A 144,179-nucleotide genomic window follows, 5' to 3' on the forward strand; every position below is an offset into this window, starting at 1 on the left:
TTGACTGCATGCATGTACCATGTTGAGCCGCTTACTCTGACCGCTCTCGCAGGCAGGACGGGATTAGAACTTTGTTCACATTGACCTTTTCTTTCAGAGCCCTTCTAGCCATCCCAAAAATTGCAGGGAGATCTATACAATTACACAGCCTTTAGCAGCTCAAGTAACTGCCTTCCTAAGTGTAAGCAGGTAGGTCTTTGTCAGTATACTTGCTCTTTGCAGATAAAATAATTCAGACAACTGCATCAATTAAAAAAAAAAAAAAAAGAAGAACCTAAAATGCTTTGGGGCTCATTAAAGTTAAGAATAACAACATGATGTGATGACAGATACAACTTGCAGAGTTTCTGAAAATAGCAGGTTAAAATGTAAATATATTTTAATAAATAATTTTCCTGCAATGTAAAAATAAATGATATTTCCTTTGGCAGTAATAGCTGATTTAATCTTTAGCCAGGAAGTTGTTTTGCTCATAAAATACCATTGTGCTACAGAAAAAAAATATTATTTTGCTGTTTTGACAGACTTTTGTAATCCACGATAAACTGGGTGACTCTACTTGTGTCCAAGATAAGCGCCAAGAGTGATGCAAGCTCCCACCAGAACCAGGCTCAGGATGGTCTTCAGAGAGATCCAGGAGAAATCGAACAAAGGCCTCATACTGTTGCCGTACAACTCCACGAAGGCATCCTAGAAAGGGAAATAAAGGAACATCAGAATCACAGTAAATATTGAAGAGAGGGAGGAGAGCTTCTTCACATGTAGTGGTCATTCAGCAATCACTTTGGTAGAAAAAAACCCCACAACACATCGATGTATGAAAACAGTGATTTGGGAGCTATGTTTTTGTGCGGTGCTTAGCACAAAGTTCTCCTGCCTATTTCTTCACAAATATTGCTGTAATTACTTGCAGTCTTACATCTGTTTTAGGCATGGCCTGTCCAACAGCGAATATAGTAAAAGCATTTTTTAAACAGGAGTAACTCCCTTTTGTCTCCCATTTGTGTATATACAAAAACACATGAAGCATGGAATGGAAGAGATTGGAACTTCATTCTCCAAACCTTTTGCTTCCACTGGATAACGGGCATCTATTTTATTGACCAATATTTATTGAGTTCCTTAGGGATGGGGCTCAGAAGACTCCACAAAGCCGTCACTGAGATGTTTCTTCTGTGTGAGGTGAAGCTGTTAGGGTGCAGTTCTGTGTTATGCTACTGCTGGCCTTTCATGACTGTCAGCAAAAGGGCTGACACCTTAGTCCTGTGTTCCTGATAGTCATTCCCCTGATTCAGCAATGGTCTGTTTTTGTGCTCCACAAATACAATGGGATTTTGACTGGGCCAGTGATCAGATCGGTAACACCCTGTGCTTACTGTGTTTCTTTCAAGCTGCCTGCCATTCTTTACAAACATGAAACCTGAGAACACTCAGAGAGGTAAACCACACTGTGCTGCGTGAAAGCAATGAATAATGAAGCTGAATGGCTTAAAAAAAAGAAAAAAAAAAAAAAAAAAAAAGGGGGAGAAAAAATAGAGTTTAGGACAACTCTATCCTTGTGCAACCAATTAAGGTCTGCACCCAAACCACAGAGATAAACCCATCAGACAGCTATCCATTGTATCCATTGTGGGGTTTACATCATTCTCTATTATCCTAGGCTTCCAAATTTTTGTAAAAGCAAACATTCTCTACTTATGTTGCCTTTAGACATTTTGTAATGTTACTATGCTAGGTGGTAACCTGCCTTCTGAAAATGCACACATGTCACGGATTGCAGCAAGAACAAAGAGTAACAGGTCTCTGCCCTTCACAGGAACCTTTCAGCCAGATGCATTTCCCATAAATCACACATTAAATAGCCTTCCTCATTAGCCTTTTCTAGATATTGTTAAAATAAGTGCATTTATGGTTATACCACGAGAGGGCGTGTAAGGGTTTTTATATTGTGCCATTTTGATTCCTGTTCACTAGACCAAGTGAGATGCAAATAAATAAAACATCTGTAACCTCCAAATGTGTTTTTATATTAAGTAACATTGGCGCGTGTTGTAGGTAAGAGTGAGTGTGTCAGTAACAGAATTGCTGAGGGGTTTGCCCAACAGTTTGACCCAAATCGTCTTCCTCCTGATATCTCTTAATGCTTCTTCCTCCAGGCAATCATTTTCAAACTTGAGCATCCAAGACTATATTCTTAAGTGAAGGCAGTTTAACCTTTGGGGCCAATGTCTTAACACAAACTGTTCTTCCCTGAGAAAATTCAACAACTTTTGCATAGCTGTGTTGTGTTTGAAATAGACATTGCCAAACCCTGGCCTCGATATTCTGCCGTGCTGATGAAGAGCCGAGAAGTACAGAGTTTGCTGAGCAGTTCTTTGGACAGCTTCCTTTATTTCTCCTTAAGGCTATGAAGTAACACAATATCCTAAAATGTTACAGACTGGGCTAAGTCCTGTTGCCGCCAGTGCAGACTCACTGACTTCCATGGGAGCTTTGCCTGGATAGAGAGTTCGAGATCATGCCTTATAAAAATACAAGAAGGGTAAAGTTCAAAACTTGGTGATATTATAATAGGTGGAAAACAGAGGAAATGAAAAAAAAAAATACCATGGAAATGCAAGTCATGTGAAAATATCTTAATGTTACATTTCCATGGTTTCTTTCTGTGGGCTGAGTCTCACTTCTGTATAGTAATGACAGCCGACGCACACCCAGTATCAATTGCAAAATGAGCATATTTTGTGCCTTCTTTCTACCCACGCTCAGCAACATTCAGCCCAGTTTGCCCGAGAGGCCATTTCTAACAATTCAGTAGAACCCCTGGTATTCCCTATGAGGATGGATAGAGGGTTACAGTAGAACTTGAAGACAAGGCAGACCTATGGTATAATGTATGGTTCAAAAGAGGAACGCCAACAAAAAATGTGTAGCATGCAGTACTGTTTTTGCTGAGATTATACAACAATAACATGAACCCAGCTTAATGGTGTCTGCACTATATATTACAAGTAGCTCTTTATGATCATTCTCCCTCCCCTTCTCAAACATCCTGATTAGACCTATTTCCGAAGCTTGTTTGAACAGCCTGTCACTATTTGTTTAAGTTTCAAACCTGTTTTAAATAAACACATGTCCATTTTATGTACTAAAACAAGGAGAGGGGGAGGGACCCATTACTGAAAACTATTTCAGCACAAGGAGAACCCTAAACAGAATTCTGACTGCTTCATAGGGTTTGTCTTCTATAAACCCACGTGTTTGTCACTGGATTTTTGTCACCTAAACTGGTCTGTTTAAAATAAGAGAAACTGCACTAAAACAAATAAGCTTAACAAAATTGCCTCAAACACTTGATGTCGTCTGAAAAGCACTTTATAATGAAAGCAAGGGTCCTCTTGGCAAATGGACCGAGGCGAGTTTTGGCTTGGTGAGGCCTTCTGGAAATCTCACACGGTTGGAAACATAAGGGTTGTAGGCCTTTAAGGCCTAACTATTTAAAATTTAATGGAATGTTATATCCTGGATGTAAAATTATATCAGGGCAGTTAAAAATTATATGGAAAAGAGCTCTTCATTCAGACCTGTAAGTTGCTTGAAAGTAATTTCTTTAGAAGCTTTTATGAAGTCAAATAAGCCTGTCATTCATTTATGGCATATATTCATGTTGACCGTTTCAGCACAGCAAGAAGGATGGAAGCAGTAAAGAGACGAACATTCTGCCTGATCTCTTCATGGTCCCTGTGCACCGAAGTGCACGCCTCACCCATCTGGGTTTATATGGTGGGCCAGGAGTAGGCCAAGAGCCCCACTCCCCACTGAGCTGCCCACAGGGAAAGTAGGTCCTGCTCAGGCCCTGGTGGAGTTTGTCACCCATGGAGGACAAGGAGGCACAATGGTGATGATGGTGTCCTGAGTGGTGCCCTGGCTCAAGTCAGCGGCTCCCAGTTGCACTACCTCTCTTGTCTGCTGGCCCAAATGTGGCAGTGCTGATTCAAGAAACAAATATCATTCATCTTTAACTACAGAAACATTTGTTACTTGCATTTGGGTTTGAGTTAGTCTCGGTCCTTTCGCAGCTCAGCCTCCATCCCTGCCCAAGAGGCAAGGCCTATCCTCAAGGCTGCAGAGGAGTCAATACTTCCCATATGCTGAGCCCAGCACTGCATCACTGGCACGAGTGCTCCCCCTGACAAGGCCAAGGGAAAAGCCAACCTCGGCATGGCATTTATGCATTTATGGCTGAGGGGGTGGTAGGGAGAGCAAACATGAGGAAGTAAAGACTTCCTTTTTCTACCTGAATCAAACAGCTGTTGAGGAAGTGACTTTATTTCCCTCGTTATCATTGGTTTGACAGGATATCCTCTTGAGCCACATTGTACTGAATGAAGAGCTGGTGAGCCTTCCATTTTACTGAGAGGGAATTGGTTTGCAGCTATTCTCTGCTGCCCTCTCTTTGACTCCAAAACAAACAAACAAACACCAGATCCAAACTTTTGAAGAAACCTGCTCAGTTCTGAATGACACCATGCTGCCATCTGTCATGGTGGGAGAGGGAATGACATCCGCTCCAATGCCATGATTTAGCAGCTGAACGACTTTCCACTCACCCCTGCTTCAATATGAGCAACATAAATTCTCATTAAAGCCTTCATTCCTGCATGGTAATTCATTTCAGAGGTGATTTGGGGAGGGAGAGAGAGAAGAGAGCTCCTTAAATCGTCTGATGTTTTTTTATGCAATGAAACCTCATTAAAATGTCATCTTGAAGCTAAATTAGAAAAGTTCCTGGAACATTAAAAAAAAAAAAAAAAAAAAAAAAAAAAGGCAGACAAATCTATAGCTGTTCTTCTCTTGAAGAGATCACGAGTCCTCTATGGAAACTCAAGCACTGAGGAGATGCAAATCAGTGCAGCTGAGCCCCTGGTGGTGGTGTGCCAAGGCGCAGTGTTTCATAAGGCTGGTGTTGTTAGAAGGGCCGGTGTCTTTGTACACCTGGAAGTGTTGACATGCTAGCACTCCAACCAGGTCTACTTCATTGAACTATAACATGCAGGAAGGGAAGGTGTCACAAACCATCCCACTGACTGCTAGCAGAGTACCTGCCCACTGCCTTGGCTTTGGTGCTGGTACACCTGATCAAATCTCTATACAGGTGTTTTTTTTTTTTTAACCCCTCACCTTTTCCTGTGATAGAAATTGATCTATTCTGGATTCTCTGTTTTCACAATACCCTACACAGTCCTAGAGCTGCAGCTTCAATTAGTTTGCATCTGCACACCCTTTTGTTTCTCCTGTGATATCTGAGGTTTGTGACTTTGGACAAAACTGGTTCTCGTCACAGTGTTTTCAACGTATCTTCTTCGTTCCGTGTTCTTGTCATTTGTTTAAATACTTACACTGGTGACCCTATGTACTGGGGCATGTCCTGCTGCCCTTATTGATGCCAGGCTCTCAAGTGAAGTATATGTAAATTCAAATCAATGGAAATACTATTTGCGCGGGGCTGACTAAACATAGCACTCAGATGGAGACATTTATGGGGTAAGGAATAATCGCGGTTAGATTTCTTCATAGGAACTGACGCATGTGCTTAGAAATACATAAATAAATCTGAGTGGTTATAGCAATGAGGGTGACTGTTCCAGTTCATGCTGCTGGAAAGTGAACCTGTTGGCAGATAGATTTCCTCCACAGCTGACAGAGATGAAGGATAAACCTATGCTATGGGGAATGGTCAAGCCATTTCTCTTTAAATATGGGGTTAGTAAGGTGCAGATCATTCAGCTTGCATGGAAAGCCATGCAGTGCTCAGACAAGGCTGCATTCTTGTTAAACCAAATCAGCATGAGAAATGTTTCAGCAATTTTGTCTTGGCGTCTCTGCTTAATTTAGTTAGACGTGGCTCTGCAGTATGCAAAAGCCCAGACCTAGGGGAGGTTGCCTGGTTTTCTTATTCCTGGAAAGGCCCACACTAAAGTGAAGTGTTCCTGGCATCAGCTGTGCAATGTCACTGCAGCAGTTCATTGGTGGTATTTAATGGGTGCCACTTATGGGGGAGCAGTATTAGCATTAAGGAAAGAAAGAAGGTGAGGAGGCAGTCTGGAGAAAATCCTCCATGTTCAAACAACACAGTCAAAGCCGCTCTGCTCAGTCCTTGACAAGTTCTTCTTTTTTGAAGGCTGGTAAGCCCATTCAACCAATCATCTTCTATTTTTTCACATTGATATATAGCAGTTATAGTTTTATATTAGTTTTAACTTTTGGAGTTATACTTGGGCTGAATGGTAGAAGCTGTATATAATTCATACATAGAAGGAAATTGCATGTATTTTCACACATCTCGGTTGCACTAAGAACCATGTAGTTTTAGGCCACCTTCTTCTTCCAGTCAAATTTAGCAAACCATTTCCAAGGAGTTTACATTCACATACAGAGGTGAACTTAGGAAACGCCACAGAGATTTGTGGATCACTTTGGAGAACAGAACAAGCATCGCAGGGTTAGTAAGGGAGCTGTATAGGAAACTGTTAACCACACTCTGAACCTCTGATTAACTATCTGAGGCAAGTGTCGGGTCAGCTGTGGGAGCACAGGTGAAGATAATTCAGCTGTGCTCCTGGAAGGGGTGGAGCCTGACTCCACCTCTCCTAGATCCCATTTAAGGGCTGACCAGCTCTAAGGCAGCATCTCTTTCTGGAAAGTGCTGCTTTGTGGAGTTCTGGTGACAAGTCTTAATGTTTTCCATCTTGACTGAAGGCCTCAGAGCTGGTGAGTTTTTCCTATAGATAACCTCTGGCTATCTATTTACAACTATTCTTGTACTATTCCAACTGTACAGGGAGCTCATGCTCTAACACTGCAAGCTTGATGATCCTTGGGGTCCCTTCCAATCCATTCTATGACTCTGCGTACACTTTGCAAAGAAACACAGTATATTGGGATCACTGACACAGCTTTAGAATGACGGTAAAGGAAAATAATGACAAAATGGGTCTGAAAGATGACAGGCCCGATTCTTTCAAAGCCTTGTCTAAACTCTCAATAATTTACTTTTAATGTGAGTGACCTTACACTGGAAATAGTCTACCTAATTTAAAAGCCCAAATTTGACAATTTGGTTCTGGCAGGTATTCTGCTAATAAAGGGAAATATGTACATGTGCACACCATTAAGTTCCCCACATGCTCCAGCTGCCAGTATCTGTCACTCTCAGGATGCAGCAAAAGAGTTAAATCATGTAACAGTCTGAGAAATGGGAACTGAAAGTAGCTGCTTGTAGAAATGCTCAAAGTGCTTTGGCACAGCTTTTGTCATCAGCCCACCACTTCGGCAATGGAGGGCTTTGTTTAATGCATTTATCCTGCTGTGCGGCGAAAGGGCTCAAGGCACAGGTATTAGTCGAGGTAAACAGGGAAAAGAAAGACAGAAGGAACTAGGGTTTGCCAAGGCAGGGCTCTCTCAGTGTGGTCTCTGGCAGGACAGGCAGTTCATGGGTGTCATGTGGAGGGTGGAATCGAACTAGTCTGAGCAGGTTGTGCCATCAGCTGAGCCACGAGGGACTGGTCATGCATTTTCCCTGCTGCTTGTTTTAACATCTCTTAGGGAAATACTTGATCCCCTGTTTGCTGTCTAAACACGGTGTTCTGATCCCCAGGCCCCTTGGCTTGCCTGCTTTGCACTCTGCCTTGAGCACAGCATACAGAAGCATTGCTGCAGCCGTAGTGCTCTGGCCCCACACTGGCCAACACGGCACTGCTGCAGAACCTCTGGTAAAAGTTCAGGCAAAGCTACTGGCACCGTCTTCAGAAATGCCATGCATTCTTCACATGGCTCAATGCAGGCTTTTTTGCTGTTTTTTTTTTTTTTAAAGATCTTGTGACAATCAGTTGATTTACAAGGAGAAATAAACAGCGAAGGTTATTTGATGATAAAGTAATCTTATGATATATCTGCAATTTAACAAATAAGTACCAACAAAATAAAATAAAGGTTGAGCAATATTAAAAATGCTGTGGGCTTAAATGGGCAGGTAGCTTCTACCAGGGGCCATGTGGCAAATAACAATTCATGCATGTGTTTTCTTTGGCGAGCAGCACTTCATTAGCAGCCCAGACCATTTTTGCTCACCTGTGAAAGCCTTATTTGAGCAAGAGACAAGGCAGTGTTCTTTGATAATGGATTTCTCATGCCACTTCCTAAACCTACCGTTGTATGCAGTGCCCCAGCAGGTGCTGTAGGATCAAGCTGTAAGCCCCCTGCCATTGCCCAGCATACAATGGGAGGGAAGATCTCTGGTATCAGTGTGCGATGCATTGCTGGATCACCTTGTGGGACTGCTCCACTTAGTGCTGTTCTTAAAGGCCTCTCAGAATCTTGCTCTATGTTTTCATCCTTTCATAGCTAAGTGGTAATGGGGAATTAACACAATGAGAAGTTCCTGGCCTGCATCAGCTCAGAAGAGATTGTTTTTTGGTCCAAGTGCCTCCGCTCCACTCCTATCTGTTTATTTACCACGAAACCTGGGAGACCAGTGATGGGTGACCAAGCAGGAAAAGGAGCTAGGAGAGGCTGTGCAGACTGAGGAAAGTGGGAATTTAGACAAAGTCAACTGCCTGTCACCTGTTGTCACAGTGAGCTGAATCCTACTGTCACCCCCAAGACAGCTTTATGAGTTGCTTTACCTGACAGGCACTCATTGGGTGGGCTGGGAAAACTTCAAGTTTTCTGTTCATCCAGAAAGCCCTCCTGCGTGTACTATCAGGTAAGAGCTAAGAGGGACCGTATGAAAAGAACAAGGAAAATCGGGGTGTGAGGATATGGTTTGCCAACAGATTGAAGGGCTTTGTTTTACTATTCAGATCAGCTCTTAAATTAATTTGCATGCACAGTTGCAACACGTTAACTACAACCATTAGATTTATTCAAATGCCACCATGCAGAAACAAAATAAGAAAGTTTAATGAGTTGCAAATAATCTCTGTCCCTCCACCTCCAATACCAACAGCAGGCATCCTGCAGAAGTGCTAAAAGATCCCTTTTCCAGGGCCCACCTGCTCTCTCCTCCTTTCTAGTCCTTCCTCCCACCTAGAAGCAAGTACCATAGGGATGTTTGACAGAGACACACCTCCAACCCTTACACATGCTTTAATTCCTCTGTAAAAGGTAATGCTGTATAGCTGATGCATGAAAGGGCACAAAGTCTGTGTGTATCCTCTCAGTGGAAAGCTTTAAAAAATGTCACACATTGGTAGCAGGAGAAAAAGGGTCATTTCGTACTACAGAGGCTGTGCCGGTGTCACTGCTCTGGCCAAATCCCTTGATGGAGACAAGGCTTATACCATCAAAGGAGGCTCCAGCATGGTTGAAATACCTCCCAGACAACGTGAGCTGCACTGGCAGAGACTCTGCTACTGGGTGTTAAATCCACATAAGTCTACCTAGTGGGAAGGGGAACCGTGCCAAAAAAAAGGTATCTCTGCATACTACCAATGTGACTTTTTCCCCATGAGATAGTTACGCTGGCCAGACTTCATCAGGTAGACCTAAAGAACTATTATTTACAAATTAAGATAGTAATTTATTTTAACCACGTGTTCAGCGCTGATCTGTGTCTGTGCACTTGCTGTGCACTCAGAGTCATTTTTACTGTGAAAGAGATAAACCTTGGGCACCAGTAAGGTTTTAAAAACTTAATGCTGAAATCCAAGGGCTGTAGTGGGCTCTTCTTTTCTTTTGGTGGTGATGTGTTGTTCCCAATGAAGTAAGCTGGTCTTCCTGAGCTTTGTTGCTATCAGTTGGATCTCCTTCAGGTCTTGCAGGGCAGGAGCCTCAGCTCTTCTGTGTGCCAGATGCTCACATTAATTGCTGGAGCAAGTCTAATGCTGCTCCTTACAACCCAGCAGCATTGGCAGCTCAGGGTGAGGGCTGAGGCAATCTAGAATGTCAGCCCTCTGAAACAACAGGTTCCTTGTGGTTTTCTTTGGAGCCTGGTGCTCCTGAGAGGAGGCAGAGGCTGTGCTGCTGCAGGATGATGGACACGAGGGTGGCCACACTCTTGTCACCAGAGCCTGAAGCACCGCTATCAACAAGTTACACATCCACATCCTTGGGAACAGCTGAAATACAGCCCAGCCTGCATTCCTATGGCCAGTCATTCAAAACAGAAACTAAAGGATTTGGTTAACTGCTTTATTTATTTATTTAATGCCTGCGTGTCCTTGCAGATCATTCACAAAGAGCTGAGCATTTATATTTCCTGTTGACGAACTTTGAAAGGGAGAATGCCAGTGGAAATTGGATCTCTTAATGAACAAGTTCTGTGGACAGCAAGTCAGATGCAAATTCATGAAGTATTTAAATCAGTTGTTGTGACCTTGAACTAATGCTGCTAGGAAGCAGAAGGCCCTTCACTTAGGCAGGAAAGACTGGTAATTACTTGGTGCGCTGGTGTTTCCAAGGGAGCAGAAATGTCATGCTAAAGTTCAGATACTCAAAGGAAAGAGTAAGAAACAAAATCATGAATACCAGCCAAATAAAAGAAAAAAAAAGAAAGAAAAAGAAAAATGCATTACCTATGAAATCAGTGCTTGAAAGCTTTCCCACTTTCTAAGATAAATACAACTTCACAGATTGGAAGCTGCTGATCAAAATGGCTACAGGGTCCCTAGCTATTTGCTTCTCTGAAAACTTTTACATGCAGGTGGGTCTATATGGCAGAGTGTGGTTCTAAGGAGAGAAGGAGGGAGCTGACTTCACACCAAACAAGCTGGCCCAGGGGCAGGTGTATGGATGCAAGTACTGTAGGTACATAAGAACAGTACTGTAGGCAGGCTAACTATTCCTGCTGTGAAACTTGTGCAGCTACTGCTTAGACACAGCTCATCTACCAGAAATAATTGTTGGCTTCATTTGTGCACAAATACAGCACTGCCTTCTCTGTGCAGCAACGTGCGCAGTGACTCCTGCCCAAACAGCTGCTGTTGGAAGGCCAGGCTCTCTTGCCCAGGCACTTCCAAGTAGCCTCAAGAATTTCATTAAAGCATTCATCTGCCCTCACTGAAGTGCCAGAGGAAGTGGTTGCAAGAGCTGAGGGATTCCTGTCTGGTGGAGGGAGAAGGACCAGATCTGGAAGTAGGTATTGCAGTTATCTAGAGAATTAACCACAAATAACTCCTGTGTGCCACACCTCCTGTGCCTGTCTCTCTTCAGGTGATGAACTGTGTCCATCTAGACTCTCTTTGCATCACAGTTCAGCTATTATGCTCATCCTCCTTTTTCTCTGTCAAGCCTCCATCACAGATGTCTGCTGCTCCTGTCCCAGAGCGGGAAGGCACCAGGATTGTTTCCACCAGCTTTGCAACAGGAGGAGCTTCCTTCCACAGGGGCAACCCTCAGCTGGCAATGTATGGCTGGAATCCAGCGTATAAGTGACATAAACCCCCCACAGGAGCTGCCTTCACAATCTCCTATAATTAACTGTTGTTGCTATAAGTTTAGACAAACCCAGGAAATCACATGCAAAATTCTGTCTGATTTGCTATCTAATCTACTTCTATCTAGGTTCTTGTACCGCACACATTGCTGTGGTATCTGAGCATCTTGGTGCCTGGATGCAACTCAGTTGAACCATTTTCAAGCTAAGCTGCTGGCCAAACACTACTACCTGCAGCCAACTGTCTTGCTATGAACAAACGGCAAAGAAGCATCTTCAAAGGCTCCCCAACATACCAGCTTCTCTTGTCTTCCTTTCCCAGATAATGTAAGATTGGGAAACTTGCCAAGCATCACGCTAAACTGAAAGAGACATTCAAATTGCTGCAAGTATAAGAGCCAAGGGAACCCAGTCTGCCAGAATGTTATTGCAGCAGTCTCAAGGAGCTCACGGCATTAAGACTTCATTTTGTTGTGTGCCTGCCTGTCTAGGAGATGCATCACTGGAGGCCAGAAAAGCATTGCTTCCTCAATATTAAATACTAGCGGCTTGGACAACTGCAAGCCATTTGTTAGCTTCAAGCTTTTGAATCAGTTTTCTTTCTTTTAAGACGGGAGGCATTTGATCCTGTGGTTACTGTTGCTTGAAACAGAACTTCTGCTTTCAAGGGGGTTTCAAATAGACTCCTTTCTGGTGAGCATACAATCAAAGCAGGAACGCAGAAAAGGACCAACAGTCAAAAGGGTGATGAAAAGAAGCTGTGTTATTTCTGGATGAGAAATACTAGATATAAGTTTGACTGATTTAAGCCCCAGTAAAGGAAGAGAAAAGTTCAGAACTTATCAACATTTTAACTGTAAAGAAGCAGTCTTCCCCCCCAAGATGAACAATTTATACTGATATCAAAGAGTATTCTGAGTCATTAACTGAAATATGTTGTGCTGGTAGAAGACAGTTATATCAGCAAGATTTTGCCTACATAAGGATTTGCACCAGCACAGTTTATATCCCTAAAGGAAGTCATATTCTGAACCAATACGGGCATACTGTATAGTGTAAACAAGGCCTGAAAAATGGGGAAAATTTTGCAGGCCAGTGTTTTGATCTGCATGTTTGTGTTTTAAAAAGTTCTGTATGTGTATAATGACAGCAGTTACAGTAAAAAAGCAACCACCTAGGGCAACAAGAAACTAGAAGTAATCTAAAATCCCTTCTTTGTTTTATCTATTTATTCCCACAGCTTTATTCACAGAGGTGGTGGGAGTCAGTGAAACAAGCTGAGATGAGCCTATGATCATAGTATTAAGTTGATTTGACTATTAGATAACTTTAATTTAAATGTTCCCCACGGGGTTTCTGGTATTTTTTTTTTCCTTATTTACTTCTTGAGACTATTTAATACTTTGACCTGAAGGAAGAAGATTTTGCGCAAGCAAGAGGATTAAAGGTTCAAATTAGTTAAAGATGAAACAAATCAACTGATTCACCAAAGCCCAGCGTTCCCAGTGTCACCAATAATACTATCATATATTAAACCATTAATATGCTTGAAATGCAGGAAAAAAAAGGTATTCAAAGCATAGATTACTGGTGGCGTTTGCTTTAAAAAAAGCACTGCTCCATTGCATACTTTTTACTGAACTTCTATCCCATCCAAATGGATATCCTATATGTCAGTAATAACCATGGGATGGTTAAATGGGCTCCTGTCATACCTGTTTCATCTGGTATGCTGCTTTTATCATCTTTGTCACTGATAGCCATTCCTAAATCGTACCTCTTAAATTGTGTCCTTTTTGTATCTTGGGTTGGTTTGTTGATTTTTTTCGCATTCTTTGTCCAGGAACTCACTTTCCACATGTTTCTTTAGCTATTCCTCGTGTGATTCCTTGTTCCCTGTGAGGACAGGCTGAGAGCTGAAGCTGTTCAGCCTGGAGTGGAGAAGGCTCTGGGGTGACCTGATAGTGGCCTTTTAGTATCTAAAGGGGGACTATAAGAAAGAAGGGGGCAGACTCTTTGCAGGGTTTGTTATGACAGGAGAAGGGGAAATGGATTCAAACTGAAAGAGAGGAGATTTAGGTTGGACGTAAAGAGGAAGTTTTCTACAGTAGGGGTGGTGAAGTACTGGAAAGGGCTGTCCAGACAGGTGGTGGATGCCCCATCCCTGGAAACACTTAAAATCAGGCTGGATGGGGCTCTGAGCAACCTGATCTCACTGTAGGGGAGTTGGACTAAATGGCCTTTAAGGGACCCTTCCAGCACAAACAATTCTTCCTTCTACGCCTATGTGACCTTCTTTTCTTCATTACCTGTTTTTACTATTCATTTCCATGCATGCAGTATTGCCTTGCACGGTTTCTGCAAAGCATGCATGCATACAGAAGTTACACCTTTTCATGCTGATATATTGCTCTACAGAGTCGAACTTAGTACAAACACAAGGTTGTCATTGTGCCAGCTAATCATGCTTAAGCTGTGATCCCAGCAGGTTTTAACTGCAGATGGATGCCACAGTGCTGAGTGCAACTTAGGTGAACGTAATTGCAAAGTCACACGTGCTGTGAGGCTGCATAGTTCTAGTGGGACTCTCCAAAGTTGAGTTCTGACACAGATGGGAATTTAATGTGAAGAAGAGCCCTGCTTAGTGCTCTGTGAGGCTGCAACACACATTTTGCATCTAGGATAAAGCTAAACTGCAATGATGACCCTATAAAAGGAGGCAGAGTTGGGCAGAAGTGTTTGAAATCAGGCTTGGTGCCAACACCGGCAAAACACCCTTTGGAAAGCAGGGACATCTGGGCACTGTATAGCTGTAGTTCAGCCCACTCAATGAATACCCAGCATAGAGAAGATGAAACACAAGCAGTAAACTTTATCGTGAAGCTGGTAGCCTGAGTCATATGACCCCTCTGAATGTTTTCAGTCTCCTGGGTGAGCAAACAGCTTCTAAAGTCCTTCTTCACTGGTCATTTTTCAGTTTTTTCAGTAGATTCAGTTGTTCTTTGCTTCATTTCTTAGATAGTAAAGTATGTGCTTACGTAACAGGTTTTTTAAAATGTGAAGCAGTACCACCTCAAAAAGATGAAAGTTTTGATCCATGAACGTAAGACCTGCTCTAATGAATTAGCCTTGTGGTCCACCTAGACAGTAAGACTTAGTGAGCCAGCTATTATCAGTTTGTGATTGATATCAGAGTTAAGACTACTTTCTTCCTTTTGGGTTTCACTTTTACAAGACTTTGTTGTGCAAGGTGTCAAGAAATCTCTTCTAATATGTGTTCCTCCTGATCTATTTGATCGAGCATAGGGGAGTAACCAAAGGTCCTGATACTACAGTTTTCTTAGCAGCTGAAGTTCAACATTGCTCACTCTGTTTCCTTTTCTTAAGCTGGAGATTATCAACAAAGACCTGCTGATGTCTTTACTTTCCTGGAGCTGTTAAAATGCTTCTGAATTTCTAGTTTCAAATTTCTTTGTCTTTGGAGATGCAGTTGTGTAGTGCTTGCCTTTTACAGCTCATCTAAATAGTGCTTATGCTATGCTATCCTTCCATACAGCAGTATCTCCTCTGCTTCTATGGACCAGTCTTTCCTTCCTGAACACTTTGTAGGTCAACATAAGGTCACTATAATGTTGTAGCGCTATATTTCCCTACTGCCCATTATAACTGAAATCACCCTCCACGGCAAATACTCCGATTGTTCTTTTGCTTTTAAGCTTGTTAAATTTATTTAAATACTTACATTTACTCAACTCTTACATCCAATACCTTCCCAGTTTTACTGAATTCCCTTTTATGCTTTTACCAAAATTACGACTCTCTGATGATCATAATTGGCATCACGTTCTCTGAATTCACAAGATGCTGCCATATACGCAGATGTCTTTAATAGACATATCTGACTAATATGTTCCCCAGATCCTCATAACTTCTGGCTTATTTGCCACATCTACTTCTGTTCTGATTCTCTCCATTTTCTAGGCTCTCCCTTCCCCAGGTATCCTCATTATCTCTCAAAGTAAAATGCCATCTCACACAATCTTTTTGGCCACACTCAGAAGCACAGAGCTCCTGCTGCTGTGCCAGGCTTGCATATGAAGTCAGGAATGACTTAGTCAAAGCGCTGTCTTGGACCTACAGTTTGTCCATCTATCTAGTCGAATTAAATTAGTCCCCAGTGAGTCTCCTGTTCTAAGCCAAATTCCTCTTCTTTTGACTGCATTCCCTGGGATGACTGGGGGTGTTTGCCTTGCTGTCTTGTCTCATTCTGATAGATGGGAAACCATCTTCTGTGATAGCATCTTCAGGAAGGTGATCTAACCCTTGGCTCTGGCTTCTTAAAACAAAGCCTTGGCCAAGCTGTATCTAAGAGCTACCCTCCCCTCCCACATGATGTTCATCCTCTGAGCTTCCTCAGTTTCTCACAGACATTTCTGGGATTTCTGAATATTTGAAAGTGAAGAAGCAGAAGCATTATGAGATCTAAGAAGATGATGTCCTTAACAGAAAATAACATATTTTAAGCAGTTCCCAAGTCAAAATAAGAATTGCTGTCTTTTTGTCTGCCCGCTCCCCCTCCCCCCCCCCCCCTCACCCAGGTCCCACTTAATTAACATAATTAGAAACAACTAAAAAGTGAGCTTTTGGTTGTGCAAAAAAAAAGTCAGTAGCAGAATTTCCCAAGAGAGTTCTTTCTCATTCTCTGTAATGCACTTCATTTCCTTCAACCTTCAAAAAATAAGCTTTCAAGTTAGGCTCCTAAACACATGAGTAGGCACTTAGGCTGGTTTTCCTCCTTTGTTTAGGCTGGTTTTCCTCTTTTGTTTGTCTGAGGATAGTTAGGTGCCAGCCTTTAAAATTTTGGACCAAGTAAAAGGTTTCAAAGCTACAGTTTGAATGGAGACAAGGGAAGTGAAACTCACAATCCCAATTCACAAATTCTAATAATGAAATTAAGGATTGTTGGGGCATTAACATTTTTTTTCTGAAAATCATGTTTGCATTTCCTGCTCTATTTATTTAACAGGGACCAGAATGGAGAAATGAGAAGGTGATAACAGGAAAAAACTTTTCAATAGGAAGAGAGAGGGGACTGGAACTAGTCCTATTGGTAAGCAACCAAATAACTGAAGAAGGAGTTCATCAAATGAATTACAGGGAGAGTGAACACAGATATGGAGCCTCCGCACTCCCAGTCCTCATTCAAGAAAAAAGAGGTATTTCAGATACATAAAGGCATGACAAAAGTTCAAGGCTGGTAAGACAAAGTATTTTTGCACAAGATCTACAATTAGACCATCAGATTCATTGTTACGGGATGCTGAGGCAGTGAGTTTAGCAAGCTTCAAAGGAGATGACCTTTCTTCTACAGTGAACAGAACCTTGTAACAGTTAATCCAAAATCATAAAAATTGGGAGCTTTCTGCTTGAATGATTTCATCAATCTCATCTCTGAATTCCAGGGATTAGCGTGAGTTCTTCATGAAGACTATGCATGGCAGAGGAGGGGCTGGGAAAGAGATTACTCTACATCTGCCTCTTGTGAGTACGTTGTGGGTACAGCCTGTGCTGGGTGCATCATGATTTTTGTGAAGAAGGCATATATACTTGTATATTGGCTGGACAGGGGACGTTTGTGTTCCTCAGTGTTTAAAGACTATTTTTGACTAAAAACAGCTCTGGTTGAGACAAAACCTATGGATTCCTCAGTTAAGATTCATATAGAAATTCAAAATATAAGCAACATTTTACCCTTAACTTAAGAAAAAATATATATTTATATAATTGTATGGGAATATGTTGATCACAGCCCGAACCTCTGATTAAACCATCTGAGGCAAGTGTCAGGTCAGCTGCAGGAGCACAGGTGAAGGATTTTGGAAGTTAAATGCAAATCATCGTAACAGGTTCAAGAGAGACTTTTTAAATGGACAAGTCCTTTAATCTTCAAGGGAATGTTTTTTTTAAAATCCATAATGAAAACTAAACAGTAAACAATAATTATTTGGTTTTGTCCAATAAATAATAATTAAACATATAATGAAAGTAGGGGAAAAAAAAGTGACTGTATTAAGAAAAAATGATAGATTTGCTCTTGATTTATTTGAAAATAAAACTCAACAACTTGCTAATGGATTTTCAGCCTGTGCCAGCATATAAAATGCTACTCTTCACAAGTGGCTGCCTTCGCTTTTTTGGCCAGCTATAGATGACTGATGGTCATCTATGGCTGGAAGCCATCTGGAGTTACCTCCCTGCACAGCATGGGGTCAGTGGCAACCACTGGCTGCAGAGATAACGTGGGCAGAAAGTCCCAGTACCACCAGTGTCCCCTGGACAGCCTGGCCAATGAGCTCAATTAAGGACATGGGGGTAGATAAAGCTCCACCAGGCCTTGGAGGGGCAGCCAGACTCTATGGGCCAGGGTTAGAGTGTGGAACCTCTGAGTGTGGATCTCTGTCAGGTGCTGCTACCCTCATGGAGGTCATCCATAGGATCAGGGCCCTACACTGTCTGCCTGCATGTGATGGTGCTACAGAAAATAACAAAGCCATGTTGAAGCCTACAAAGCTGCATCAGTCTTTTGCTGTTCTTTACTCTCCTGAGGACTCCTGCATTTATTCTTGTTTTTCAGCCTTCCTTGAATCTCCTTCATTTCCTCTCCTCAGTTCCACACCACTCTATTATGTATTTTTAGATAGATGTATGAGTGTATGTGTGACGTGAAATATTTTCAGAGAATATAAAATAGGTTCACAGAACTGTGTCTGCAGTGTGCCAGAGGTAGCATGCTGGTGTCTTTCTCATAGTTGGCAGTGCCTCCCCAGCTCCCTTCCTCCCTATGCAGGCACTTTCACTCCTTTCCTTTCAGACCACTAACCAACCACTGCTGATCACCTCTCATACCCCAGCCCACCACTTTCACTCTCAGTCACTTGCCCACTACTGTCACTCTGTCAGGGTGCACCTCACCCAACCCTTGCAGACGCCCACTCCTTATTGCTCACTTCTTGAAGCTTTTCATGCGAGCAGCAATACTAAGCAGGGGCTCAGCGAGACCTGTCAGTACTGTGGTAGATACAGAAAATTCAAAGCACAAAAGGAGACTTGAGGGGCAGGGACACTTGGGGACACAGCATGGTGGGCATGGTGAGGATGGGTCAATGGTTGGACTTCATAATTTTAGAGGTCTTCTCCAACCTATGGTTCTAAGTGGGAAATTCCTTATCCAGAAGCCTCAGCAGGTGTGGCTGTGTTAGAGGAACTGCAGGGGTTCACCTGCTTCAAGCACTTCTGCAATGCAACAACTACACCCACAGGAAGGTCTCCGCAGGTTCAGTGAATATAATGACATAGGGTGAAATACTATTCCAGAAGGTGAGGCTGTTCCAGAGAAGAAAGAGCCTAACATGGGTATCCCCAGCTGCCTTCTGGAGAAACCTCTCCCTCTGTTGACTGTATAGGGAAAGTCCTCACCTACGTACCAGAGTGTGAATGCCCCATGTAATCTCTGTATCTCGGTTCATCACCTGGGGATGGTGGTCATAAAATGCTTGACTGAGGCATGTGGAGGAGTGTTCCTGGAAGGCGAGTGTTACTGCAGCTGTAGTTCAGCTCCCACAGTGGGAAATTACTGGTTTCTCTGCATGTGCACGGAGCTGGGAAGTCCCGTGCAAAGATGCTGTCCTTGCCTGCTTAGATTAATGATATGTATGAATTTCTCTATTAGTATGGGAAAAAGGGTCATCGTATTTTCTTTTGCAAGTTATATATCACCGCAAATGTCTTTGGTGGTTTCATATTCCTGCATTAGTTTGCTCCAGTAAAATAAAGACTTCCACTTGCATTTGCATCTCTCATGATTTTTGCATGTAAAGTAATAATGAAATTTCTCAACTACTCTTCAACCTGAACACTGAACATCCTTCCCTTCATCTTGCCATTAAATGAAATGTCATTTTCAAGTTGAGGGAGGCATTATTTGACAGAACAATAGATAGCACTCAACATCTGTCAAGTTAAAGAGTAACTGGAAGTTACTACATTCTGATCCATTATATTATGTGTTACACAGAATCCACAGTATTCATAGTAATCCAAGTATTAGAGATATATGTACGTGTATGTATATATATATATACTTACCTTTGTAAAACTGTGTCTATATGTGTTTATTGCTAAACGGTTTAAACAAATAAGTGAAAAATCAAGATCTCTGTAAGGAAAATACTGTGTTACTGTTTTCCCAGCTAATGACCACGCTCCGAAATGGTCTGGTTGGTTACAGTACAGCTGAACACAGAGTGCTTATAGATGCCGTAATTCCATCTTAGACATTGTAAAGATTGAGAGCTGAGTGCTAGAGTCTGCGTTTCCTTATGCACTTGTTTCCTCCACAGATTTGATGTCAACAGAAAAGATCTCCCCTGTTTTCATCTGGCTTTGGCCAGGTCTTCAACGAGCTAAACGGAACTTAACCAGAGTTCAAAGAAAACTCTCATCGTCTGTGCAGAAGACCCCAGAGCTATGCTTGCTGTGTTAGCAGGGGTGTGCGTAATATCAGCAAAGTGAGCAGGCAAATCCTAGTAGAGGTCTGTCTTGGAAAGCTCATGGAGGGTTTCCATTATGAGGTTCACTTGACCAAAAAGCCTGCTGCTTTAATCTTCCTTGATTCTTCCTATCTTTGCAAATATCACAGAGCCATCATGCATCGTACTGGTTTATTCGAGCTTCTGCCTGGGACTGTGACCTGACCCCAGACCACTGAAGAACAGATCTCATCCCAGCTAGTGATTGCCTTTGTGAGACCTTACGGTCCTTGTCCTTCACAAACACAAAACTATTGTTAATTAAATTTCCCAGAGTGAGGTAAAGAATGATAGCAGAGTTTTAAATGTTCACACATTCTCCAGACAGATAGGACGCTCAGTATATATTAAAAGGGAGCTCAGTCCATTCACAACACACAATAAGTGTGCAATTCAATTAACTAATGCAATTCATATTTCATTAGGACAGAAGCTGTTTGTGACCTTAAACGGACAACAATTTCATGACAGCATTGTAGAATTTTAATTAGATAGGAAAATAACAAAGAAAAATGAAACAGAGGGAAAAAGAGCTGCCTGGCAGAATTGTTCCAAGGAACTTAAAAACAAAAGATGCATTTGTTCTCCTACGTCCTCCTCCTCCTTCCCCCTTACTAATGATGCAGAGAACAAAATGTTATTGCCTTTATTTAGCTCCGATTAACCATTTGTAGAGAAGGCTGTTATCTCAGCATTGAGGGCATGCACCTGGTGGCACCAGAAGACACAGGAAAGAGAAATGCAAGGTCCTGCCTTTACCTTTTGTTCACGGCTATCTAAGCAAAGAGCAAGTCCCTTAAGAAGAATTTTGTACCAGTTTTATATCAGTTTTTCATTCATGAAGGAAAGCGGTAAGCCAGCAAAAACAACAGATGCGATTAATAAAATTAATTGTTAATACGGTTGTTACAAAATAGCACACAAAATCACTGTGCATAAAGGGCTGTGATTAAAAGAGAGAGGGATTCTGAAGTTAAGCTGCAATTGCTGCAACATTTTTTTTGGTGATACTCTTAAGAAAATGAGGAGGGATTAATAAGGCTAGTTATTATGATTCTGTAGTAATATAACATTAAATCCAGCATATTCCCATCTATGCTGACCCCTATGTGAGAAAAATGGCTCCCTGCAGTCTGTAATTCAGTTTCATCAATCACATATTGCCAAAACTGTGCCTTGTATCACAGAAACATGAAGGGAAGGTATCCTCTTTGTTTTTATACAGTGCATTTAAAGAGGTGATGAAAGAATGAAACTACCAAGTTGGAGTTCATGGTCTGTCAGATATGACCCCTTCCCTTCACCGCTCTCCTGGACGATGACTTTTGCTGCTAAGACACAATCAGTATAAAAATTCTGTCAGATTTTGCATTAAAGGCAAGATGCTGCAATAAGGAAGCCAAAGGATAGCAAGATACGTCTGTTTAATCGGGATATCTGTTGATCTGGGTCAGTAACAAGATGGTTATTTGTCCCTGACCAGTGGGTGGCAATGGCAGCAAATGGCTTATGGGAGACAAGGTCTGATTTTGATAAACATGTCCAGATGGGTATGATTTAAATCAGTAAATATAATGCTTTGTGAAAAGAGAGATTTCTAAAAGTAATTTTAAACCAGTGTTTACAGTAAGTTGCTTGTATCCTTCAGTCGCTAAACACTACAGATACACTCTTAAAATTAAATTAAAACCAGCAACGTGATCAGCCAAGAAAAAGAAAATTGCTTTGCCTTCTCCGGTCCTAACACCTCAGATGTCTTTTTGCTTTATAATGCATTGTATCAAAGTCCCATTGCCTGTACCAGGAAGTCACAAATATCAATATTATTTAGCACTGTTTTTCTCAAACTCACTCCGAACTAAAACTCATCTTACTGGCATGAACTCAGTTATTTTATTGGCAGTATCGTCAAGTAACTTTTTAGTGCAATGAAAGCATCAAAAGGTACAGCTGCGAGATGAGAGAGATCATGAAAAGGGAGTTTCCAGAACTCACTGATATTAGCCGCTCACCCATACATTCCCTTCCTCTTAAGTTTCAAGATGAGATTATCATTAAAAAAAGGCCGACCTGTCAAAAAAAAAAAAAGAAAAAGAAAAAGAAAAAAAAAAAAAAAAGAAAGAAAGAAAGAAAGAAAGAAACTGTCTGAACAAATCTACAAATAAACCAGCTTGGGGAATTCCCATGTCTGTGCCTGACCTCCACGATCAAAATAAGGCATCCTCAGTGCCATAAAGCATTGCGCCATTTTTTTGCCCTTCACTCTTCCCCGATGCAGCGTGTGACCACCACAGCTCATGCTTCACCCAAGCTGCACCTGAACTGTGGGCGACCCAACACTCTGCCAGACCCATGGCTGGCTGTCTTGGAGGTGACACCAGCAGGGTCCAACTTGGGGATGAGGTGTTAATGCTGGCCCCATTCAGGAGCCTATCCCAAGATATTTATTGAAGGAAAACTGCTGTGCAGCCAGACTGCTCTGCACACCTTCCTTTTGATCTTTGTTCCTGTTAAGTTTTTGGCTTTGCTGTTGGAGGAAGTGCATCCCAGCAAAACCATCGCCTGTTAGACCTGCTGGCCGGGGCTGACCACGATGGAGACACCACAGAAAGCTGCTGTGTTCAGCTGGGTAAGAAGTACCACACAGGCCAATCAGCACTATGTCATTCAAGCCTTTTTAAAAATGTTTTTGTACCTTTTGTATGCTTGGATTCACTAATTCAATGCATAGCTTTTCTCAGTGTTGCAAAACTGGGGTCAGTCCCTGCTGCAGCATTGGGATCTGCTCCAAACAGCCACCATTGCCACCGATGGCTTTTAGATAGAAGGAAACTGAGGCTAAAGAGCAAAGCATTTCTTGCCTTGCATTGTTCTTGGAGACTATTTCTGGCACACAGGAAGGACTCACAAAATCACTATCATACGTATTTTTGTTAAGCCCGTACGTGACTTGAAGTGACTTGAAGTATTCCAGAGGTGTGCGTCAAGCTCTGAGAACCAATGGCAAATTTCATTCGCTGGTTGGAGGTAGGAAAAGAAGTATGGCACTCCTGGGGCTGGCTGGAAGATTTCTATTATAAATGGAGGGGAAACAGCCTTCAAACGCTACACAAGAATATTAACGGGAGTAGCTCCAAATATTGTAGTCTAAAATGAACACTTTGATAATCATAACAATGTGGTTTGAAAAGCATCACTTTAAAAGGTCAGCTCTAACACCCTCCGACTGCACACTGAAAGCATAGCGGATATATTGAGTCATACATATTGTTCATTGTCATTTGCATTTGGTGAAATCCCTGCATTTTACCCAATTTAGCAAGCAAGCACCGCCTCGGGCTCCCTTGGCAATACTGAGTCTAAATGTTGTTACTGTTTGTTGCTCTTAAACAACATCTTGTCCCACCCCACAACAATAAATCACTCAGCGTTCTTTTGATAAATTTTTGTCATTTAAAGCACATTAGTCATTGCGCATAAATGGAAAGAGGGGCAGCGGCACACTAAAGCAAGATGGGTATTTTAGGATTCACCTCTGGGATACTTCTGTGTACATTGCTCGGAGCAAAATGGCCATCTATGGCAGCCTGTAGGCAGCTGCCAGTGCACGACAAGGCAATAACCCAATATAGCGTTTGTGTGGATAAAGACCTTCTGCTTAATTCTACAGACACCACGTAGCACAGTCGGGCTGTATTTCAAGAAAAGGCTCTTGACTTCAAGAACACTTTGAGCATTCCAGCATTTTCCTTAAGATGTACTCAGGATCTGACCTCACGCCGCTCTCCTCATTTATGCCTATCGTCACAACCAGGGACTGCCTGACTTTCCAGCCATCATGCAAGCAGTGTTTCCAACCAGAATACGGCGGAAGCTGTCCTCACCCTTCCGGGGGCTACACCTGAAGAGTAAGCAAATTTTGTGGGTATTTTAAACCTTCTTTTATTTTCTATGAGCAATGTGAAGATGAGTCATTTGTGCTTGGGCTGGAAGGTATAGTTGGTAAACATTGGTGGTGAGCAATCCTAGTTCTAGGTTTGTAAATAAAAACAGTTCCTAGCCTTCTAGAGGTGTAAATAAAAACAGTGCAGGCCACAGTTCTGAGAGTGATGGGAGTTTTGGGTACACCTGCAATGAGCCCTGTGCATTCAGTTTACCCTCCATACTCTTTGTCTTAAACTGATGGTTTGAAGAACCTGTACCGTGGAAAAGCACACGTGTCATGAAGAAACAGCTCAGGAGAGAAATCACCCTCAAGTGCATCTGCTTCTGTAAAACATAAGGCTTTTCTAGCACCCTGGAAATCGTGATGTTTGCAAGAATTACACTAATGTTCTCCATACACAAGTCACATGCCTCAATATGTACAGAAAGACCAGCACTCAGAGATCTTCATGTAGACCCCTAACCCAAGCTGCTCAAGCAATATAGAAGGGGAACATGGAAAGGGAACCTGGTGGCTTGCTTCTTCTCTCTGCTTGCCAACAGGAGTGCACAGGATTCCTACTGTGGCAAGCCTTGAATGCCAGATGTGGAGCCTTCCCATTTTCCTGGCTTTGCTGTACTGGGGCTACTCCAAGGCTGTCCTGCCCAGCAGTCTGAGTCTCCCTGTTCCCACCCAGTGACTGCAGCTCCGTATCACTCCACTACTGCCTAGCCATGCAAAGCATGTGCGAGACCCAGCACATGCCTCCAGTGATGCCAGGTTGGAGTTACCCTGATGAGTAATAGCGTGTAAAAGTCAATTACATTCAGATTCATAGGCGCCCGCTACTTCAAATGCTAAGAGTGGGGAAATTTGCCCTACAGGAATGAGGATGGGGGCAAACTTTTATTAGCCTCATGTTGGCTTTATCTATTTTAAATGTTTCATTATCGCAGGGAGAGAAGTGCCATTGTTAACAGCATTACAGGCAGTCAGCTGCTCTCAATTTAAAATTAAAAGGAGAAGAAGAAAGAAATGAAAAGAAAAAAAAGGGCCTGCTTGATGTACTGCAGTATGGCAGGCGATGGTAGCTTGCCCCAGAAACGCTTTATTGAATCCAGCTCTTCTGTACAAAAGAATTTGTTAACCTCTTCATGATGCCAAGTTTGCTAAAATTGGCCCAAGTAAAGCTGCTCCCACATGCCGTAAGGGCTGCATTCACTGATCAGCATTTAGTCCAAGGTTGCATCTATAAATAAATATTGTCAAGCTGTGCACACAACAGAGGCTGTCCTGGTTCTGATGCTCTGCCACTTCCCTGCCTAGGACAGTACTGCTGTCCTAGTACTCCTAGTCTCCTAGTAAGTCAGGAGCAAAGCTCAGCTGAGGCCAAGGCACAGCTATACATACTGGGTGCAAGGATGGCTTTTGGGACTGCACAAAGGACACTGGTGAGGTAAGAGACCCCTCTCCTGCCTTGCCCCTGTGCAGCACCAGTGCCTCCTATGGGCACCTGATCCCGCCAGGTTGGGTGTACCCACCTTCAAGGATCTTAACACAGCACAGGTCCATGCCAATAAAGGTAGCTCATCATAAAGACTAGGAGATCCAGATGTGTTCTGCATGAAAAGTAATGTTGCATGAGTATAATCCTTCTGTTGCTTGGGATCTTTACTTTTGGAAACTTTCTTTTACTTGGCTTATAAAGCCCTGCTTTATGTAGCCCCTGGGTCTACCTTGTCCTGTAGTGCCCATTCAGCTCCCCTGCAGCCTCATTGTGAATGAAAGAGTCCCTGCTGAGCAAACAGATAAGGGTTTGGAGGAACCGGTCGATATATTTAGATAAGGTGTGACAAGGATACGTGGCAACCCGCGTCTTTGTCAGCTCTCAGTGGTGTAAAGATTACAAGAGTGGAAAATAGAAATCCCCATGTTAGCTGCTTCAGGCTGAGTCCTCTTCTGCACCGCTGTTAATTGACACCTCTGTAACCATGGAGCTAGCGTACAGTGTGGATAACACGGTGGCATTATTTGGAAACTCAAACACAGAGATACAGCCGGAAAGTCCTAAGCCTCCCCAGTAAATGAATCCGCTGAGCCCAGCTCAGCCACCTGCCCCATCACATAGACTGTCCTTACCAAGGAGATGTTGGAAGTTTAACAATAACTCAAAAGGTGTCAGTCATGCTTGAAATGACCAAAGGAAGATTGGAGCAAAGAAGCAAAACAAACAAACAAACAAACAAACAAAAAAATACACACAAAAAAACCCCCAAAACAACCAACCAACCCAACAGCTTAACTGAACATAATGTGACACTAAAGGGTATGTAAAAATTTATGTGTAATTTTAGTACAGTATATAATGCACTTATTTTTCTACCCATGCAATGATTCCAGTGCTCGTTCACTGGAACTTCTTGATGAGGCTAAGAAGGAAAAAACCTAGAATGGCATCAAATTTGAAGCAGCTTTTGAGAGGAGAGCCACTTACGTGATGAAGGCTGTATTCAATTGCCTCTGCTGTTTTCTTACAGAGAAGCAGCTGAGCAGTTTTAAATAATGGGGAAAAAAAAGGGTCTGTTTACAGAACAAACTGGAAATGAGACTCTACCTGCATCTGCAGAATATGTGGCCAAAGTCTTCTCTGGCTACACTCATGCTTGAGTTTATTACAAACCTAAACCATGTTTCATCCTTGTCTTCTCTTAGCCATGTGTATATAAATATGTACACACAGAGGGCAAAAAGTGCAAGCCAGTTTATACAAAATCCCCTCTATCTTTAGCAGAAAATTTTTCTGCTGTGTCAAATTCAGAATGCAGTGCAAAACCAAAATCTACTGAAGAGTATTTTGAGACCCATTCAGTTTTGAGGGGATTTTTTTCTCATAGATGAACATTCAGTTCAGCCTATGAACTTACCTGTCTCAAGTGTAACACTCTTTCACTTGCCTTTCACTGTGTGTTTGTAAGACGATGCATTTAGCACTGGAAATTCACCAGTTACACATTGTAAAAAGGCTGTTGGTAATCAAATTTCACAGAAAATCTTATCAAAATGCTTATGGGGAAAAGAAACTACCAACATCTCATAGCACCTGTGCTTGTTCAAATGTTCCTGCTGGCAGTGCACACCATGCTATTACCCACCAGCAAAATGCCAGTCCGCCTGCATCCAAGGGCTGATGTATGAGACACAATGACAGGTGCTTCTGTCTCCCCATTTTCCTTGAAAACATTTAATAAAAACTACATTGATAGCCTAGGCCAAACATTCAGCTGTGAATTTGACTAGGGTTTTCATGCACTGAGTCCATCAGATTTCAAGTGGTGTTTAGGCCTGAGGCAAATCTCCCACTCATCTCGTAGGATGGCTTTCCAGTTGCCTCCAATAGGTCATGCTGAGCTCTGCAACAGCTGGAGCAGGTGTATAGGCCTACTAAAAGACCCATGCATCCACACAGACTGCTGTTAGGATCAGGCCTTACAAAAAGAGGATGTTTATCATCCTTGTGCTACCACTCATGTTCTGATGAGAACCATGGTTCATTCCCACACTGCTCACAGACCTACAAGACTACTCTGTAGGAGAATATCCTTGTATAAGGAGATCTGTCTTCTGTTGCAGCTTTCCCATTTAAAAACAAAACAAAAACCAATCAAACAAGCAAAACCCAAAACATCTAAAATTAGGCACTGGAAAAGGATGATCCCACATGTCTCACATAGTCAAAATCAGTTTGCAGTGGCATCCAACACAGCTACCACCAGCCAAACAAAATGGCTTCCTGAAGAAAGAAGGCATCTGTGGAATCACTACCCATGCGAAGATGCCTTGAAGGCAGCCATAGCTGCCCTGGGCCAGCTCTCTGTGAAGACCAACCCAACGCCTGAAGATTTCAGGCATATTCTCAGTGCTTTGCAACCCTAACATTTGGGCTGGTACCAGAAAGAAGCAGCCAATGGCCAAATGCAATTGTAAATGCTGCTTACATTTTAGCAAAGGTCAACAGATAGATCCCTACAATCTAGGAAATGATGAGCTACGGTGTCCCTGCTTTGCCCCCAAGAGCCAAGGATACTGTAATGATCATGAGCTTAAGTGGAAGTCAAGCACTGTCTTTTCCCCCTCTAACATTTGCTTCAAAGAATCCTAACTTAACTCTAGACATAACAGTGATACAGTCTTGTGAACACCTAGGACAGGCACATGCTATCTGTCAGAATGTAACGCCGTGTGCAGGTTTTTCCCCTAGGTAAAAAAGAGAAAAACATTTTCCAGCACAAAATCCTGTAGAGTGATCAACAGCTGCAATAGGGTGGTAGCAATGCCATCTGGTTAGCAAAGCCTAACGCCTAGCTTTGTAAGAACTGCTTCCAGTGATGTGGAGATTTCTGGGGCACCCCCCCCACTGATTTTGATGCACTGGATCTTTAGATAGGAAAAAGAAAAAAAAAACAGCACATCACTTAACAGATACCAGAGACATGCAGTAGTAAAGATCCTCTGAAGAAAACCAAGTCACCTGCCATTCTTCTGCCTCACCTGAAACCCCAAGAGCAACCCTGGACTCTCACATCCCAAGACAAACACTTGAGAATAAAAGAAGAGCCCAGGAGCATCCCTAGTTGCACCGGCAGAGACAAAGGGGTAAACCCTGCTTAGAGAAACTGAGATTTCAAGCAAGTTCCTCTACTCAGGCTGTTTGTGGGGCTGCCCAAGTTGTCATGTTACTGCTTGCAGACAGAGAACACCACACTAAAGTGTGTTTTACCTGCATATCCCAAACACTCTGCATTTGTTCAGCTTGGATGGGTTCAGCGGTTCAGTTCACGTAAGCTCAGGCTAGTCTGAACCTGTTAAGTGCTCAATTATGCCTGATTCGCTGCACCTCTTGCTTTAATTTGTGCATAGCTGGATTCTGCTTTTTTTTTCCATGACACAAGCATTTCACCAGCCTCTTGGAAAAGGTGTTTAGCTGAAAAGCACAGAGCGGTAAGAAACTGTTTGCTCTCCATATGCTTTGACAGAAATAAAGTCAACATGATAGATTAGCACTGAGCAAGTGGAAGTTATTTCTCCCAAGATGTCACACTCACGCTTCAGCAAGGAATGAACTAGAGCTTTGAACAAAGTACCAGCAACATCGCCACAGTATACATCACTTAGAGCAAAATAAATGCCATAGAGAAAATTGTTATAAGCTCATGCTGAGCCATACAAAGCCCAGTAAATGTTGCTTGTCACAGAGCAAAGCACGCAGAGGAAATTATGTCTGCACCACAAAAGTGTGTGTCTGGATGTAAAACAAGGTGGACGGATCAGAGCTTCATCTGGTGTAAGTCAGAAAAAGCTGCAGAGATTTCAGTCAGGTTTTAGATCATTATTCCTAACGAGCTCCTGCTCCATAAATTCAGCAGAGACGCTTGGTTTACAAGGCTACTGCTTTGAAAAATCATAACCTTCCTTTTAGGTTGCTCCACAAGGAATTCTTTATACAGATTTGTTGTTTGATCCTCCACGGGAGCAAGAAAGCAGAATAACTCCCCACTCGTTTGGCTCCAGCAGACAAATTGACATAGGCACCAAAATTAAAATTCTGCTCAATTCAATTTGGAAATGAAGGAAGAACCTGACTGGGGAGGGAGGGAGAAAAAAGCCCACACAACAGATTGCCTCTGGCAGCACTGGTAGGTCCTCTGAGCTGCTGTGCCACAGTAAAGCACGCCTCCCAAAGCAGGGGTGGTGGGGGAGCTTCCCTTGAGGGCTGTAGCTGCTGCTGATGAACATGCAACTTCATTAGCAGCTGGCGACCCCATTAGATGGGGCTCTTCATGTCTCGGCTGGGATAAAGCTCCCCAGGGACTGGCACAGCTGTGTGCCGCGCACAGGGACCTGGCAGCTGGAGTGAGGGAGGTGGCTTTCAAAGTCACCTTCAGGAAGGGCTGTGTAATTCAAAGATCATCCTGTGGACTTAGGAAAAGAAAGCATGTTGTTCCGTGTTTATTTTTATGTGTGTGTATGTCTGAATACGGCTGCCATAACTCATAGAGATACCTATCCTGCAGAGCGTGAAGTTCTCTCAAAGTCCCAGGTGAGGAGCTGACAATGAAAATCACATCAAGAACAACAGGGCTCCTCTGTGTAATTCAGATGTATGAAGGTCCTTATTTATATCATGACTGCATATCCCACCCCCCCCCCACCCCCACCCCCCTTTTTTTTCTTTTTTTCCTATGAAGAAAACTGAAAAACAAAGAAAGAAAATTAGTAAGCAGCTGATGACCTGATGGGTGTAGATCAGCTACAGAAGAGCAACTGTGTCCCTCACAAAGGACTTTTGATACAAAGAGAAGGCAAACAGTGACTTAAGATGGGCTGGAGCTGAGGGTGGTAATGGCAGGGGACATCTGTGGCACGCTTGAACTCTTTGGTGATTAGCTCAATCCACCACAGACCTCACAGTGGGGCTCTCCAGGGAAGAGGATGTTTGAGAAACTGTGACTGCATGCAGCTAGCTGTGGGATGCTGCTGGCAGCCAGCTCTGCCACCTCGATCCTTTACAAAGCAGAAGAGAAGGGACGCAATGATACTGATGGGATCCTGGTGACCCTAGCAGGATGGATGCAGAGAACTAAGCAAAGTAGGTACCAAGACTAGGAAGACAGTAGAAGTTCAAGCATCTGCTTAGAAGAAAGGAGATGCAAGAGCAGTGGGGAAGGAAGGGTCACAGTGAACAGCACCTTTTTCCACTATTCAAATCTGCCAGGTCACAGATTTGAAGAGCCTGTAATGCTTTATGTTGGCTTGCTCAAATGAGCACTGCCAAAGCTCTGACCTGAGTTTAAAACTTGGTCACAGACTTTAGCAGTAGAAGTAGCATTCAGCCAAAGCTTACAGTGACAGAAAGATGTGACTAACACTGTGCTGACAGTTTCAACAGCATGCTCTGGATGCTTCTGTAAGCTTCCTACATGCATTTGGGAGAGAAAGGAGATATAGATGTTGTCATTTGTACATGCCGTATCAACGGCTGTTCCTAATGCGTTAGTCTGGCATGATTTTCTGTTCCTTTCCTTCAAATTTCCTTTTATGGCTGCCATGCAGTAGATCTGTTATTTTTAAACTACTGCACTTCTTTTTTTTCCTCTCTTAATACTCATCTGATTGTTCAAAGCCTAACCATGAATTCTCGTGAATACACGCCTGCGTTCTTCCACAGTTTCATACTGAGTTCACTCTAGATTTTCATCAGAAGGATTTCAGCCCGGGAGGTTTCATAGCATTCATTTGGTGGCTACAGGTGGGAAGCGTTGATTCAGCCATGAGCAAGTTTGAAGGCTGCAAGACAACATTCTGCCAAGGCACAGGGGCTAAGCAGAAAGCTAGCTGATGTAATGGAGTTTTCAGTGTATGGCATACTGCAAAAAGCATCAGCTGTTTTGAAAGGCTGGTAATAGTTAAGGGTAGTTTTTAAACAGTCCCAAACTCACACCTCTTCCCACTCTTGCACTGCTGTTCTATTCTGGAAACTTCTGCTGATTTCTTTGTGATGATGCTCTTGTGCATAAGAGCTGCTCTTCGAGGCAGAGCCGTGGCTGAGGTGAAGTGGTTCAGCTCAGTCACTGACTTTTGCTGGAGATGTGCCAGTTCACACCACCTGAGATGGAGCCCTCCGAGCACTTTCAGAATCAGATCTGCTGTATTTAGAAGCAGAAATCGATTTCAACAGTTTCTTAATCTTGTTAGCTCTATAAAATCACGCAGCAGGGCAGGGAATGGCAGCTGGCAGGCATCTGTTACAGAACAAATTTTACCAGTGAATGGAACATCTCCTTAACCATCTGTTTGTAACGCACAGAAAAAGGAATTACCATCAGTGGTGACTTCAGCCTCGGAGATATTTACTGGATATCTTGTGTGGTCATTCAAAAATATCTTAGATAGTCATGCACTCAGCATGCTTGAGATAAGTACTGATCTCATTCAGACGGGTAGAAAGAAAAAAAGAGTTTACAGCCTTAAGAGTTAGCAGGTGGCTGTGCACAAAGATGACCTTATTAGGATCAGACAGAACGATGCACCAACCAAGGAAATGTATGACACAAACTTCAACGGGTTGGTATCTCAAAGCTTGAAGTATTACAGGGACTGGCAACATGCATTAGCAGCAGAATTACCCAAATATGTTTTTATAAGATGTCCACAATTACAAAGGGAAGTTCGGAACAACAACAAAACTCCATCTAAAAATGTTAGGCTAGATAGAAGGACATTTCTACTAAAAAGAGAGAGATGGAGGCAGTGATAAAACATACAAATGTAAAAGACGGTGAGGGGAAAAGGTCAATTCCTATAGAAAAAGGATTTAAAAGTCAGCACAAAGTCTAGTGTGAAAAGTCTAATACCTGCTTCCATAGTCCCAGCCCAACAAATGCATTTAGAATCACAGAATATTCTGAGTTGGAAGAACTCACAAGGATCAGAGTCCAGCTCCCGGCTCCCAAAATTCAGACCCTATGTCTGAGAGCACTGTCCAAACACTGCCTAAACTCCAGCACTCAGGGCCATGCCTACTGCCCTGTGCAGCCCGTTCCATGACCACCACCCTCTGGTGCAGACCCTGTCCCTCACCCCACACTGCCCCTCCCCTGGCACAGCTCCATGCCGTTCCCTCTGGCCCTGTCGCTGTCACACAGAGCAGAGCTCAGCGCTGCCCCTCCGCTCCCTGTGAGGAGCTGCAGCAGCCATCAGCTCCTCTGCTCTGGGCTTAGCAAACCAGGGACCTCAGCCGCACTTCATACACCTCCAGACTCTTCACCATCTCTGTAATCCTCCATTCAACGATCTCTAACAGCTTTATGCCCTGCAGTGCCTAAAACAAGGCTTAACCAGAGGGGATGCCCCACATTTGGGAGCCACACAAAATTGCCCAGGGAAGCACAGCACCATGCTGATAACAGAGCGTTGCTCCAGGACAGAAGTGGTGAACATCTCTGTCCTGATCTGCTCATGTTTCTGAACCGACAGCTAGCCTTGAACTCGTACAGCTGCCCCACATATGCATGATACACAGGCAAGTAGTGTGGATGAGTTAACAGCTGCTACATCCCCAGTCTATACAGACCTAAGGAGAAGTGTACTCTTCCCCACAGATCAGAAACACATTTTACTGCCCTCCAGCCAGCTCTCTCCTGGGTAGTGCACAGGTGGCAATGCAAGACCTTCTTTTCTTCTCATAGCAGAAGTCACTCAAAACCACACTGTGGTAAGTTCAATAGCAGAGGAACTGCATTCAGCCTCAGCAAAACCCTGAGGAATGATGGCTGGAAGGTACTTAGATACATCTGCAGTATCATGTCAGAAGCAGATAACTTTTCTTTGTCTGCATTGCAAAAACTAAGTCTGGTATTTACAAAGCACACGTGAGCTAACAAACTCTGCTGCCCCACAGAGTCTCTGCAGGGAAAGAAGGCCACATGCTCTTGAGGAGAAGCATATGTGGGGCATAAGAGCTCTTGGAAAGCATATGAAGATGTTTATCATAATTGGAGCTTACATCAGATGGACTGCACCCCTCTACATCCACAGGGGAAAAAGTCAAGAGCAAAAGAGTTTGGTTGTGGCATTTCTAAGGAGGAAGAGCCTAGCAGATGCTGTAGAAGCCTGGGTATAGCCACTGGGCTGGCCTGACAGTAAGGTTTGGAAAGGGGAAAGAGTAACACATTTTAGCATCTGAAGGCTGAAAACTTTTGCAGTGACAGCCCAAAGCCCCATGTGCGCTTCTCCACTGGAGTAAAACCTAGCTAAGCCCATGTAAGGTGGAATGATACAAAGATGATAACAGATATTTAAAAGGCTATTTAGGAGGAAAGACTCACCAATATGGATGCTTTTGCTGGGAAATACTGAGGCTATCTCCACCAGGGAACAGCCTCCAAAAGATGCTGCCTTAGTGGTGGTCAGCCCTTAAATGAGGTCTAGAGGATGTAGAGTCAAGCTCCACAGCTAAATTACTCTCACCTGTGCTCCCACAGCTGACCCAACACTCGCCTCAGCTGATTAATGCGAGGTTTAGGCTGTGATTACCAATTTCCCATACAGCCCACATGGGATGCCAGTGTTCTTCTGCTCAAAGCAGTAGGAGTCCAAAACATGGAAGAAAAGATGTGGGAGAAATCAGCTGGCTGAACTAGCCCAGATAAAATGTGGGAGACAAACCATACCCTACCCTCATTTCAAGGCAACAGTCATGTGATGTTGGGATTGCAGAGTGATGCCTTCATCCTGGGGATGCTGAGATGCCTGCATTTGGAAGCAATTACTTTCCTCCTAGGACATAAACACAGAGGCCTGCACGCTCCTCTTCCTTACTCTCCTGATCTAACCAGGAGGCTCTGGGCTCATCCCATGCTGTAGGGAAGAACTGAAATCGTTTCTCAGCCTGAAGAAACAGCAGCCCGCTACTTGACTTTGCTTACAACTCAGCATCATGGGTTATCTTGAGATTATGAGGTAGAAAGCTCCTCCTGCTGTGGTTTCCTCAGCTCACAGCTAATTTAGTGAGACAGAGGAGCAATCCCTGCAATCCAGCAGCAAATGCCCTCACCCAGGAAGAATGAGGAGATCCAGGACATACAGCACTACCACAGTACCTTGAGAAAGGTGCCACTTCTCATACAAATCCTGCCCTCCTCTAACGTGAGTGTTCACCAGGGTAAGTGGCAAACTCCAGATCTCTGCATGCCCTGCATGGGACCTCAGGCTACAGAAATGCCAAATTATCACTGGACCAGTTCCTTTAGAGGCATGCACAATACGCCTGCCTTCCTTTCTTCGAAAGCCAGCATGAACATTTAAAGGAAAATAATTCCTTTACACTTGAAAACAGAAATCAACTTGTGTCTCTAAAGCTTCATGTAAAACCAACACAAGCTCTGACGCCGTGAAGTAAGAGGGAAAGGTAAAGGAATTAAATAACACTGGAAAAACTAACTATTTTCACGCGTGTTTGAGAAGGATCATTTTATGTGTTTGTTTCTTTGTGGCATGACAAATGCATTGTGTTGTGTGACGGTAGATATGAGCAGCAGGGTTCGCTTAGGTTTTCAGTGTTGCTTTCTTAAAAAAGACTGTTCTGGATTTGTTAGGTCTCCCCACTTACTTCCTATTGCTTCACTTGGCTTAAAATTGGAGCTATTGCACTTTGACCTAGGACTGATTGCTTTTTCTAGACTGCTGCCCTAGATGTTCGTAATACAACAACCCAGGTTATCCAGTATCTAATTAAGCACAGGTGGAGGTTGAATTTCTTAACAGGAAAAGAACAGAAACCATTTTCAGCAGCCTGAAAGAGTCAAGGATGCATTAGTAGGGAAGTGTGGAGAATATAGTGGGGAAAGGCAGAATGCTTTTCTGCTGAAGTCAGTGACGGTGGATCTAAGCCTCTTCAAGAGTGATACACAGAAGATCAACTGCATCTTCTACTACCAAATATGTGCCTAATTATTATGCTGGTATATATTAAACTGCATGAGAATTATTAATTTTTTTTAGTATCTATTGCATCAAGAATTTCTTTATGGGTGAAGGACTTTATCTGTAACCTACAAGCATCCCTCCAGTACTCACTTGGAAGACAGAGCTAGCTATCCCTCAATAGCACCTGTTTGTTTCTGAGCCTTGAATGAACTCTGTATTAAGTTACCGCTCCTTGTAAAAAGCATTATGTTTCCCACCTGCTGCCTGTAACTTCACCATCAGCAAAGTTAATTTTGAGGCCAATGGCAGAGAAAGCACAGAACCAGCAAGTTGTCTGAGCCTCTCTCCAACACGCAGCCACCTCGAGGTCAATGGCAAGGTGCTGCCCTCCAACAAGCATGTCCCATGCCAGCAGTTCCACACTCTACCTCCAGATGCATCACACGATACCCTCATCAGTACATCGTCCGCACGTTCTTGCCCCTTTCACAACCCGTTCCATGGTCCATTTCATGCCACCTTTGCTGGGACCTCCTCCTCCAGGGCACGGAAGCAGCAAGAGGTGGCCAGTTGGAGGCAGCACTGCTGACAAGGTGCTCAGCTACCCAATGGGCTCCAGCTCGCCTTTTGATGAGAACTGGGAGCACGCCTGTGCCAAGCAGCATGAAGGACGGCAGAGAAGAGTGGCAAAGTTGTGCTGGTGGTGGCAGCCGAGGTTTCTCTCCTCATGTTCCCCTCTGCTTGCCGCAGGAAGCCTCTCGGATGTGACAGGGACGCGGCGCCCGCCTCCGCTTCTCAGAAGCCCGGCTCTCACCACTACCGGCCTTCTGCGAGGCCGGGGGCTGTGGCTCCGCTGGCGGGTACCCGCCCCTTCTTTTCACTGGAATCCCCTGGTTTTGGCTATTTACAGCCTTTTCTTAGAGAGAGGCAGGAAGCTGAATGAATCAGAGCCATCTACGGTTACCTCCTGCACCACGTGCTCGTGTTATGGGGCAGAGGCAAGACCAAAGGGACAATGAACAGAAGCCTCTTCCATTCTGGGGCTGGGAACTGCAGATTTCTGGGGCAGGGAGAAGCCCAGCTGCACTCTCAACCCGTGGGAGAGCAGAGCCATATCAGCCTCTCTAGAGGGAGATGGAGCAAGGATGCAGGACTGCAGAGGGCCACGGAGAGGAGAGGTCTCAGGGCAAACCTTTGTGTCCTCTCCACCGGTTGCCTGTGCCAGTGCTGAGCACATGGGAACACAGGTGGGAGGGAGGAAGTGCTTCAGGGTAAGATGGGCTGTTTCCACAGAAAACTAAAAAGCACACATTCCTCAGAATGAGTGCGCTGTATACAAAAACAGCGCGTGTCTTGTCAGAGGAAGCATATCCTTTGCTCTTCTCTCACAACACCTAGTTTACACGCAACACAAAATGTTAGCAAGCCCTGCGGTGCTTTCCTTGGGGACAGGCCTTCTTTGTGCCCAAACCTTGAAGGATACGTGAAGGAGGCAAGGGCAGCTTAAAGCTACTTCTCCCCAGCACAGACACAAACCCGCAGAGCAAGGACGAGCTCTTCCTTTGTGCAAGGGAATCAGGGTTAACATCTTTGCTGCCCATCAGATAGAAGAGGCCCCCTCTGAACTGAAATGATGCATCTGTGGTCTTGCTTCTGTCAGCCCTGCTGTTCAGACAGATGAGAAAGCAGACAGGGGAAGGTGAGATGACTGGTTAGCATCTGAGCAGCAGAGAAGCCACGGGTAGCTTTCGGGAAGGTGCTCGGCCCCTGACACCCAAATGGGCCACACAGCTGCCAGGAATCCTCTATCACAGGTACCAGGCCCAGCAGGGAACCAGAGGCCTCTGCGGCCATGCAAGTGCACAAGCTACAAGGAGAGCCAGGTCCTTTGTGCCAACACAAGAAGCCTACGGGTGTGCTGGGAGGACTAGAACAACGCGCCCTTTGTGTGCCTCATGTGAAATTGCAAAACAAAGTGCATGTCTTCTCTTTTCCTTAAGGGGAAAAAAAGTATCTGTCAGTTACAGCAACAGGACATCCAAAAATACCTTCTCCAAACAGAAGAACATAGCATTTGCAAAGTCCAGTGCACCAAAGATAGAAGATGCCAGAACTGAGGCTTCTGTTCAAGCCCAGTGGAAGTGGGCAATACCAGTGAAGGACAGACACTGTATTTCATTGATGGAGAACTGGATTCACAGGTCTCCTCTGGCCACTGGGCACTGCTATGGCGTAAAGAACAAATCCAAACACTTCCTTCAGCAGCAGGGGAGTAAGGAGAGGTGAAGGCAAGCAGCCTTCAGTGGACTTCAGTTCAGTGGACTGTGGCCTCTCTTGTACCAAGGATGCACTTGGTCCCAGCAGGAAAAAAAAAAACCCACAAAGCTCAGCAGCCAGTTTAGTACCATCTTACCTTAGCTTTAGCAGTTCAACTCCGCTACTTGAAAGCAGGCAAGCACTTCCCTTATGCATCAGATTGTGTTTTCTTTTTTGAGAAGGGAAAATGGAAAGAGAAAATGAATCTTTACTGATCACCCATAGTGTGGAGGCATTTTGTGGGAGTTACAGTACATAAAACACAGCACCAAGGCAATATTTTGGTCCTTACTGAAGAGATGCAGCAGAAGATGCGTCTTATTAGCTCCAAAAATATCAAGCTACACTATTAAGAACTTGCATTCACATATTTCTGTGTTGTGAATGCAGTCAAAATAGTTTGGGTTGTCAATTGCTTGGCCCCAAGACTAATTCTGAAACTAAATATCCGTGCTTACAAACAAACCAAAATATTCTGGCAACCCAAACTCATGCAGCTACGCAGTGCGTACACCCTTTACTTTCTTAATCTAGCCTGTCTCCCAGTAACCAACTGCTTCAATAAAAAGGTGGCTGGTTTGGAAATTCAACATGACCGTCCTTCTGGAAAAGTGTATGTTCCATATGTGGGTCAAAGGAAAGGTTTTGTTTTGAAGTTTCATTTCTATGGTTTCAGTTTATCACAGGGTGTGATTTATTAGAAAAATACAAACGGTGACAGAAATTAAAGATCTGATGACCTTTCGCTGCAAGGAACAGCAGTTTCACAATGCATTCCTGATTAGAAAAGAATATCAACTGACCCTCATGCTGGTAGCTGAGCAATCGACAACATCATGGGATTTTTTTTTTTTCCCACTTAAAAAACACCACACATAAAAACATAAATGCAAGTCTCCACTTGTGTTCCCAAGTGGAAAATGTCTAAGGACCTTATTTACTGACTCAAAAGCAAAGGAAAGATCCCTTAGCCTTGTAGCCAGTTTTAGGAACTTTAAGGTTTTTCTTGGCAAAAGCTCAAATGCAACACCAATTCATTGCTTTAGTCAACACGATTTCTGTTAGACTTACCTGCTTCGTGAATTGGGTAATTGTTTGGCCTTATTACTACCAAACAGTTATTTTAAATACTAATCCTTACAGTTAACGAAATGACAGCAGAGGCCTTGGCTTAGATATGCACCAGGAAGAGAGCATTTTCTTAGAAAAGCATAGTTCTCAGTAAATGATAAACCACAGAGCTACTGCTGTGCACATTAAACCACAAAGCTACATTCATATAGAATTAAGGGTCTTAAATCCCATCTCCACCTTTGTTTCCTAGATTCTGCCAAATCATCCGAAAGCATGGACTTACATCTAGTATTCTGACACCCAACACAACCTCTTGACCCACCCCATTGAGCATCCACCTTACAGCCACATGGGATGTATGACCTTTTTCCATATGTGTGTTTAATTTAAGGCATCTGAAATGTCTCCACCACGTATTATTACTGATCTTTTAGGTTACGGTTGTGCCAAGAGGCCCTGCTGTGCCAGAGTCATAGCAAAGTAAGAGTCCCTGCCTGGCAGGGCGACAGCTTAGTGCAACCACAGAGACACCAGGAGTCAGCCAGAGGAAGCAAGTGTTGTGATCCAAAACACATATGGGGGAAATAAATCATTCACCAAAACAAGAAACCATCCCAGAACACAGTTCAGGAACACATTTTAAATGCCACACGTTTGGCCCTGAGAAGAGACCATTAGGACCGGCGGTCTCCCCAAGCCCTAGTTTGCCTGAGCCATGCGCTGTGCTAGGCTGGTTAGGACATTGTGGGCTCGCTTGTTTTTTTCCAGTGGAGAAGTATGAACAGTGTGCACAGTGTGCTGGCATCCAAAGCCAGGTCCCTGAGAGCTAAGCTGGGTACAAAAAGCATTTGACAAAGCAGCTTCTGTCCTGGGTGAAGGGCAAGGCTCGTCAAATGGGACAGAAAACAACCCATGGAGATGTTTTTTCTGTGCTTAATGTAACAAACTGCCTGTAACGTTACCTCTGTGGGTTGTTTTCCCTATTTCAGTTGGGCAAGAAGAAACGGGACTTAATAGCACTGCACCTGTGCAGTGTGAACCATGTCCAAGCTTTGTACACAGAGACAGTTCTCAAGAGAAAGAGACTTGTGGAGCATATCCCTTGTTCCTCCAGACTCATGTATTTGTGAACCCTTCCCATGGAGTACTGGGGGAGGAGAAAAAGGGCACACAGGCCTTGTGTGAGGACAGCCTTCAGACATTGCTGAAGACCTGCTAGCATATGGTAGTGTTTCAAGAGCAATGCAGAGCTTTTTAAGTGCCTTAAAAACCTTTCAGTCACTCTGGGTTTAAACCTGCTTTCACATAGGAAAGGTAGTTGAAGGCAAACAGCACCTTTCAGTGAAGCTTTTATTGGCAGGGCATTTTGGCACGCAAGGGGCAGTGCGTTCCATTGAGCAAGCTCTACCATCAATCCAAACCTGCAAGGATTTCATCATCCTCCAGCTGACAAAGGAAAGTCTCAGGACCCCCTGACTAGAGGAAGAGGTTCCAGGTGGTGACAGCTGGATGGTTTCTGGCCTTCACTATTAGCTGAGTATCAGGATTTTGCCATAAGTCCAGAAAAATTGAAAGCTGTCTAAGTCCTTCACCAGCAAAAGCCAAGATACTCTTTGCAGGGTAAAGCGGCCACAGGTTGCACCAAATCCTCAGAAGCACTGCTGGTATTTTCCCTGAATGTATTTGTAACTTTGGGCATTATCTGCCTCAAAGTGACAACTCCCCGAACCATATTGGTACAGAGTAATTCAGGATATCCAGGTAGGTTGTATCAGGTTTGTGCACTTCACAAAGCAAACAGTAGTTTTCCTCTTCTTAACCCAAATGATTCATTGGGGCACCTGTTATCAACCAAAGTCAAACACAAGGGCCTGGGCTGAAGGTAGAAGTGGTTGTTTGACCAAGGTTGAACAGGCCAAAATGGTCCATACTACAGTTTCCAGACTGCAGAGAAGAGAGGCAAATGTGAACTAAAAGTACTTAAATGTCCCAGCGTGGAAATAAAAAAACATAGCTCTGGTACTGATGACTTCTGTATTAATAACGTATTAACTGGCTAGAGGAGAGGAACATTTCTGTCACATATCTAAGGAAAGTGGGAATGCAGCATTATGCTGGAAATACAAATGCTGCTTGAATAACCCTTGCTACACTTAAAGGGATTTCTGTTTGGGCTAATTAACTAACTTTTCCCCCCAGGCACTGACTTATGTAAGTGCTTTCAATAACACAGAAGACAATGAGTGAAACAGTCACTGTGCTCTGTAAACTCATGTGCCCTGTAACCTCCTACTATGAGACATTTTGGACAAGTTTTATTCCCCGATATGCACATGCAGCTCCCACTGAAGTCAGTGAGAACCCAGTTAATGCTCCTCAAAGAAGATTTTCCCCTATAACGTCTAACTGCAATGAGTGTGAAACAAATCCATACTTTTAGAAACTTGGTGACTGGAAAAATGCACTGAGTATTTTTAGAAGGCAGCCAGAAGGACGCTCCAAATCTCTGGGTTTAAAGTGGCTCAGCTCTAATTTATGAAGCAAGAGTCTGGCGAGAAGAACAAAAGCACGTGGATTTACCTATTGTACATCTCATGATTAGTTTTTAAATGGAAAAACAGGTGAAAGATACTCGAGTTTGGAATCAAACTATTCCAGTCAAGGGTTTACACAAACTCTATGGGTCTTGAAACACTTCAAGGCATTACTTACCATGAAGGTACTGCTTTAACGTTACATTTCTATACACTAGGCAACTATCATTAAAAAAGTAACTATCTGCCTTTTTTGATACTGCACAAGGGAACATGGCCATCCCATTTATTCAAAATAAATTAGAAAGAAAAGAAAAAAGAAAGGATCAGAAAGAAAGCAGCAATTAGAAGGTGGGGAAAGAAAGAACAAGACCTCCCAGTCGTGGCTCCAACACTGCATGTTTCACAGAGCAGGCCATGGGAGCAGGAATGTCTGTCGACAGCAGCTTCAGATGATGGAGTAACCAATTACTCTGCCACCCTGATGAGCTGGCATCTAAGCCAAAAAGTTTAATTAATTGCTGCATCCAATTAGGGGAACTCCCAGATATAAATGTAAGAGTAGCTTACGTCTGCAGAAGAGTTGAAATGCAAGTGCCTGGGAAAGTGACAGGTTCCTTTTCAAGAACTGGAGTTAGGCAGAAGGTATGTAAAGAAACGTGAAATGGAAAATACCAATGGAATTGTAACGAAAGCCCTCCTGATGAGATCAAGTTAGCTGGAGGAGTAAAACCACTAGCACTAGATGCATACGCTATTTCACTAGGCTGTCGCAGATGTCCTGCACCCTCAGTTGCAATCGTTTCCAGTAAGAGCTTTCTCTGCAATAGAAGAGTAGACACGAGGGAGCGAGGTACTGGTACGCAAATGCTCCCACTACCAAAAGTGAATGCATAACATAGCAGAGGAGTTCTTTTTCATGCTAGAAGGAGGCTGAAAGCCACCACACCAAAAGCCTTTTCTGTGAATGGTACTGATTTTGCACAGAGCCAAGGAGGTGATTTCACCTCTCTGTTCAGGTGTTACCAGAGGGGGCTTCTGGAGGAAGAGCTACCCAGACATCACTAGATTTCTGATCACTAGATCACTAGAAACCTTAGCGGCTTGGTTTTATTCCACCCAGTTCTCCTGGTTCTGAATTTTCCTTCCTTAACCATGCTGCTGGCTGTGTGTCAAAAACTGCATCTCCTGGAACTGGGGCAACCAAAAGCCCAAATCTGTATCCCTCCCTCCGACTCCACTTTGCACTCAGAATACATGGCTTCAAGAGTGTTCATGAAGGGATTTTTTTCCTCCTCTGGCTTACACAGTGAATGGCAGAGCTCCGAGTCTGAATAAACAGTGTGGGTGGTGACTGCTCTGTGAGGCCCATGTAAAGGATGCAATCATTTTCTTACTCTGTTCAGCATTAAATCATGTGAAACTAGCTTGATTACCACACATAACATTGACTCTGTTACAGACTATAACATACCGTGTATCCTTTCCTAACTTTGCAGGAGAAAAAAAAAAACAATTAATTCTCCCAGCTTCAAGTGTTTAATTGTGTATAAAGTTCATTGACCTCACTAGTTGCTGTCAGATGATCTTGCTAAGGCCTGTGAAAAACATCCCAGGAATGCAGTGATGTGGGCAGAAACAAAGTGAGTTCATGCCACAAAATGCTTTAAATGGAACAAAATCAGCAACCATCCAGAGAGACTGCACTGAAAACAGAACTTTGGAATAATCACTGCTTTAACCTCACCTAAGCACTGCTAGTCCTTGAAAAAGGGACTGTTATAAATCATGCTCTTTGAAAAAATAAATCCTTCGTGGGTCCTGCATGTGACTACATGAAGTAACCTTGTTTACTGGTGAATATCTGCAGCTGACTGGGAGTCAATGCTTTGGAATGATTGGGACACGCAGGAGATAAGCTGGGAACAGGGAACCTGTTCTTACACTGCGTCCGATTCCCACCAGAAATGACCATAGATAAGTCACTCAGCCACCATGCGACTCAATTTCTTCTTCTATAAAAATGGAAATAAATCGGACTGCTTATCTACATGCATGTTTTGCAGGGAAACCACTGTCAACAGGAGGAGTTATCACACATTTGACAGTTTTCATACTGCATTGTTTTTAACGGCTCTGCTGAGCTGTAGCACAGGAAGTCTCTTCCTCAATGGCTCCAAAGCAGCTTGTTGCAATGCCCTATTTCATATGATACTGCTGAGGAATAAATAAAATCAGTGTGAATTCTGTAGGTCGTGCCCATTAAAATACACACTGCTTCTGTTACATGCTTTTCACAACTGACTTATGCAGTTTCAGAAGGTTGTCACAGCCTGATTTTCTCAGGAAGCTGTTTATGAACCACTGATTAGACGATAGCTTTCCTTAAGCCCTAGGTCTTAGCAAAAGTCTAAAGCACATCTGCTGAATCTCTACTAGTGATGTCTTTCTTTGAGTCAGAGGCTGGGACTGCCTATGTGCTTGGAATCCTGGTGGTTTCTGTTGACCCTCGAGGTGATGCAGGTGAAAGAGCTTTGCATCCCACCATGCCTGACAGTGTGGCGGTCAGTTGATCAGAGTTCCCTTCTGCAGAGCTTACAGTGTTTCTGGTGTTCTTATTGGCACCTCTTGCAAAGCCTCATCATGCAAACTGAGTTCAGAGTTCATCCAAGTGAGTCTCACAGCAGAGAAATTCTTCAACACTGTCCCCCTATTCTTTTTCCTTCCTCCTGCCCTGTCCCTGGATGCATTCAAGGTCAGGTTGGATGTGGCTCTGGGCAGCCTGGTCTAACAGTTGATGACCCTGCCTGTGGCAAGGGGGTTGAAACTAGGTGATCATTATGGTCCTTTTCAACTGAGGCCATTCTATGATTCTGTGATTCCATGATTCTCTTCTCCAAGAAGGAGCCATGAGGACATGAAGAGGCTCATAGACAGCAACACGGTGACAGAACAGCTGGCCTGAAGTGATGTGCTAGGAAAAGACCCTCTCTACTCTGAAGGGTAAAAAGAGAGATCTTGACAAATTAGAGGGCTGGGCAATCACCAATCACATAAAGTTCAATGTGTGCAAGTGCTGGATTCTGCAACTGGGACAGAGCAAACATGCATATATGTACAGACTGGGAGATGGAAGGCAGGAGAGCAGTCCCATTGAAAGGGATGTGGGGATTCTGTCTGATAGCAAGTTGTATCTGAGCCAGCAGCGTGCCCTGGCAGCCCCAAGGGCCAACTGTACCCTGAGGTGCACCAAGGGCTGTCCCACTGTGCTCTGTGGCTGCACCTCCAGCACTGCACGCAGGGTTGGGTGCCACAAGGTAAGAAGAACATGAAGCTATTAGAGACTGTCCAAAGGAGGACTACAAAGATGAGTAAGGGTCTGGAGGGCAGGGTGTGAGCGGAGCAGCTGAGGTCCCTGGGTTTGTTCAGCCCAGAGCAGAGGAGGCTGAGGGGAGGCCTCATGGCGGCTGCAGATCCTCACAGGGAGCGGAGGTGGAATGTCACAGAGCTGTGTCAGGGGAGGATCAGGAGTGGGATTAAGAAACCATAGGGCAGTAGACATGGAACGGGCTGCCCAGGGCAGTGGGCATGGCCCCAAGTACCAGAGATCAAGGAGCATTTGGACAGTGATCTCAGACACAGGGTTTGGACTTTGAGTGGTCCTCCGTGGAGTTGGGAGCTGGACTACGATCCTTGTGGGTTTCTTCCCTGGGATATTCTATGATTCACTGACTACACTGTAGTATACTGTCTGGCAGCAGCCGTCTTTAGTTTTCTGGGGAGACTTCTGGGGGCAGCATGGCTCGAATATACATCTAATACTTTGCATTTCTGGTGACAGCCACAGAAGATAAGCTCCTGAACAAATAATTCCAGTGAGATTATTTTCCATTTGGTTATTTGGTTCATTTTGGTGATCGTAACAGGCTTGGATTATAACTTCTACCATCTGGAACTTAATCTTCTTCACAGACAGATAAAACCAGATAATAGCCATATTAAATTGTGGATTATGATTTTTCTCGGTATTAAGTTCTAAAGTCTTACCTCGGAGGGGTACGGGATTAAGGCAAACTATACTATTAAGTGCATTGGAAAAGATATAGTTCATGATTTCTCAGATCAATTCCATCCATTCATTATCAGTGATAATAGTGGCCTTTTAAGAAAATACACCAATCAAACTCCGTAGCCAAAACAAAGTATATGTGGGAGAAGGGGGTTTAATTAATTTTTGCTTTTCTTTCCTCAGCTGCAAGTGTTTGGGTGGGAGGGGAGGGGGATGGGGAAAGAGGAATAAAAACCAGAACATGTGATGCAACTTAATGTTTATGGGAAAAAATATTCAGAGGACAAGATATCTATGAAATCAATGGGTTCCAGGCCACAGCCAAGTGTTTCATGCTTTTCACAGATGCTGACATATTGGAATGTTCTCTCAAACAACAAGACTACAAAATGGGGTTTCTGCAGCTGCAAATAAGTAAGAAAACTGTAACCAAATGCCTCAAAAACCTACAAAATACAAAAGCAATTTTAAAGTACATTTTAGAGACCGTTTGAAAGAAAATGACATACCATCCTTCTGGTTTGCATTTTTTGTAATAATAAAGCAAAATACCTAAGCAGCAATAATAAGAAATAGGTTTCTGAGCAACACCCACATATTGAAAGGTACCCACAAAAACTTGGGTTTAGTTCAATCATTTCCAAAGTTCAAGATAAATATTCTGAACAAAGGACTTAATGTAAGCACAACCCTATTTTATTACTCAGAAAACTACGCCCCACCAGAATAAACCGAGAAAGAATTCCTGGGTTTCACAGTTTGTAAAAAAAAAACTGAGATAACATTAAACTTGCTTTAGGGGAACACATATTGGATATCCCTACACACACGCGCACGCACACACACACATTTCTTCTTACCTGAATATGTCATTCTATTTCATTTGGGCCTGAAAAATACAGTAGTGGATATCTATCTATGAACAGCTGGTGAAAACCAAATAAGGCTAGGAAAAGGTCTGTGTATGAATGAAGAAATTCCTGCCACATCACTCCCTTCATTTACCTTTATTTCAGGAAACCTAGCTGATCCTGGAAGCAAGAGTTTTATCTCAGATAGCAGTGTCCTTCAGTCACATTTGATGCCAAAGAACACTTTGAGGCCTATCATCTTCCCCCCCTCCTATCTGCTGCAAAATTCCTAAGTGACTTGAGCTTCTTTCCCAAACTAGCTAAAATTGCCTACTTCACTGGACTAGGCAATCGTTACTTTGTACCATCTGAACACTACGATTTTGGACTGTATGAAGAACAGGCTGTTATATCTAATTGTTCCTGACAAAAAGGACAGCAAAAGCATGTTAGAATTCAAATTAAGATGACAAATATTATCTATACATACAGAGATAAAGACCTTTATTTGTTTAAGTTTAGTACCCTCAGATTTTATAGAGCTGGAATATTGTTTGGATACTGCTGCAACAGTATAATCTTGGTGTTCCCGTGGGATACAGCATGTGTTTCTATCCTGGGTGATTTATGAACTATTGGACCTTAAAACTCTCACTGCTTCTTTCCTCCAGCAATGTTTTGCTGGCAAAGGTCCAGCTCAGAATACAGCAAGTCCTCAGCCTTCAACTGTTAAGCATACTCCATGCCTCCTCATTTTGAGGTAATGGACCTGGAAAGTCTGTAGAAGTGACTCTGTAAGGTCAACTTCTGGATGTGTGTGTGCTGTTACAGCTCCACCACATTCAACAGTGCTGTACTGGATAGAATCCCTTCAATATCTACACCACAATCCCATATTAAATTTTGGTGGTCCTTCAACATACTGAGAATAAACAAACAAATAAACTCTGAATTCCCATTAAGATAAAAATGCGAAATTACCATGAAATGGAGGGAGATATTGCTGTCACTTCCAGAAGTGAGGATTAAAGGATTCCTGTCTCATCAGATAAGACTCTGGATTTTCTTGTCTAGCACTCTTGTATTAATCCATTTTCCAGTTCTATATGAAATGAATTATAGCAAGATCTGCATAGTATTTAAAGACATAAATCTATCCTACCAAGTATTTGAATTTAAAATATACACAGCCTAATATCTTTCATGCCTGAAAAAAAAATGGAAGCAAAGTCTCAGGGGGAACAGAGCAATTACCTATTTCAGTCAACGTGTGAAGATTAGTCAAATAAATGGGCTAACAGGCCCACCAGCTGGAAAAATTAAACTGAAAGCCTACTCCTGAATATATGCATTATATCACCCTTAGCCAGAATGGCTTTAATTATTCTCAAATATAGCAGCAGAATGAGAAACAGGAAAATCTTACAGACCTTTTCTCCCACAATGGAGAAAGAGATTAAAAAAAAAAAAAAAAAAAAAAAAAAAAAAAAAGCCATTATATTTTTTATTGCCTTTAGATAGATCGGTAGTCTTCTCAATTGTGGCAATACTTCTTGGTTTCGTATATCATCTGTTTTGCCCAAGGATACATTTTTTTAACTCTCATGAATGCTGTCACTCACCCATCATCTGCTGGGTATGTAAAAAGCACTGGACCCATTCTGCAGGTGGGAATAAACACCGCCATGTCAGCCGCTAAGCATGATCGCTGGCTGAGCTGTCATTACCAGCTCCCTGCTCTATCTGGCCACTCAGACGAAAATTCAAGTGATGTAGGTTAAGATTCATTATTCCTAGCCTGAGTTGTCTTAAAACTACAAGTCTAGACTGAACTAATTGCATAGACTTCTCCCCTGGATGAATCACCTAGCTTCACCCTACCTATTTTAGGACAAGATGAATCACCTTCTCAAAGTGTCTGCCTGCTGGATGCCTAATTTTTAGATAGCTCAAGTCCATCCTGCACAGAGAAGCACAATCATCTCTAGCTAGTAAACAGTTAATAAATGCTATAATAGATCTACCTAGGGCTAACAACATAATGGGTTAACAACATAATGTCCTTTATCTTTTATTCTTTGAATGTAATGACAAAATACTGAGCTCTTAATTTTCATAATCTCAAAAATCTCTCCTGAAAGAAAACAAACAAGAAGCCACTACGTTTCAACATAAAGTACTGCAGAAAATACTACTTTGTCAGGCACACCGCACAATTGAAATGAAATCTCTCAGTCGAGATGGCGAGGAAGGGAAAACAAACACACTGCCAGACGTCACAGCAAGCTTGCCTTCTTCCCTAGTTCTAGCTTTTTTACGTAAGTTGCTTCATCTATTTTTAAAGAGGGGCTGAATTTACATTAGTATTTTCTCTGTAGTCATCTGTCAGATGGGCTCATCCTTAAATATGTGTTGTTTTGAGAGCTAGTTTTGCCTGAAACAATACAGAGAAGTTTCTGTGTCGACTACACCTTGATGCTACAGATGGACACAAACTTCTGCTGTCCACAGAAACCTGTGTCTTCATCTACTTACTCTTGGTGTCCAGCACCAAAGAAGACAACAGAGCTCAGTACAGATCTAGTTGTAGGAATTAATTGCTTTAGGATGACACAGATGACAGAGTTTCCCCTCTGGAAAACTCCCTAGTGAATTCCCACGTGAGAGCTAAACCCAGCCTAAGCCATCAATTTAAAAATAACAAATTGGGTTTGGAAAAAATGTAATTCTGGGGGGGGGAGAAGGGTTATGTAGCCTCTGTTTTTGACCCTCTAAGGCTGCACAGGGGCTGAGCTTTCAGAGAACTTCTCTGCAACCAGCTCCAGGAGCAGAGACCTTAAAAAAATTAGAGTGGCACTCAGCCCTTTAAGACGTGGCAATACTGCCAATGTAAATGGCAGCCTGAAAAGGCTCTGAAACCCAAGAGGCTCATCTAAGCGGAGTTACAGACACAGTGCGTCTCTGATCCCACAGTAACAAGTGCCTTGGAGAAACCAAAGGCACTTAAAACAGCAAGTCAACAGACAGACTGCATCAAATTCAAACTGGTGAGTCTATTTCACAACTGATTTCACTCTTACGGGTAATCCCCAGGGTAAAAAATTCTCCCTGTTTAATGCCAAACTGCTACCAATGGGTTTTAGGGAGGTTGTGCATAGCTTGGGGATTTTTCTTTAAGTATTTTAAAGCCCTATATGATGGAAAGACACAGTGACTAAAACTGAAAGCATGGGCATTCTGCGCTATGTGCAATTGTCGCAGAAAACTTCAGGGTTTTAGGGTTCACAGCTGGTAAATGATGATCTTCTTTGCATGAAGTTGCAAGCATTTAGCACACTCCCACTACTGCAACATTCATTTTTTGATTTCAGAAGCAGAGAGAACTGAGGTGGCTTTTTTCTTCAACCTGTTTCCCTAAAACCTTTTTAAACCTCTGAGCAGAAATGTATTGAGTGGATGGGCAGAGATCAAAGAAGGACATCGTGTCTAGTCCCAGAGCGTAGTTTCCCTGCCTTGAGCAATCAGTCAGCTCTTAGATGTCTCAGTTGCAAAGAAAAACTTCTGAATGTGACCTGATGCGACACTACTACTCTTGAGCCTACCAGCCTAGTGGTGGAGAAAAGATCAAAGTTTTGGGAACCGCTCCTGTCGAGGACGAGTTAAATGGTAACAGCAGCAAATTATTGCATTGCTGATAATCTTAATGGAATAATCACCTCTGCACGTGTGAGGGCAGAGCAGTGGTTACAGGTGAGCTTGAATAGAGTTGTACAAAATTTTTCCAGCTGACCTCTAACCTTATATTACCTCCTCTACCTAAACAGCTGACAAGAATACCGAGGCTCTTGGATCTTATTCTCCTTAAGAACTGAAATCATGGGAAGAGGTCACATAAGAAGGGAACTGTTTTACCTTTTGATGAACTAATTCCATCTGAGCACGTCCATACCAGTGCCAGGCTTCTAAAGTGTAGTCTCACAGTTAGAAAAATGGACAGGGACGCAGAACACAATTTGCTGCTAAAGAACTTGTTTATCTAAGAAAACAGCACGAAAAGGGTCAAAGATCCCAAAATACTGTAGTACAAGTTCTATTAAGATACGTATGGAAGAAAAAGTAAATAAAGGGTTGTAAAATTGGAGGCACTTTCTCTCTTCTGGGTGATGAGATTATTTGGGATTAACTTCTGTATTGGATGGATGACTCTGAGTACACTGTGGGTAAGGAGGAAATAATGCACATTTTTGTGGCTACAAACACTAAACCAAAAAAGCTAAACCGTCTGGCTTCAGACTGCCAAAGCACAGAGTTGTGGAAACTTTGCTAAACTTTTGTTGGTACAGACCATTGTACTGCTCATTGGACTGTCTCTTTCACAATTTCTTTATCTCATGCCTCATCTTCCATTGACTTTCCATTTTTCTCCTTTTCCTCCCCCTCCTCCTCTGCCCATCAGCATTTATTTTCTTTTCTCCTCAGGTAGAGAAAGGTCATTTAGCAAGGAAATCCTGACGGAATCGTGATGCTTTCCTGTCACCCTTCATTATTCACTACAGCTATAACCATAATGAATGATATAATGATTACTAAATAATTGTCCCCCTCTGGCACTGTCCCCTCTGGCAGGACTCTGGCAATCAAGGTGGGCAGCTGCTTCCTGGAGTTCCTTTAGAAGACCTCCTGCATCCTCTGCTTCCCCACACCCACGAGAGGAACAGGAACCACCACAGTTTTACAGCTAGCATCACGCTGCTGACACTCAGCAGAAGTGATGTCCCTGCCCTGGGATGTGAATGGAAACAGGCTGATTACATTGCCCTTTCCTTCAACAAATAACATGGACACAGATAACTCAGACCTTCGAGGGAGCTGTGGGTGGTGAGAAGGGTTTTGAAACTAATCTAGGCTTGAAGAGCAGGTCCTAGCTCCTTTCCATTTGTCACCTGTGCAAAGCTGTAGCCCAACTAAGATTGGTGAGGTAAAAGAAACAAGGCATAAACAGACTTGGTCTACCGATTTCTCCATGGCAGGCTGGTATGATACCCATCCCCATTTTGATTTGCTCAAAGACTATGTAAAAATAATGTAACCCCTTGACAGCTGTGCATAGTACCATGAGATTTGAGCTATTCCAATTTTTTCCCCTTTCAACTAAAAGAGGGGGAATTTAGGTGAGATGTTAAGAGGAAATTCTTCATTCAGAAGGCAGTGAGGCAGTGGCACAGCTACCCAGAGAAGCTGTAGGTGCCCCATACCTGAAGACACTCAAGGCCAGGTTGCATGGGGCCCTGGGCAGCCTGAGCTGGTTTGGGGCAGCCCTGTGGGGCAGTGGGGATTAGGGCTGGGTGGGCTTTAAGGTTCCTTCCATCCTAATCCATTCTATTCTTCTATGATTCCCAATTTGAGTCCCTGCTGGCATGTACAAGCAATGTGTTTGCACCTCTGGAGATGCTGAATTGGAACTGCTGTGTGCCACATGCAGGGGAAACTCAGTCCATCTGTGGCCACGTGCCAGTCCCAGCCAGACAAGATCTGGCACTGTCACCTAACGAAGTCTGCATGGCAGGAAAAAAAACACACACTGAGCAAGCTGTCAATGGCATGTCCAGGCTGTGCATATTCTAAAACAAATGAGTCCAAGTAAAAGCCCACAGTCAAAACATACCTGACAAATACCTGGAGCAGAGAGGGCATAACTTTCAGAGCATCCTTGAGTGCCGAGTCTGAGAGCAGCCAAAGTCTCCAAGAATAGTCAAACCTCAATCAAGAACAACTAGGTTTCTCTCAGCTCCTCATACCCCCACCATAATAACTAATCAACGTCTGTACAGAGTGGACTCACAGAAAGACAAGGCAGCTGTACCAGATACTTTTTGATGTACAAATCACCAAATGCTTCCATGGCAAGTTGTTATGCAGACCAATGCTTGATAGAATTGGGACTAATTAAACAGTCTTATGTCAGAGTTGGACTCACAAAGAGCCTTATATGGGTACCAAGCATTGCCCTAACGAGCACGCACCATGCTAGCACTCCACAATTAACGACTGAGGGGGCTGATTAGAAACAGCCAGCGAGGCTTTGGGGTTTGGGGGCTGTCGTACCCCATGGCATGTGGGGAGCAGAGCAGGACGCAACACAGGGAAACACTACAGATGTCCTGCGGCGCTCCTGCTGCGTCCCGGCACAGTTAGTGCACATTCAGTTAAGTTGTTTTCTGTACACAAAGAGGATTTCAGCTGCTGCAAGGCAGATGGAAGGCACTTTTGGCTCCACTGAAATGTTTTGTACAGCTTGCGCTCAGAAGCAGGCATGGGGCAGGAACAAAACGGCACTACTGTGCAATTTGTCTGGTAAAAATCTAATTCAGCGCAGAGCTGATGAACGACAGGAAAACAAGGAGAAGCAGTGGCCTACGCTGCTGCTCTTTGTGAGGCAGTAGCACAGGCTGCCCAGGGAGGTGGTGGAGTCGCCATCCCTGGAGGTCTTCTAGAAGAGGATAGATGTGGCACTGAGACAAAGTTAGCAAGCATGGTAGTGATGGGTTAGCAGTTGGTTTAGATTACCTTAGTGGCCTTTTCTGACCTTAATGATTCTACGACTCCACTTTTCCCATCCCCCCACAAGGGAGCAACTCACCTGTGGGTCAGGAACCAAGGATCACACAGGAAAGTGAGGGCAGTGACAACACCACACGGGCATGGGCTTCCAAAAGTCTGAGAATGTCTTTACTGGAGCAGCATGCTCATACGGTGAGGGTGATTGCATCACTGAAATATCTGTTTGCTCAAAGTCTTAATTGGGCAAGTGCTTTTCTATTTAAATTTGCAGGTCTCCATGGATTTACCTTCCAGTACCCCCAGCCTGTTAAAAATCTTTCTCCCGGTCCGTTTTTGCATGGTGCTAACATCAACCCACATCAAAGTCTGCAGGAATGCTGCACATGTGAATCCAAGTTTAACCAGGAAAAAAAGGGCTTGGGTTTTTATTACGTGAATTTTATTGGAACATTCCCTTCATGTCCCTACATACAGCAGAGCGTCTGGATCCAGTTACAGCTGCACTCACTCCTACACATCTGCTCGCTCATTGTTATAGTTACCTTTTCTCAGGGGATTTAAGGAACTCCAAAAAAAGCCCTTCACCTTTAGGTAGGCGAGGAGGAAGATCAAACAGCCTCCGGCATTCCTGCGTCGTGACACTTGGTGTGAATTATGCTTTGAAGCTGTTTAAACATCACCCCCAACTCCTGCCTCCTTAGCTGGGCTGCTGCCATTATTGCTAGCTCTCCACAGACCCACACAGACGGTGGGCCCATGCCATTGGAAACTTTCCCTTCCGGTCCCCATAGGTGCATGGCTGTTACTTACACAATGAGCCTGTTTCACCCTGACAGTCATAACACAAGGTACAGTGCAGTTCCCTAGCAACAGATGCAGAAACACCACAGTGTGCCCTGGAAGTGTGGGGCTTCAATTGTTGCACAGTTGCTCAGCAGCCTGCCTGATGGAGAGCACTGCAAGGACAGATCTGAGTGGTGCTGGGTCTGCTGTCTGATGTCCACGGATTAACAGATATTCAGCACATAAAAACATAAGGCGATGATGGTGGCAAAACCATATTATAATATATTTTGGTCAAGTTTTACCAGCTGCTATGGTATGATGCGAGACTCATCCCTACTTTAAACACTGACCATGCAGCCCCTCCACAAGGTTTCTGCGTCCATCTCCAGCTGAAGGCACAAGGGAAGCTCTGGTTTATGTCAGCACTGACAAGAGTGGGCACTGGAGGAGTCGCCAAGGAGGATGCCAGAGCCATGGGGCTGCAACACCACAGCAACACACAAAGTGTGTCCCTTGGGACAGGGGGGAATTCTGAAAGGTGGTGAAAGGATGAACCACTGAGCTACTGCAGTGATGACAGAAGGCATGGCTGTTACTGACATGGGCACAAAAACATGAAAAACACAGTCTGTTCTTGAGAGCTCACATTAGCTGGATAAGGCCAGCTAGCATGTCCTTGAGGCTGCAGATTGAGTGGATCTGGAGACCAGCCCTGGTCACGCTTCCTATGCAGAAAAGCAAGATCCAGGTTCCAGCAGCAGTCACTTACACAGGAGGTGGTTTAAAACAATTTTAACTATGGATGGATATGACTTAGAAGAAGCAAACTGGTGAACTGAGAAATACCTCCATGGCCAAGAAAAAGAGTAAAGAGCTAAGAGTAAAGGAGGCATCACTTATCCAAATCATCTCCTAATAACTGTTTACAAAGTGGACAGTGATAGGAAAAGGGGAAATGATTTTAAACTGAGACAGGGGAGATGTAGGTTAGAGATTAGGAAAAAGGTTTTCCACTCAGAGGGTGGTGACACACTGGAACAGGTTGCCCAAGGAGGCTGTGAATGCCCCATCCCTGGAGGCATTCAAGACCAGGCTGGACATGGCTCTGGGCAGCCTGGTTGAGAGGTTGAGCACATAGCAGGAGGATTGAAACTGGGTTATCATTGTGGTCCTTTTCAACCCAGGCCATTCTATGATTCTATGGTAATCCCAGCAAGGATCACCAGGACCCACCACACCACGCAGTTGCAGTGGTGCTGGCTGCATGCTGTCCCGCTTGCAGGTGCTCCCCAGGACGATGTGCGTGGCCATCCCATTGCCCTGGCTATACAGTAGCAGTCCTATCTGAGCCTTGTGAGCAAGGAGAAACAGCCTACTCCCCAGCTTGTAAATTAATTTAATTCCTGGAGTGCACTTACAGAGTAATGCCTGAGGCTTACGAGCACAAAATGGAGCGAGAGACAGCACATTAGTCTCTGGAGAGACGCACCAGCTGTTTCACGTCCTGGCCCCTCTGATGGGGGTAGGGTGGAAAACAGAGCTGTGCAGAGGCTGCACCATCTAACTGAAGCGAGAGCATTTTCCCCTTACTTTCCCACACTATTTAATAACCATAAACCCAAATAAATATAAGAAATAAGCAACTTCTTGGAAATGCATAAAGTCCAAATGGTGTAGTACACTTGTAAAATGACATGCTGGAATAAGAACGGCAGGCTTCTCCTCTTACAGAACATTACCAAGAAATAATGATTCTCTCTGATGAAGAAACAGATTAAAAGGAAAATTAAACTACAGATTTAATTTCAATAGCTGCACACCCCAGTCAGCCTGAAATTAAGCCAATCGGGCCATCTAAATTAGGTATCAGCAGAGAATTAATGTTGACCTATAGGAAAATGTTAAGCCCTAAAAAATAGTAAAGAGTGGATGCCCGTCCCCTCAAATACAAATCTACCACCAATCTTCGAAAAAAAAGAAATGGAAATGATGGCTGGCAAATTAGATTTAAGAAAGAAGATTTAAGAAGTATGTAAAGGGTTTCTATCTTAACCAAAGGAGCAGGGATGGGCCCAAATCTGGGGTCTCAATGCTCCATAACTTTGCGTGGGCTGCTTGCAGAGCCCATACACAGATTTAGGACTGTGCACTGTGAATACGCTGCCCTGAGAGCCTGCATTTGGTCACCTTACCAGCCTGCTGCACCCCAGACGCTCAGAGCTCTCCCCAGGCCTTTCCAAAGGCTTACAGTAAGTGCGTGCTGGGGTTTCTCTCTTGGCTGTGTTCTCATTCCTGCCTCCCAGAGGGTGGCAGTTTGCACAGCCTGGGTTGGAATATCACAAACGCAGCTCAGCTCGAAGCAGCCAGGTAAGGCCAATCGCTTGGAGCACATAATTACAGCGTCCCTGAGCTGCTCACAGGATGCTGGCACTGACAAAGTGGGAAAGGCTAAAAGCATCATATTAAAATGTCATAAAACATTAATTTTGCATGATTAGAGAAACTGGTAATTAGCATTTTTGTTTTAGCGCTCAACTTTTTATTCCAGCTGCTCTAATCCAGCTTCTTTCTACGGCAATTATTGCCAGGAAAGCTGAATTTGGCTTTCTTTCCATGTCCACTTTAAAACCCACTCTGTAATCTGTCAGAGTGGCCTCATGCACAGCATTTGAAGAAAAGTGAGGGGCTTCTTTCCCTAGTCAAATTATGTCCACTGTAAACTTCAACTGTTAAACACTGAATTGTAGGAATACATCCATACTGTATGAAACAAATTATACAAATATGCTTATTCTCTGTTAGACTTGCCAAGGCTGGAGCTTTGTGTAAAAGCACTGACCCCAGCAGTGCGTATCTCAAGTAGAATTAAGGAAAAAAAAAAAAAAAAAAGTAGAGCCATATCTAAACTTCCCAAGAATAATAGGATGTTGATTGAATTGTTACGAAGTTAAATAAACAGGGGATTATTTTTTTTAACTGTCTTTTGAATGCCTGCGACTCTCCGCTTGCCCTGGCTGTCCCACAGGGTGAAGAGATGACACAGACCATTGCCGGAGTGCAAGCAAGTTTCAGGAGGCAGTTCTCTGCCAAAGCCTTTTGAGTGAATTTGGGCAAGCCACTGAAGCCTGGAGCATTTTGACATGTAATTTCCATCCCCCTAATTGAGTTGTAGGAGTAAACACAGAGTGGAGTGAGAGATACAAGCAGCAGAATGGCTTCATTCTGTGGGGGTACCACAGCTTCTTCAGACAGCTTGTACCAGTGCCTCACTGCCCTCTGAGTCAAGAATTTCTTCTTCCATGTGAGCATGGCACCAAACTCCAGGCTCTCAGTAATCTGGGGGCCAGTCTCACACTCATGTTTTGAGAGGTTTTGGACAGGAACTGGTTCAGCCTCCAAGCTGGATAAAGTGAGATGAGCGCTTGATTACCTGTATCCCTTCACAGTGATCCACAATCACTTGAAAAACAGCACACACCTTTTCTCACAAATGCCTTTTTAACATACCTCAACTAACACTTTATAGTCTTTCTTGAATCCCTACAAAGCTATCAGTCTCTTTCTGACAAAGAGTTTCATTTTTTCCAGTTCTTGCAAAACTGAGCATAAACAGGATTGCAGCTCTTAGCTTACTGGTAATTTCATAGAGGTAACCCCATTCCTTCTGCTGCATGATTTACAGTTTGGTTTGTGATTTCATATTGTAGAAAGACATGTTATAGACTGGCATTAGCCAATTATATTTCCCTAAAAATGGCACATCAGATATTTTGTTAGATATTCATTATTATTAACTATTCAATTAAATACTCCAATCACCTTTCTGGTGATAAAATTCTGACTATCAAAAGCAAGCAGTAAGTGTTCTTCTCTAAGTGCCAATAAGAAGTACCAGTATTTTCATACATTGGCAGAGCTCCTTAATATTGGAGAAACTTAGAAAGCTGCTTTTATTGGTTTACCTACAAAAAGATCTTATCACTATTTGAGAAAGAAGAAAACAAAACTCCAGACGTGGAGTGCTCAGCACTGGAGAGATGTGAACATGTTGGAGCACATCCAGAGGATGGCTACAGAAATGATCCAAAGAACAGAACACCTTCTCTGTGAAGACAAGGCTGAGAGAGCTGTGTCTGTTCAGCCTGGAGAAGAGAAGGCTCTGGGGAGACCCGAGAGTAGCCTTGGTACAGCTATACAATTACATAGTCAATAGGTAGACAGAGGTTAAACAGATGTTTTGTATGAAAGACTGTTGTGATAGAAAGATAATCTACAATATATAGAAAATGCTCACCAGTGCTGAAGGCTTGCAGTAAACTCCACACAGGAGCATACACCAGAGAAAGAGATCCTGTCTTAGTGGTAGTCAGCCCTTAAATGGGATCTAGGAGAGGTGCAGCCAAGCTCCACCACCCCTTCCGGTAGCACAGCTGAATTACCTTCACCTGTGCTCCCACAGCTGACTCATTGCTTGCCTCAGGTGGTCAATCAGAGGTTCAGTCTGTGATCAATAGTTTCCCATACAGGGCTTTCAGTATCTAAATGGGAGGGCTATAAGAAAGAAGGGGACTGAATCTTTAGCAGGGTCTGTTGTGACAGGACAAGAGAAAATGGTTCCAAACTAAAAGAGAGGAGATTTAGACTGGATGTAAGGAAGAGGTTTTTTATAATAAGGGTGGTGTAGCATTGGAACAGGTTGCCCATAGAGGTGGTGGAAACCCCATCCCTGGGGGCAATCAAGGTCAGGCTGGATGGGGCTCTGAGCAACCTGATCTCACTGTAGGTGTCCCTGTTCATTGCAAGGGAGTTGGGCTAGATGGCCTTTAAGGGTTCCTTCCAACTCAAACGAATCTATGAATCTATGATTCTATGAAAATCAATACCAAGAAATACAAACACAAACAAGGAAGATATTAAATTAAGCCACACTTGAAAAGTTTCCTACTCCAAAGAGTACATGATGTCCAGCCAAAAAACTATTTACATACTACAAAAATATTTAAGTGAGCACATCAGCAGCAGGCTTCTGTGGGAACACGTACTGGGGCTCTCATTCACAAAATGTATGCAGGTAAGGCCGGGTTTAAACAGCCAACTGAGCACTATGAGACACTGTTGCCTGCTGTCCACCTTCCCTGTTACATACAGCTTTGGGAAGGAGGTTTTGGCTGTCAGCATTTCCAACACCTCCATACATATGGCTATGGATTGTCCTGTTTCCTCTCTGCTTTTCCCAGACCGCAATTTCCAACACGCCTGTTTTTCCCACTAGTTTACCACAGAAGGTAGGCAAGAGCACTTCTTGATGCCTAACCACACCTTCAGCCTGTCAAGCCTATCTGAGGCTACTCCCTGCCTTCTTGTAAGCCTTCACTTCCCTTCTGCAGGACTGACACAAAGGGCAGGCAGCATCTTGACAACAGAAATGACTCTAGTGCAGCCGAAAGTAATGCAGTGCCCATTCTGGGCAGAACCATCTCCTGACCTCAGATGTAAAGGCACAGTACTCTGCTGTATCCAGCAGGTAACAAAGCAAAGTGGAAAGGTGACATCGGACCTCATAGGTGGAACTGGAACAGCAAAACTTTCCCAGGACTCAGGTCTGAGCGAAACCAGCCCTTTCAGTCACTCCTTTCTCCAGCTCACAGAAATAGTGTGCTCTGTAAATGGTTTCAATCGGCTGCGATTCCTTTTGTGCAATTATAAATATTTTAACGTATGACATCAGTACAGTATGTTTTCATTGTGTTTAGATCTCTTTAATTAGGATGGGGCCGGAGTTCTCCTTGCTGCCTTTGGTACTTAGACTTGGCAACTAAATTTGTTTTGTCTCAACTTACTGATCTTTCTTCCAGCGCGGGAGGAGCAATGTGCACTTCTATTTTATTTATTGTTCTTGATAATTGGCTTCATTTTTAGTCAGAACTGATCTGATCATCATGGAAAAAGAAATAAAACACATAAAAAAACCATTAAGGAATATTTATCTCCAAGTTAGAAGGGCAGTGAAAATAACCAGAAGGATGAGATAAGTGGTATTCCTAATCTAAAGGATAAAATCCCCACTTAAACATCTACAGACGACAATGCAGCTTTCAAATGCAAGTATTTATGTCCTTTTATTTCTGGACTTTGCACTTAATATGGTGGTTAATTTATAGCGAGCAGAGGCTTAATTTATGGGATTGCAATGAGCCAGAAGCACAACCCTGATATGGAAGAAGTCAACAACATGCCATCCACTTCCCTTTCATCACAAAGGCTGCACACATGGCCACACCTGGGCAATGTCATTGGCCACCATCTAGGGTACTGACCTTGGGGTGCTCCAAGAACCCAGCTCTTCTTCCCTTTGGGCTTTCATCAAAGAAAAGAGAGCCTCATCCCATCCTGCCCAAGCAAAAAGTTCTCAATGTGCTCCCAGGGCCAAGTCCTGCTTCTCTGCATCAATGCTGGGAAACACAGAGATTGTTCACCCCAAGGCTGGAGGACTTGTGTGTTGCTTCGTAATGTGAGAAGTACCAGCAAAGGGTGCTTTCCATCACTTGTTTAATGTTTACTGGCAACTGCTCGCCATGTACAAGGGGCCAGAGGGGCCCAGAGGCTCGGTGTTGCTGGCTGGTTAGCCGGGGGCTTGGCGAGCGGCACGGCACAGGCGGGAAATTTCTGTTTGGGTACATCCAAGTACCAGAATTAGTCTGCAACTTTTGCTTGCTCATTTTGTGGTCATCGAAATTACACTGCCACACCGCATTATTAGTCAAAGCAGATACTAAAACGACTGAATAGCTAGAACATGGAAATAAGCTAGTTAGAGCGGAAGATTACAAATTACTAAAGTACATGGAGTAAGAATGCAACTCCCTTTGTAAGCCAATATGGCAAGGACAACCGTTTTTTTCCCCCTAAGCAAGCTAATAAGGAATGTTAAGCAGGGCTCCATTTTCTCCCAGGAGAGAGTCTTTTTAAGTAGATTTAAATGTATTAACTAACATACCAAGATGCTTTATGAGAAATCCTGGCAATAGAATTACAGAGGTTGACAGCAAATTTGAAGTGAAGAATTAAATCATAACTGGTACGTCCTGTCTAATCCCATTCATTTCAGTCAGTGTGAGAGCAAAACTTGTCATCGGAAGAACGAGAACTAAATGAACAAAGTGCTAAGGGACTTTCTGGCTCTTTCCTTGATGTCTGTCAGGGACATGTAGAGTGGGTTTTGCCCTGTGATTCAGCCAACTGACTGAAGACTGCAGCATTTCATAGAATCATAGAATGGTCTGGGTTGAAAAGGACCACAATGACCATGTAGTTTCAACCCCCCCTGCCATATGTAGGGCTGCCAACCACCAGACCAGGCTGCCCAGAGCCACATCTTGCCTGGCCTTGAATGCCTCCAGGGATGGGGCATCCACCACCTTCTTGGGCAACCTGTTCCAGTGCATCACCACCCTCTGTGTGAAAAACTTCCTCCTAATATCTGACCTAAACCTCCCCTGTCTTAGTTTAAAACCATTCCCCCTTGTCCTGTCACTATCCATCCATGTAAATAGGCTTTCCCCCTCCTGTTTATATGTTCCTTTCAAATACTGGCAGACCACAGTGAGGTCTCCCCGGAGCTTTCTCTTCTCTAAGCTAACCAAGCCCAGTTCCTTCAACCTTTCCTCATAGTAGAAGTGCTGCAGCCCTCTGATCATCTTAGTGGCCCTCCTCTGGACCCACTCCAAGAGCTCCATGACTTTCTTGTACTGGAGACCCCAGGCCTGGACACAGTGCTCCAGGTGAGGCCTCACAAGAGCTGAGTAGAGGGGGACAATCACCTCCCTCTCCCTGCTAGCCACCCCTTTTTTAATGCAGCCCAGAACACAGTTGGTCTTCCAGGCTGCAAGCATGCACTGATGGCTCATATCCAGCTGCTCATCCACCAGGACCCCCAGGTCCCTCCCTGCAGGGCTGCTCTCAAGGCGATCTTCCCCCAGTTTGAATAAATACCTGGGGTTGCCCCAACCCAATTGAACCTCATTGGCCTTATTGAGCCTTATCAGGTTCTCATGGGCCCATTTCTCCAGCCTGTCCAGGTCCCTCTGGATGGCTTTCATTCCTTCCAATGTATCGATGGCACCACTCAGCTTGGTGTCATCCGCAAACTTGCTGAGGGTGCAATCAATGCCATCAGTGTCATTGATGAAGACGTTGAAGAGCACCTGTCCCAAGACTGACCCCTGAGGGACAGTGCTTGTGACTGGCCTCCACCCTGACATAGAATCATTAATTGATCACAACCCTTTGGCTGCGTCCAGCCAGCCAATTCCTAATCCATCGTACAGTCCATCCTTCAAATCCTCACCTCTCCAATTTAGAGAGAAGGATGTGGTGAGCGACCATGTCAAAGGCTTTGCAGAAGACCAGGTAGATGACATCCATCGCATTTCCCCCGACCACCGAAGCCATCACATAGAAGGCCACCAGATTGGTCAGACAAGATCTGCCCTTGGTGAAGCCATGCTGGCTGTCTCAAGCCACCTCTTTGTCTTGTATGTGCCTTAGCATAGCTTCTACGAGGATCTGCTCCACAGTTCTCACAGTCATAAAGGAGAAGCTCACTGGACTGCAGTTCCCCAGGTCTTCCTTTCTCCCTTTCTTAAAAATGGGAGGAATGTTTCCCTTTTTCCAGTCTCCAGGGACTTCACCAGACAGCCAGGATTTTTCAGATATGATAGAGAGCGGCTCTGCAACCACATCAGCCATCTCTTCCAGAACTCTAGGATGGATATCATCCAGTTCCATGGACTTATACATGTTCAGTCTCATGAGGAGAGCTCGAACTTGTTCCACTGTTACAGTGGGACAGAAACTACTCCCTACACCCTCACCTAGAGATGCATGGTCCTGGCAGACATGGGAAGCCTGACCACCTGCGAAGACTGAGGCAAAGTACTCACCAAGTACCTCCGTTTTTTCTATGTCTGAGGAAGCCAGCTTCCCATTACCTTTTATCAGAGGGGGAACACTCTCCTTGGCCTGTCTCCTCCTGCCTATGTACCTGTAGAACCCCTTCATGTTAACTTTCACATCCCTCAACAAGTTCAGCTCCATCTGTGCCTTAGCTTTCCTAATCCTATCTCTACACACACGGACAACAGCCCTGTATTCCTCCCAGGCTATACAACCCTGCTTCCACTTCCTGTACATTTCCCTCTTTTCCCTCAGTTTAAGCTGCAGGTCCTGGCACAGCTATGATGGTCACCTGCCTCCCCTGCTCGACTTCTTCTGCTGGGGGATGGAGAGCTGTTGCGCTTTCAAAAGGGTGTCCTTAAAGGGCTGCCAGCACTTTTCTGTGCCCGTGCCTTTAAGGACAGTTTCCCAGGGGATTCCACTCAGCAGTTCCTTGAGCAGCTGGAAGTTTGCTCTCCTGAAGCACAGGATCCTAGCTCTGCTAATTGCCTCCAGATCACAAACTCTGCCAAGGCACAAGTATCCAGCCTGCCTCCAATCTTAACCTCTCTAATGCTGTCCCCCACATTTGTGAGAACCAGGTCCAGTAGGGCTTCACCTTAGGTCGGTCCATCTATTACCTGGACCAGGATCATTTAAGTAGAACATAGTCACAGAAGGTCTCTGTGGGGCCCACGTTGAGAATCAGCGGGCCCATCTCAGTGCCTTAGAGCTGGCAGAACTTGCTAGGTCACCACAGTTTTATTTTTCAAACCTGCCCAACTCAAGCAGGCAGGGACGTGTTACCCATAGAGCCAAATCAGTAGAACATGCAGAGGTCCAGTTTCCCCCACACAGTACCGCTCCTCTCTTTTCTCTGAATGCATAGGGTTGCCTCCTCCTGACAAGCAGTGAGAACTTACCGGGAAATGGCTTTCTCAGCCTTTAGTCTGAAGGGTTTCAAGGTTTCCATTGACACAGAAAGCAACCTAACCAGGTGAACACGGGCTGTCCTCCTTGGTGGAGGACAGTCTCCCATCCTTTCACTGTAAAACTGCCCATCTCAGCGAGCAGGATGGACAAGAGGAACCAGGAGGACAAGCCCAGGTCTCCACACCAGTATCATACCACTTTGGTTTTTAAGCCAAGATCAACCGGAGATAACAAATGCATTCATGGTTCTGGTGGCAGGGATAGGGTCCCAGACAAATGAGTTGGTTTCTAAACTCATGGGAGGGTACCCTCAGTACCAGGCCATTTTGTGGCAGCAGACATCTCAGTTTGTGGATACATCTCAGTATAAAAATGTACCAGTGTATAGAAGCACTTAAATGCAAACTAAGAACCAGATTTCAGGCGCAGGAGCTTAGACTCAGCCTTACACCAGCAAACTGAGGTAATTCCCTGCACTGAAAGAAGGCTCTGGAGATTGTCACCCTCCAAATGCAGAGGCTGAACTTCCAGAGGTACTGTAAATGACGCAGGAAAAATCTTCAGGACGTGTGTCTTTGAAGTGCCACTGGGAGGATCAATCCTATTACAGTCCTCCCGAGGAAGTGTTAATCTTCCAGACAAAGAAACCAGGGCTCACTCTTCACGAACTGACACACAGTTTTGATTGCTTCTGGCTCGCTTTGTTTGTTTAATGAAGGCACATCAAGCCCAATCTTTTTCCAAACAACTAAGCCTACAGCTCAAGTGAATGGTAAATGGAAGCTGCTAGCTAACATCAGGCCACATTTTTTAGGAAGGCTGAATTTATGGGCCCACATTTAACCATTACTGACAAAATGCTGCCCTTGTGGAAATCAGTAAAATACCCCATGGACAAAAACGGCACTAGGATTTTACTTTTGATTTAGAAATTGCTGGCTATTGGCAAAAGACAAGAAGAGAAAGAGCAAGTTTTGAATGTTCAAAAAAAATGATGTAAGAGAAGAGGCAGAATGCCTCTGATGTAAGAGAAGAGGAGATAAGCTACATCGATAAAATGTAATCCTTTTATGTAGGAATTAAAAAGGATTCCAGGTTTACATGTCCAGTGCTTTAGACTACATTTATCATAAATAAGCCTAAGTTAGTACAACATGGTGGCATAGTCTGTTGGGAAAAATTTACAAATCAGCCCCTTTATGAGGATTACCGTTACTACTTTGAGGGCACTCAAATCCAAACTCAGGGCTTTTTTTTATCTCCCAGAGACAGACGAACGGCTTTTGGTTGGGGATTTTTTTTAAGTATAAAAACCAATTACTGGTCTTGACTGAAGCTGAATTCAATTCCTTTTTTGATGTTCTACAGTGTACTTCTGAGCAGCTTTTTGGAAGCTATGAGTAGCGTATGGCATTTGCAGTCCCTCCAACAAAAGAGAAAATATATTCGTAAGCTCATTACTAGTGGCACGGACATGATTCACGTTGTTTGTTCTTGCAGTGGTGATGAAGAAAATTCCTAGTATGAGTGAGGGGAAAATCACAGCCATCATCTTCTGATTTATTTACTCAGAATTGTTTTTAATGCTCAGGTGTAGATTCATCAGACTGGATGTTTTGCACCACTTGCATCTTCTTGAAGGCAGGTCCCAGAGAGCAGCATCATACACAAAGCCCGCATTTGCTTTTCCACTGCATGGCTCATAGCACATCATTTGCAAGCTGACCCTGGCTGTGGCTGACCAAGGCATGGGTTGCTTATGGCTTGCCTGCTGACTTCTCCTGGGGCCAGCCTTGTCCCTGGTCATCAGACTACACTACAGAGAAGGAGAAGGATTTGCCACCTCCAGGAGGGCTCCATCTAGAATCCAAGACCAAGATTGGGACTGAAAATGCAGTACCTGTGTTTGTTGTGGAGGTAATGCTGCTCTGTTAATGCATTACAAGCTGCTCCAGTTGGATATTAAGAGGGAAAAAATGCTCCGTGGAATTGAACTATTACATTAATTTGATTTTGTTGAACGGAAACGGGGAATAAAAAGAGACATACTAGAGCAGCTTCAGACATAAACAAGGAGTGTATCCCATTTTGGACGGCCTCACGCGCTGTGTATGGCACAACATGTAGTTTTCTTCTTGTTGTTTGTTGTTTTCAGTTTAGGCTTTATCCAATTATATATCTATTGTGTGACAGGCCTGGCATGAGAGATTCCATTTACAGGAAATATTTCTGAGATCACGGGCCCTGCAGGCTAAATGCAAACACTGGAGCAGATGGTAACTGATCCAGTAGAGCCGTACCTAGGGGTGCTGGAAGGGGAAAAGACTTGGAAAGTAAAGCTGCTAACAAAATAGCCTCACGTTATTAAGACTTAAAACCAAATTGGTCCAGTGAGCAGCGAGGGACCTCATTAGGGGTGCCTCTCACCACTGCTCGCAGTGAGGGGCCACGCTCTCAGCAGAAGCCTGAGAGCCAAACACAAGCCCACCCTTTCAGGTGGTGGCTCCCAGGCTTTCCCTTGGGCATCCCACAGGATTCTGGTGTTCACCCTGCTCTGTGGCCTGGATGTCAGGCATGGGCATTCGCTCAAGAGATGGGTGAGTAGTGCATATCCATAGAGGGGTGGCATTGGCCAGCTTGTACGGGATGGACTGGGGTGATTCTGAGAGAGGGTGGCAGTGAAGGAAGGAAGCTTCCAGCAATTCACTCCTCACCACTTGCAGCAAAAACACCCTTTGCATGACGCTGGGGAGGTTGCAATTATAAAACTGCCACGATGAGAAATCACAGCCCTAAGGAACTGCACTGAAGCAGGAACACAATTCAATAACAGATCTGCAAAAGTAGTTGCTCTGTCTCTCCATGTGTGTAAGCAGCATCTATTACAGTGGATTTCCAACCTTGGTGCTATGACAGCTTCTCTCAGTAAAGATGGTAAATGCAGTTTTTTAAACAAACAAGTGGAAGTTCAGAGAGACTGGATGGTAGATTTGAGATTCCAGACCAGTAAACTGGAACAGCTGACCAAAACCCTTGAGAAACAGTGAATCATTCATGATCAGTGTTTTAAAGGTTGGTAAAAGTTACATCACTTCAGAAGGCGGAGTGCAAAGTATTGGCTCCAGCAGCTTTACCTACTTTGTTTGCTGCAAAGGAGGGACAAGCTGAGTTCATTTACATACATGACTTGTACTGTTTCATTACTAAATATCTGTAACAGCTTCATTATATTAGAGGGGACGCATATATCGTTTCTGACAATCCTGCTCTTGTATCCTTCTGGCTCTGGGGCTGCCACAAGACTTACCGAATCATCCTTTAGTCCTTCTGCATTTTCACAGACCGAGTGAGCAGAGTTTGCTTTGATTCTCCCCATGGGCTATGTTCCCCAGGAGCATGGGGGAAGCCTTTGGACTCCCTCTCAGATTTTGTCCAAAACTGGACTCAGTATACAGCTGAGACTTTACCATCATGAAGCCTCTGTACCACGGTTTCTTCACACATCCTACATCTCAGTCCTGTCTATACATCTCTCCAAGTGACTCCTTCACACTCTGGAATGCAACAACAGGCCTTGATTTACACTAGCCATCCAGTTTTACCAGAATCCTCTAATACCAGCCCATGTGCTGCTGCAGAAATCAAGGGCCTTCACACAGCTGAAGACGTCTGACAGAAAGATTGGGATGCAACTGCCACAGTTATTACGATTTGGTAACATTTAGCAGCTGTGATTTATTTTTTTTGCTGTAGACATCAGTTTTCCAGTCGAAACTGTTCCTTTAATTATTCTTTTTTTATTTTGCAAGAATGTTTAGCTATTATTATTATTATTATTTTTTCTGTCTTGTTGTTTCCTGGACTCCTAAATATAGCCAAGTGGAATAACAAGCACCTCTGTAAACTGCTTGTTAAATGCCACGGTAAGTTTCATTTTGCACTCTGGAAGGCCATTTAAAACACATCAGACTTGTACGGCTCAAAATTTAGGAAATTATTTACATTCTGGGAATAGCTTGTAACCATTTCCTCAGGCTTTTCTGCCTTTAATACATGTTAATGCCATTCCCACCAAATAAAATTGTGGCTTGAAAAATATCAGGTGTCAAAATAAACGGCACTTCAAAGTTTAAAAAACACAATTGAAAAATGAAAAATGTGAAAGGTTGCTCTGCTGCCATGAGGTGTTTTGTTGCTGTGATGTTAAACAACAAGCTGATCGCTTTGGACTTCACAGGTAATTTCAGGCAAAGCGTAAGAGGCAAACTCACTAGCAGCAAACGAAGCCACTGCTACACTTAGCCGTATGGAGCTGAGTTCATCAGTGTTATCACTATTTAGTACAAAGAGATACTATTTGAAAACTAAAAACATGGAATGAAGCGTTCTTCTCTGCCCAGAAAGGAAGTAAGACTCCCACCTATATAGTGTCTATGTGCCACAAGACCTAAGATGGCAAACGATGTGGCCCTGGAGACAGGAGATGAATCTCTCATAAAAAAAAAAAACACATGTGCAACATCAAGCTGAGGTAAAAGGGTCAGTATTTGAAAGCACACTAAGTCCTCGATGGGCCAGAAGCCCTTACTACATCCCTTGACTCCTGTCACACTTGAATGGAAACTCCGGAGTTCCTTCTAAAATGAGAATGCCTGACCAAGAGAGATTAAAAAAATGCTTATTTGTTCACTTCACTGTCAACATTTCAAAGGAACCGTTATCCCCTTTCTGCAGAAATTAAGCCGCTTGCCCAAGGTGAAAGAATGAATTAATGTTAAACTAGATTACAGAATATCGTGGCTCCCATTCCTGCGGTCAATCAGCTAGCATATGATTAGGTCACCCCAGCACATTTAATTTAAAAAGAATGTTGAATCTAACACTCTGCCTAAGTGCTCAGGCCTTCAATAAAAAGTCATGTGAAAGTGCGAGAGGGAACAATAAACAAGAAGGCTGCTTAAGCCTTTGTAACTTGCAAACCTAAGGAGACAAAGAGCAATGTAAAGTAATGTATGAAATACAAATTTATCTGCAAACACTCTCAGTCTTTCTGCAGGATCTGCACCACTGCAGTATTGGCTCAGCTGCTGTTTTCTGCTTAGCCCAAGCAGTCCAAGCAGTCCCATGAAACTACTGCCTTTACAGCTTCCACACAGATATCACAGCCTGGCAGGGAGGAAGGCGTCATGACAATTAGGTGTCATGAATCACCTGTAAATAGCTACCTACCCCAGCGAACTGCACACTGTGCCTCACATATGAGCACCTCTAAACTAGTATATTTAATATCCTCAAATCAACCTTCAGCTCTGAAACTGTACTTTGAAGCAGTGGGGAACTAACAAGGATTGTGCCAAAAATATATATTCAACATAATTTGTTGACAATTCCCAACATCAAATAGCCTTCTGTACCTGTTTGGTTATTTAAACAAAGCTTGTTCAGTTTGCCGGCCAAATCAAATGTTTCTGAAGTCCTCTTTCAGACAACTGCTAGGTAACATAAACTGCCAAGATAGGTCTTCAGAAAAAATAACCAAAGCATCAGCTGACTGTCAATCCAAACGAAATACCATCTAGCCCAACACCAAGCCTTGAAGCACAACCACAGAGCTAAGTGAAAGAAGAGAGCTTGTATTTACATGGGATGGCTGAGGAGTAGCTATTTCTGAATCCCTCCATGAGTTGACCCTCTTGCTCTACACTCAGAGTGCTTTGTTCCTCTTTAGCCAAAACCAACTCCACAATGCTGTAAATACAGGAGCAGTTACGGCCTCTTTCCAAAAAAAAAGACGACTGGTTCACAGACTCCTTCAGGAATAGCTGCTCCTCCACACTTGTTTCTGAAATGCACCACACAAGCAGGCAAATCCTGAGAAACCTGTGTCATCAAACACGTCAAACTATGGACTCATGCAACACGTTAGCTGCCCACGCGCCAGTTGTTAGGTACCAAATTTGAATAGCAGATGTTAAACCAGTGAACTGCCTTGGATCAACTGTATGAAAAGCTGCTTGTAAATAGAAGAACGGTCACTATAAAACCTTAAAAATCAAAAAGAAGAGTGTATGCTGGCTGAGCCACTGTGGGTTTCCCAAAGGACTTGTGTGGAGCTACCCCGTGGCACCACATTCCAGCTTGGATACAACCACATCTCTGGCGAATTTCATGACTTATCACTCTGTGTACACACAATCCATCACAAACAAGTCTTTTAAGACATAAAGTGGTATTCTTACATGGAAATTAAGCCATTTCTTTTAGCTAATAAGTTCGGCCTTCATGTAAAAATATGACAGGCAAACAAGACCACAAAAATTAGTGTCATGCTTTCTAAATTTAATTATAAAAGCACATTGCATAAGAAATAGCAGGAAGACATACTGAAGTACAATGTACATAGGATACTACTTTCTGTTCCTACTTTTGTCTCTCTAGTGACTTCTCCTGTATCAATGGAGATAATGCACTTTACTTCAAAACATCCAACAAAGGCCTCTGAATGTGTAATATGTGCACAAGATGTGCCTCCCATAAGTAGCACATGTATGGGTAGGGCTTCATTTCAGGGAAAGGAATTGTAATTATGACCTAAAGAAATCTTTCTTTATGAATACACAGAAGCGAAAAAGAATGTATTCATTCATCTGTGCAAAGAGGTCTCTGTCCAGGAAAAGTTGTATAGGAAGGACGTGGGATGCCTTTCTTTCTGTCTGCTTCCCATGGTCTGCACACCTCTGAAGCTACCAACATGGCTCTAGAGCTCTGCTGGTAATTTCACCAACCAGTTTTACCAGCCCTCTCCTTTGACTCCCAAACAATAGCAGTATCCAGCTTGCACCCAAGTCTTGTATGCTAGCATGGAAGAAAGCCTGAGAGCTACTGCTACACCCACAGCTGTTCTCCATGAATCTGAAGAATACAATCAGCCTAATTGTTTCTTTGAAGATAGACCATCCTTTTCATGTGGCCTAATGCAGACTGAACATTAAAAGTACATAAAGCTAAAAGTGGAAAATCACTCATAGTTGAGCTTGTAAAGCGTAGATTCCATTTTTTCATGAAACAATTTTAAATTCTACTTTTTTTCTTATACAGACAGCTTCCTAACTCAAACAGAAAACACTACACCAGTGGCCTACTCCATTACAAACTCCAGTGCTTCTGACCTGTAGAGAGTAGGGCAAAAGACAAAGTGAAAAAAGATGGTTTGAAATCTGCTTCGAAGCATCCCAAGGTCAAGTGAGGGTCCTCTGAGAATGGGCTCATGCCCGCAAGATCTGCAGACCTTCTGAGACAAAAGCAGTACATGACAGAAGAGCATAGAGGCAATTGCAGGAGGCCAATAAACATTGGCCTTTCCCTGAAAGTAAGCAGCTGTTGGGTGCTATGATAAGCCATTACTATAATACTGTTTACTGTCAGTGAGTAAGCACCTCAGAGCATGCTTACGATCAGGGAATGTTATACTAGCAATGCTAACAGTTTTGAAACACAAAGCACCTCCATTCAAGAGGAGACGCTGAAGATGCGATATACTCAGTTACATGTTGGGCACAGGCCTTTGAGTCTGAGTTGTACCCAGCCAGCAATGCATCCTCCAGACAAGGACTGGTATGCAAGGAGCCCCCAAAGAAGAAGTCGTAATGGATCCTCACAAATCCTGGGAACTGTGCAACCCATTCTTCAGCACCATCTACTGGTACCGTACCTAGCATCAAACTATTTATTTGCTTGCAGGCCACAGCCAGCTGTCCCTTGCCCACTCCTATGTAAAAACCAGGAGCACCATCAGGTGTAGGATCCCTCTCTCACTATCGATAGCCTTTCCCTCATGGTGGATATGCTCCAATTATGCTTCTGGGGCTTACCAAGCTCCTTCCCATGCCAATAAACCAACAGCTTAGATTTGATCCAGCTCATATAGTACCAGGTGCATGCCTTAAGGCTGTTGCTGCTCAAGAAATGAAACAACATATTCCCATAACCAAGGCATTGCTGACTATACTTTCAAGTGTTGGCCTATAAATACCCTCAGATCTGATGGCCACAGAGTGCTGTTTGATCTTTGTTCTTCTCCAAGCCTCTGTCACCTTCTGTTTCTGTCAAGCCCAAGTGGCATCCTCACTCTGGAGTGTCTTTGACAACACTCTGTACAGTCAAGAGTGGCTTAGATGAAGCAGAAGGCAAAGAAGCATCCCAAAGGATGGCTTGCATGCTAAGCATACACAAATAGGCATGCTTAGCACAGGGGAAGTGCAGACAGTCCCAGCTGAGCCTCTCTGGAACAGTAAGGTGTTTGCTTCCCACCACATGAGCTCTGAGTAGCACTTGCAAAACCAGAACCCAGCAATTACTGGCAATGCAGCTCACAGCTGGTTAGACTGCTTCTGGAAAGCAAAGGAGCTGAAGGACATGCTCTCATTAATAGAAAGAGGCTTTTTCTTGAGGTAGTGTGGACAGTTCTGGAGACCGGAGGCAACACAATGCCCAGGCTCCCGTCCCTGCTTCATAGCCCTCAAGCCCTATTGGTTTCACTGTTTCAGCTGAATGTTGGGGAAGTGTTGACAGGGGTTTCAAAGGGAAGCTTAGAGTCAAAAACACTGCTGAATCCAAGCCTTTGGTAGCTGTTTTGTTGCACAAGAGAAAGGAGGGAAAACATGAAGAAAGAAGCCCATGGCAGGCACTGTCCCAGGGCACAGGCGCAACCACAGAGAGCTGAAGCTGAGCACTGGGAGCTGCTGGTACTGTGCCATGCCCACCCTCCAGCCCCTCAACATCAACACCACCAATCTGGCCAGGATTGCTTGTTTAAGCTGCAACTGTGTGGTAGCTGTGTGGCATTGCTACTCGCCAGGCAGCACAGGAGATATTCTGCTGCACCTGGTGCCAGCCCTGGCAGCATTGGGCCAGCGCACCCCACACAGAGCTGCACATAACGGTAGGGCACTGCCAGGGAACTTGGCAGAGCACAGAGGATTAAATCACAGCTGGCAAGACAAAGTCATGAGTCCCAAATGGAATTTTTCACCCTGCTCTGGGAAGATGCAGCACGTGCAAGGACAAAAATCGCCTTCCTTATCTTCTTGCACAGGGCAGCATCTGTGGAGACTCGGAATGAATTTGCCAACAGGAGGAGGACCCAAATACAGATGATAACTGCTGATGTTCCATTTAAGCCTAATTTTTAAGTCTGAACGCGGCAGTTAAATATACAATACGTACTGTAGGCAGAAATTAATTTCACCCTCTGCTGTCCCCGCTTTTTTCCCTACTTGGCTCAGCCATTTAAAGGAAAAACTTTCCCCTTGAACTCTAATCAATTTCGAATGAATTATTAAAAAACTTGACTTTACAAGCAGCACACAAGTAAAAGAGGAAACTGATTAAACAAGGACCGTGGCAGCATTTACTTGACAGCACGCTCTGTAAAAACCAAATGGCGCACGTGCGGTGTGTGTGTGTGCGTGCATCTGCCTGGGTGACAAGGGGTGGCTTTTTTCTTCAGGCTTCTCATTTAGAATAATCACATTCCGGCATTTTTACTGTGAATGCATTAAACTAATTATGGTTTATTTATTTTTTATTTAAAGTTGGTAGTGTCTTTTTAAAGAGAGGAAATATTTCAGCTTGCTTTTCCTTTTTTCTTTTTCTTTTTTTTTTTTTTCATAAATTTCTTTCAAATTAATGGAGCTTACATTGCATTCTTGAAGGGCTTGTGTTTCAGCTTCAAAAAGTCTGAGTAATTTGGGAATACTTCACTTACTTCCCCTACCGTCTAGATTATATTCATCATTAAAAAAAGGGATGCTGCCAGCTCTCTTTCGAACAGCCATGGAAATAAGATGTCTACACTTTGCTACTTCGTGTACTTACCCACGACTGACAAAAGACTCCTTTTGAAGTAAATTATAAGCGTGCAGCACCTTGAAGTGATTAAAAAGAAGTAAAATACTCAAATATGCCAATTTTGTGTGTGTGTGTGTGAAAATGATAATGCCTCTAACAGCTAGAACACAGAGCAAATGGGAACAGCTCTCCTGTAGCTCAATGTGGTGAAGCAAACCTTTCTCAGGATGGATGGGGCCCGGGGGGCTTTGAGCCTCTGCATCGCTCTGCTGTGCTGAAACACCCACAGGAGGAGAAGCAAGAAGGAAGGATGTACATTGGTGCCCTCCTGCCACCTCCTTGGGCACTTCACACGCCTGCTGCCCTTCCACCAAAGACCTTGCCAGAAAGAACAAGAGACCCCAGCATGCTGCCTGTGAGCCAGGCAGTGCTCATGTCACTTCACACTTGCCCTGCAGCGTGCTTTTCAGATCCTTGCTGCCCATTTCTGTGGAGGAGGTACGTATTCACTAATTTGCACATCTGGCTTCGCTAGATACAGCTAGCATATGACTCCCATTAAAAAATGATATATATACATAGGAACATGGACCTAATTAGGTTCATAAATAGGAACAGAAAAATCACAAATTCAAGCAAGAACATGACAACAAGATGACTTTTTGAATGAAAATAGAACCAGAATAGCCTCAGCCTAAGGAATGCCTCCTCTGATACTAAGGGCACAGAAAACCAAAGCTGACATTTTGACGTTTTCAACTGAACTATGAATCTCAGTCAACGTGGCTACCCAGAATGACACCAGCTACCTCTGCAAACCTTCCCTGCTCTTCAGAGGACAAGCACAAGCCCACGCATCACACAAAGGCCAGCTGAGGCTTCCCAGAGAGGAACCACAGCTCTGCTGCTGATGCTGTGCACCAAATCTCAGCGCTGGGCTGAGTTCTGCCCAGCATGAGTGACTGGAGGGACACGTTCCCAAGCAATACACCAGAGAGCAAGCAGCCAGGTCACGCACTCAGTTATGCGCTAACAGCATAGGGGAGACAGCACGTAGCCCCTCCAGCATGTGGCTTCACGACCTCTAGTGACGCTGGCGTCCAGAGTCTCTTTGCCAATACACTGACTGCTGCACCAGGCCCTTGGGTCGTACATCAAATGTTCACATGCACTGACAGATGTTTATGTTGGTCATCCTGATTTAATGCCCATTACATCACTTACCAAGCCGCTGATGGTATCATAAGTGCTAAAACAAGGCAGCAAAGGAGACTCAAATACAAAACTGATTCCCTCGTGGTATGAGGGTATTACACCCTAGGCTGCTTCTTGCTCTTGAATTAAACTGAACAACTCTACCATCCTTTAATTCATTGGAATTCTGTATGGGAAAGAGCCTTTTTGTTTCAGAAGACTGATTTCATTCATCTTTTGGCCATCACAGGATGAATGAAAGGTATTAAAAGGTAACGTGGGAGAGTCAGACCTCGGGTCACAATCTACTAGGACAAAACTAAAATCTGTTCTATGCTTTAATTCAGGCTGGGATTCACATTAGCTATGTCCATTCCTGGCTGCCCATTCCTTAGCACTTCCAGCCACTTCTGTTTCGTGTCTGACCAGACTATTTTAGCGTACTGAAAATCAGCTCGAAGTTGTGAGAGAGCAAAATTAATAAGCACAGGAAGCCCTCAATCTATTGTGCGTGCGTGCATAGCATGTTGGCTGCCTACCACAGAAGTACAGCCTTATTATCAAATATAAGGGGTTAAATTTAAACTCCATGACAGCCTTTATGTATGCTTGCTTGCTGTAGATGTGGAGAGGGAATAGGAAACACTTCACACATCTTGTTTTCCGCTTCTAATACATTTTTGAGTTTTCTAGTATAGCCTTTGCTGGAATGTGTAATCACTGTGGAATGGCTACTATACCCTCGCTGCACTGCATAATACTTTCCCTTCCTCCTTCTGTAGGATTCCTCATGAAAATAGGCACTTTGTGCTTTTGGCCCTAAGGACAGAACATAATGTACTGTCTCTAGGAAAAAGAAAAAAAATCATTAAAACATTTTCCACTACTTAAAAAGAAAACAACACACGAAGTACTACTGTATTTCTTTTATGCGCATGACCTCATAGATACATGCGTGTGCATCCACACACACACAAATGCATTCAATTTAGCTATTTATAGAGCTGTATAATTTTTCCTGGCTGAAGTTTTAGTGAGCTTCTCCTGATGGGGTTCAGTTCACATGGTTTCCCAGCCCGTTCACATTGATGGAACATCCCCTCCCAATCCCTGCCTCCTCCCAGGATCCTGTTTAGCATTTTGCCAATGACACTGGCCGCTTGCTTTACTGGACTCATTGGGAAAAAAAGAGAGCTTTTTCTTTCCCATCAAGCTGCGTGTGTTATGTCACTTTTCCTTATGGTCTCCTAGAGGCACCTCATGGATGCAGCCTTGGACAAACACCTCTGTTTTGCTCATTGAATATTCAATGCTTCAAGAGGGTCTTAGAAGAGTTGTACGAGCCACTGGACCTTGACAGGCACCCATGTTGCACTGAGTGTTTTCTCACTCCACTTGCAGTGAGATGAACACAGACACCTCAAGGCAGGGAAAACTTTCTCACCATGGAGCTAATCTGCTATTTGGTTCCCCCATACTTCATCAAATGGACTTGCCCCCAGGTGAAGGATGCCCCTGGCTGATAGTGGGTTCTGCAGGGTTCTGCCCCATGGGAGGTTCAGATTGGATATGAGGAAAAATTCCTTCTCCAGAAGAGTGGAGAGGCAGTGGCACAGGCTGCCCAGGGAGGTGGTGGAGTCACTGTCCCTACAGGTGTTCTAGAAACGTGTAGATGTGGCACTGAGGGATATGGTTAGCAGGCATAGTGGGGATGGGCCAACAGTTGGACTAGATGATCTTAGGGGTCTTTTCCAACATGAATGATTCTACTTCATGACTTTCCTCCTGGCTCAGCCCAGAGAGGCAAAGCCTGCACAAATGGCCGAGAGGCACAGCTCAGAAAGTAAAAAGCTATTAAAGCAAAAACCCACGAGGCAGATTGCAACTTACGCCAGACTTCTCCAAATTTAAGTGTTGATTGTTCAAAATTTATGTCTAGATTTTTCTTAAGAATGCAATTTCCTGGCACATGGTACAAGCTGCTCTAGACCTGCATGTCAGCACAGCAGGCATCCTGTTGCAAAGGTTATTATGGAACTATTGAATGTTTTCATGCCAAATTTGTCCAAATTAAACCGAAGGGACTGGAAACACTTTCCCTGGATAGGTGGTGGTTGTTTTAGGTGGGTTTGTTTATAAGGAGAATGAAAGTTGCAGCTAAATATAACAGCAGATATATCATAATATTGTCTGAGAACTTGAATAACATGTCATTCAGCCTGTGTGCTGTGGAAAGAACATTAAGGTCAAGTCTAAAATAAGATCAGTGACTGTTTGACAATAGAAACATGTAGGAGGTAGAACAGGAGAATTTTCCACATTTTTTCAAATGACATTTTTCAGTAGAAGAAAAAAAAAACACAAAACCTCGCCTGTCTTGCTACAGGTCTGATGTAAACCCCATTAAACTCAAAGCAAAACACGCTGTTGGATTCAGCATGTTTTTGCTTACCCCCTGACAAACCTGCATTAGTCATTTGTGCCAACTGTTTATTTTTTGCATTTATACTCAGTCTGGAAATAAGAGGAGGCTTCTCTGTTGCATTTTTGTTTTTAAAGACTTTCACTTTCTGCTTCAGTCCTCTGATTCTGCTCCCCTGGAAGTCGATGACTTCAGCAAGGCTCCTGCTATGTTTTAAAGGTAAGCACATCTGTGTTTGCAACATTGGGGATCTAGCAGAATTCCTGGCAAGGTCAAAAAGAGGGGGAAAGTAAGGGAATAAAAGGCCCAAACTACTCCTTTAAGTACATTATAAAACACAAAATGGCCTTTTTCACTTAATTCATTCACCCAAACCTGGGCTAAAGATATGACTTCAGGCACCTGGCATTTCCAAAAGCAAAACACCAGCAGGATGCCAGCTCCTCCAGGAAGCCAAGAGCTGTGGGCCCCAGCCTCTACAGGGACACCTAGCACTCTCCCTTCTCCATCCTACCTTATAGTCTATTCGCTTTTAAGTACAGTTACAGCCACCTACACAATGAACCTTCCCTAACCACCTCACTGACATGAGCCCATGGTTTAAAAGCAAAGGCAGAGCTAGGAACAAATCCAAGGCCAGGGGCTGACGACAATGCCCACTGCCACCATCTCACTGCAGTGGCTCCAAGGTCTCCAGGGTCTGGGGCATAAGAGGGAGGTGCACAGAGCACAGCATCCTCATGTCTCCCCCAAACCACCCATAAGCTTGGCTGCAAGGCCCAGCTGCAAGAAACTGCAGGAGCAGGAGAGCAGCGAGGGGCCAGTGGCCACCTCCAGCCTGACCTCTGTGCGGACACAGCCAGAATTAGTATCACACTGAGGGCTGGCACACGATGGCTTTGACCCTTATCTATCCTGCTGGGAGTATAGCATTGTTCTGGCTCTATTAACTATAATTTGCATGTTGTCTAATGGCTCCAGGAGCAAAAAATAAAAATAAAAAGGGTGGCAGGCCTTGAGGGAGGAGAAGAGGAAATGGGAGCGCTGCCATGTTTTTCTGAGAACTGGCAAAATAAGAAGGCTGACTTTCCTACAAAGCCAGAGGTAAAACTAGTCACTGCAAAGTTATTTCATACCTAACACATCGCTCACCCTCCATCATCGCAGTACAGGGCACTGAGAACCTGAGCTGCATAGAAACGCTTCTGTCCAACCAGCCTGGCATGGATCTCGACCACAGGAAGCTTATTCCAGAGGGACCCTGAGCCTTTCCCAAAGGATGACGAGGATTCATTCCAAAAAAGAAGGGCCTGAGCTACAGGGAGAAAGAAATGGGACCTCTACACACCATGTTCCTCCAGCTCCCTCAGGGCTTTGCTTCTAACAGCAGCCAACAGCACCAAGTTGCCCTGGTTTCGCCTGTTTTTGCTGAAAGGTCTTTCTTTAGGGATCAGAATGTCCTTAAAAATAAATGCTGGCTGTCCATTGCTTCCAAGGGAACAGGTAGTTTATTCCAGCTGTCAGCGACAGCAAACCAAACAGCTCCTCTCTCACTGTCAGTTTTAGCTCTAGGCCAGTTATTAAAATTAAAGAGTTTCATTTGTGAGAATGATGTATTTGTGTCTGCAGGGGGCAGAGAAGGCAGCAGAGAGGGGGAAAAGAGAGCGAGCTTTCTAAAACAAACCCTAAGTCCATTTACACAGCATAATGGCATGCCAATGCTGTGTCTTCGCTCAGCCCATTGAACTGTCACAGCAGCCCCAGCCTGCAGGATGCGCTACCATACCCCAAACATCCTTCTCTCTAGGTTGAAAAAATGAGGAAAAAAAAGAAAAAGAACAAAAGAAAAAAGAAAGTAAAAACATTTTCCCATTGATTGCAAAATAAATCACAAGTTCCTGGCAAAACAACCACCCCTAGATGATAAGAAGAAAGGAACAAAGAGATGCCTCAATGGGTTCCTCCACCACTCGTAGCACATGGAATGGAGGGTCTGCCCACGTGCTGTATTGACATTGGACACTACCATGTCCTGGAGGGAAACTTTACCACACTGGAAAAATATATCTGTTGGCTGCAATGAGGCCAAGATACTATGCACCCACTCCAAAGCCAAGCAGGTGATTCTTTTACTGCAGGACTTTTTGCAGATAGCCTTAAGCTACTGCAGAAGCCTGACTGCACTCCAAGCTTGTTATTTATTTGTAGTCTGATTGCCACCTGACAATTTGAACGGGGGGTGGGTGTCATTTCCTCCCTTCCCAGTGTCCCCTGATGCTGCATTCCAGCTGGGAATGAGGAAAGCATTTCCCCCTGCAGGCTTCAGAGCAGCACTGCTATTTATTGCTTTGTGTTAGTGGGTCTGGGCAAATAAGAAGGGAAGAGGCCAAGCTAAAATTTGTAAATAATACACATGCTAAGTCTCCTTCTGGGTTATACTTGGGACCTTTCGCATCAATCAGCAGACTGGGATTAGGTATTTAGACAGCATAATTTAGTGTTATTTGCTAGATGACTTCAGTCAAGGGTCTTTGGATGTGACTAGCTGAACTTAAATTTGCAGACACTTGGAGCACAAATGCAGGATTTACTTTCATTATTAGTCAGGGAGTTTTCTTACTTCAGGTTTTTCAATGTTTTTTACTTGAGCTGTGCAAACAATCTTGGTCAAGAAATGTTACTGATGTTTAACACTGATTATCTTATTCTGCCAAGTACATTACCAACACATTTAGTACTGTATATGAATCACAGAATGGCCTGGGTTGAAAAGGACCACAGTGATCATCTAGTTTCAACCCCCCTGCTATGTGCAGGGTCACCAACCACCAGACCAGGCTGCCCAGAGCCACATCCAGCCTGGCTTTGAATGCCTTCAGGGATGGGGCATCCACAGCCTCTCTGGGGTTGTGGGTTCTCCTCTGAATAATCTTTAATTCTTTTTTTCCCCTAGAAACAGGGTCCTCTACTACATTTTAGATTACATGCTCTGACTCCATGATGGATTTTCTTAAGTTCTTTCCTTAAAAGACAAAACTGACAAAAGCTGCTCCCTCCTGAAGACACAACACAGGACTTCTGGTACCACAGAAAGAGGCATTTCACCAGCCTCCAGTCCAAGGACCTGTCCTGACTTCCCAAGGACTCATGGACATCTCCTCAGAACATGCAATAGGAATTTTGTTCCATAAGCTTCAATTCAGAAGGACAGTTCTGAGGACAATTCTTGGTCAAGCCCAAAGGTTTGATTACTTATAAAACAAAAACACAAAAACACTGCTTTTTTCTGCCCGTATCAGAATGCTTACTGAAGCTTGCAAATGGAAGCAAAGGAACAGGTGTGCACAGAAACAGTTTGCATCTCTGTATGCAACAGAGCTCATTGCTGCTTCCTCTGTGGTGCCATAGATGCTGTTACACGAACATTTTATGGGAATGGAAAAGGAAAGAAAATTTCCTCCATTAAATGCCAGATGAACTGTGCTGAAACTAAATTTGTATATCGCAATTCCTCATGTTGTTTGTCCTTTTCCTGAATAGGAACTACAGACCAACAGCTGAAACAGATCTTTTTAATCTGTTTGCTTCACAAGCACTCCTAAGATATATCCAAACAGCAGATCAGAACAAGTTCAAGTCTAAGTTCCATTTCATTTTTAATTCTTTCTTCTTCCTTGCCTCTCTGATCAAACCTCATCACCAGGAATTTTCACCATTGGACTCACTTTGGTCTTTCCTAGGCTGGGCAGCTCCAGCAATGACAGCATTCAACGTTAGCCAGTTTGAACACTGGCACCCAGTTACATTGATTCAAATATTATTTGAAGCCTAAAGTTACCATGGCAGGTATTTTGCTCAACATTGTATCTTGCATGACTTTCTTTCCTCCAACTAAAAAGCATGAGCCCAACTCATGACACCTCAGTGATCAATGCCGTATTTCTCAGACCTGTAACAACATATACTAGCAAGATCGCTCATTTCATAGCTAGGCTGACTGAAAAAAAGAGCCCTTAATGATCTGCCCCAAATCACACAGTTCACTCAGTGCTAGCACCACGTTGAGTTTTGACTCTCAGCAGCATTCTCTAATTACTAGGTGACAGCCTCTGAATCACCACACGGGGAAAACTGGGGCCTTTTCTTCTTGACTGTAGCTGGCACACATACTTACATGACTCACTGAAGTACCCCCCAAAGCCCTCCAAGTTGGCTTTGCAGATAGCAAAATGGAATCATTCTTTTGGTTCCTCTGGTAGAATAAAATAACAACAAAATTATGCATGCCCTAAAAGACGTTGACCGTTTACATAACAGATCCTCAGAAAGCCAGTGCAGGAGTAAATGCAGTGGTGTGGTATGCTTAACTAATAGATAACTATGAAATAACATGCTCTGGAGAAAGGCCTACCCTCAGCACTTAGTGATCCAATTTCACCAGCTAATGTTAAATTTATCCCGTTTCATCAAGGTGTACAATTGCCCTTCAAAGCACTATTATTATTCAAACTAAAGTTCAGACATTCATTCAGACCCTTATAAATACCTAAACCTTCCTTTAACCCAGCTTAGTATTTTCTCCCAAAAGCCCTCCCATGGGAACAGCTACCAAAGGTTAACCATGCATTGCAGAAAAGGCTATATTTTTATGTTAGTTGAAAACCTGTGGCTTATTCATTTGATCTTATTTTTTCTTGCCGCATATACAAAGTAAACACAACTACAATCGTCCAATTAAATGCCTTTTCCTGTTCCTATTGAAGTTAATGGCAATACTTTCTAAAATCAGGTTTGTTTTCTTACTCGTTAGCCGTAAGATCCAGAAACCTGCAAAGAACTTCCCAGTGGGGGGTATTTAGCTAAGTCTACCAATACGCAATCATTGTAAAAGCAAACCAGTATAAAAAGAGAGAGAGAAAAGCCATCAGATTGTTAATGAAACTAAAAGCCAGAGTAAAATAAAAATCCCTCAAATCTGTCATCAGCATTCGTGTTTGCCAAGAAGGCCTGGATGCTATCTATCTGCGGAAGAGAAGATTTATGGCACCGCACACCTTCATCTATCCTATTAGTATATATGAAATGGAAAATAGAGTAGGCCGGCACTGCCCTCAGAAATAGTCAGTATTTTGCTGCAGCTGAGGAACACGTGTTATCATCATTGCCAGGTCACCAGGTATGAGCTGCCGTGAGGTGCTCATACATACGTTAAGACAAAACCCAAATGAGCAGAGCTGTGCTTCACCCTGTGAAGGGTGTGGAGGAACACAGTCACAAGCAGGGTCTGGCCCCATGCAGCTCAGTGAGATGGAGAAGGAGCAGAAGCTCATTAGCAGCTCTCCTGGGGGCTGCAGCAGGATGCTCCTGACAGCGCCATGTGGCCAACAGGGCAGATTCACCCAGGGCCAGGCCCAAGCTCTGCTTCCCACCACAGTGTGCTCTGGTGACCACCTCATGGCAATTCAGCACTGGTGGAGATGATGGCAAGCACAGCTGCAGCTTTGCATCATGGCACCAGCAGCACATACAGCAAAAGAAAGGAAGGTCTGGGGGAAGGTGGGAACCGCCAGCTGCAGATGGAGCAAGAGCAACAGAACAGGCAGACAACCAGAAATCAGCTGAATGAAACTGTGCACAGAGAGCAGGGAGCTCGTTCTAATAGCTCGTGACCAGGCAGCTGTGCTTTCATCAGCACAGTCACATGCTTCACCTTCACCTGCATTACTAAATGGGATGAAAACAGAATAGCCAAAAGGCTCGGAGATCTTCAAAAACCACCTGGATATGGCAGCCTGCTCTGAGTAACCCTGCTTCGTCAGGAGTTGGACCTGATGACTTCTAGAGGTGCCTTCCCACCTTAATCACACTGCAATTCTATGACAAGCTCACGTTGCCACTGGAGATTTGTTATTTAACCCCATCTATTGTGCCATGTATTAGTCATGAGTCCCCTCTGCCAACTCACATCGTGCCCACCCTTGCCCTGGGCCAGAAGGTGCAGTTCATGCCACCACCAGCAGAGGAAGGCCACCAGCAGCATGGCCAGATGGCACTGAGGCCTGCAGGCCAGCCTGAGCGGGTGCCAGTAAGGCCAAAAGAGAACACATGCACAGAAAAGCTGACCTGCCTTCATGCCAGAGACCAGCCATTATACAAGACCCAAGCCACAGTGGAGGTCTTTAAATGACACCCAGGCATCGCTTCCATCTCTTCATCTACCTCTCTCCACCGCCCCATGTCCAACAGACCTAAAACCAGTGCAAGGACAAGCCACTGGTCTTCATTCCACTGCTACCATGGGCACACAGTTCCTGCACCTCATTAGAGAGACCAGGCCCTGCTACCTGGCCCCCAAGAAAAGGCTCTTGCTCCAAACACACATTCACACACCGCTGCGCCTGCCTCGGGCCTCTGAGCACTCCTAATTTCAAGAGCAAAATGAAAGAATTTCTTTTTCAGCAGAGCCAAGGCAGAATCTCAAGAGGGGCCTGCCCCAATGCGGACAGACAGCTGACTTCTTTCTCAATACTGAAAGGAAAGCAGAAATTTTTAATAGGATTGCTGTTTGAACTTCAGGGTTTTTTGCAAGATCAAGGCAAATGACATCACCTCCATAACCAAGACCAGCGGCTCTGAAATTTTAAAGGTCACAGTCAATACATCTATGAATAAAAAACAACACACACACACACAAAAAAAACCTGAAAAAAACAACAACCATGAGACCGCTGAAAAAATATGCAACTTAACATTGTTACACAGAAAGCTGTCACAGCTGAAAGAGACCAAGAAACACCAGTCATTTTCTCTCTCTCTCTCTCCTGGTTCTTTCCTCCCTACTGCCACGCAGCTTCTCCGCAGAATGGATTTCTCTCCAGCAACAGCAAAAAGAAAAATATTTTGATAATATTTTGAGAATTCGATTATAAACCCACAAAGCCACAAAAACTGGCAAAAGGACCTAGAAGGTGCAACACTTGAAACTGCCAATTCATTTACTTCACTCGGCGGATTTCAGATCGCTTCCTTTCGACAGTCAAACAGCGACTTGGGGTTAGCCCCAGTGGGGATTCAGCCGAGGCAAGGCCTCTCACTGCTACAACCCGTGGCACCTGTGTGGCCGTGGGGCCCTGCCACGTGCAAAACAAGGAGACACACAGGAAAAGCAAAGCCAAGGTGCTGAAGACCAATGCGGGATTGGTACTCATGCATATGCTTCAGATAGTCACCTCAGAAAGCACACCAGAGCACGGCAGTCAGACATCCGGCCTCTTCCTCTTCCACCATGTGAAATCTCACACTTTCAGAACAAGAAGCCCTGTTGCCAAATGGAAAGACATATTGGCAAAGCTACCAGTCATCTGTCAGGTGAAGCCTCCTGAGATACTGGAAACGCCGATGTTAAATCCCATAGGCTGCAGGAGGTCTAACAGGAAGACCTTGAGAGAGGGCTCTAGTGATGGGGCTGCTAGGCAAAGCAGTCGCTTATCCACAGCCACATTTGTGAATGATGTTGGCATGCATGTGATGATGGCTGGGCTCAGAGGATGCCTGCTGGGTTTGGGATATTGTAGTTCTTGGGAACCTGTGCTGTACGATGTGCTTCCCATCTCCAGCTGGCTCTGGTAAAGACCCACAGGAACATGAGGCACCTAGTGGAGGAGTGCCCTTACTGGCCACCTATGATCCACTTATGGGATCCAAATACTCCTCTCTATCTGCCCTGAACTGTGGAACAGAATAAAGAGCTGCAATCACAGAACAGAATTGGATGGAAACATACAGATATCACATCCCTGGTTCAAATGACAATATATATATATATATATTTAATTTATTATTATTGCTTTTTTTCCAGTGCAACACTGCTTCTCTCACCTGGGCCTCCTTACATTAGCATCAAAGATTTATCTGCCTAAATGCACACGATGGTCCCATGTCTCCTTCTGTAGTTCCTGTATTCTATGCTAATTCCTGCTTTTTCTTGGAAAGCTCATGGAGAAATCATAGAATGGGTTGGGTCGGAAGGGACATTAAAGGCACGGTGGGCAGGGCTGCCCCCCACCAACTCAGGCTACCCAGGGCTCCATCCTTGAGCACCTCCAGGAATGGGGAGCCACAGGTTCTCTGGGCAGCTGTGCCAGGGCCTCACTGCACTCTGAAGGAAGCTGTGCATTAGAGTACCAGACCCTTGAGAAGGGCTAACGTAACAAAGTTGTGTGCCCAAAGTGGGAACCTGTAACTGCAAGACAAATGCAGTTAGTAACCACTACACCAGCTGCACCACATTTCACATTCCCTCCATCAACATGAAAGCTACAACATGTGCTAGTCCACTGCAAAGCCTGCAGTACTGCAATTAAGACTTCAGGCAGCACAAAAGAAAACGAAGCCATTAAAGTGTCAGTCAGAAAGCACGCATTATACTGGGGACCACAAAATTGCAGAGATGAGCTGCTCCTCTTATTTCTCTTGTAACACAAGGAAGATGTTATTAGGCCAAAGTACAATATTGTGGCATCCTGACCTATGTGAAAATCTTTGAAAGCTGCATTTATTCGCCACCGGAACCACAAGCTCGTAATACAGCCTTCAAACAGGCACTCTCCGTCTGTTGCTTGTTCCAAGTTCTGAACAAACCCACGGTGCTGTGTGGGCGCCATCAATCCCCAGGCACCAGCAGCAGTGGATGTCTCGTGACTGCTGAAGTAAGCACTCCACCAGTTACATCCCCTTCCCACCTGCACTCACATGTCCTTTTTTTCCTTACAGATCACCATAGTTCAAATCCCCTGTCTATCTCCTTGGAATACAAAGGATTCATACCCTTCTCAAAGCAATATCCAGCAAGTAGCTAGAATGGATTCAGAGCAGGCAGATTAACAACAAGGACACCTCAGCCTGACATCAAAGATGGTGTAAGCCCTGGGCCCACACAACACCCTAAAAGCACGTGCTGTCCAACTTGCTTGCTGTGTAACATGTGCTCCTGACTAACTGTGACACCCTCTCCTGAAGTTACATCCTGCTGCCACAGAGCCTCATGACCACACACTGCTCCTCAACATGACAAGGGGCCGCCCCGTGACCACAGCAGTGTTTGCTCCAGATACCTGGACAACATGGAGGTCCTACAAAACGTGGTCACCTACTAGGTGAGCTCAAGAGCAGCCACTGATACACTGCCATCAGGTTTGCCTGCAGGGCATGGTGCAAGTGCCAAGCAGACGACTGAGAGCTTTATGGAACTGTACTACAGCATACTTTCCCATTGACGTATCCTGAACACTAGAAAAAGAAATGATCCATTGCTGTGCCATCCTTGATTTCTTCAGGCTGTGGACAGGATCCTAAAGGCTGTGCTTGCAACTTCGTTTCAGTCTTTAACTCTTTGTAATGAACCAGAAGGTTCCGCATGTGCTTAGCAAATCGCTTACTTGGAGGTACAAACCATTCAGGCACAAGCCACCACAGGGGAGCAATTTGCACATCTTCCACACGTACACTGCAAGTAACACACAGCAGTAAATGGCATCACACGTATCACCCCGAATAAGGAGCTTTTGTTTATAAGAAACCTCAATAAACAGCGAAACAGATAGGAAGCACTGTTGCCTTTTAAAGGCATTTAGTGTTTCCAGTCTAAGTTGCTTCTAAACATCCAGAATTAGCTCCAGCCTTTGCCTGCTCTGGCCAATGATTCCTTCTAACACCTGCCCTTTCCTGGTCTCATTTTTACTCATCACTGATGTTTTTTCCCCTCACACACTGCACCCGCAGGACAACATCTCAGCCTGACCACAGATCGGATCCAGAGCTCGCTGCAGTCAGCAGGATGACTTCACTGGCTCTGCAGCGAGCCGAGGGCCCCAGCTCCGTGCACGGGCTTCCAGCCTGGAGTGGGACTTATGCTCGAGTAAGGCATCCCAGCCCAGACATGCAAGCTGGAAATCCCTAACCCTTTCACTGCTCGCGTTGTGTCTTAACCGGCAGAACTCTCTGGCAGCCTGAACTCTTTACTGTTTTATTTTTGTTTTCCTCCCAGTGCCTGCTTTGTGAGAAAAACAACAGCAAGCAGCAAACCCTTGGCACACTGATGTCCCATTGCTCCTGTGCCTTAGCTCAGGTGGGCTTAGCAGAGGGAAGGCAATGCATTTGATGTTAACAGAAGACGGCCAATGTGGGCAGCACATTGAGCCTAACACCAACCTAGCAAGGAACCAAGCACTGAAAAGTTAACTCTTTGCAAACACTGGCCTTACAACTATGCTAACTGAGCCACACGCACTGTGTTCCTTCACATATACCATGAAACCTATTCTCCAAACTGACTGTGTGTTCTACAGAACACCCCTAGAACACACACGTCCAGTGCCAGGGGATTGGCACTCACTCCAGCTGTATGCCAAAGGTTCTCCATCCGTACAGATGTTGCTCATCTCCCCACAAAGGCACTGATATCACAGCCTTCGCGTGTTCAGCAGGCTTAGTTTGTGGGAGAGCAGCTGGGACCACATTTTGTCACGGTGTACCAATGAATACAGGAAAAAGGAAAGAAATACCCTCCCACTTCCAATGGGGTTATTTATTCTGGAAAGAGAGAGAGAAAAAGGAAAGGCGCTTGACCGACCTCAAGCATAAAAGCTGTCCATTTTCCGTAAGTGGAAACCCTCCTGTTCTGGAGGATGCTGAAACCAGCCCCAGCCAGAGGTGATTGCTATACTGGAAACTCCTCAACAAACACCAGCTTTTCCGGAACAATCCCATGGACACATCTCCTAGCACCTTTGTTTGGTGGCGAGACAAAGACAGGCTTAACACCGGGCACAACCTCCAGCTGCCACTGCAGTACACACAGTCTAGCACCGGTCCCCTCTTTTGTTGCACATTAGTGTGTCACCCCAAGGGGCACACGGGGATGCCCGCACACCTGGTTGCTACACTGGGAACCCACCACCCCTGGTGCTGTCCTCAGCCACAATGGAACTGTGCCACGTTGGGACCCCACCACTGCTAGGCTCACCGGCAGGCTGGGAGAGCAGGGAGCTCCGATGGGGCAAACCTTGTGCACTCCAACTGAAGTGACCCCAGAGCCCACCAACCAGAAGAGAGAAGCGTAGGCACGTACCCATCCCCCGTTGTCCTGGATCCAGTTGTGCAGGTGCCGGTTCAGGTACTCGGTCATCCAGGTGGCAATGTTGTCCACCAGTGGCGACATCTCCCGGTTGACGCTCTCGACGCACATCACGCCACCGAACTCGAAGAAGGCGACGATCCGGCCCCAGTTGACCCCATCACGGAAGAGCTCCTCCACCACGGCCACGAAGCGGCCGTGGGCTGTGAAGGGCGTCAGGTGCAGCTGGCCCGACATCTGGGCAAAGTCCCTCTGGTAGCGGCGAGAGAACTCGTCCCCGGCCTGGCGCAGGGCGAGGTGGACGCCTGGAGGTGCGGGGCGCAGCCCCTCAGCCGGGGGCACCTCACTAGCAGCAGCCGAGCCGGGGGGCTCGGGGCGGTGGTGGGAGGAGGCTCCAGCAGCAGCCACCGCGGCAGGAGCAGCAGCGGGAGCCAGGGCTGGGGGCACAGGCGGCCTGTCCTCGCCGGCAGCCCAGTCGTAGCCCCGCTGTGAGAGTTTATAGTGGATGTACTTCAGCACTATCTCGCGGTTGTCGTAGCCTCTTCTCCCGGGGTGAGCCATGGTTTCCGAGGGGAAGCAGCGAGTGGGAGGGGGAGAGGAAGGAGAGGAGTGGGACGAATCCCCAAAAGTAAAGCAGCCAACAGTAATAAAATTAAGAACAGCAACAATTATAATCCAGTTAAGGTGTGGGACACGGTTTCATTCATGGTGAGGCGGGGGGCTCTCAGAGGGATGCGCGTCTTCTCGGTGTTGCCTCCTCAGATGGAGATGCACGGCATAAATACGGACTAAAACACGGCGAACGCTTTACTTCCAGATGCACGTTTATTACTTATTATAAATCTACTTGAGCGGCGCTTCCTCCTGGCTGTCAGAATACATGTCAGAGGGTGTTACGCCCGCCGGGAACCAGGTGCATGTTCCCCTGTGCTGAGATCCCACGGACACAAAGGAGCGGACGGGCGAGCTCCGTCTCAACGCCAAGACGGGAACCTCGGCATCACTCCGTTAAGTTACACAAACTAAATTTCCTCTGAAAAGTACTTACTCGGGGCTATAAATATGTTCCTCTGTCAAGTTTCCTCCGCAAAAAGAAAAAAACAAAACAAACCAACAACAGCGACACGAAAACCCAAACATCCCAAGTCTTCAGGAACGCGACGCTTTGATGCTTCGGGTCACTGTAGGATGGGGACGGGACCTAGAGGCGGTCAGCACGCTTCCCAGTGTTTTGCCCCGGACATCTCCGGCGATCTGTCAGAGCTCAGCGATCCCCGGCCCGGAGCCCAGCCGGGCGAGCGGCCCCGCGGCGACGGCAGATCCTGGAGAGCAGATGGGGCGCATCTGAAGGCAGGCTGCGGCCGAAGCGCTCCGCTCGTCCCTCCAGCGCGACGCACCGACAGCTGCATTTACGTAGTTTCATTCAGACCCTGATCGCAGGAGCCCAGCGCTTCCACACGCACGCAAGCACACGCACACACGTTAAAAATAAAAAATAAAAAAAATAAAAAAAAAATTCAAAAAATTCAAAAAGAGAAGGGATAGATTTAAGAAATTAATTGTTTTTCACCGAAAAGAGCCCGCTTAAAAAAAATATATCAAAATTAAATGGCAGCTCGCTTCCGACTGCGGCTCCGGGCAGCGGTGCCATTTCCCAAGCAGCTTTGTACCGCCGAGCAGGGCCGGCTGCGCTGCCACCGCTGCGCCGGTGGGGACCGCGGCCGCTGCCCGCCCGCCGCCCGCGCAGCCCCGCGCACCGCCGCCTCCGGGCGGCTCCTCCGGGCGCTCCGCGCTGCTGCTGCCGGCGGCGGCTCCGGGCGGCGGCTCCGAGCGGCGGCGGGCGCGGGCGGGAGCTCCCGGCGGCGGCGGCGGCGGCGGGGGGAGCGGAGCGGAGCGGGGCGGGGGCGGGGAGAGGCGGGGAGGAGCGGAGCCCGAGGGGGAGGCTCCGGCCCCGCGCGGCGCAGCCGGGCGCGGCGGTTTCCTAGAGCTCCGCCTCACGCTTCATTCAAGAAAAGAGGGAGATGGGGGGGAGGAGGGGGGGCAGGGAGGGTGCTTATAAAAAAGAAAAGGAAAAGGCCTCGGCCCGCCTCCATCGCGGAGAGAAGGGGGGCGGCCGCCAGCAGCACCCCGGGCCGCCCCCTCCCGCAGCGGGGAAGCGGGCGGCGGCGTCGCGGGTGGCAGCAAGTAGGACGGGAGCGGAGGTACTCAGCGCCTCTCTGCGCTTCTCGGGGGGGGGGGGGGAAGAGAAGTCCGTCGGAGGAGTCCGACGAAGGCCGCCCGTTTGGGTCTTAAAGCCTGCGTGAGGGCGACGGGAATGGCCATCCCTTCTCAGGACCACGGCGCAGCTCTCCGCGCACCAGGCCGGGCCTTGCGCACCGTGAGCAGCGCCGGCACCTCCTGCTTCCCTCCTCCCCTCGCCGGCTGCCGGCCGCGCCGCGGCTCTGTTAGGGCCCGTGCGCTGCTGTTGCCCCCCAGCGGCTGCCGCACGTCCCGGCTCCCCCCCATCCCAGCCCCCCTCTGCTCCTCGCCGGGCTGAAGGCTGCGGCCCACCCGCGGGCGGGTACGGCAAACTTGACGAGATAGATAGTCCCTTTGGAATAGATTGAGTAAGGAGGCTTTGTCCTCACTGGCTCAGCATTTCCCTCTGGCAGTGACAGATCCCGGCCTTCTGAAAAGGCCAGTGAGAAAATAGCCATGACAGTTTGCTAATACCAAACACAGCTGAGACTGTACCGAAAGCCGAAAGCCTCAAGAGAAAACCCTAGGAACCGCTTACTTGAAGCAAGGGCATTAAGGGTGAGTCATGGGAAACAAAGCGCGCCTTGAAGACTGACAAAGTGGACTCTGTAAAAAAAAAAATAATAGCAAAACACGATGACGTACAGCGCAACAGTCTTTTCGTTCTTAATTGCATCTGACCTGCCTTAAAAGCAACGACAGCGCTGCCTGACTGGGCAATGAGCACCTACTGAAGTTGCACAAGTTTGCATTGCGGTGCTGCCTCTTACCTTGTCTGGAGAAAGCAACAGCTAAAACTACAGCCAAGCCAAAGGCAGTACACAGCACAAACCATCAGGAGAGGCTCAGGATTTGACAAGGAACGTGGAACAAACTCAAAGTGAGCCAGGGAATCACTGCTGTGCTTTTAGGTACCCCAGAGGCAGGAGCGCTCGCTCACACTAGGCCTCAGCCAAGGCTGGCAGCAGGCAGACAGATCAGTGTGGTGAGGTACCTTTCTTACCTGCACTTGGGCAGGATTCTGCAAAGGTGTGCCTGCCCCTGAGGGCCTCCCAGGAAGCTATCTAAAGAAGGGGGTGTAAGAAAGAAGGGGACAGGTTCTTTAGCAGGCTCGTCCTCACACAGAGGATGGTGAAGCACAAGAAAAGGTTGCAAAGAGAGGTGGTAGATGGTCTCTGGGGATACTCAGCATCAGGCTGGATTGGTTTCTGAGCAACCCAAGGTAGCTCGAGGTGCCCCTGTTCATTGCAGGGAAGTTGGACTGGATGGTCTATTCCAACTCAAGCAACTCTGATTTCTTAATGGCCATTGCCTGACCATCTGCAAGAGGGCACCTTTTCCCCACCATGCTTGACCAATTCCCAGTCACCTGCCACCTCTTTATTTCCTTTGCTTGTGGGCAACCAAGTTGCATAAAAGCAAGCAATTGCTGAAAGAACTATCTGGGCAGGCTTGACACAAGTGGGTTGGTCAGTCAACTGCAAGAGCTGTCCTGCCACACAAACCTGCTCTCACTCAAAAGTAGCTATGGACCATGTGCCCTTGCACATTTGATTCTGCCCATGAGACCCACAGACCTACAGATACCTTCATCAATCTGAAAAGAACACTCTCTTAGTGCCTGGCACACACGCATTTGCCTGCTCTCAACTGTGTCACACCATTTATTGCTACTGATGCCTCATCTGTTTGGGCCCAAGTGTTGCCTAACAGCATCAGCCAGGATTTATGGTATAAAATACTTTCTGAAAACGTTTCCCTTGTCTAAAAAGTATACAAAAGGAAAAAAAAGCATTGACAAAACTTAGATGCATTTTCCTCATTCTTAACCAGGACAGGGGCAGGTTAACTGGAACAAATGAGCACTTCTTCACAGAGCACATTCCTGAAACAGGAGATTGTCTTTCATCCTCCCAGTGTTGCAAATGCTACAGGTGTGGAGTGGATCCTTCTTGCCCGAAGTGCTTGCAAAGCACAGCATGCTACTGTAAGAAGTCTGAAGCCTGCTGAACCTACAATTAGGGTTTACTTCATTGGGGCCTTAATCATGCTTTCCAGGAAAGGCAGCAGCACAAGATGTTTAGATAGCATCCAGCAGATCCAAATAGCAAACAACGTCTGACTTTCAGCTCCTTTTACTGTACTTATCCCTCAGCCACCTTTCCTCCTGTTCAAGATTAAAGGTGGGAGGGAGGCAGAATGGCTGCGCCCAGCTCAAGCTAAAAGGCACCATGGGCACCTCTGGAAACCCTCCTCCTCATCACCTGTCTTCATATGCAGCAGCAGAGTCAGCTTTAAAAAGCTTATTTCCCTAGCAAGTAAACTGTGGGCTGCCTAAAGCATTTCCAAGTCTTTCGAGACTTGTTGTTAAATACTATCTACAGCTGTTACCTTTACAGATTTAACTCCTCACTTTGACCAAAGAAATTGCTTCTAGGCGCTTGGTAGCAACCATGATATTTGTATTTCTCTAGCAGCTCTACTACAGAATGTGCTCCTAGATAGAACTCAAAAGGTTTAAAATTAACTCGGGGATTTCCCCCTCAGCTGAAAACAATCTTGTTTTCAGCTTAGAAAAATAAAGTCTCAGACTGCCTTGCCTTGGTGGCACCGTACAGCAGAGCAGGTTTGATACTGTGATCCTCATTCAGGATCCCACCAAAAACAAGACTACCCACGCTAGCTTTGCAAGATGCTTTTCTTTTTCCAAGTCTGACATGCAACATTTGGATTAAAAAACAACAACAACCAACCACAACACTTTATTGCAGTGCAAGTTTCTGCTCGAAAAGCAAACAGCATTATTTCCCCTCCTCCCAGCACACAACCTGCTGATGAGTGAAGTTGTCTTTTTCACCGATTTAGTGCATTGAGGTTGGAAAGCAAGCAAATAAAGAGGATAGGAGGTGTGGCTCCCAAGCAGACACCTCATTTAAAAGGTTCTGGTCTCATGAGAGTCTCCCCCAAGCGACAGAGGAAAGCAAGTGACAGAAGGTTTTGTTGTCAGCTCTGGAAGGACACCCACCTAACTCAGTGTGCCTGGTACTACTCCTGTGCAAAAGCAAGCCAAAAACAACCCTAGCCAGGTAGTTTAGCCTCTTTGCTGAAATCAGAAAGGGTGTTTTGTGTTTGCTCTTTTATTTAGTTAAAAATAAAATTGCTATAGATTTTTGAAAGATACACGGGGATGAAGAGCAATCTACTTTGCCTGCTAATTATATTGAAAAGGAAAAACAGCAGCAGCTCCCAGTGCAACATGGCTGCCTTCTGTTACAAAACTTTTCATTATCTATCTAATGAACACCAGCCCCTCCAGCTTTAAAACACATTTTACATAACATACTCCCCTCTAACCATTATTGATTTTGGAGGATAAGTCAGTGAGAATGGCTTTCTGAAAGGCTGAGTTTCTGTGATCCTGGATTTGACAGTAGCCATCTTCAGGGTATTTCACCATGACTAGGCACTATCTCAGCCTTTCTCTCTCAAGCTGGAAGGTATTAAAATCATATTATATACAGTTTTGTGTTCAACAGCATCACAGAAAGACAGCCACCCTAACCTTGTTTATTCCTATTGTTTCCCACTAGAAAGAACAAGCACCACTTGGCCCACCAGAATTCACGAGAGCTTTCCAGAGAGCACAAGCACTAGTTAAATTCTGGCAGCAGCTCCTACAATAAAGGCAGATTTTTTATCAATTTAATACCACATGCCAGTATCGATTTAATGCCACACCCGTGTTTGGTGACACTACTGAATGGAGTTCATTACATTTTCCCCCACCATTTGCTGTACACCTCTGCCTAGGCTGCCAAAATAGAGGGGGATGTATTGCCCCCCCGCCCCCACAATCTTCTACACAATTAAGAGGATCCCGCTGAATTAATCCCAGATTAGAAAAAGAAAGCCACCAAGCCTTGCACATGGATTTACCTACCGCTCTTCATCCCTTCAAAGAACTTGAGAGCTCTAGGTATTGTTGATCCTCCATTTATTTTGAGAAATATAAAATATGAAAACTCGTTTACAGTTCTGGCACAAAAGAGATGAAGCAATAAGCACAACGTTCCTTTGTTTTTACAAATGGTACTATGTATTTTTACCGTTCAAAAGTGCCTAAAGTTTTTTCACAGCAAATAAAGTTTACCTATATCATTTGTCTTAGTAAAATATTAAATCTATTTCAATTGCACATGAACACCTTGGTAAAGTAAACTATATGTGCAGTTATAATAGATCTGTGTTTAAAGCAGACAGACGGTCATTAGAAACCACACGGAGTAGAGAAGAATATCAAAGTCCAAAGTGAATCTTAAAGACTGACCAGGAAAACAAGAGACGAGACACTGCCTGATATGGCACAAGTGATTAAATTACTGACACTCTTACAAAAAAAAAAAGTCGTTGCATCTATTTGAAGTTCCTTATGGATTTAATACACTGCTAAAATGCTTCAATGCAGAGGTTCCGTAACATTTAAAGTAGCAAAATATATATATATATATTTTTTTTTTTACTCAAACATTATTCCACAAGATTACAAGGCATCTCCTTCACTTAATATTGGACCTTAAAATGAGTATGATGGTAGATCTAGAATGGGGATAAGAAAAAGTGTACATTAAAGGCTGCTGCATTTGACAGTATAACTCCTTTTTGACAATAAAACAGCTGAAAAGTTTATCGGTTAAAATGAACCGTACTAACGTGCAACAACAGAAGCTGGAATATTCTGAGAAATTATTCTTGACTCGTTTCTTTTCAAAGTTTGCCTGCTTCACATTTCTAGAATCGCTGAGGGGATGCAACCTACGATTTTACAGCCAATACAACTTCTTGCGCTACGCAGAAATCAGGTGTGAGCTGAAGCCCCTTTACATCAGAGCCGTAACTGTCACCCAGTGTTCCTCTTTGCAAACGCTCACGCTGAACTACAATCAGACATTATTTGGAGCGTTCTTCAGTCGAGATTTTCAGCAGAGCGACTGGTGATTTAAGAAGCCCTACCTGAAACATTCTTTTGAGGTCCAGTTACCAGAGTATGTGTGCTCTGATCTTCTGGATTACTTCTTAAACGTAAGCCTTTTAACATCCCAAGTTGAAGATCCTGTAAAATTCAAGTATCTAAAGTCTTACTGGTTTCGAGACCTGACCTTCAAGCTTGCGTTGCTCTAAAGTCATTTGCAGAAGCGTATCTTTCAAACTACTGCATAACCCATTCACCCACTTTGGTATCTTTTTGCAGATGATCAAAGGAATATTTGATTTTTGCTCCAAGATAACAACTAATGTAGATAACTTGGTCCGAACAGCATTGTTACTTTGCTTTAAGAAACATGGCAATATTGATGATGCTCCACTATGTGTCATTCACATTAAGCAGCAGAGAAAACACATAGGCAGACTAGATTCCTCTGCACTAAAGCCCAGCAGATTGAAAAAAAGAATATGCAGGAATATAACCTATTCTCAAAAAAATTGCATAACATAGGCATGCACAACTTCACAGATCTAAACATAATCAAGAGGCAGGACCTAAAGCACAGGCCTTAGGAAGGATTCTGCAATGCCTTGACGTTTGCAATCCAATGAAATTCTAACCACTTTGAATGAGAGTATCAGTGACTCCTCCAAATACGTTTGTAAAACAGACGTTAAAGCAAGTTTAGCCTACGTGAACAAAAGCTTTTGAAGTGATCAACTGAAATCAGCGGGAGAATAAACAAGTTACATTTCAGAGACTTTTCCCCGTTAACCACCTATTATTTCTCATTTTGGCTTAACTGAATTCAAACTTTTTAAACAGGTATACGGAACATCTTAAAAACAATCAATTTTGCTTGCTTTGCAGTTAAATACTGCTTTCAAGGAAGTGAAAACACCAAGTTCTAACAGTAATTTTAGACTCCGAGTACTGGCTGAAAATGGCAGCTTTAACATTTACAACACAGTGGAGCTAATAAATACAAAATACACAGCTTTTGGGGGAAAAAAAAAGCTCACAAGGCACTTGCTATAGTGGTCCATTAAATAAACAGTGTATATAGTGCACCCTTAAAACATTGTTACACATCAAGCTTTTCCAGTGTTAAACTTGCGATTTATTAGAACAAACCATTGTGTTCCGTGTATTCTAAAGCAGTTATGGAGCAGCCTTGATTCATATGTAATGTAAATCAAGCATATGAGGAGAGGGGCAGAGGAGAGAAATTCAAATAATTTCATGTCGTGTTAGAAGTTTTTCCTGTGTAACAATGAAATTAAGCACAGAATACCATTCTGACTCTCCTCCCTGTCCCCAGTCCCAAAAGCTACATTCCTGCTACCCTAAGAGCCCGGTGTCTGATTCTATCATCACCTACTGGTGTGGCTCGTCATTTGAGGCTTTGAAAAATAATGTGCATGACAGTAGCATGAAGCTACTTCCCTTTCCAGAGCAAAGACTGGCAGATAAGAAGAGTGTCTAACTTTGACAAATACTTTTCCAACGATTTAGAAACGTTAAAAGACATAATCACACTTGAAAATGGTTCGATCTCTTTTTTTGTTCATAGCATACTTCAAGGGCCAGTTCCACCTCCCAGCATTTCTCTGTAGGAATGGGTTCTTCATCTCCCTTTAGAAAGTATGCATATATTAAGTCATACTTTTTAATTACTCCCAGACTGAGAAAGCTTAGATTATACCAAAAAATAAAATAAAATCTGTTGTCTTGAGGTTTCCACAACTGTGTGCTGAACAGAACAAGGAAAGCTGTCTTTGAAAGATCTGTAGGTTGGCCATCGAAGGAGAAGTTACCATTCCAAATTAAAAGCAGTCCCGAAACATTAGCGAGAGTACTGACTTGTTCAGGGGACTTTCATCTACTTCAGCCCGCTCTGCCACTGTATAGTTATCTTTTTTTCCACATAAGCACCGAAGTGAGAAAACTTAAGCATTTGTCCAGAATTACCACACATGGTCCATTCTCAAGTTGTACCCTACAGGTGACTTACAAGTTCCCAAATTCTCTCCAGCTCAAATCACCAAAGGAAAATTATAATAATAATAATTAAAAAAACTAATCCTCAATCACTCTTTTGCATAGCTTGGCATTTTCTGGAGTTAAACTTCCATTTTCTTTCATTGCTTTTGAGAGCACTCATCTACCACATAACCAAGTACCTTCAGTCTACATCCTTCAACAGAGAAGCTGAGTCCCACTTGAGCAGCAAGCTGTCCAGGACTGTTTGACATTCTTCTTTCAATTCAATTAAAAATTACTCAGTCTTATCTGTATTCTCAGATTTTTCTCTTTGCATCATGCAGCGTCGAACTATGCTGTCGAAGCTTCCTAGGTAAAAGAGGCCAATGATGCGAAAAATGCCCATGCAAACAACCTGGAAACAGAGAAACATCTTTCAATTCACTTCTGATACTGTAGCATATTATTCACTCATGAAATAAAAAAGTTCCAGACAGGTGATATAATAAAAAAATATATATATGAAAACATCCCTAACTATGTTCCAGTTCAGGAATGAGCACTGTGTAGTTCTCTCTGCTTTCTTGCCACACTGCTGTTTCAGCTCAAGAACATTGCTTCAGTTTCCTAAATCCAAGCCTCCATGGTATTGAGAGCTACTTGATGAAAAAGTAATCAGTGTTCGCATAATGTTCCACATATTTTGAACTACAAGGAATTATGACTATGAGACCTTTGCTAACCTTACCTGCTGGAGACCTTCAGTGATAGAAGTGACTGGGGACATTCCACTTGTCAATATCGATAGCATGTAACCATCCGATCCAACACAGCTGTTAAAGTTTCCTTGCTGAATGGAAGGGAAACAGTAATTAAGGAAAACGTAATTCACCCAGTTGTGGCAAAACATGACATGCCTTAATTTTACAGCAATTTATGATAATCATGGTTAATTTCACATCAGTACAGATGAATACCTCATAGTAAAAAAAAACCAAACATGACCACAATTAAGAACCGATGTATTAAGAAATATTTTGTACTATACAGCAACATTCTGAAAGACATTCCCTAACAATGGAGGTGTGATAGATTACTAAGAATTTCTTGGTAAGCTAGAAAGGCTTGAAGTACGCTTACTGACACAGGAAATGCACAGTGCTTTCTGAAACGTGTTTACAGGGAGAAAATTACACCCTATTTCTGTCAGATCACCAATCACTACTGTACTCAAAGAATAAAACACTGCTAAACCTTTTGCTCAAATTAGGTTACTAGTGTGTGAGACTTACTGGAGGAGGTGTCCTTCAAACACTACGCAACAGGCCCTCCTTCACTTATATCAATGACTTCGATTTGTTCTCCTCAAAACTGTGAAACACATTGCCTACTAAGCAATTCAACTAACAGAAAAGGGGGAGGCTCCCCAGGAGAAAAAGGTGTGGGGTTTTTTTCTTGACTACTCATCAGAAAAAACTGCAGCTCTACAACTCTAACTCTCAGGCTTCTACCATTTGATTTATTTTTTCTCCTAGCAGGTTATGCTGGAAAACGGACTTACTGAAACACTGCAGAATGACTACGGACTGCAGAAGTGAAAGGAGGTGGTGGTGTTCCTGAATCACAGTTATCTATATTGAGCAGTAGCGGAGATGACACTCAAGTGAAGTATTACCCAACATTCACCTGAAAGAACTGAGTTCCTATGGTCAAAGAACCTACTTTTTAGTTTCAATTTTAGTCTCTCAGCTGCAGGCTTGACTGCATAAAGGCCGCATCTCAACTAACAGACCACCCAAAGCACTGAAAGGCATGGTATGAAAAGATCAGATGCTTATGATTAGAAATGAGATTGGTTCTCCTTAACTACCAATGAAGAATACCATGTGAGGACGCGCTAGATTTTGACACTCACCACCCCAAATCCAGATGTGATTTTGCACTTACCTGCTGTATTTGTGGAACTATTGTAAGAGTTTCTCAAAACCATGCTTACATTATTTACAATTGTAAAATAATTAGAGCTTAAGATTCAACTGCTGAACTTTAAGGATATTAAACTCCATTTTTATTTCCATCTCACAACGTCCTTGGTGCTTGCTTCTTATTTTATTAGGAAGGAATCTTCAACACAAATCTTTACAATTCCTCAAAAACGCAATACTCCCTTATAACTAAGAGCATCTTATTGTATTTTAATCCCTCATGGATCAGATACTTCAGACATTTATAGCCAAAAAGGCTAGACGTCCTCCATTTATAGTAAAATCATTTTGATTTAAGCTCATATTCACGAAAAATTAGACAGTCAAATAAGCTTTTGAGGTTAGACAAATGGTATTTGACACATGAAAAGCCAATATAGTTCAGTGCTTCGAAATAAAGTCATAACCTGCTTTTGAGACATTGTATCATACTTAAGTATCCTTTTACTCTAAGGGACAACTTTGGATATATTTTTGTTCAAAAAGATTGCATAAAATCATTTGTGGGCACAGCGGCAAAAGAAGAATAGCAAAAAACTTCCTGCTCAAACTAACCAGAGACACCACTTCTTGTAAATTGATTTTATTTTTAGCTCAGTCATTCTCTTCAGCAAGCATTACAAGCCATCTTAGTCTCTCCTATGAAGGTCATGCTTTAAGAAATGATTTACTTACTATGGCATCTTTGACTATAACTCTGGCGACTTGTTCCGCTTGGCAAACAGATGAGGTTTCAGAAATTAGCTTTGTCTCTAAGGGCTTTAATAGAAAAACGTCATTAGAAGTTAGACTAAGAACACACAGGAGAGAACATGAAGGACAAATTTTGGTTCTGAGTCTTCCAGTGCGGACGGTGTTGCTGCTAACAAGTCGTATCATTCCATCACCTAAAACATCCACTTAAAAGAAAAAGCACCTTCACAAGTACTATAGTTTTACAAAGAGAACTGCCAGCTTTTAGGCAGTATTTATTCCCCTTGGAATTTATTACCAACAAAAAAGGAGATAGCGTTCTTTCCAAGTATACGATTTTCAGAAGCCAGAAAAATGCTTAAGCCATGTGTCTACTCAATGCCTCTATTTTTAATAAAGTAAAAAATAGACCTAAAATACCTTATTAATTTGTTTTGTAGGATTTTACTTAATTTTTTTGTTTGTTTCTCAAACCCCACACACAGCATCCACCAAAATCCATCGCTGCATTTCACTTCATCATGTTTGAGAGCATCTGTGTCATTTCATCTTACTGGAAGAAAGCAGCCACGGCAATTTTATCAGTCATAATTTCTTTTACAAAAAAAAATAAGTCTGATCTGTTGTAAAAACAAGCAGTAAAAAGGTTTGAAAAGTATTCAGAAGCTTGTTTGTCATTTATGTGCTTCTATAATGCTGGAGCTAAATGCATAGCACGCTGTTTAAATGATAAATATATTAAGATAAATGGTTCAGTTGATAAAGAACAAACTGCACTAAATTAGGAAAAGAAGAGCGGTTACAAGTAGATTTGTTATGGAGAAGAATTGAATTAGATTTAATGAAGTTGAATGGAAGCATTCAAACCTAGTCAAATACTTAATATGCATAAAGCATTTTATGATTAATCCTTTGAAACACACACACAAAAAAAAATAAATCCCACTCTTCTAGGGAAGAACTTAATTACAGGCTTCTCTCTCAACGTCAATCTGAAGTATCTGTGAAATTGTGAATCCTGATGTGCTGACCAGGCTCACTGGTTTTTCTTAATACAGGCGTTTAAAAGTCAGTGTCTTTGTTAGAGGAAATCACAAACACCTTTTACATGCTTTTTCCTATGGCGGCATGGTCTATGTCACCAGATCTCCATTTCATAACCCACGCATAATTTAATTCACTGGCCAGTGTCAACAAAATCCATGAGAGAAACAGATGTCAAAAGTAAACTACAATACTGTAAGTATTGCGTGTACTCTAAGTTTTGGATAAATCAGCAGCTATTCAGGGGTGTCTCACTAAAGTTAATGACATGTTGAGAAAAAAAGCAGGCAGAGCTCAACCACCAAACACTTCATCTGATTAGCCAGTCAAAGCACTGTTACAATTTGTCAAGCAGTTATCTCAGAGAAAGAGCTTAATGATTAAACACAAGGAAGAAGCATCCTTGGAGCTGACTTTTTTTGTGTGTGTGCTTAAACTAGCTCTGAGCAATGATTACAGAAGGAAACAGCTTAGCCTTAATGAGATGCAAACCACAGAAACAGATGTTCTCAACTAAGCAGTACTAAATAAATGAAACCATAATGAATGACATTCTGAACTGTTAAATGACAGAATACTGCAGTGATTTAAGGTACACTATCAGGGTAGTCACATAACACTAAGACCTCATGCGTGTTAAAACAACGCATAAATATGTGTTTAAAAGACAATGCCTTTTCAGTAAAGAAAAGCTATATATCACTATCTCCCCTAAACAGAAATCTGAGATTAACACAACATTGCTGGAGAATATATTTCCCTGCAGTAGGCTATTATGAAGACAAAGAATGTGCAAGCTACACAAGTATCCGCAGATGTCTAATTCTTTATGTGGATGTGTGGGAGTATGTTTAATACAGAGTATCTGTACCAAGAAATTACAAAGAATTGTGTTACACAGTCCCTACTGATTACTATAGAAAGGGTGCAAGACAAAACAAAATTCAACTTCAATTTCCTATTACACATGGCATTAGATGGAGCATCTCAAACATAGCTAATCTACAGATACCAGTATATTTTCTCTGGTTAGCAGATAAATCAGTATAAACTAGAGGCCTAAACATAGTACTGCCAGCACCCTTTTCGATATTACATTTTATGTGTAGGAATACGCCAAGTGATGAGGAGCAACTAAACTTCTGAAGATCAAAACCAGCTTTAAACTAAGCTAAATGAAAAAGGCAATCACAGATACACCCCTCTGAAAAAGTGACAGTGCCAAACAGAATGAGAGCTTCCTGCCTACATTAATAGTGGCTTTTTTTTGCACATAAAATTGTGCCATAACATGTATTCACACAGAATAGTTGGTTTGCAAACCTCAATGAAGAACTGGAGTTTTCCAATTCACCTGTCAGGACTAACCTAACAGCATAATACCAAAAGATGCAAAATAGGTACGTTATTTTGGCTCCTCATGCTCTTATATCAAAACAAGTTACAGTGGTTTTCATTTGCTATTTTGCAACATTCAGATTGCATGCAGAAAAGCTTATTGGTGTTTCAGCTATTAAAAGTTAAACAGTTCTTCCATTTAAAGCCAGAGTAAACTACGCCGGATAGCAAAGTTGATAAAACCAAAGTGTTTAAGTGTTTTAAACATTTTAGCATGTACTGTTTCCAGAAGTACTACAGAAGTGAATGATATCTGAAACACAATTTATTATAAAGTAAACCTTCAAAAATAAAATAAAATAAAATAAATTACAATGTTGCTGAAGAATCATTTACCTTTGTTTTACTTTCTTCTGCAAAGCCTGGTGTGTCAGTATCTGGAGGATAGGCCACTGTTATATAGATATTATAAGGTTTGACCTGCAGTTCACAAAACAAAAAAGAAACATTATCTTACTACTGACAGCCTTTACGCTTCTCTTGTAATTTCATTAATTTCTCTTAAATTTATGCTTGTTTTATTTCTTCAGATTTCTTGTAGCGTTAAATCATCCACACACTCAACGCTTGAGCTTTGTCAATTAAGGAAGAAAACACAGTTTTTAAAGAGATGGTTGTATTGCTTTTAGTAAAAGCCTTTAAAAACTCAACAAAAATATATCACCAGCCTGAAGACAGGCTCTGCAGTCCCATTGCTCTGCAGACCACAGCTCTCTTCTCCTGACCGGCACAGTCCACTGCACTGAATGGAAGAGGATAACAGTGACCATGCAAGGGTCTAGAATCAAACAGACACTAAGAAGAATCACTTCCCAATCAGTTTTACCTGTCTTGCTACAGTGACATGCTTAGAAGCCTAATCCCATCAAATAATGAAAACAACGTGGGTTTTTTTGGTCTCAACTTAAATGTAAGCTCAGAACATTGCAATATATAAAGCTCACATATACCGATGTCTAGAAGAGCAAACTACTTTGAACAGACAGACTTTGTTATCACATTCAAGCTTGCCTACTGTCTCATACGGTTCACATACCATTCATTTACCACAGCCTTGCAACTAACTTGGGAATCAGCCCTTAGTAAAAAGCCCTCACATATCCATGGGATCTTTCATACCATTCTGCTTAAAATTAAGTCCCTTTCATTAAATTAAGATATTTAGATATAAGATAAATCGAGCATATATGTTTGTATGTGGTCATCTTTAGTTCTAGAAACAGAGTTTCTTCTCTCCTATGCAACTGAAAGTAGCTTAGTTTCCACAGCCCTGTGCAGAGCAATATGGTTGTACTGCTTCCAAAGAAGAACCAACATAACATGCATCAGCAGAGTTGAACAAGACTACTGAAATAAAATTTGCTTAGCTGCAAGTGAAAACATAAGCATTCTTGCTTGCAAACAAAAGTATAAGTCATTTCACACACCTCCATTTGCAGGGCTTCAGCCAATCCTCGAAGAGCAAACTTGGTTGGAGAATAGGCTGTATAACCAAAAAGGCCTAACTGCCCAGCCTGAGATGATACAAACACAATCCTTCCCATCCGCCGTTCTTTCATGGTAGAGATTACTGCACGACTTGGGTAAACGCTACCGAGATAATTGACTGCCATTAATCTCTGTTAAAAAAAAATATTAAAAAATGTGATATTAAAATGGTATTTGAGTCACAGAATCAGCATTCTTCAGATGTTTAGTGTTACTTCTCCAAAATCCCTATTGAGGCTTGCTTTAACATCAAACTCCACTGGATTTGTTTTTCTATCAGCTAGCAAAGTAAACAATTGTTTTCTACTGTATTAGTTTCATAAGCCATTCCATAGCTAAGAATTTCACCGTAAGACAGAAAGAATTGCACTGCATGTACAGGTGTTAAAGGCATTCAGGATACTGATAACATGAGCTATTATGGATTTCACAAAAAATTGGACTTGGACAGTGTCTAGGAAGCAATGCATTTACACACGATATGAAAACAAACTGAAATGAAGGGCTTCCTAAAAAAAAGAAAGAGGAAAAATTCTACATATGTATGCACAGGCTCTTATTGTTGGCAGGTAAGATGAATTCTTCTGTTTCACACTCCTGAAGACCTAAATCACAACTGGTGGCCTATACAAGCAACAGATTACTTGCTACACTTGCTGCTACACTTACTTACTTGCTGCTACACTTACTTACTTGCTGCTACACTTACTTACTTGCTGCTACACTTACTTACTTGCTGCTACACTTACTTACTTGCTGCTACACTTACTTACTTGCTGCTACACTTACTTACTTGCTGCTACACTTACTTACTTGCTGCTACACTTACTTACTTGCTGCTACACTTACTTACTTGCTGCTACACTTACTTACTTGCTGCTACACTTACTTACTTGCTGCTACACTTACTTACTTGCTGCTACACTTACTTACTTGCTGCTACACTTACTTACTTGCTGCTACACTTACTTACTTACTGCTACACTTACTTACTTACTGCTACACTTACTTACTTACTGCTTTCCATCTTTCCATCAAGATGCACCAAGTTACAAACTATTTGTGCACCTCAGAGTTGAACACTGACAAGATGGATTCTTCTTCAACAGATTCAAAACGTGGAAAAAAAACCCCACACATCTTCACCAGGAACAAAGAGACCACGTGAAATTCAGTATCTTTCAGAGCTCGTTAAATAAAAGCAAACATCAACCTTTCCTGCTGTCTTGAGGGCCTTCCCTATCCGAGGTGGAGAATTCACTGTTCTGAACCACCCATGGACTAATAATCAGGTGAAAAAAAATAAGCTGCAATCCTTGCAAATCTAAAAATGCATACAAAACCCACCACTAATGGAATATATTGCCACTCATACAGTCTGGAAAGACACAGTAAAATAATCTATCCCTTAGAACAGGGGAACGACAAATTACTTGCAATGAAATAAAGTATGATCACTCACTTCAAAAGAATTCACTTCGATATCCTCAAATTTTCCTGTAACTGATGTTCCTGCACAGTTTACAAGCAGGTCAACTGGCCCCAGCTTCTCCTGAGCCTGCAAGAGGACAGAAGTTAAACTCTCCAACAGGAAAAAAGCATTCATATAGTATGATGTCATTATAAAATATATTGTCATTTGAAACTCATCACACAGATGACCTTTATATATACACATAGGTGAAACAATTGCTTCTCACCTGTTTGAGAACATTCTCCACCTGTTCATAGTCTTTAGATACATCAACAGAAATACACAGCACAACCTAAAAAAGGAAAACAAAAGAGCATTTTATAATCTAAGTTCAAGAATGGTTGGCCCCGAGTTTTACAAGAGAAACTGCGTGCTGCTTAATTAGGTCGTATCAGGGACAAAATTGAAAAAAACAAGACTAGGAAAATCTGATTAGTGGTACAGTGCTACATACACCTAAAAAGTGATGTAAGGTTTACTCCTGGTCTGGGAACAAGAGATTGTGGATTTTAGTTTGAATGATTCAGGAAAATGAAAATAGATGTTGGCCCAGAGGAGAATAAGTAAATAAGTAACAAAACAAACAAAAAGAGACAATGTCTTAAGTTTTGTTGCAGCTGGAAGTATTGATTTTCTTTAATACTGCTGATTACATTTATCAACATGTTCTCAGAATCTAAGTTTTGAAGCGCCTTCTAGTCAAATTGCGGCCAAACGAAGCACTGACTTTGGGGTATCACCAACTATAAGATCACTGCCAATTCCAGCTTGGCCAGGGATTTACAAAGAGACTATCCTCTCTGCTAAACAACCAGCAAAGTTCTGGTGCAACTCAGTACCTTGAAAGGAAAAGCAATCACATAGAAAAATAAAAATAGAGACTCCTATATTCTCATTCTGATCCCTGTGCCTTACTTTACTTTGTTCAATTCATTTAAAGCTGGTTTGAGGTGAAACAAAGTCATCACCAGTTTCTAACAAGTGTCATCAGGGTCACTTGTCATGAAGTATGCCACCAAAAATGAAGAAAAGCTTACCAAAGTGTAACTAACTGCTTTGGCAGCTAGTCATTTGTCAGTTTTGCCTCTGGTCAGACTGCAACACTTCCCAGCTACATAAGCAGAATCTGCTTGCCATTCCTGTGCAGCAGGTTGGCTATTCTTGCCTTCCAGCACTGTGCATAGCTGGACACTGGAGTAAACTTGTGGTGCAAGTCATTGGTTGGCCAGCAAGCATCTCTCCTTAGGGCAATTTTAGATTGTAGAAAAATTTATCTTTTACATAAGTTTGAGAACAGAAATAACAGCTGAGCTACATTGATTTACTCTCAGGATGTCTTTACAGCAAGGTTAAAAATCACAGTTCCATATGAAAATTGGACATCAGACTACAAATCAGTTAATCACACTGTGAACAATATACTCAGGAACTACCAAAGGTTGCATTGGCTACCAGCACATTATACAATTTATCTTTTTGCTCCTATTACTGTATTTCCTTTCTGCTACATTAAGTTGATTACCTCCAGTCCAGAGCATGCACTATGAATGTGGTCCTAATAAACAGATTATGTTGCCAGGAAGTCTAATATCCTCATTCCGGTTGCTCATCTTTTGTTCTAATAGCACATTGTCGGATCATTCCTAAAGCATTCATTTCTCATTAAAAGCTCAATTCCACTCCCAGTGAAGTAAGCAGGAATATTCCATACTAGGAAAGGGATTTTAAAAAAATTCACAAAAACTTATGGGCAAGTATTTCATTCTACTGCACACCTTAAAGGCTGCACTGTCAGCATTCTAAATAAATCACATATATATGTCTTTCAGAGAACACATGCCAGATCAAACACCTAAAGTTATGTAGACACCAGAATCCCGTTCCCAGTGCAACATAGTTTTACATAAACATCCATGAGCAGAATGCATGCAGCATGTAATCATGTAAAAATTGGTATTTCCTCTGGATTTTTGCTCCCTAGTTTGGTATCTTGCAAATGTAACAGCCTCCATGGTCTGGCAATCCATGCCAGGCAACTCTATATTTTCAGCAATCTTCTTTTACAGCCTCTGTGTGTTCAGCTGCCCTCATTTGTCAGCTTCTTATCCACTATTCCAGACAGCCTGCTTTTGCTATTTGTGTTCTTTGAATTTAGAACAGGCAGATTTCCCTGTGACAATGACTACCACTCAACAATAGGTACACGAGGGCACTCCCACTACAGCCAGTGGAAGTATGGACAAGTCTAAATTTGCTACTGCTAAAACAATCCTGTTTAGCCCACACTGAAGCTTGTTCAGTCTTGAACTTACTGAAATTTTAACTGAAACTCTTGTGAGTTTCACCTGGTATTAAGAAAATAAAAATGTAAGCCCACACCTGTCAAGCCTGGACAGATTTTTAACAAGAGCATTGTGACAGTGTTTGACAAAGGATCAAAGTCAACGTCAACCCTGGGAAAAGGCCAGAGCAGCTAAAGGAAAATCATCACCTGGGTTCATTTGTTTTTAAAAGGGAACAAAATATTGCTCTTCCTCACCCCTCATATTTAATATTTCAAAATAAATTTGATCTGGGCAAGGCAACATGCACAGAAAGACCACCTCAAACCATTTGACAGGAATAAGCAAAGACAGAATCTTACAGAGTATTCTTGATACCTTCATTTACATCAGATAGTACTAACATCATTGCTTCCAAATATTCACCTTTCTCCATTGCTTATCTTTTCAAGAGAACATATCCAACTTATTAATTCCCCAGAATAAAGAAGTGATTTACTACACCCAATAGACACCAAAAGCCCTATCACAAACGTATTGCTTGCACTTGTAATGATGAAAATAAGAACCAACTTGTGGAACACAAGAAAGAAGAAATCAAAGATGCAACAGTCTCAACACTGTTTCCCCTCTCCTTTGGATTATGAGCATTAAGAAAAAAAGATTGCAGTATTTCATTTTGAAGCTGTGTTTTTTAAAGATAGAAAGGTTAGTACCTCAGCAAGCACTAATGCACTAAAACAGTGCATTAAGCGTGAGTACGGTATTCATTTACCTTCAGTGCTTAGCCAGGAAAACAGCAGTACACAGCACAACATAGGGAACAAAATCTGAAAACAAGTATCTGAATTTATTCCTCCACTACAATTGCTGCATTTATGATCTCTCAGTGTTGAAAAAAAGTAGGTTATTCTCCTCAATCTTAAACAATACGAACACTTATCAAGTGACAGCAAATTACAGCTATCAAAAAAAAATTCTATTACACCTATGGCTGAAGATACCAATCTTTTTCTCTGAGGAAAAAAAAGAAGTTAGTGCACTAAACCAGGCAACATCAAATGGAGCAGAGTTTGGAACATCACACATAGACTGGAATTTTTTGAATTCAAGTAAGGCCTCACCTATTTTTATCAACCAGCTTGGTTTCAAGAACCAGGCTACTGAAGCTATGTTGAAGCGACTACCTTGAAACAACAGTTATAGGTAGCAGTGATCTTACCTGCTTGTCATTAACGGAGTACTTTTCTATTTCCTTCTTTGTCTGTAACAGCTTGTTCTGAAATGGATAATGAGAACAGCTAAAGCACCGCAATTATGAGAACGTATCAGTATTTTGAGAAGCCCTAGAAACATTCTCTAAAAACAAGGACATTATCATCAACTAACGATAACACTTTACAATGTTCATCTTAGAGATTTATGAATATACACAACATCAACTCCGTGTGATAGCAATGGAAGAGTTTTAAGGCGAGCTTATCACAAGTTGTATGTAAGGCTGCACTTCTTTAAAAGGCAGCCATCTCTACTCTGAATACACATTACATTTAAATTATCAGGATCACCTTAAAGCATGCAGTGGAGGAAAAAAAAGTAATGAGTAATCCCAAATTACTCCTCAACCACACCAATTTCATTAATACAGCATAGCCAACAAAAATACAAATACGCTTACCTCATCTCTTGCAATCAGTGTTATGAAAGCACCTTGCTTATAACATTCAATAGCAATACATTTTCCAATTCCGCTGGAGCCTCCAGTTACCTAGAAGTTATTTGAAAGTCAGTTAGTCCATCATTCTCATCTGTACATCATAAAAAGTCAAATCGAAGCTCTAGAAGTGTACTGAGACTCATATTACCCAGTGAATTACGAAGACACAAGATACATAAAAGTTAGTTTACTCACTAAGTATGAATAGAAAAATGAGATCTCACTACCATCAGGCAACTCTTTGTCTCCAAAACCAGCTTCACCTTGGTGGTACTTCTTCCATGTTTCTTATGTCAGGCTCACTTAAACCCACTCTCACTTGCCTTTGATTAACTTACTTATAAATTAACATTAAGAATGCAATTACATACTGTCCCTCCATGCCTAGCTACAATAAACATTCATAAAATGAGCAATCATAGCTAGTCTGCCAAAAACATCACATAAGCAAACACAATTTAAAGTTATCTTCTTTCTTATTAAAGCATCCTTAATTTGACAGCTGGCCCCCTGTAGACCAAGTCTCACAGTTCATGTCTGGCTACTGAACTGCCTCAATGCCTCTCTGTGGGGATCCCAGTTCTAAGCCTCCATAAGCCTCTCCTTCTTCCTCAAAACCATAATTCTCAGTGGTCTTCCATGCAAACAGGAAATAAACAGTTTGCCTGCAACCAAATGCAAGGTGATAGCACTATCCCCACACTAACAAACAGGTTAAAGACACCTTAACACCCCCCTTACTGCCCTCCAGAAAAATCTACTTGCAAACTTCATTTAAAACAAAACACAGATGGCGATCCAACTGCCCTTCTTGACAAAAATAAAAGAGTCTTACTGATACTGACTTCCAGGTGATTTGTTCCTTTAAACCCTGTCTCTGTCTCTACATACCTTTAGTCCTTCAATACAGAGTTGTATTTTCCTTGTATGGCCAAATTTACTGAATTTTCTCCTACGAGCACATCACTGAGAAAATATTGGGATGCTTTATTTGTGAAGTGAGTTCTGAAATACAGACTTAAATATTTGAGAAAGAGATGCATATTCCTCTGGAAGTTGTCATTTCTGTTCTTATCAAGACTTCAGAGAAAGTAAGGCATCACCTCTATTTCAGCTATGAGAAATGGAACACACTGAGCCGATCGGTGGAAGAACAAAGGCTCCCAGTCTCATCTGCACGTGCCTCAGTTTTGTTTTCAGACTCACTACCCTCAAAATCCTTTCATATTCCTGGAGGCGGTAAAGTCAAAACAGTTAGAAATATGCTCCCATGAGTCACCAAACTCTTCTTTCTTATGAGTGTTTCATCACAAACCTTCAAAGAAAACATCTCAGTACATCAAGGGTGATCATGTAACCTCAGCAAACTTATTTTCAACACAGCCCACTGTTTTTGTCTAGTTTGTCTGCTGTCACCAGTGGGTCGAGAACTTATAAAGACTAAATTCAGCTTAAACAGAGTTTTGTCTATTAGAGAAAGTCACTTCAAAACAGCTCCTAATTGACTCTTCACTAAACTAACCTTTGCAGATGATTTCAAGATGCATGTTCTGTTCTGGAGACGTTTAACAGTGTTGCATTCTGAATAAAGAATGACAGCTTTCTAAGTAAATTAAGTCTGTAAGAATGAGTATTAACGTTCGGAGACTCCAGCAGAACCCCAGCACCATTTAATTCTTACAACAGAAACAAGTTAATTTTTAGTTTATTGCCAAAGCATCTTTCAAGATTCCGGTACATCTCTAGAAGGATTAAGAGATTCAGTTCAATGTATTCAGGCAAACCTCAGTTCCAGAGTATTTGTGAGCTGCTTCTACAGATTCTAAGCAGCAGCTGATACATCAGCACCAGAACTAATGAACACATGTGGAATATTGCTCCAATTCCCACCTTCGGCACAGCCAATTGTTGCCTGTGCAAATTGCTAAGTGCCACAAACTGGTCAACTACAGCAATGTTTGAGGAATTCTTTGAAGTTACCGGAATAAAACCTCTGGCTTGTCAGACGACACTAACATTCACTTCAGAAACACGAGGTCTAAACTCATGGCAAGAAAGGGAAGTTTTTATTTGCAGTCATACCCAAGGATGCTAGATAGGGCTTGTGTCAGATAGGTCAGTGACAAAAGGCCAAATCAGTTAGCTGGGAGCTTCAGCTTTTAAGTGAAAGGCTGTTACTAATAAGTCGGAGGTTGTTACTAATAAACACCATGAGATACAGTGCATCAGTAAGGGACCAGAACTCATCCATCAATAAGCAAGTGCGTCCAAATCATCCTAACTATCATCAGAAGCAATCAAAACGAAGACCTGACTGATACGTGCTTTCCAACAGGGCTTGTGAGCTTTCACTTAGCACAGGATGCAAGCTGGCTTCATGCTTTTAGACAGTGCTCTAACAGCAGGTATTTAGTTCCACCGAAACAGAACATCCCTGTAGCCTGCTCCGATTGGCTGATGTGCCTGACTGGACTCCAAATGACCTCTTATTGAACCACCCAGATGCATCCAAGCCACAGGTCACTGTGCTCCCAGTGCAAGAGCTATAAAGCTGAGACACGGAGATGGGTCAACTCCAGGAACACCCAAAGCATGCTGTCATTGTCTGATGGGCTCTGCAGAGAAATGCTGAAACTACTCCTAGTCCTGAGATGGCCCTTACTCCTGTGGCTTAGGCATGCTGAAGCTCAACTACCCCCAAGTTAAAGGCTCTGCTCAAACTGAAAGGAAGACGGTTACAAGCAGCATGCATCCTCACATTCCTGCCACAGTTAGCCCACAAAAGCAAATATACATTTAAAAACATTTTGTTTTACTAAGTAAGTGAAACCTGATGCTTGAGTCAACCTGATACCTGTGAAGTCCTTTCTATTTAACAGTGCCTACTGAGGTTAACAAAGCACACAGCACATATGAAACAGGAAATGACTCCCACAAGATTAGATCAGTAAATTGGAGTTCTGTGGAGCTCCATTCCTCTCTAAACAGAAGAGAGTCCTGTGGTCACCGTCCCTCTCTAAAGCATACCTCATGTCACACAGCAAGTGCTTCTATCACAGGAGTGACTCTAGAAGAGGACAAGAGGGGAAAAAAAAACCAACAAAAACCAGCCTCATGTTTACAGCCTCAGATTTCTGTCCTTGTACCTCAGACTCCTACCTATATTAACTGTTAGGAGCAGAGAGAAATAGCTTCTACAAATGATCAAGTAGAGTGTGAAAAAATTGCTGATTTAAATAGAGAATTCAACAAGTAACTGCTAGGAAACAATATAGATAATAGCGCCCAAACACACCCAATGACCTTCTTTAAAGAATACTACAGGTATTCTCTCGCACATACAAAGGAGGAATTATACACACAGATCACATAAACAGACTTGACTTTTTCTGTGAAAACACCTCACTGATAATTTCAGTAGCTGAGAACACTCACTCCCATTATACGATGGAAGAATTCACCTTGCACATGTGATGCGTAAAGCCTCCATGAGCATAGCTTCCAATTTACAGAACTATCATCCAGTATTTTTCCTTATACAATTCACCCAAACATTTGGCATCCAAACATGCAAGTTTAACAGCATCAGGGTTACTAGAAGCACCTACGCAACCAAAAACAAACGCTCTGAAACAACAGCTCCATGTTTCATCCCCTTTGCATGAATGCTTTAAGAGCATAACTGAAAGCACAGTCAAACAAGCGCTTCTGCCAGCAGCAATGCCATTAGAGCTGATCACACACAGATTTGTACTGTGATGCCAAGGCATACTTACAGCCTTTTCTTCTATTGGTATATCAATGCAGTTAATCCTCCAGAGGGTGGTGACACACTGGAACAGGTTGCCCAAGGAGGCTGTGGATGCCCCATCCCTGGAGGCATTCAAGGCCAGGCTGAATGTGGCTCTAGGCAGCCTGGTCTGGTGGTTGGCAACCCTGTACATAGCAGGGGGTTGAAACTAGGTGATAGTTGTGGTCCTTCTCAACCCAGGCCATTCTACAATCCTACGAATAGTCATTTTGAGACCTTTGCTTGTATCAAATTCAGCTTACACAGCTAATATAATTAGCAGTTGTGGCTGTAAGGGAAGGGTTCTCCAATGAGGTTATTCTTTGTTGTTTTCAGTGTGAGCCAACTGAAGCAGCTCTTTGAAAACAGAAGAGCCAGCAGAGTAGCTTTGGAAATAGTGTAACGACACAAAGAAAAGACAACATTTGGGATAACCAGATTAAAAACAAACAAGCAAGCAAGCAGACAATATTCTGGAATAGAATACACTGAATAGAATACACTGAATACTTCATTGTTTACTATTCAGTTTCCATGTAAGCATTGCAGAAGGCCCTCACCCTGCATCACTTTTGCTTTTACTCAGTACAGAATGATTTCCCACCGCTGTGGGAAGAAACTCAACCAGGGAACCTTCACTCACACTTGAATATCTCAGGCAGGACATGATGCTGTAAAGCCAGTTACAGTACCTAGCAATACCTATTGCATCAAGAAATTCGGGAATACTGTTGCAACTCGGACAGCTCCGAGCAAGGACAGCTCTATCTGCAAAGAGCAGCCCTAAAACAAATAGGCAGATAAAAACGAAAACAAACAAGCAAGGCGCCACACAGAGCTCAAATAATAATAATAATAAAAATCCCAAATGCAGAGCAGCTGTCAATTCCTTGCACCTCAAATGTCTAAGTTCTGCATTACCCCCAAGTCCGGTAGTAACAAGTGCAAACTGCATGTGCTACTCACCTCCTAAAAGCAGATTCCACGCGCAAGCAGCGCAGCTCCTCCACACGGAACACAGCCCGGCTCACTACACTTCAGTCCCGAGATCCGACTGAAGGACCCCACAGCTGCCCCGACTCACCCTCACGCGCCCACGTGCTCCACAGGCACCTGCAGCCCCCCCGGCTGTTGCTCCCCATCCGGCTTTAGTCGGGATACTCCTGGGGAACCGTTCAACCGCTGTGTTTTCCCCAATAAACCCTCCCAAAGGCTCGCTCCACCAAGCTGATTACAGACGAGCCAAACGTTGCTCGTGGACACGGATACTCGCGCTGCGTGCCGTCCGACCATTTCCCTTCGCGCCAGCCTGCCCGTTTCCTCACCCCGGGTGCCCTTCCAGCCCGTGCCTTCCCCCTTCCTACGGAGGGCCGCGCTCCGGCACCTCAGTAAACGCAGCGGGGCCTTCCCCGGGACACGGCGGCCGCGGCCTCCCCGCTCCCTCTTCCCGCCCAGCGCCGCCAGCGGACCCGCTCCCCCGCGGTCGGTGAGCCGGAGTGGGGAGGGAGAGACGAAAGGCCCCGCTCGACTCACCACGACGTGTGCGCCGGGCAGCTTGAGGGGCTTAGGGCTGATGAGCGGCGACACCATGTAGAGGAGAAGGACGATGGCCACGATGAAGGCGGCCGCCAAGAGCAGCATGGCTCGGGCCGGGCTTTGCCGCTAGGGAAGGGGCGGTGTGTGTGACGCGGCCCCTGAGGCTGCGTGAGGCGCCGAGCGCGGCGCGGCCCGGCGCGGACAGCGGCAGTACGGCCGGTACCCGCCTGCGCCGCGGCGCCACGGGGCCAGGGAGGAGGAGAAGGGAGGAGGAGAACGCGGCCGCCACTCCGCGCGCTGATTGGCCGGTGGGCGGGGCGGGCGCGGCCTCGCGCGCTGCGATTGGTCGGTGAGCGAGGGGAAGGAGCTCGCGGATTGGCCGAGGGGCGGGACGGCGCTCGGAGATTGGAGCCGCGGGCTGTTTGCGGGGTCACCGTTGGAGGCAAAGGGCGGCGGATACGGGAGAGCTCCATGGAGAAGGCGGGCTGCGGGACGGCGCCCCCTACGGGCCCCGCCCAGCGCGGGTGAGGCGAGGCGAGAGGTAGGCCACGCCCCTTCGCGTCACGTGGGGCTTCCCGCCGAAAGGAGGGGGAGTGGCTCCGTGAGGAGAAGGGCGGGCGGCCGCGGGTGGGCTTCGAGCCGGGAAACCCGAGGGCAGCCATGCGTACAAACGTGGTTTTTCAAAGCTTAATCATCAGAGATAAACTAACACCAAGATGTCCTGCAGCTCAAATGGAATGATTCCGCGCCTTTGAGTTAGGATGGCTGCCCGCGTTCAATATTTCCTTGGCTGTTTACGGCCTAAAGAAACTCCCTGAAGTGGTTTATGTTGCAAACGCTGTGCAGCCTCTGACTTGTAGAAAGGAGTTTGCAGCGTATGCAGCGTTACGGCCTCGGAGAGATTACGATCAGACAAGCAAGCGCCATTGGGAGAGAGGGCGTGCGGAAGGGTGTGAAGATAATGCAGGAGATGAGCGGGGAGTAGGCGGAAATGGGAGCAGGGCTGCGGGCAGGGATTAGGCCGTCCTTAAAGGGGAGAGCAAGGAATGTGGAACAAAAGAATCCAGGAATTAGTTGTGGAATGGGACTGAGCCGGGATCGGACTTCGGTGACGCTTTGAGCGTGGTGCTGTGGGGTGGAGGTGTGAGGAAATGAGAGGAAGAAAGGGCACGTGCTGAGGTAACAGCTGCCACAGCGGGGATGGGGAGAGGGCTGACTGGTGCTGTGTCTAAAGAAAGGCTATGTGGAATTTCAGACATCCTTAAGGCTGGAAGAGGTCACCGAGTCCGACCGCCAATTCCAACCAGCAGAAGATGGTGTAGGATGTGGACTAGAAGCACGGCAGGCAGAGATACCGACTTTGTTCTTTACATCCAGGGCAGTGTATGTGTTATCTTTTGTAGAACATTAATTAAATGCAGAAGAGGAGATGGATAGTTTAATAGAGTCTGTTCCTAGATAACTACCGCAGAATATGGCGAGACTTGAAAAGCCCAAATGTCAGCAGCTTGGAGATAAAGCAGATGGAGATAAATCCGTCTTTCACAATGCAGTATCGTTCTCAGAATCAACATGAGGCGAGGGCATGCATAAAAACAATCAGCTGCAGTTAATTTCTAGTAAAATGAAGGTTAAACATATTGGTAGGGGGTCTCTCCAACGCAAGATAAAGACCTCCAATGCAAAGATATGTGTCACAGTTACAATCACATATTACAAAACATTACAAAAGCCCTTGTAGATTAATGAGGAATCCCCTCGGTAAGTTTTATGGAGAAATCTGTACTGTCTCCTCCTTTTGGCTAAGTGGCCACTTTACAACCTTGTGATTGACAGCGCAGGTAGCATCTGCTCTGGTTTTGTTCCTGGGGCAGTGAAGTGTCATGAATTTATCTCTGAGATAAGACATTCAAAAGCAAAGACCTTGCGAACTGATTGTAACTCACCAACCTATCGCTACAGCAATAGGTTTATGATTACTTTAAAGTATGCCATCAGGCAGTGAAGTTTGCCCTCCTGAGCTGCCTGCTGTCTGGTTTGTACTTGTCTCATGTGTGACCTCATTCACTAAGGAAGTGCGTTCCTGATGCACGGGAATGGTTTGCTATGAAGCTGTTTTCTCAGTGACTGTGAAACTGGAAATTGAACCCTACAAAAAACATGTAGAAGCTCTCCAGTCCAAACTTTGGTTGTGTGTAGAGCAGGATTTCATCAATCTGACCTTGATTAACAACATCAAAAAGTGTAATTCTGAAGCACAAACTGACCGAGGTTATGTATGTACCTTGGGGATGGGTAAGAAAACAAAACACACGCTAATTGCTTTGCTAATTAATCCTTAGAAGAAGCTTCGACACGACAGTGATGTGTTTAGAGAAGAAAATCAAACACAAGGAGATTAAAGTGCCCAAACGGTAGGACCAGCTGTGGTTTTCTGCTTCCTCAGTTCTCTTCATTTAGATCTTTCAACAGGCGTTTGCAATAACAATAACGTGGGTTGGGATAACTCAGTGTGAACAAAGCACGGCAACCGAAGTACAAAAGTAGTCATTTAAACACGGAAACAAATGTATGAATTGGTAATATTACAGTGCATGTGACTGATATTAGAGGTGCCCTTTTGATCTTCTTGAAAGATAATTATTCCCAAAGCATACAAGGCACACACGAAAGAGATACAGGCTGTTTTAAGATGCCATTAAGAGAAGGCATAAAGCTTTAGAGCAGAGCAGTTAGTGAGGTTGCAACCTGAATAGATTTTCTTATTGCGCTTCAGTACTCATCTGCTGGATTTTCTGGTTGTGTCATATTGACCTTAGGGAGAGAGGAGGGAAAAAGGCCAGGATGCGTAGGCTACGCAATGATTGGGAAAAAATGCTGGAGACTTCTTTATGTGATTTCCATCCAGTCAGTCCTTCTGCTTTTAGGGAGAGAAGCAAGAAGGAAAAACTTCAGTGGCCAAGGAGAACAACTTTTACCCTCTGTTTTTCTGAATTAACTTACTTTCTTCTCCAGCCTTTCTCCCTTTTGTGTAGCAAGGTGTTCAATGCTCATTTCTCAAGAGGCCTGTTGCAGTAGTTGTTATAAGACATCAAAGGCACATTGGCAGTCCTTGGATTCCTGCAGTGCTTCAAGTTTTAGAATAATGGCAGTCTAGGTGGTCGAGAAGCTGTCTTGATCCCCTGCGTCCCAGATGAGAAGAGCTAATGGGGATGTAAGAACTGAAATCAGAAAAGGATTTACATAACACGCTGGCAGTAGAGGAGAATTGGGAAAGAAATAATGATCTGCACATGGTAGTGACTAAAGCAGCGTGACTGAAATACTTATCACACGCAGCTGCCTGTCTTGCTGTTCTTCCCCAGACAAACAAGCAAACCCCCATAGCTGAACAATAGCTTCTTTACTGGCCTATCATGCGGGAGAGATCATCAGCTACCCCACGTAAAGCAGGGTGAAACAGCTCCCAGAGCACTAAGCAGGTCAAAATACCATATGTACCCTGTCTGCTGGAGTGCTATCGCGATGATCTTCTGGGCATTCCTAGAAGGAGATTTCCTGTACTCCCAAGCTCAGCGTATCATCCAGAAAGTGCTCGCCTGCAGCAGGGATGGGTTCCGGCAATCTCTGCAGCTTCCAGCTATGCCGCATGCCCTTATCGCAATGAACTCAGGCTGGGCTGATGGCCCAGGTGCTGGAAGCTGCCAGCACACAGGCATGGGGTGGTTGTAGCAGCTCAGGCTCAGGTCAAACCAAGGCTGTTTGCTGGGGCAGAGGAGGCCAACTCTGTGGTGCAAAAGCAGGTAGTATAGATACATACCTAGCCCAGCTACCAGCTGAGTGTGCCAGGGCTGCTGCAGTCATTTTGCAGTGAGCACACAGGAAACAAGATCACTGAAAACACTGCTGAAATCAGATTTCTGTTTTCCCCCACGTCGAGCTGATTTAACTGTTTAGTTTAATTGCTGTAGTTGTCTGGAAAAAAAAAAGGAAAAAAAAAGGAATAGTCAAACCATGTCCAAAATGAACCATTCATAACTGGTGGCCATGGTGGCCCATTATGTGTCATGACTGATCTTGCACTGAATAAATAACTGTACAGGTATTTCACATATTGAGCAACGTATTTATTGAAACAAAAATTATTTACCTCAAACCAGTGGTCAAAGGAAGTCTTTGCTGTCTAGTTTTAATAGACATAATTGAAACTTGGGACCAAAATGATCTTGGATTTCATTTAGTACCCATGGCTCTTTCTATTTGGTACACCTGCTTACGCTAAGCATCACACTGGAGCAGTTTGCTCTTCACAGTCAGGTGTCAGACTCTGCTATAGACTTACAATGGTGTTGGGGGTGCTGTAGGTTGAAAGAGAGGGCTGAGGCATCCCCCCTTATCAAGTGCCATGGAAAACACCCTCAAGTGAGCACAGCTTAAAGCAGGCGGGATGAGGGAATGGGCTGCCATTTCCTTTGCACTGGAAGGATCACTGCTCAAACTTGTAAATATCTCTTAGAAACAAACAGGGATGTCCGCTTTGTATTGTGATGCAAGAGCACCCATTCCCAATTTTTATCTCCTGAAAAGTTGTATTTAAGCTGATGCTTGCCACAGAACTTCATGATACAATATAACCTTTGATACTACTTATAACAAGACTTCCCGTTTGATGAAGTGAACCTACAGAGTCACTTGTCTGACCCTTTGCCTGGCTGCCTGTCCAACCACATTGCACATCCAGCCCCAGGAGACCTGCTCCAGGGCCAAGGGAGTTGAGCACTTAAGGGAAAGTGCACTTTGATGCCTAGTTAAGAGTGTGTTTTGATTCCTAAGGAAAGTCTTTTATTCTTCTAATGGTAGACATACTCCAGTCCTTACTCCAGGAAACTGACTCCTTGCATTTCGAATCCTGAAATTGGAATGCAGAGCAATTCTGAAAAGAACAGCATTTTAAGACTTTTCTGAACTTACTCTGGCTTTCCACATACCCTCCTCCTGCAGCCTTCCACCTCCTAGAACTGCAGTACAGCCCTTCCTCCTCTGCCAGAAAATCGGATGCCCTAACCCTATCCCACACCTCCCAGTTCCCCATCCTCATACCAGCTGCCCTCTTTCCCAGGCATTCTATGGAGGAGCAAGGCCATTCTGAGAGAGCAGAGAAGCATCGCTCAGGAATCACCGCACTGCTCCAGCACTATTGGATTTTGCCTTTATTCAGAGGCAGTCCTTCACCTATGGATATCATTACTACCTCACTGAATATGTATTTTCGGGAATATTTTCCCTTTTTAGCCAGATAGGGAGCATTTTTTGGAACTACCCTTCCAGCAACTTACGGCCAATTACTGTCTCTCCTCCTGATTCCTGTCCAGCCATGTGGTTGCAGTTATTGTTTCTCCAGATCAGGCAGAATTTTTCGCCTTAGGAAAAGTACACCTCGAGGTTATCTTTGAAGAGTGACAGGTTCTAAGGTTCACAAGTTTGATCTGCTCTGGGATTAAGCTACCTGTTAAACCACCACACACCATCCAGTCAAGCCATTTCTGTTCTGTGCGTACGACTGATTCTTATCACAAAAGACCAAGTTAATGATTTGCAGTCTTCAAGCAAGCCTCTGGTTTCTTTGAACTTGCTTTTTGCGAGCGATATTCTCAGGTAGTTCCAGTGCTTGTGAAGCTACTGCAGTGCTCTGGAGATTTTCTTTGTGCTTCTGGTTGCCAGAGTTATCCATTTCTAGGCCTGCTTGGCCAACCCCATAGCACCCGGAGATCTGTGCTTTCCCATTGCCCTTGTACCTGCACTTGTAAAAATGCTAGAGGAACCGAAATTACTTCACATTCATGCCATGTTCTCTTGGAAAGCAATTCTGAGAACTTTCTTTGCTCAATCTGTTTGCAAGAGTGAAATCTGTTTTCCAGTTCCAGGTAACACGCTTTTCATATGCAGAACTGGCAAGAGAGCACTGTTTATTCCTTGGATGCAATTGCACAGCACGTGCCCTTGCTATCAGTCCCTGATCCATTATCTTTAGCATTTACTGCAAAGAAGCCGCTCTTATGCAATGGAAATTTAGCAGATCTCTTAGCTTACTTCTCCTCTAGCCCAAGTACAACATAGCCTGCTGAATGTAAAGAAACTTGCACCTGCAAACTTTTCTCCCTAGTGGGTTACTACCAAGTATGTCAGAGTTGCTCGCACTTCTTAAGGCTGTTTCCGTCCCCCTAATGGCACGAACCATTGCCCTCCTGTTGTCAGCCTGCAAAAAGGCCAGCATGTACAGATTTGCCCTGTAGGTTTGAATGGAAAATAAGAAAAAAAAATCAGAGCAAGTGCCAGCTTTTGTTCTGCTGCTCGTAAGCTCGCTTTGGTGGAAAAGCTGAAGAAATAGGAACATGCTTTGAAATAAGATTTTAAAAGGAATCAGCTTCTTATCTTCCCTTTGGGAAAAAATAGTGTGAAGGACGGAATAAATCAGACAGAAAAAGAAAGAAATTGATGTAAGAGAACTAGTTGGGCAGAAAGGAGGAGATGGAAAATACCCAAAAGCAGCAGGAAAGAGGGAGGCACAGATTGCCAATTAACACTTCGATCAAAGGAAAGGCCCGATCAAAACCTTTTTCCTCCTTTAAGCAGCATCAGCCCTTCCTACTGTTTACTGCAACCAAGTGAGCATGCTCTATACAAAGACTCAAGCGAATAACCCCAATGCCAGTAAAGCCTGCAGAAATCATTTCTTTTTCAGCTGACACCACAGGCAAAAGCATAACAATACATCAGATCATTGTATAGAACATCAGCACCGTGGCAGTCATTCCAGCAGTCGTTTCCCCTTTGCGCTAGCTGTAGGAGAGCTGCGGCACAGCATCTCCCAACCTGTGCACTCCTTCATGGACAGATTCAACCCCACACAGACACTCAGGTTGCCCAGGAGGAACAGAAGAGCTGTGCCCAGAAAGAGCACGGAAGCTCTGAGAAGTTAGCTGCCCGCTGGACAGAGCCCACCTGGAACAAGCGGGCACCTCTCTGTGCTACTAATGCTGGGCCAAGAGAGCTGTGCAGCAGCTCCTCCCTGAACACTGGCTACGTTGTGATACCAGCCCTGTGGTTCCTGTGGCAGCTCCTGCAGTTCTGCAACTACATGAGCCTGGCTGGCAGGACACCTGCTTGTTTCCGTAGCAGCAGCCACGTGCACCATGGGCAGGAGGCCTCCAGGCAGGTAAAACAAAAATAACAACAAACAAAAGCATTTCTTAATTACAGAGGCAGAGCAGGGCTGGATATGAACAAACAAAACCATACCAAAACAAGCACACGTGTAAAGGTGGGGAGGGGGGTGGGTGGGAGTGGGAAATTACAGCTTTGTAGTTTGGCTGTGTTCGGAGCAAATCAAGGCTGTGATTTAATTCATCACATATCAGAACTCCACGCAATCTCAAGCTGAACCATTGCAACCAGCATTACAAATGGCACGCTTGAAGAGCAGCCAGGTAGCTTTCCAGATTCATAGAAATAAAGAATGGCCTGGGTTGAAAAGGACCACAACAATCACCCTGTTTCAACACCCTGCTATGTGAGGGGTCACCAGCCACTCAACCAGACTGCCTAGAGCCACATCCAGCCTGGCCTTGAATGCCTCCAGGGATGGGGCATCCACAACCTCCTTGGGCAACCTGTTCCAAGACGTCAGATTCTCTAACATCACAGCATCATAATGAAAAAGTACTTTAAAAATCCTTGATGGGTAGGAACTTGCTGTCAACAGCCCATGCTCCAGCCTTCAGGTGGTGAAGGGAAATGATCATTTCTAGTTGGAATTTTCTCACTTTTTTCCCCCTTAGCTTTCAAGTAGGCAAATGATTCACTTGCCTCTTCCCGAGCTCAAATCACTGCTGTAAGTAACAGTTTCCACTTGCCATTTTTATTTCCTCTGTGAGATGGTGATATTAATAGCAACTTTCTCCGTCCCTTGTTTGGTTGACTGGTGATTGCTAGAGTTCTTGGAACCACACTGCCAGAACAGTAGCAAAAGGCGACTGCTCCAGCACCAGTTATATAACTCATTACCTGCAGACACTCATCTGCCTACAGTAGTATGAGTCAGTGGAAATTACTGTTTACAGACTACATGTGACTACTGAGCATGTTTGAAAGCAAAGTCCCTGCCTTGAATAGCTGAGATTTAAATTAGCTGAGGCAGCAGAGGAGGACGGGAGGCAAGCAAAAGCAGGTCTTGCCAATCCATGGCATCGTGCCCAGTGATAGGTCACCAAGCAGGAAAGAAAACCCAACCCTGGCTTCATTATCAACATCAGGCCTATGCTCAGGTGCCCGTGACTTATTTCCTGGAGAAGTCTCAAAACATGACCAACACCTGTTTGGACTAATATGAGAGATCTCAGTGCCTGCTATGATGCGGGTAGGATACTGATGTTTATTTTCACGACTAGTGCCTGAGACATGCAAAGAAATTAGCTGTAAAATGTCTAGTATTCCTGCAAAAGAATGTAGCAGATCCTGCAGGTACCATGCACAGATGGCACCAACGGATGGATGCTGAAGATTTAGGTTAGATATAGGGATACATTTTTTTACAGCAAGGGTGGTGAGGCATTTGAACCCAGTGTTGTGGTTGAAGCCCTGTCCCCTGAGACTTTCAAGGCAAGGCTGGATCAGGCCCTGGGCAACCTCATCTAGCTGTGGTGCCCCTGTGCACTGCAGGGGAGCTGGACTAGACGGCCTTCAGATGTCCCTCCCAACTCCAAGGATTCTGTGATTCTAGTAAACAGAAAGTGTACAAAAGAGTGACCTAGTCAAAAATTGACTATCAGAAGGGCGTGTGGGTAGAGGTAGGCAGGCAAAACTGTAATTAGGTCAAAGAAAGAATAACAGGACAAGCTTATCTGATACACGGGCTGTCAGTACACAAATGCCAGGACGGAGGATGAACAGGAACAATTAAGAATTTTTACACACATAATTATGACGACAAAGAATTTGTGGAATAACAATTGAAATATTATTTGTAGAGAAGTATTTTTAAAGAAAAATCAAGGTGAAAGCACAGTAGCTACAATGTAGACTACCTGCTCAAGAACAGAAGGATGTTTTGATAACAATCAAGTACCTATTGGAAACGCAGCACAATTGGAAGCGAACTGTCCACCAAGTGCTTGCAATAGTTTCTGTAAGTCATGTGAGTGGCTCTAAGTCAGCCATGATTACTAGGGTGAATCTGGTTAAGGCAAACACGTATGGAAGCCAATCATGAAACCACGGTCATCATTCTGGAGGAAGGAAGGACTATGCAGCAAAATCAAGGCATTCCTGCATATTTCAACAATTCAGAGCCATCAAAAAGCTCCCTGTCATGATAATCTTCAGAAATAACAGGAAAAAATAAACAGCGGAGCAAATTTTCGTTACGAAGAAGACAAAATAAACACAAAAAGTAGATCAAACAATGGTTAAACAGAATAGTTAAGCAGTTTCTTTGCTTCAGCTGCTAAAGAGCAAACTATGATCAGGTATATCTGACTGATAGGAGCACAGAAGCTGATTCAAGGGTATCTGCCCTGAGGACGTGTGTTCTGCTCTGCTCGTTATAGCAAAAGCAATCAACTCAATCATGAAGACTAGTAGTTGAATAATGATAGGAAAATCAAAACCAAACAAACCTTACCAATATTTAAGATAGGCAAAACCAATACTTAAATCAGGGAAGGAACGCAACTCTGGATTCAGAGGTTAATCAGGTGACATAAGATACAACCAGAGAGCTGAATGAGTTTTTCTAACTGTGAATATATGTGTTGAGATACATAACGAGTGACAGAAAATCCAGTGTTAGTCAATGGGAAGAAACATCTGTGAATAACAAAACAAGCAAGCACAGAAACAACTGATTTAAAAACTATTTTACCCACAGAAAAAATGCCTATTCACATTGCAGCCAGACGTTGCAATAACACCAGAAGTTAGGAAAAAGATGTAGGCCAAGTAGTCAAAGACAAGTCACAGCTGACAGCATGAAAGATATAAAAGTAATCTATCCAGTGCTTAGAGGTTCTGGTTATGTAAAGCAAATACAACCTTTAATCAACCATAAACCGAGCAGTATTGTTTAGAGCACATAGGCTGCTCTGAAAGTAACGCCTCCTATTTATTTCCACAGAAACTACTTCCTTGCTGCTAAAACACACCACTCACTGTGCTCACATCCACTGCTTGGTCTCCATAAATATTTGGCAAGCATTGATGAATGTCAACAGGTGTAATTCTTCCTGTGTGGAGGAATTCAGTGACACCCCTGCTTCATTTGCACTCACATGCCAAATGCCATTGTCAGATTGCCTCTCTGCTGCCACCTGTCACACAGCAAGATCACATCATGGAATATTGGTTGGAAGGTTCAACCACTACTGCCACACCACCATCTGCCTCTGACACCATGGGCTGATCCACTAAAATACCACCTTTGGAGTAGCCCTCATAAAAAAACCTGAAAGTAAATAACACCTCCTCCCCACTGCCTCCCCCACAGCCATTTAGCTACATCTTCTGGGATAACTTAGCTAGGAATCTGTGATCATATATCAACTTACTCTCACCGTACAAAAACAGCAGAACAAAAAGTTATCCTTGCAGCTGCAGTTCTAACCAGCGGTGTTTATTTGGAATATTTCTAAAATCAACTTGAAACACCAAACAAAGTTTCCATTACAGATGTCGTCCCACACCTGAGCAAGCAGCAAGATGCAAGTTTAAAAACATACAGCATACTTTTGTACATTAAAGGTAAGGGATTACAGTTAGGTTTAGGGAAACCCATAGGATAAACTGACTTACGACAACAATAAAGAAACACATTTCCTGAGAATTTTAAGATTGCCATAAGGACTGTCATTTATGAAGGTCAATTAACAAGTAACTCAGACAGCAGCTTCAGTCCTCCAGGCGAGAGCCCTGCCAGCGCGTGGCTCGCTTCTAAAGTGTTCACCAGGGGCAACTGAGAACAACCAACCCTGCTGCAACTAAGATTAAGTTTACAAACCACAGTAACTTGCATCTACACTGGAATTTCCCCGCTGACCCATAAAGGTCCACAAAAAGATTTGCAGCCCACTGAATCACATTCACATTTTCCAGCGCAAGACCGAAGTAAAGCTGTGTGAAAGTGAACGACTTTGGAAAGAACATTTCATTCTGTCAGTAAACAGAAGCTCAGCACCTCACAGATAAAAGAATTTCTAAGTATTTTGTTTAGCTGTCAAACATAGAAACAAAAGCCTAAACTGAAGCGGTAAATCCTTGAAAGTAACATTGAAGAAATACTCACAGAACAGAACTGGTGTTGTACATTTTACTTCATTTAAGCACAGCAAGTTTCACCCATCCTATGATTTATCAAGTACACAAAATATGTACATAAAGGAAACCAAAACCCATAAAAAGACAATCATCTATGTGCATGTGTACGTGTAACATATGCACATGGAAGTGTGCAATTTTCTTTGAATGCAAGTTAAACAAAGCATACGCACAACAGAGTTGCACAACCATTACAGAACAGAGCGTTCTGGGTATCCCAACGATGTTTCGCAGCTACAGCCAGTGCAAACTTACAAGGCACAAACTCAATGCTGACACTGTAGCGTTGTAAGTTCAGGCACATTTCAATCTGTAGTTCTTAAAAACAATAATCAACAGAAGTGCTACTTCTGCACTAAAGTGCCAGCCTCTTCCCAAAGATGAAGCATTAAGTTGATGTAACCTGTACGCCATAATGATCAGCGGGGTTCTGAATTAACCTAACCTATCACTGCAAAGTCTGCGGCTATGTCGTGCTATGTGCTCCTCACCCCTGAGAGTACGCTGCTTCCCAAAATGCCACCCTTACACTCTTCAAGGACTATCCATACCTTGCCAGCCTCAACATACAGAATCTTACAGGTGCTATTCGATGCTTATTTTTTTCTATCTTTAGCCAAACCTCTGATAAAACCGGATTTAAAAAACCAGCCATCAGAAAAATCTTTCCCATACTTGCACGCAATGAACCTCTTTGCTCAATTGCATAGTGACATGTGTATCAGCTAGTAAAGAGTTAAAAACAAAAGCTTGCTGTTTAAGGCAAAATTTTCTAACACAGCACAGCAGAAAAAGCCGAATACCGAGTTCATCAGTATTGAAACAAAGCACTGGCTCATACAGTCTTCCCCTCACAGTGTTTTCTTTCTTACCTTAACAGCAAACACACACACAGTATGCTCAATTAGCAAATCTCGTTGCATTTTTCTAAATGAAAGGAGTAATCAACATGTAGGCTGACTGCTACTGAAAACACCTGGCAAATCGGTTCTCTTTTTCACCCTCAAAAAAGGGTTTCTTTTTGAGCCTAGCAGAAGTTCAAAACTCGCTCGTGCCCAGGCCTAATATAATAGCTAAAACTGAACCCATCGTTGAAAAATTACAAATATTTCACATGAGTTGCCACATCACTTTGCTAAAATTGCATTTTCGGTATTATTTTCTGATAGAAGACATTTAATAGACGTCTGAAGAAAACAATACAATATAAAAGCGTAAGGGTCTTTGCAAACAGATCTTCTATTCCTTCTGCAAAACAAGAAAGGAGAGAGTTTATCGGCATTTATTTGGAGTGCCATTGATAAAGACACAAGAATACTTAAGAAAGCAAAAGTTCGAGTGATCCACGGACATCTTTGGCTTAGCCTTCCTGACCAAAGTCTTCTGTAAATTTCTTTAACTTCTCCAGGTCCTGCTCGTTAACTGTTGGCTTCGTGCTAGCTAATGAGCTGAGCATATCGGCCTGTAAGAAAGAAAGCAAGAAAACACACGCTCAGAAAACGTACCACTGCTAACAATACTGCGAAGAAAAGTAAGCTTTAAAAAGCCTTTTAAAACAAGTTGATGGTGGAAACTCTTATTGAAACATTTCTGCACATGGGTCACTTTTTAACCTCCTGAAGACATACAACTAGTGAGCTTTTCAGGAATTAAGCCACGATCAGTGGCGCAGTGGTATAAGCTGCCGCTTGCGGCACTGGAGGGCCCGGGTTTGAATCCCCCCTGTGGCGCAGGGGTAGAAGTGCCGCTTCGCTACACAGGGGGCTCGAAACCCGGGAGTTGGACTCGATGATCTCTAAGGTCCCTTCCAACTCGCACGATACTATGATACTACGATGATGATGATCTGAGGTCTAGCTTTAAAACAATTCATCCATTCAACAGGTGTTATTCACCACTGCTTACTGCAACAAACTGAGCTTCCCATTTTACAGATATGCATTTCAATTCACTTTTAAGGACATCGGTTTAAAGTAGAAAACAATCCCACAAGCCCACATATTCTTCAGTGTCAACCAACACAGTATTTCATCATTGACCTCCAACAAAGTTTTACTGCTCGTGACTGTCAACTTCTGTTTCTTCAGCTCAGCCAGTTTCTTGTATTTACATCTGGCTACTAGAAAATGGAGAAGTTCAGGAAAAAAAAAATAAAATCACAGGGGTATGAACTCAAAATCAGCAGTTAAGAAGCCTTGTTAAAAGTATAAGAAATGTACAGGCCAACGGCAAATTAAATGAGAAGATGCTCAACATCTCATGTTACTATAAAAGCAAGTTAAAGTTAAAAGTCAACATCATGATTTTCTAGACTTTCTCACCCCAACACACTACAGATATCTTGCTTACCAAAAATTCAAGTCTGATCTTCTTAATGACAAGGACTGATTTTGGACCCTGAAACAACCCCTAGTGCAACTGTCGCACATCAGAGCCTACGTTCTATTAGGAGCACTGAAGGGATTGCATTTAATTCCAGGAAAGACTGATGAAAAAATCCACTTAGTTGACACAGGCAGAGGTTTAAAGGCAGGCCTGCACTTGCTCATATCTTTTTGGGCTTCATCCGTGTGCAAATATGCAGAGATATTTCTCTTCTCAAACACAGTGACGGTTACACGTACAAAGCAGCGTGCTCTATTTTAGAGGTTTGTGATCCTTACGCAACACACCTTCCTTTCATTCATTATGGAAACGTTTGCATACAGGAATGGACGTCAACACAAATCTGATATCAAGTCCTTCCTTCAAACAATGCACATACACACACAGAACCTTCTGCTGCTTGGGGGTACAATATACAAAGTGCTCAGCAATTTGTAGCCTTTCAAGCAATGCATTTAAAATTCAATCTCTCTCAAATATGATGTTTTAATCTGTAGACAGAAGCAAATGATTTAACATACACAAAAAAATCCAGCTGAAAGCTAGCTGCATCATCTGTGAAGAAGTATAATCCAAACTACCATTACATCAACTAGCTTTTTACACTGTAGTGGTTATGCTTGCATTTCTTTTGTGGGCAAAATTTACCTACAGCACATTCTTCTCAAGTTACACTGAATATCATTTCCCACTTCTCGGTGTCAACAATGATGCTGTAGAGCAGTGGGAAAGTAACGTATCACAGGGCAGGGATTCTGAAGGGTTTAAATGAATCAAAGAAAAATTAAAGAAAGGAGGAAGAGTGCTGTCTATAGGTGCTGTCTATACTGCATGCCACTAGACAATAATAAATGCTTATCAGCGATGGAGAGCTGACCTGCTGATAAGCATGTTGTATTGTCATGCTGTGTTGGGAGTAATATGTCATCTGGCGTGTCCAAGCATGTCTATAAACAAAGGGCTCAGCCAATTGCCTTGCATGCTGGCTTTAAAAAGCCTTGAGTGTGTTCAGGGCTCTGCAAAGCAAGAAACACCACAAAAAAAAGCCACAACAACAAAACCCACCATGGAAACTTTAGGCTCCAGTAATTTATCCCCTGGAACATCCATCCATGTCATTTCTTCGGCATCAGGATCACCTGGAGAGCAAGGGGTGTACAAATCTACCATCACATTCGGATTTGACACTGATGGTCCTTTTACCTAATAAATAAACACAAACAAACAAACAAACTGAAGCTGAACATCTTTAGAGCAAAAGCATTCCCTTCATTTTCTCTAGACTCCCCCTCCCACTGAGAAGGCTTATCCAGCGGAGTGGAACTGTGTAAAGGTGCTGGCATCATTCACTTTGGAAACACGCAGCAGTAGTCAGATACTTGAACTCATATCACATCAGAACCAGTGAGCCTTTAAGGTAGGAATGTCTGTAGAAAGCCAATGTGTCAGCACTGCTGTTTGAAGACCACTCTCCTCTTAGTCCTCTGTCACTCCAGGAGTCCATTCACCACCGGTTAACATTTCTAAATGTTATTACCGTTATTATATACTCAGTTATTACTGACTGCCCCTCAAGTTGGGCTGCCACGGATGTCCTTTGAAGCTTTTACTTACTACACTATAAAGTCGTGGGCACCTTTTTGGACACAACCTCAAACAGTACTTGACAGAAAATGGGGCCATCTAGCGGGAGAACGGAAACTATCCTTTTTTTTCCAGATACGCAGACAGAACCTCAAAAGCTGCACCAGCTGCCTCTTATCTTTTTGCAGTGCACATCTAGGGCCTGTAGTTCTATCATCTGTCACTGAAGTACCACACATCCCCATGAACACAGAACATATACAAAGATCAAAAAACAACTGTTTGTTTTCGAATAGCGGAGAACTGGATTTGCTGCTCCAGTCTGCTTTGAAAGCACAGCAAAGAAAAGTGGAGATTATAACATTAGAAACTCACTTGGACAAACCAATATCGATCATCTGGAACAAGCAATGGTTTACAATGAGTTACAAAAATTGAGCAAAGTGATAGAAATAGAAGGCAAACCAACTTTTTTTTTATAGGGACAGATGGCGATTAGGACAAGGGGGAACAATTTAAACCAAAAGAGAGAACATTTAGGTGAGATGCTAAGAGGAAACTTCTTACTCAGAGGGCAGTAAAGCCCTGGCACAGCTGCCCAGATAAGCTGTGGTGTCCCATCCTTGGAGGTGCTCAAGGCCAAGTTGGATGGGGCCCTGGGCAGCCTGAGCTGGTGGAGGCAGCCCTGCCCAGGACACGGGGATGGGGCTGGGTGGGCTTTGAGGTCCCTTCCAAACCAAACCATCCCATGGTTCTATTTAAGCGAGACAAATTGCTATTATGGAAATAGTTAATAAAGCAAAGATTTTTCTTATAAAAATAAGAATCTGCATCCAATTAAAGTAGAAACAAAACAAGTGGTACAGACTTGCATCAGAACACTCAAAGCACTGTAGGTTTGTTCTCTTTTTTTGGCAAAAGAGGTAAGAATTGCCTTTGGCTGCTCCGCAAACTGTGGTAACTGAAATTATTTCATTGTTCTGTGGTAGTCTGAGACACGCCTCAGATGTCTGCAAATTTCAATGAAAGGCTAAAATGTGACAACCCATTGGCCAGAAATGCCATCATCGTTTAAAGACAACAATGGATAAATACTTTAGGCATCACAGCTTAAGGGAAGGAATAATCCAGAAAAATCCCTGATATATCAAAACAGCCGCTTATTTTTTTTAAGCGAATACAGTTTACAACAGTGTCACAGCTTCGAAATAGCATTTCAAAATATTCTTTGATTTTAAACTGGGAAAAGTTCATCGAAAAGCCTAACAAACGTTCTTCCCCACCACCAAACTTAACGGGTGGTGGCACATTTTAACAGGTTGATAAGGATTTCTCACTGCAAACACCGGAACTTAAATAGATCTCTTGCATTCTGAACCATATTGTATTTAAGCGTTCCTTTCTCTTGGTGTCTTAAGCTGAATTTGTTCCTTGTAACTATGTGGAGAAAAGTGCCCGCCTTCAGTTTACACTTATTCCAGCTGTTCAGTTCAGGGCCCTGGATGAGTTACTGGTAAACAGAAAATTGTCATCATAACTGATGAGCAAGAAGTGCTGCCGGTCCAAGTTGCACTAAGAGCAATAAAGCGAAAGCTTTGAAAGCTTCCCTTTACAGAGCCAAAAGTCTCTGCAGACAACAAGAATCCACCTTCACCTGAAATTTGTGAACTTCTGTAAAAAACACTGTTTGCAGTACAAACGTGAACAGAGATTAGTTTGGATCTCTAAAAACCAAAACAACAGCAAGAAAAAAAATGGACAAGAAAAACATTATCAGGTTATTTATAAAATGTAGCTGTAACTGCCAGATAAGCAAAAAAAAGTCTTCTCTATCTATAGTTTCAACACCCTTTTTAGACAGCAACTAAGTGTAAAGTTGTTTTCACTTTACAGCAGCATCCATAAGATGTTCCTTGCTACCCCAGCAATGACACAGACCTTGCTCAGTCATCTTACATTGCATCTTTACTACTGCCACAAGTAACATTAGGGGATTCAATGTTTTTACTGGAATCTTAGGACAATCTTGATTTTACAGATTGAAAGGCATCCCGAGCAAGCAGTTATGCAGTTGTAATTCATCGGTTCCCATGTAGATAAGGAATACATTTATTTACACACACATGCTAGAAAAACAATTACATAACTGGATATAGAAGAAGAGCACAACTCTAACACTGTGATTTAAGTTGAACTTCAAACTGAATGCTTTTAACAGTAGTTAGAGAGGTGATAATTGATTAGATCTTGGATTACACAGCATGAATACCTAGAAACTAGGTGCATCAACTTACAAAAGGACTTTGGAGTACTCCTTTGGTAAGTAAGGACACATCCATAGGCACGTGGTATTACCCCAAACCAATCTTGGCTTGCTTACAAGAAGTTTTCAGATCAAGATAATTCTCAGAGTTGAAGTAATACGAAAAACGTTTGTTTTTTTACTTACTTTTTTAAAGTGAGTAGCTGACTGCACTTTCCTAACAGGCTGCATCAGTGCATCGCGTACAATGATGCTTATATCTGCACCAGAGTAGCCATCCGTTCTTTTTCCAAGCTCCCGATAATCTGCTTCTGTTAGGAGACTTGGAGTCGACCCGAGGTGAAGTTTGAACATCGCAGCCCTGGCGTGGTCTTCAGGTAAAGGAATATAAATACGCTTCTCAAACCTGGTTTGAAAAAGATAAAAGCAAAACACTGCACAGACATTGGCTCACGCAGGTGCACAATGGAAAGAAGCTTATGCAAATCAGTACATACTTTGGTCCTAAATGAAACTGCTTCTTTCTAATGTTATGTTTTTTCAAATGCTTATAACGCACCTCAGATATTCCGCGGCCTGTTCTCAGAAATAATACTACAGCTAACATAAGCTAACGTCTACAATTCAACAGCTACTCCCTTTGTATGACAGAAAGTCTCTTCAGACTGTAGTCTGTCCAGGTTCGCTCCAGCAAAGTTTGTTTTAAAATAACTGAAGGAAAGGGAGTCTTGTAGTTTTTAAGTATATCTGAACGGTTTCCACACTCAAAGAAAGAGCTGCCTGATAACGTGCTTACGCAATCAGTTTCTACAGTTTGTAAGTAGAGGATGTTGTAGTTGGAAACAAATGGGAAGTCTTATTCTCAATCTAGTTGTTGGTAGGAATGGTTGATAATTGCAGTGCTTCCTTTGAAGCACCTGTTCTCAAAGAGAGAATGAGCTCCCGCCAGGGAAGTAAGACCAACTCCAAGCTCTGTAGAACACTACTAACTTCCTAAAGGTGACAAAGCAGCCCAAAGCCAAGGAAAATTAATTCTGTTACTGCCACACTCTACAAGCTCCTTTAAGTTTTATGGACAAGAATGAGAGATACTCATTCACACTGCAAAGAATGACTTGAAATTTTAAGTACCACCTTCATCTCTTATTCCTTCTACGAAACTACGCTCGCTCAGGGTGGAAGCGACCTCTGGAGGCCACATGGTTTAAACTCCCATTATTTGACTCAGTCCATCTCATGAGCCATGTCCGCAAGGATCAAGTAGCTCACTCACCCAAATAGTCTTAGGATGAACCCGCACAATGGTTGCAGATTTCTTACCATAAACATAAATGCATCAATCATAGGCCAACATACCTTCTCCTGATAGCAGAATCCAAAACCCAGGGTATGTTTGTTGCCCCCAAGACCAATATTCCTTCATTATCAACACCAACCCCTATAACGAGGAAGAAATCATTTCACCGTTTAGAAAATAAACAGAGACTGCTCGATGTTTTAGAGCATTTACAAAATGTAATGGGGTAAAGCTGCAGATCTTTTCACATGTAAGCTGTGTATTTTATGCACAGCCAAATTCCTTTGATTCTGGAAACCATTAAACTTACCTTGCATCTGGACTAAAAACTCTGTTTTAATCCGTCTGGCAGCCTCGCTTTCATTTTCACTTCTAGACCCACATAGCGAATCGATCTCATCAATGAAGATAATAGAGGGTTTGTTTTCTCGGGCAAGCTGGAATAGGTTTTTCACTAATCTTAAAAAAGGAAATAGCTACAGTTATCTTAATGTGCAAACCAGCAAGAACACGTAACTTTGCATTATGATACAGTGATTTTGTTAAGAAAAAGCTCAAAATAAGAAACAAAATGAATCCCACATAAGATACTAACAGAGATACTCAAAGATACAACATCCTTTCAGCTCCAATAACTCTGCATTATGCTGAGACGCTGAGTGAGATACCACAGAATAAGGTAATGTTAGGCTTCCTGGCCTTGTTAACACATTGCATCATAACAAAGAACATGCAGAGTGAATATATCACAGGTGGTCATCACTCCCAACCCATATATGCCCACCTTTTACATCTTCAACTTTTTGTTTGAAAACAGAACGTAGAAGAAAACCTTCGCACAGAGAAAGAAACACCATGTGTTATCTGCAGGGCTACTGAAACAGGTGAGCCAGAAGGTGACTAGAATCCAAGTATCCCAATGCCTCAAACCACTTTGCTGTACAATCACAACTAAGTTCAGAAGGTCATTGATTACCAATGTGCTCCTGATACCTTCATCTAAACTAGTTTTAAAAACAGTCTTGAGTACTGCTCAAGTTACCTGCTGGAGAGGAGCTCTGCTGAGAGGGACCTGGGTGTCCTGGTAGACGACAGGTTGGCCATGAGCCAGCAGTGTGCCCTTGTAGCCAAAAAGGCCAATGGCATACTGGGGTGCATTAAAAAGAGCGTAGCCAGCAGGTCGAGGGAGGTGATCCTCCCCCTCTACTCTGCCCTGGTGAGGCCCCATCTGGAATACTGTGTCCAGTTCTGGGCTCCCCAGTACAAAAAAGACAGGGATCTCTTGGAAAGAGTCCAGCGGAGGGCCACAAAGATGGTGAAAGGCCTGGAGCATCTCCCCTGTGAGGACAAACTTAGGGAACTGGGTCTGTTTAGCCTTGAGAAAAGAAGGCTGAGAGGGGACTTGATCCAGGTTTATAAATACCTGAAGTGCGGGAGCCATAGTGGCGAGGCTGGTCTGTTTTCAGTAGTGCATGGGGACAGGACTAGGGGAAATGGGCTGAAACTTCAGCATAGGAAGTTCTGCACGAATGTGTGCAAGAACTTCTTTACAGTGAGGGTGACGGAGCACTGGAACAGGCTGCCCAGGGAGGTGGTGGAGTCTCCTTCTCTGGAGATATTCAAGACCCACCTGGACGCCTACCTGTGTGACGTGGTGTAGGGAGCCTGCTTTGGCAGGGGGGTTGGACTCGATCTCTAAAGGTCCCTTCCAACCCCTACAATTCTGTGATTCTGTGATACTGAAGAGCAGTCCAGCTGCTGCAGCACAAAATACAGTGCATTATGGTACTTTGAGCTGATGTTTCTGTGCTTCAATGCAGCATCTAAGACTTGCTTTAACAAGATAAATGAACCTTCCCTCAAATTTAATTTCTTTAGTATGCCCCATTTAGCCCTGAAAAACTGATCTCTTCTTGGTAATATTTTCCTGGAACTCTGGCAACTCTAACTTACTTTTCACTCTCTCCCAGCCACTTTGAGACCAGGTCAGAGGAAGATACTGAAAAGAAAGTGGAATTGTTTGCTTCTGTTGCAACAGCTTTTGCTAGGTAAGACTTTCCTGTTCCTGGTGGTCCAAACAGAAGAATTCCTCTCCAGGGTGTTCTCTTTCCTGCAAGAAAGAAACCAGCAATCATCAAAACACAGTTACAAGAGCAAGTCTATCTTTCTGATGAAGCCTCCCTGATTTACTAAGTTTTCTGAATGTACCTAAGAAACACCTGTCAGATAAATCATTAACAGCTCAGCCTGAGCCTCTGATATATCAGCATAATGCTCTCCTCAGACTCTGCTCACACAGCTCACTTCAACAGTAGTATCTAAGATAGGAAATAAACGCTGTAATACTGACCTGTGAACAAGTGCGGAAATTTAATGGGCAAGATCACTGCTTCTTTGAGTGCTTCTTTGGCACCTTCAAGGCCAGCAACATCACTCCATTTTACATTTGGCCGCTCCATAACAATGGCACCTATAAGAAAAGGTCACATTAATCAGTGATAAGTGTTGTTCTACTGTTTGCTTACTATAGATTTGAAAGAGGAATCCACACATATGTTTACATTAAATAAAAAGAAGCCATTTCCACACAGATTTAAACAACAGACAATGCTATTCAAATGAATGTTTCTTCTAAAGAGATTTGGTTTATTTTCTATTTTACCACAAAAAAAAAAAAAAAAAAAAATCAATAAGCAAACAGTTGTTAGAAGTTCTGTGACACGCAAAGCTACTCTGTAACTGATCAGCAAACATACTGACAGCAGCTACAGAAGAGTACAATTCTGGACTGGGGTATCACAGCTTCCTGCCCCTGGGACAGCGAGTGACCATGGCCTCTCTCTCTCTCTTGCAGTTCGTAACACCTTCTGCCTGCTGCAGCACCTGTGAGGGGAGCAGCTTCCCGACCTCAGCTCTCCCCAGCCCACCGCACAGCCCAGGGCCATGGACGTGCCATCCAACTGGACCTGCCCCATCTGCGGGCAAAGTCGGGAGGATGTCACCTACGTGACCCCCTGCCAGCACCAGCTGTGCTACGGCTGTGCCATCTGGTGGGCAAGGAAGAAGCCGAGTTGTGCCGTATGTGGGCACAAAGTTGACACCATCCGATACTCGGTGAGGTCGGACCAGGATTACCTCGAGTGTGCTGTCCCGCAGCCCGCAGCGCACTCGGATCACGGCCTGCAGGACGAGCAGGGGCCTGCAGAGCCGGTGCTCATCCCACCTGAGCACAACTTCCCAGCCGAGGTCTGGGCTGCCTTTTTCCAACAACATCCGGAAGACCTCAGACCCCTGCTACAGTGGCTGCAGGAAGAGTTGCAGCAGGTGTCCAGCAATGACTGGTGGAAAGTGGGACAGTGCACCACCATAAACTTCCTCTGTGAGCACCGTCTGGACCTGCTCTACTGGGGGACCTGGGCACCCCAGCACTACCATTGTGCCCTCAGAGGAGGAGCCACAGGAGGAGCCAGGGCAGGCGGTGGCAGCGGGCCCCTCTTCCCAGGGCGGGGACCGCTCGTGTGGGGGGCCCCAGCGCCCCCCAGAGAGGAAGGCCCACAGCAGCCCCCAGGACTCTGCGCCGCCCTGCAAGAGGCGGCCCTGGCAGCAGCACTAGGCCAGCACCGCACTGCCATCACAGCACGGCTCCAGCAGGCTGGGAGGCCAACATCTACCTCTCGGCCTGATGCTTGCAGATGTAATAAATATCAGTTACAACAAAGAAGAAAAGTCTCTGTGTTATTGACTGTTGGCGCTGCTGACCCTACTCATGCTGCTTTCTCCCTCTTCCTGTCCTGGAGGAGAGAAACACAACTTTATTTCCACCAATATAAACCGGTGCTCATGACAGTGCTTACAAAACACGCATGGTGGACCTCGTGTTCCTCTAATCATAATTCAGTCACCTGGACTTGGCTAAATTCCTCTCCTACTGCCAAGCTCCGGGCCACAAATTACTTCATTTGATTTTAGCTGCTGTGATGTCCCCTGCCTCTCCAGACTTCAGGTTAGTCATTCTGAAGATAAAAACTCCATTACCTGGGCAACTTTTAGATGGGACAGCTCACATCGGAGCTGGTGAGCCAGCTGCAGATTGTGAAATCCTACTCAAGGCAAATCCAAAAGGTAAGAGACACCTTCCAAATGAACCAGTGTCAATGCCCTAATGCTCATCTTTCTGTACTCAAGCATACTTAACATTTCAGTTGCCACTTTTCGCTACAAAGAGTTTTCTATAAGTTCACAACCAGCTTTTGCTAGCTATTTTCTTGTCACTTTCCCGTCATGCCTTCAGAGCTCTGTGAATTGGTTGATGCCTGTTTTCTGCAGCGGAATGTGTACTGCTACTCATGGCTAACAAATAGAGCAAGTGACATTTGCTCACTTTCTGTCCATGTCCTTCGAGATTTTTACTTTTCCTGCACTCCTTTCTCATCAGATTGAAAAGAATATTTTTTTGCTTGCAATCTATATACAGGAATCCAACCGATCACTTTTAACGCCCTAAATACTTCTGCTAGGTTGATTACAACTCAGTTTTTCTTTAAGACTGTAACCAGGCTCCATCACTAAATTAATTAGTATAACAGGTAGGAACAGGAGATTAGTTCCAAGTTATCAGTTAGCTGGACCTGACATACTGTGGTAATTGAAATCAGCACACTGTAAGACATTCTCCATACCAGGAAACAAATGGAACAGGACATCGTGACTTCCTCATTTTGTACTTGTATAAGAACAGCTGGAAGACTAAGCAACAGAGTGCAGAAGAGCCTTAAAGTTCTACCCGAGACTTCATGACAATAAGCCCACAACTATGATCTAGTTTGAGTTTTAGTGGCCACCACTCCCACAGTAAGTTTCTGTTATAATGAAACTGCTGATACACAGACATAGGTGTGGAAAGTTCCATAAGACAAAGTTAACTAAGAGTAACAAGGCAGTAAAACTGAATACAGGGCATATCCAGAGCTTTCGCAGGAAGTAAAATGAAGATAAGTAAAGTGAGGGCTGCCAAGAGCTTACACTGTATAGGAGACTCCTATGTTAAGTTTAAAGACACTAAAGATCTCACATCTCAGATGCTTAAAGCAAGAGGATTAATAAGCAAGAACCTTCTAGTTCATAGGAAACTGAAGGTCAGACTAATCTGGGAAGAAACAAAATGGTTATAGTGAGGCACAGGCTAAGAATCCAATGCTTACTGATTTTAAAGTACAGGAAACTGTCCCATAGGACCACACATAGAATTGAGTAAATGTGTAGAGAAGCAAAACTGTAATACAGTTTACAAAGGTGCACAGCAGTTTCCGAAATGACAGAAACTGAGAGATCAGACAAATGCATCTCACCTTTGTTATAGTGAAAATAAGGAGAATGAAGTTTCTTCATATCAATACATATCATCTGGCAGGGAAGCTCTTACCAATTCTTTACCGTTAAGGAGTAATAAATATCAAGCTAAGCCATTTCTTTACTATGTAAAAAACTACTGCTAGCTGCTGTGTATTGCATCACTGAATGTGTACAGCACGTCATTTCAAAAACACAATTAGGTTACGCAACTGAGTAACACCCCTCATCAGCGCAACATGAGGAAATCCTGCCTGTTGCTATGAACAAACAAGAATCCATCTTCTCACCTTATCAACTTGAGTTCAAGCCTTTCTGTGAAGACGGTCCTGTTTATACTACGTACTTGGATGACATCTGTAACTCTGGCCTCTAGGCAATATGTCAACACATAAACTGGCACAGTCTAACAAAACAGCCATCTGGGATCCTGAAACTATTCCTTTTGGAAAACGTTTTCGTGATAAATGATACAATTGCAACATATTCACCGCTGAATTTCAAGGCATGCAAACCCACACTGTCATAAAGACTGTACTTCTGGATGTAGAGTACACTAGTTGAGCCACTTAAAGACACAACAAGTTAACTGGTGAAAAAACAACAACAAAAACCAGCAAACAACTAGAAATCCACTTGACCGAAGTCAACTCTATTTAAACAAACCGAGGCTTCAGAGTTACCTTGAAGTTGATTCTGTAATTTCTTCTTCTCAGGATCCTCTGACTCTCCTCCTTCCCCATCACTGTCATTCCTGATTTGGAAACAAAAAAAACCAACATTGAAATAAATCAAGACTGCTATCCTATGTTACAAATCAGAAAGCAAGAAGCAGAAAAAATATCACTCAGAGGAATGAAAACCCTTATGATTTTAGATTCTTTCAGCTTTCTACAAGTTTACATCCTTGCTTTTCTATATTACATTCTAATCCCCCTCGCTGCAACCATTTCAACTTCCTTACAGACCTGAGCCCCTCCTCTTAACATATTTCTACATGTGTTGACTCAGCCTCTAGGAAACAAAAGGACCATGGAAGCAGCAAAATGGTTTCACTGTAGATGCTGGCACTTACTCCTTGTTTAAAATTGGAACTGGACTTGGTCTATTCCACTAAGTATCACGAAACTCTCTAGTCTTGTCAGAAAACTGGAAGTTAAAAGTAGAATAAAGTAGGTGAGATAGGGAACAAATGGAATGGAGACATGTAGCCTCGTGCTTCCTTCCACTATAAACCAGCAGGATGCAGTACAGTTCAAAAAATAAAACCCATTACATGAGCAGACAATGAAAGACACTGAAACCTCAGGTGAGGTTTCAAGAGACACGTGAGCAGTGACACCATTGTGAAACCTTTCTTCTACTCTAGAAGATACAAAAGAGGCTCTGCTTGTTCAGGTGGGCTGATTCAGCTCCCAGATGTGCAAAATGAAAAACAGATCGAATAGAAGGAAAGCAGTGGATAGGCAGGAGCGAGGCAATAGAGCGATTCAGAACATCGGCCTACGACAGAACCTCGTAACCTCTCATCAAATGTGAGACAGATAGAACTCAGACCACAGAAATCATGACCAAATCTGAACTTATTTTCTAGTTATTAAGTATTTGCATGCAGAAGAACTGTGTGACTAGGCTCGCTGTCACTGAGCCCAAAAAGCAAGTATTTGTGTGAAACAGCTTCCATTCTTCAGTGAATTTCCTATGGAAGCATTCAAAGGCACAGCAAACAAGAACAAAAAAGCCTGTGATATTAATTCACGTTATTTTTCCTTTCTAAGCCCGCTGCACTTCAACATTAGTAGTTACCTGGAGCGAAGCACTTCAAAAACACGATTTACAATGATCTCTGAAAAGCTGAACCTTAGAATAAGCGGAGTTGAGGAAGTATTTTGCTTTACCTTTCCCCAAAACATACCCTTTTCCATCAGTAGGACCAGACTCTTTCACTGGCTTTGGTGCAGTTTTTTCTCTCTTTTTCAGATATTCTTTCAGTTTTTCTGCTCTGTCCAAGTATTCTGTACACTTCATCCTAATGCTCTGTTTTGCTTTATCACCCTGTACTTCATCTAAGAGTTTGAAGAGAAACAATGCTTTGTTAACAGCAAAATAACACATGCATCATTCAGAAAACATCTTTATGTCTTATCAAGATAGCTCTCTCAGGGCTTACCACATATCCAAACGTTTCATTGACTTATTTTTTCCCCTACGCCATGGAAAGAAGTGACAGGAAAGAAGTTAACACCTACAAATCAATGGTAAGTAATCACTTAGAAAACAAAGATACACCTGAACATTGCCTTGCCTTAAAAACTTGACTGAACAGGAGTAAGGATAATGGCACTGGAAGCTTTTTCTGTCAGTCTCTCAAACTGCTACGACATTTTGCTGGCCAAGGTGATTAGCGTGACTGATAGAATTGAGTAAAAAATGCCAGTAGAAAAACCATAGGAAAGTAAATGGCACGAGTTAATGAGCAAAAAACAACCTGTGGATACAACTAAGAGTTCATACAGAAAAGAAGCAGGTATACAATACAGTGAGCGTCTATACAAACAAGTGTCAACTGACAATGACAGTCAGAAGTTAAACGCTGATGTCAATAGAGGAGACTACTCCAGGCAATATAAAACTTGACTTAATCACCCAATGCATTATACTTACATTTAACAACGTGGATAAGATACTGCACAGCATGCTGGTACAAGCGGAAGGCTTCTTCATAGTTGCCTGCTTTATCTTCTTGTGCTGCCTTACTAGCCAGGTCAATTGCTTTCTGTAACACAGGTAAATAATTCAAATGAGTGCTGCGTGAGTGTTTTGTGCGATGGAAGAGATTTTAAGCTGCTCTTCTGACCGCTTTTTGGCGGCCAGCTTTTCTGCTTTTTAACGTTTACCCAAAACAGCTGATGTTATTGAAGACGTGCTGTCAGTCGTCTTCATCAAATCCTACTGGCATCAGAGTCAATAGTGGAAGTACATGATTACAAAGCAATGAAGCCAGCACCCTTTCTCTTCCGACCCAATGCCAGGAGTTAGTTTCAAAGACTTGGTATTTGGCAAGATTCTCTTGGAGGCTTTTGGTACTTGATATGAAAGAGGGGAAATTCTAGCCATCTCTCCAGTGTGCATGTTGGGGGAGCCCAATGGGCAGGAAACGTACCTAAATTATCACAGAAGTTATATCAAGGACAATGTAGAGATGGATTTTCATTTGTTTGCTGAGCTCATTTCAAATACACCCGGTCATAATCTAAGACACCACAGCGGCCTGTGGATTTATTGATATTACTGTTACTCTTTTGCTCTTGAGTGCTTATTGTTACATTTCATTCCTTGGAACATCCGTACTGCTTCAGAACAATTAAAAATGACAATTCCAATGGCTCAGGCACGTATGCTTAACAAAGCCAGAGCCCACTAAGGCTACCCACAACTTCTGCAGCCCCATATGCATTTTTCCACCTTCTGCCCGTTTATTTCCCAAGGCACAGGTAGCATGCTCATGATGATTGTGGTAACAGCAGGTGAAGATGTTCAATGTCATCGCAAGGTTGTCACTAGACACTGCTGTGCACACACTCGCAACAGAAACCAGACACTCTGATGCGTCTCAGTCAAAACTAAGCTGATAAACTGTAGCCATCAGGGAAGGAGCAAAGTTTCTTCTTCTATTGCTTTGTCTTGCGTTTTTGGAAGTAAAGATCATCTCGTTGCATCCATCTGAAATCGAGAGGAATCTATTCCAAAACAATCATCTGACGAGTAAGACTATGGATCCTCTGTGACAAGTGTTGAAAACAGAGCAAACATCTTTGTTTGTCCTTTGAAACAGCACTTAGTCTTTCCTCACTGCTGACCTCACGTTGCCTTCTGCAAACCACTCTAACTCAGCACAACAAAAATCAATTCCAAACAATAATTTCTGTTACTTTAGTGGTTTCATTACCACAGGAACAGTCCAAAGACTCCTAAATACAGTAGAACAAAGACAGAGCTATGACAAAAATGATGCTATACCCAAACAGCAAATAACAGTTGGACTTGATGATTCCTGTGTATCACTTCTAACCCAGGATATTCTATGATGCCATGGTTCTGTGGTCTAAATGGTAAAGACTGCCTCTGATCAATGGTAACTCTCCTAACAGGGCATCTTAGGGCCTTGCTCCTCTGAAACATCAAACCAAAGGTCTACATCATGTACTGACTGTTTCTGGTATTTTCCTTTTTAAACAAAACCTAGAAAATAATTACTTTGGTATGAGACTCTCAGCTCTGGTACCTTATTGCATTAGGAAGGCTCAGAGCCTGCTAATGAGATGAAAAACACTAGTATCAAACAGGAAATAATTTATATGAAAGTTGTGCAAAAGAAGGCACAGCTGTAACCATAAATGAGGCACAAGCTAGATCTGCTGGGGCCACAGTCTGACAGCTGGATGAACACCACCCTCAGAACCAACACTGGCTTTGCTCTCCTGCTTACTCTGGGCCCTGCAATTTCACAGAGGAGCTCAGCTTGGAAGGGACCATAAAGCCCATCCAGTTTCAATCCCCCTTCCATGGTCAAGGCCACCCCCACCAGCTCAAGCTGCTCAAGGCCCCATCCAATCTTGAGTGCCTCTAAGGATGGGGCAGCACAGCTTCTCCAGACAGTTCGTGCCAGATCCTCACAACCCTGAGTTTCCTTCTAACATCTAACTTAAATCTCCCTCTTTCTGGTTTGAAACCATTCCTCCTTGCTCTATCTCTATCAGGCCATTCATAAAGTCAGTCCTGCTTCTATTTATCAGCTCCCATCAAGTACTGGAAAAGCACAGTGAGATCTCTCCCAGCTCGGTCAATATAAGCACTACATTGCCTTAAGCTTACAGGCACGGACATGGTTCAAACAGGATTAAAACTACTTTTTGCACGGATTATTCCTGAATCTATTTTGAACCAACACAAAGCAGTTACACGGCCACAACCCAAGGCTAAAATAAAGTAAAATAAAACAAAATAAAATAAAATAAAATAAAATAAAATAAAAAGGCATAGAGAGCAGCACTCTCAGCAGAAACCCATTCCAGACTGTGCCTCCAGCTCACAGCAGGCCACAGTCTCGCCCCAGAGGCCATCGGGCCTTCTGGTCCCAGCCGGGCAGGAGACAACCCGGGGCCAGCCGGCACTTCCGATCCCCCGCCCAGGCCTCCTCGACGTCTCACCACAGTTGATGTCAGCGCTTCTGCCCC

At 43.7% G+C, this 144,179-nt stretch overlaps 3 protein-coding genes across 4 annotated transcripts in view; all 3 read right to left on the reverse strand.

Moving 5' to 3' along the window:
- Window positions 1-555: 555 nt before the first annotated feature.
- BCL2 (BCL2 apoptosis regulator) lies at window positions 556-89,842 on the reverse strand. Its single transcript, XM_072328617.1, has 2 exons — window positions 88,080-89,842; window positions 556-690 (listed from the first exon to the last, which is right to left on the reverse strand). Exons 1-2 carry the CDS (start codon window positions 88,644-88,646, stop codon window positions 556-558), a joined length of 702 nt encoding a protein of 233 aa, XP_072184718.1. The 5' UTR covers window positions 88,647-89,842.
- A 4,465-nt stretch (window positions 89,843-94,307) lies between these two features.
- Window positions 94,308-114,944, reverse strand: KDSR (3-ketodihydrosphingosine reductase). Its single transcript, XM_072329675.1, has 10 exons — window positions 114,695-114,944; window positions 109,333-109,422; window positions 108,877-108,933; window positions 105,599-105,664; window positions 105,361-105,456; window positions 103,838-104,029; window positions 102,747-102,830; window positions 99,951-100,034; window positions 98,039-98,140; window positions 94,308-97,705 (listed from the first exon to the last, which is right to left on the reverse strand). Exons 1-10 carry the CDS (start codon window positions 114,800-114,802, stop codon window positions 97,586-97,588), a joined length of 999 nt encoding a protein of 332 aa, XP_072185776.1. The 5' UTR covers window positions 114,803-114,944; the 3' UTR covers window positions 94,308-97,585.
- Window positions 114,945-126,042: 11,098 nt separating this feature from the next.
- Window positions 126,043-144,179, reverse strand: part of VPS4B (vacuolar protein sorting 4 homolog B) — an 18,400-nt gene continuing 263 nt past the window's right edge. The window contains exons 2-12 of one of the 2 annotated variants that reach the window (XM_072329789.1): window positions 141,607-141,718; window positions 140,858-141,008; window positions 139,626-139,696; window positions 135,944-136,063; window positions 135,547-135,703; window positions 133,904-134,052; window positions 133,653-133,734; window positions 132,483-132,702; window positions 129,515-129,652; window positions 127,416-127,526; window positions 126,043-127,312 (exon numbers count right to left, since the gene is read on the reverse strand). In XM_072329789.1, coding sequence (XP_072185890.1) covers window positions 127,425-127,526; window positions 129,515-129,652; window positions 132,483-132,702; window positions 133,653-133,734; window positions 133,904-134,052; window positions 135,547-135,703; window positions 135,944-136,063; window positions 139,626-139,696; window positions 140,858-141,008; window positions 141,607-141,718 — 1,302 coding nt within the window. In that variant the 3' untranslated portion in view covers window positions 126,043-127,312; window positions 127,416-127,424. Of the gene's footprint in view, window positions 127,527-129,514; window positions 129,653-132,482; window positions 132,703-133,652; window positions 133,735-133,903; window positions 134,053-135,546; window positions 135,704-135,943; window positions 136,064-139,625; window positions 139,697-140,857; window positions 141,009-141,606; window positions 141,719-144,179 lie in introns of both variants that reach the window. The other variant, XM_072329788.1, reaches the window with a different exon arrangement.

The sequence above is a fragment of the Excalfactoria chinensis genome, chromosome 2 (genome assembly GCF_039878825.1).
Source record: "Excalfactoria chinensis isolate bCotChi1 chromosome 2, bCotChi1.hap2, whole genome shotgun sequence".
Classification (NCBI taxonomy): Eukaryota; Metazoa; Chordata; class Aves; order Galliformes; family Phasianidae; genus Excalfactoria; species Excalfactoria chinensis.

What these genes read in the sequence shown, in the direction of transcription:
- KDSR (XM_072329675.1), bottom strand. Translation starts at nt 114,802, where the DNA reads ATGCTGCTCTTGGCGGCCGCCTTCATCGTGGCCATCGTCCTTCTCCTC. An exon ending in TGCCCGGCGCACACGTCGTG is followed by an intron (nt 109,423 to 114,694) that starts GTGAGTCGAGCG and finishes AATAACTTCTAG; the next exon opens with GTAACTGGAGGCTCCAGCGG. An exon ending in TCGAAGTGAATTCTTTTGAA is followed by an intron (nt 104,030 to 105,360) that starts GTGAGTGATCAT and finishes TTTTTTTAACAG; the next exon opens with AGATTAATGGCAGTCAATTA.
- BCL2 (XM_072328617.1), bottom strand. Translation starts at nt 88,646, where the DNA reads ATGGCTCACCCCGGGAGAAGAGGCTACGACAACCGCGAGATAGTGCTG. An exon ending in TCCAGGACAACGGGGGATGG is followed by an intron (nt 691 to 88,079) that starts GTACGTGCCTAC and finishes TTCCCTTTCTAG; the next exon opens with GATGCCTTCGTGGAGTTGTA.